The 144,179-nt window shown below is 39.6% G+C and overlaps 6 protein-coding genes and 2 non-coding genes across 15 annotated transcripts; 4 read left to right on the forward strand and 4 right to left on the reverse strand.

The window, feature by feature from the left end:
• The first annotated feature begins 2,374 nt into the window (after positions 1 to 2,374).
• On the forward strand, positions 2,375 to 36,147 carry wdr20.L (WD repeat domain 20 L homeolog). Of its 2 annotated transcripts, none has more exons than XM_018230565.2 (4): positions 2,375 to 2,710; positions 19,745 to 19,927; positions 23,706 to 24,980; positions 35,294 to 36,147. In XM_018230565.2, the coding sequence occupies exons 1-4, from the start codon at positions 2,462 to 2,464 to the stop codon at positions 35,345 to 35,347; spliced, it is 1,761 nt and encodes a 586-aa protein (XP_018086054.1). In that variant the 5' UTR covers positions 2,375 to 2,461; the 3' UTR covers positions 35,348 to 36,147. The 2 variants fall into 2 exon arrangements, with proteins under 2 accessions (XP_018086054.1, XP_018086057.1); XM_018230568.2 differs by lacking the exon at positions 2,375 to 2,710 and adding an exon at positions 19,110 to 19,260.
• A 4,343-nt stretch (positions 36,148 to 40,490) lies between these two features.
• mok.L (MOK protein kinase L homeolog) lies at positions 40,491 to 60,090 on the reverse strand. 6 transcript variants are annotated; one of them, XM_018228832.2, is made up of 11 exons: positions 59,887 to 60,088; positions 55,303 to 55,417; positions 54,853 to 54,942; positions 53,100 to 53,170; positions 52,684 to 52,762; positions 51,809 to 51,857; positions 51,234 to 51,412; positions 50,716 to 50,817; positions 47,165 to 47,338; positions 45,764 to 45,866; positions 40,491 to 41,091 (listed from the first exon to the last, which is right to left on the reverse strand). In XM_018228832.2, the coding sequence occupies exons 2-11, from the start codon at positions 55,320 to 55,322 to the stop codon at positions 40,822 to 40,824; spliced, it is 1,137 nt and encodes a 378-aa protein (XP_018084321.1). In that variant the 5' UTR covers positions 55,323 to 55,417; positions 59,887 to 60,088; the 3' UTR covers positions 40,491 to 40,821. The 6 variants fall into 6 exon arrangements, with proteins under 6 accessions (XP_018084321.1, XP_018084318.1, XP_018084320.1 ...); XM_018228829.2 differs by having other exon boundaries at positions 59,849 to 60,088; XM_018228831.2 differs by having other exon boundaries at positions 55,303 to 55,464; positions 59,849 to 60,088.
• Positions 60,091 to 60,418: 328 nt separating this feature from the next.
• trnak-cuu lies at positions 60,419 to 60,491 on the reverse strand. Its single transcript has one exon. It is a non-coding gene; the product is annotated as a tRNA-Lys (tRNA).
• Positions 60,492 to 64,900: 4,409 nt separating this feature from the next.
• trnai-aau lies at positions 64,901 to 64,974 on the forward strand. The gene has a single exon. It is a non-coding gene; the product is annotated as a tRNA-Ile (tRNA).
• A 243-nt stretch (positions 64,975 to 65,217) lies between these two features.
• On the forward strand, positions 65,218 to 75,423 carry znf839.L (zinc finger protein 839 L homeolog). 2 transcript variants are annotated; one of them, XM_018230569.2, is made up of 8 exons: positions 65,220 to 65,726; positions 66,192 to 66,890; positions 68,694 to 68,891; positions 69,547 to 69,639; positions 72,251 to 72,400; positions 72,729 to 72,839; positions 72,931 to 73,048; positions 73,619 to 75,423. In XM_018230569.2, the coding sequence occupies exons 1-8, from the start codon at positions 65,364 to 65,366 to the stop codon at positions 74,314 to 74,316; spliced, it is 2,430 nt and encodes an 809-aa protein (XP_018086058.1). In that variant the 5' UTR covers positions 65,220 to 65,363; the 3' UTR covers positions 74,317 to 75,423. The 2 variants fall into 2 exon arrangements, with proteins under 2 accessions (XP_018086059.1, XP_018086058.1); XM_018230570.2 differs by lacking the exon at positions 72,729 to 72,839 and having other exon boundaries at positions 65,218 to 65,726.
• Positions 75,424 to 77,607: 2,184 nt separating this feature from the next.
• On the reverse strand, positions 77,608 to 82,550 carry cinp.L (cyclin-dependent kinase 2 interacting protein L homeolog). Its single transcript, XM_018230571.2, has 5 exons — positions 82,419 to 82,550; positions 80,592 to 80,760; positions 79,260 to 79,374; positions 79,051 to 79,180; positions 77,608 to 78,101 (listed from the first exon to the last, which is right to left on the reverse strand). The coding sequence occupies exons 1-5, from the start codon at positions 82,423 to 82,425 to the stop codon at positions 77,899 to 77,901; spliced, it is 624 nt and encodes a 207-aa protein (XP_018086060.1). The 5' UTR covers positions 82,426 to 82,550; the 3' UTR covers positions 77,608 to 77,898.
• A 75-nt stretch (positions 82,551 to 82,625) lies between these two features.
• On the forward strand, positions 82,626 to 102,241 carry tecpr2.L (tectonin beta-propeller repeat containing 2 L homeolog). Its single transcript, NM_001091050.1, is given in 9 exon segments — positions 82,626 to 82,697; positions 89,788 to 90,058; positions 92,664 to 92,792; positions 95,764 to 95,895; positions 96,001 to 96,158; positions 99,860 to 100,172; positions 101,135 to 101,264; positions 101,704 to 102,172; positions 102,174 to 102,241. Coding segments are annotated over 7 exon segments (1,547 nt in total). The 5' UTR covers positions 82,626 to 82,697; positions 89,788 to 89,842; the 3' UTR covers positions 102,174 to 102,241.
• Positions 102,242 to 132,656: 30,415 nt separating this feature from the next.
• ankrd9.L (ankyrin repeat domain 9 L homeolog) lies at positions 132,657 to 136,948 on the reverse strand. The gene is made up of 2 exons (XM_018230572.2): positions 136,557 to 136,948; positions 132,657 to 136,111 (listed from the first exon to the last, which is right to left on the reverse strand). Exon 2 carries the CDS (start codon positions 136,019 to 136,021, stop codon positions 135,131 to 135,133), a length of 891 nt encoding a protein of 296 aa, XP_018086061.1. The 5' UTR covers positions 136,022 to 136,111; positions 136,557 to 136,948; the 3' UTR covers positions 132,657 to 135,130.
• Positions 136,949 to 144,179: the final 7,231 nt, after the last annotated feature.

A 144,179-nucleotide genomic window follows, 5' to 3' on the forward strand; every position in this document is an offset into this window, starting at 1 on the left:
GAAAAAAATATGGAACTGAACAAGGCTTTTGAAATGCAAGAAATGAGAATGGTAAAAAAATAAATAAAAAAAATAAAAGAACTTTACATTTTACAGCTTTCTAATACTGTGTAAATGCCTGAAGGAACACAGCCAGAAAGGGGTCTGGGTCAGCACAGACTCACAGAAGCTTAGCGTCTGTACAACTGAAGCCCTCTTACTGCAGGAAAACTGATTTTTGCTTCATTGTTTCGAGAGTCAGAACCTTAGAGCATAAACTAATACCGCTTAAAGGGGAACTCCATGAAAACATAATTTAAGCTTTTTGAAAAGTAAACATAATTTTATGCAACTTTGCAATATACATCAATTAAAAAATATGCAGACTTTTCATGATTTTTAATGGTTTCTGACAGTTCCCTAAGTCTAGCCCAATGCTCTCCTGCTGATCTTTCTGACTACTTTGCTGAGCTGGATGACTACTTACTTTGTATAAACAACCATCTATACGGAACGTATTTTAGGACATCCTGCATCTATGCCTTCCGAATGGCGCATCGGTTGCTTTTACCATCATTCATCGTTCAAATCTGCAATCACACCTCAATCTCTACCCTCCCTTCTCAGCCGTCAGTCATACGAACTCCGCCCTCAGCCTTCTGCCCTCAGCCTTCCCCCTTCAGTCCTCCATCCTCCGCCCTCAGTCCTCTTCCTTTTAGTCTTCTACCCAGGGCCGGAACTAGGGGTAGGCAGAGTAGGCACGTGCCTAGGGCGCAAAGCTTGGAGGGCGCCAGGCACGTACCTTTCTCTGCTTCCTACCCCTAGTCCGGCTAAGTGCGCTCCTCTTCAGTCCTGCGTACTGTCTGTGCGCCTGCGCATGCGTGCGCGTACAGGAGGAGAGCTTACCGGAAGGGGGTGCCGGTCAGTCAGCGCACATGCGCACGTACTTCCAGCACGCACGGTGGAAGGGGCGCCATGGCTGGCTGGGTTGCTTGGGGCGCCTGGCCGGCGTGGCCCGGCCCTGCTTCTACCTTCCGCCCTCCCTGCTCAGCCCTCCAACCTCTTTCCTCAGCACTACCCCCTCAGATCTCTCTTTTCAGCCGACAGTCTTATCCATACGTTTCTAAAGTGATGAGCGAGGGCGGAAGGCAAAGGACTGAAGGAAGAGGACTGAGGGCGGAAGGCAGATGACTGAGGGAGGAGGATGGAGGGCTGAGGGCGGAAGGCTGAGGGCGGAATTCGTATGACTGACGGCTGAGAAGGGAGGGTAGAGGACGGAGGTGTGACAGCAGATTTGGACGATGAGTGACGGTAAAAGCAACCGATGTGCCATTTTGACGGCATAGGACATTGCATAAAGGACAGGTATTTCGCTGCAGGATGTCCTAAAATGCGTTCCTTACATCTATCCCCAGCCTGCATCCTCCAAACCCCACAATTCCCTGCACACGTGATTTCAACAAGGAAAGGAACATCACAGTGCAATGCATTGTGGGTTATGTAGTGCCTGCATGCTGTCTGTAAATAGGGATGTAGCGAACCGCCGATAATGTGTTCGCGAACGCCGTTCGCGAACACCGGCAAAAAATGCGAACAGTTCGCGAACTTCGAACATCCGAAAATCGTTCGATTCGAACGATCGAAGGATTTTAATCGTTCGATCGAACGATTTTCGTTCGAATCGAACGATCGAAGCCATTCGATCGAATGATTTCATTCAATCCAATGGCTTCGATCGTTCGATTCGAACGAAAATCCTTCGATTTAAGGGATCGAATGGTCGAATGGTCGAACGATTTTGACGCGAACGCCTATTGGCGAACGTCGCGCGACGTTCGCGAACTTGCGGCGGACGCGAACAGCCGATGTTCGCGCGCACAAGTTCGCCGGCGAACAGTCCGCGACATCCCTATCTGTAAACTGTGGAGAAGTTGTTACAATTTGTAACATCAGTGTTTAGTCCCTCCTTACCTGCCAGGATTTTGAAACGATGCAGAAAGAGAAGAACTGTTAAACAGCTGGATTTCAGCATAGAAAATGGCATTTATTCATACTTTTTGAAGAAACAGGTAACTGAGATGGGTATATTAGGGGTTTCTGTGTTATGTGGCCTCTTTATCAAATTTTGGTTTGGAAGCCGGAGTTTCCCTTTAATAAATAAGTAAAAAAGAATTGAAAACGTTTCCTGTATATTATATAGTTTATTTTATTATGCATAGATTTCAGACTTCTCCAAAAACCAATCTCCACTTTACTGAGCACTACTTCTAACTATCATACGAGGGCGCTAAGGAAACCTAAGCAACCCATAGCCCAGTGCGCATAAACAGGGATCTTTATGACGCCAGTGTGGGCACGCCCATTTGGAGAGAGATTGGGCTAACTTGTAAACTAAGCACCGCTTCAGGGCTCGGTGGTTGAGTTAACGCATGCGCAGCGCGAGAGATCCGGGTATTTGGCAGGATGAGAGCTGCTTTCCAAGATGGCGGCGGAGGGAGGAGGGAAGGAAATGAACGAAATTAAAACCCAATTCACTACCCGGGAAGGCCTTTACAAGCTCCTCTCTCACTCTGAATACAGCCGCCCCAACCGGGTGCCGTTTAACTCGCAGGGTTCTAATCCGGTCAAGGTCTCCTTCGTGAACGTCAACGATCAGTCCGGGAACGGGGACAGGATCTGCTTCAATGTGGGCCGGGAGCTGTATTTCTACATATACAAAGGCGTCAGAAAGGTAACGCTAGGGGCTTGGTGTTTGTTTTCCCCCTGCTCTTTGCTGCTGTGATGGACACCGTGAGGTGAAAGCGAGAAGGTTTACAGGACGGGGCAGAGTGCGTGGGGCGGTCCCGTGTCACCTGCTGCCATAGGTTGACACCTCCTTCGTGCTGGGAGAAGTGACATGGCCCCATGTGCAGCGTCCCCACTGGGTGGCACTTGTCCTGCTATTCTCAGCTTTGTGCTGTTTCATTTAACACTCTGCATCCAAACATTTCCACTTCAGTTACTGATCTAATTGCAAACGTGCCCTAGCGAGGTAACCCATAGCAATCAGTTAGGGATTTGCTCTACTAGCCTGATGAAAGCAAAACAATCAATGGTTTGCTATGGGTTACCCTTGCACTAGTGCAAACATGGCACAAACTACTGTTAAGGCTGGGTGGAGATAGTGGGACATGTAGTCTAGTCACTCTGCTGTGATATTGGATATTGTAAATCCTAACCCTAGTGGATTGACTAACATCACATATTCAAGCGGAGAACATCTTTGTTGGCACAATTACCAGAGAGATTAACCTTTGTACCTCTAGCGATTGTCCAGACTCCCACATGTAGCTTATACAGGGATTCTGGGAGTTGTAGTTGTACAGCGACTGATGTGTGACGGATGTGATGTGTTTACTGAAATTCTTGAGCCTATTATGCAGAACGTCACCGTTCTCTTGTAGTGTCAGATTATGTGCTAATGATTCAGTTGATTCTGGCTTTAGATTCAGACACTGTAGATCAGAGATTAACATAACCCGTCAAATGCTATTAAGAGGCTAAGTTTATCCCATGCCCGTCATAAGAAGTTAAGGTATTTCTGCCGGAGCTCGATTAAGTAGGTAATTGTAAATTTTGTATGTGTGAATGGGTGTGCACAGTTAACCCATGTATACTTATGAAGTCAAATTTCCAAGCAAAACTGGTGTAATTTAGTTACATGCACTTACACTAGAATTGTGTTACCATTGTTTATCATGGGGAACATTGAACTTATTTGTCCTTAATGATTCTTATTGCATTGGTAAAAACTCATACGATGCTCTTACTAGTTTATTTATTTTAATTGGCCTTAGACTTTATTGCATGTTGGAAGGTCCTTACTGAGTCTATGGCATCTTACAGAAGCCCCTTTTCTGGCAATTGCCATAATCTATAGATTGCCAGTCTGGAATTGGCATGCTGTTTTCAAATCTTCATGTTGATTTATCTGCCGGAGCTTAAAAGATTTGGTTGACTGAATATCACATATGTGATACTTTGGAATTTGATGTTGCTTAAAGGGGTTGCTCACTATTAAATTAACTTTTAGTATAATGTAGAGAGTGATATTCTGGGACAATTTGCAATTGATCTTAATTTCTGATTTTTTTTTCCAGTTATTTAGCTTTTTATTCAGCAGCTCTTCAGACTGCAATTCAGCAATCTGGTTGCTATGGTCCAAATTACCCTTTTAAATTACCCTATCAACCATGCACTGATTTAAATAAGAGACCGGAATATTAATAGGAGAGGGTATGAATAGAAAGATGAGTGTTAAAAAGAGCAATAGCAATACATTTGTACCCTTACGAAGCATTTGTTTTTCAGATGGGGTCAGTGACCCCAGTTTGAAAGCTGGAAAGAGACAGAAGAAGAAGGCAAATAATTCAAAAACTATAAATAATGAAGGCCAGTTGAAAAGTTGTTTAGAATTATAATATTCTTTAACACATTTAAAGTTAACTTAAAGGTTAACTTTAATATTGCAAACTTGGCAAGTATATCATTGTTGAAAATAGCACCTCAATCCATGGAGTTGGTGTTTAGAAGTGTGTGTTCCAAAGAGCTTAAGGCTATGCGCACACAGGCTGAATTCTCCAGCTGTTCTCAGCCTGTTTATGTTTACAGACTGAGAGAAGCAGATCTGCTCCATTGATTAGAAACCAATCAGCCTGTGTGCGATCATACACAGCGGAGCTGAAGCTGAGGTCAGCCCAGAGATGCCTCATTTTGTTATTTGGGCTGACCTCAGCTTCAGCTCCACTCTGTGTGTGTGTGCAGGCTGTTCAGATTACCTTGCAAATGAAACTGTAATCCTTTGGCATTGTTCTTTGCAGGGAATAATGGGCATGCATGCTTAACAGTGGTCATTTTAACAATGTATTTTTATAAAATATCAAATTTTTAGTCATAAAGGGGTAGTTCACCTTTTAATTTAATTTCAGCTAGATATTTTGAGACAATCTGCAATCAGTCTTCAGTTTTTATATTTGGAATTATTTAGTTGTTTTTTTTTTTTTTCCATAAGGCATTTTAGTTGCTAGGGTCTAATTTACGCTAGTAACCAGCCAGTGGTTTGAATGGGAGTGTAGTATGAATAGGAGGGGGCCTGAATAGTAAGCCTACTTATAAAAAGTAACAATAACAAGCAAATATGCCAGCCCAGGGGGTGGAGGGCACTTGGGATGTAACATTTATTTAGTCCCTCTTTTATTGGTTGTTTTTTTTTTTGTTTGCAATTTGTATATTCTGTGTATACACCCATTTATTGTATAGCGCTGTGTAATCTGTTGGTGCTTCATTAATATATGTTAAAATATCCTGGTCTATATGTACAATTATTTTGGAGTGCTTCAACTTATGTTTTTGTTCTGTAAAACATTTGGGACTTTTGAGTATTTAGTTTTGTAGCTTAAATCTGTATTTCTCAAAAAATGTAATTCAGTTAAATGTTGTGTGTCCTACAATGTATGCACAACTGTTGTATGTTTTCTTGCATGCTGCACGTTTCAGTTGTTACCTGAAAACGCCTACATTTTTCAGATGATCGGTCTTAACCCAGCGCAGATCACAAATCTTCAAAATGTAAAAGGGACATCTGCCAATGACTTATACATGACCTCAACAGGTTTTAGGTGGAGTATTTTTGGATTTGGATTTTTAGCAGCTTTGGGGTATAATAAATCTCAACATTTTTTAGTTTTTTCCCTTTTAAAATCTCGACCAGAAATTTATTTTAATAAATAGACCCTTATTCTCATAACCAACCTTTTCAGTTGAAAGCTCAAATGGGCAGCATCTTTACCTCCTGGTTTGGGTAGTATTTGTATGTAATCTGTGTTTTTGTATATTCTTTGTACAGCAATATTAAAAGGGTTGTTTGCCTTTGACTTGACTTTTTTAGTATGCTGTAGAGAGGTATATTCTGGGACAATTTGCAATTAGTTTTCATGTTTTATTATTTGTGGTTTTTGAGTTATTTAGCTTTTTATACAGTGCAAAATCACACTCAATAGCTTAAAGGAGAAGGAAGCCCCCTGGGTGCAAAAATCCCTCCCTACTCCACCCTGGCCTACCTGTCCCCCTGGGCAAATGCCCCTAACTTGTTACTCACCCCTCTGCGCAGGTCCTGTCCACAGAGTTCACAGTCGCCATCTTTTCCCAGATTTGATAATTGGTCCATAGCAACCAGATTGCTAAAATTGCAAACTGGAGAGCCGCTGAATAAAAAGCTAAATAACTCAAAAACCACAAATTATAAAAAATGAAAAGCAAATGGTATCAGAATATCACTCTCTACATCATACTAAAAGTTAACCCCTTTACGAGAGAAGGACTTTGGTGATATGGTTGTTTATGGGAGAGTAGAAAAAACAGATGGGAAAATTACTTTTTAACACTAGGAGATTAAAATTGGCACCTCAAAAAGTCTGTGCCGGGTCTGTAAAATCTTTGCAGCTTTGCCTTCAGTTGGGGGAAACCCTTGATTAGACTAAGGGTAGGACTACATGGACGTTTTTGGCGTGATCCGACACACTGCGACAAAACGCCGGCGTCAAATCGCATGTGACGGAAATAAGGTAAGAGGTAGAAATGTCGGATGAAGTCACAGTGTTGATCCGACAGTCGTGTTGCATCGAATTAAAGCTGCGACTTCATCCGACAAAGCATTCACTTACCTTATTTCCTTTGCATGCGACTTGATGCCGGCGTTTTGTCGGATTGCGCCGAAAACCAGTGTGTAGTCCTACCCTTAAGCAAAGGGAACCTTATAGAACACCTGACGCTTTCATCAGTGTTCTTTCTAAATCTATTTGATTAGTTTTAGACTAAATCATTGACCTTGTTACCTTGCATATTAATGTCTGACCTTTATATGGTTATTGCAGTTCTTTCAATAGCTTTGTTTTTGGTGGTAGCACTCTGGGGCAAACGTAATATAAAATTAGGTTAAACAGTAAGTGCAATTATCTATTTAAAAAGCCTCTATTTAAGGATCAAACTTTAGCTTTATCCCTTATGTAGAAAGTAATATTCTAAAACAGTTGGTTTTCATTTTTAATAAGCTTTGAGTTGTTTAGCAGCTCTCCAGTTTCAATATCGATCTGGTTGCTACTGTCCAAATTACCCTAGCAACCAGACTTTGATGTGAATAAGAGACTGGTCTATGAATAGGAGTAAAAGTACACACACACACACGAGTTTTGAGAAAAAGGCAAATAAAGCTAAACCTATAGTCAGCCTATATAGCATAGGCTGACTGTTCTAGCCGTTCCCAGACTGTGTATTTTTGCAGGCTGAGAGAAGCAGATTTGCTCAGTGCCCCCTGCTCCATTGATTAGAATCTGATCAGCCTGTGTGCGCTCACACACAAAAACTGGAGTTGAAGCTCAGGTCAGCTTAGAGATGCCTCCTTTCGCCTCAGCTTCAGCTCGTCTGTGTGTGAGTGCACACAGGCTGATCGGATTTAAATAAATAAGAGTAGAGGCAATGAGCAGATCCGCTTCTCTCAGCCTTGCTTGCCACATGGGGCTGGTTTTCGGCCTGTGGATTAATTCAGCCCAATAATTGTCTCCATGGTGGAGCCTAAGGATAGGTACTGTATATTTTTATATAATACACAAAAGCCATGAATATCCTGTAAATTATATCCTTATAAACGGTGAGTTCTGATGTCATCAGTTATAAACGGTGAGTTCTGATGTAATTTCTGTCACATGACTCATTGAAATTTGTGTATTATAATAAATAAAGTACCCCCAGTTGTAAAATATGAGGATATTAGAAGTTACCTCGGAGTTCCATGACCTGTATAAAAACACTCGGCCTTCGGCCTCGTGTTTTTATATGGTCATGAAACTCCTCGGTAACTTATAATATCCTTATATTTTACAAAAGGGGGTACTTTATTCACTATATAATGCTCAAAAGCAGTGAATTATCCGTAAAATCCCCATAAATGATTCTCTGTGAATTACTGTCCATAGTTTCATATACAAACTACAAAAGATTGAAGTCATTGTGTGATTTTGATATTCCTGGAGCACATTTGCAGTTCTGAATAGGAATAGAAGCTGACCTATTGCTTTCCTCGGCTGAGGCAATAAAAGGAAATATTCGGAGAAAGTGGCTCATGTACATGCAATAATCGGAGGGAGGAAATCTGTGATGCAGAATATAATACAATAATACAATTATATAAACACTGCATAAAATGGATTCTGCAGTGGAAAATTCCACTGTTTAAAATTCTTACCGACCAATTTTAATGTATTAATTAGTTTCTTTATTATATTTATTATATTATATTTATTATTATAGTAATTATTATACTGTGTGTGTATATATATAACATAGTATTATTATACTGTGTGTGTGTGTATATGTGTGTATATATGTATATATGTATATATGTATATATGTATATATATATATATATATATATATATATATATATATATATATATATATATATATATATATAATATATATATATATATATATAAACATTTTATTTTTTTACTTGGGTGGTATTACCTTTTTAGATAGAGTTTTATATTTCTTTGCTAGATCATTCCTTAGCAGACTTAATGGGCAACACATTAGTGCAAGCAACAGTAGGAAGGCATTGAGGGTGGATGCATTTGTTGCTGCTGGGAGGGATCATAAACTGTGAATCAACTACATTTACACTTACTACCGTATTCCTTTGACAAAGATGTGTTCAGGTAGCTGGTGCAGGGAGACAGTCTGTGCAACTGTATAATGGAGGAGAAATCAAACACCACATATGCAAATACGTTGGCAACTGGGCATTTAGCTTCATGAGGAATTTATTGCTAATCAAATGAAAAGAAAATACTAGAAATAAGAAAAGGAAATAGCTGCAGTGTATGTGCAGTTTTTCCCATTTTGATTTTGTTTACATTTCTTCTAAACGGTGAGCTGTCCATGCAGCACTATTAACTGATTCATTTTGGAATTTTTTTTTCAGCAATCTGGTTGCTAGGGTCCAAATTACCCTAGCAACCAATCATTGATTTGTATAAGAGACTGGACAATGAATAGGAGAGGGTCTGAATATAATATAATTAATGTAATATAATATGATTAATAAAAATTAGTAATGATACATTTGTAGCCTTATAGAGCATGCAATTTTAGATGGGGGCAGTGACCCCCATTTGCAAGCTGCAAAGAGTTCGAAGAAGGCAAATTAAACTGTAAAAAGGAAAATATGAAGGCCAATTGAAAAATTGTTTAGTATTCACCTTTCTATAACATATAATATAACATGCTACTTTAATTTAAAGGTGAACCATCCCTTTTAAATATCTGAACATAAATTTGAAAGATGGAGGCATGATGGCTAACCTCGTCCACAAGCTATTATGAAATTGCCTTCTTGGAACCAGATTATTGGGGGAACAATTGTGGAAGGTTTGCTTTGATTTATCAATCAATAGCATTAGGAAATAGGAGTGCACTTGTTCTACTCTGGAAGAACAGGCATACAAAGCATGTGATTGCTACATAAATAGCTAATTAGTATAATGTTGTTATAACAGAACAAAATGTGTCTTATATGCTCAGCACACTTATTAACTTTGTACACAGTTCAGTTTGAAATGTGACCTACAAGAACTTGACAGACCAAGAATTTCATGCAAGTAAAAACTTCACCTAGAGCATATGTATATATAATACACAGCACAGCATTAGTTATCACTGAATATTTTGTTACATTAGGTGAGTAGCTTGGGACATCACACCTATGCTTTTTTTCTTATCTTCACTAGGTATTCTTGCTTTACAGCATTGCATGCAGGGATTTTGTCAGGGCAACTCTTCCTCACCCATTTTGAAATAACATAAAGGGACTAAAGTACAGCAGCACTCTTGTTTTTATCACATCTCTCCATGTGACTGAGCAGTCAGAAATTGCAAATGACTGATGCCTACAGGCAATAGAAACATGGCAATATCTTGTTCAGATCAACAGGTAGTGGTCCCATGAGTCTTAATTGATGGGGAAAATAAAAAAATAAAAAAACTATGTTCTGCTGTTTTATTTAGCACACGTGTATCTTTATGCACTTCTAAGTTGTGCTGTTTTATACCAGGCCCGGACTGGCAATCTGTGGGTTCTGGCAAATGCCAGAGGGGCTGCTGTATGGTTCCATAGAAAGTTACCATATAGTGGGCTGGTAGGAGGCTGTGTGGGCTGGTAGGGGGCTGTTTGGGCCTCTGTGTACTTGGAATGGCAGGGCCTATTTTGACTCCCAGTCCAGGCCTGTTTTATACTATATATAAAAGCCTCGAGGAACTACTTACATCCTGCCAATCCTAGTGTGATGGCTCACTAAATAGTGAATTTACATAGGCAGATGTTGCTGGCTGTTGGATTCGTGGTTGACTGATTTGGCTCATATTTCACATATCTTTAAAATACAAGAGATGACAGTACCATTATGTGTTCATATGGTAAGCTGGTTTTCATTAAAGGTTCTCTTTGCACTTACTGATAGACGGGTTCTAATCATAAATGGGCTAAAGAATCATTTTCCCTGGGCCCTTTATGATAAGGGGTCCACATCTAGACCTGTAACATGGTGTTTGACTGAAGCATTCCCTAGTTATGGCTGACCCCTCATTTTTATCACCTGGATGAGCTAAATAACATAATCATTTTCTTTAGTAATCGGGCAGTTTTAATGGAGATTTTCCCCACTTTGCTGTTTAACTACTCTCATGGCTGTTGGGCTAGGGTGGCACACCTGGACCTCATGTCTTCTTCAGTTAGCACAGGCTAAAGTCCTGTACAGATGTCCCAAACGTGTGTATGGATATACACACACAAATAAACACACATCCATTTTGTTTTTTTGCTGATGTGTCCACAAAATTCCATTGCCTGAATATGGAACCAAATCCAAATTTGAATAAAATTAAAAAATGGCATCATCTGTGAACAAAGATTTATAATTTATCCAGAGCCTTAGTCATATGACTTTAAGGGTTTGGATTTATATCAGATGAACAATACTGAGGTTTGGATTTTTTATGGTAATCCTGTTTACTTTATTCTATTTTGAGTTTCTAAGAGTCTTCATGCTGGTGTAAGGAGTCTGATTTTAACTGACAGATCTAATGTATCTTTTTGGGAGGCTCCCTTTCTTAATAGAGCTATCAGAGCTCCCTGAAATAACTGATGCCAGCTCAAACAAAATTTAACTAAATAACTGACTTTGTAACAAATCTGTCATGTAGAGAGACAAGATTGTCTGGTGATTATGGAAAAAATGAGCTCCAATACATCTTCTAGGTAAATCTAGGCTAAAGGAGCCCCACCAAAGACTCCTGCAATAAGAGAGAGTGAAGAGAGATTAGACGCTGAAAGGGGAGTTAGTGGATATCTAATGATGTGCATGTCCAGCCCCAACCTGTACCTGATCCAACCCACCATTTCGGGGGCTGGGCTGACAGGTCCAACAGATTGGTGGAGGACAAATATCAAAGGTGCAAAAGCTGCTGAGCTCATGGGGAAGGGCCTTGGGAAGAGTCACCACCTACCTGCAACTTTCAAGAAAAATGTTTGCTGGCCTGAACCTGCCTGACCCACAATCTGTAGCTGGATCTGATCAGCGACTTCAATGGCAGTGCTTTAAAACCAGCGCTTTTAGTGTTTAGTTTATGATATCTCAGTTCAGTGTATGTGTTTACTTTTCCTTGGCTAACCCTCCAAATATCTTTCACTCTTGTTAAATCAGGTATTTAGAACAGCAGTGTGCTAAACGTTAATGAGTCTTTCAGACAACCAATATTTGATCCTGCTTTGTCCTGTGGCACACAAGCTCTGATCCTCGGAACATATCTAGAGTCCCCACCATAAAACTAATTCAAGCCATGGTTGATTGCCAAGAAGGAAATTGAATCATCACATGTGCACCATGAACGATTCCTCGTAAGCTCAAAAAAGTGCTTTTCCAGCAGTAAGGCCTATATTCTTGGACTGCACTGCTTTACATCATATTAAATGAATGAAAGCTGCAGACTTTGGCCCTTCATACGGAGTCATCAACTTATTGGGGGCCTCAGACATGCCTGCCTGTGCTATATCTGGCCGAAAATCTCCTGGATGTCATTGGGCAGGTTTGAAAATCCCATCTGATGTTGATGTGGTCCTCATCAAACAGACCTCCATAGGGCCCAGTGTACACTGTGCACGGCTCATTGTCATATTAGCCTTGGCCAAAAATACATTGGGGGTCATTTATCAACACTGGGCAAATTTGCCCATGGGCAGTAACCCATAGCAACCAATCAAATTGCTGCATTCATGATACTACTTGCAGCAGGCTTTAAAAAGATAATCACTGATTGGTTGCTATAGGTAACTGCCCACGGGCAAATATGTCCAGTGTTGATAAATGAGCCCCATTGTGTTCTGTGCAGTTTATCTGTGTCTACTGTTCAAATTGAGCCTTTTGCCGTAGGCTAATGCCACACATGGATCTGCTCCTAGGACAGGAATCCACCCCTTCCTTGCCTGCACCGGGAATAATTGCGTCGACACATGCTGCGGATTTCTGTGCCGAAATGCATGCCCAGCAGCTTATTTATGTCAACTATAGTAGTGTTTCTGAAGTAAACACCTGTTTTACTAGTACAGGGCAATAGAACATTATATTTTAATTACTTTAAAGCACTTTAATTTTTCTGTGTTATTGTTCTTTTAAAGGGATAAGGTTCCTCTTTAACTTTTAGTATGTTCTAGAATGGCTAATTCTTAGCAACTTTTCTTTTGTCCTTTATTAAGTTCCAGCTTGCAAATGGGGACCACTGACCCCATCTCAAAACAAATCATCTGTAAGACTACAAACTTGTTATATTGCTATTTTTTTATTACTCATCTTTCTATTCAGGCCCTCTCCTGTTCATATTCCAGTCTCTTATTCAAATCAGTGCAAGGTTGCTAGGGTAATTTGTACGAAATTGGGCTAAAACTGCAAACTGGAGAGCTGCTGAATAAAAAGCTAAATAACTCAAAAACCACAAATAAAAAAAAAAAGGAAACCAATTGCACATTGTTTCAGAATATAGCTCATCATCCATCATACTAAAAATTAATTTGAAGAACAACACCCTTTAAAAGACACGCAGAGCCAGAAACTGTAGTTATGTATATTGCCAAATGTAAAATGTCTGCATATAGCCCTGATTCTGTTTGCTAATAATTGTGCAGATCCAAATTCTGTTTTTCAGCATTTAGGAATGCTGGCAGTTGGGGCCCCCGCAGATTCCCCCCCACTGATTTCAATCGGATTACCTTCCAGTGGATTTTCATCTCTTGCCTGTTCTGTAGATTTACCAAAAGCCATTAACTTAGAGGTTTAGGGACCTGGAAGAATTAAAATAGATTTAAAAAGAAAACTAATACCTCCACAAAAGGTCTTCACAATAAAACAATGCTTAAAATAGTATTTTTATTTACTTATAGAAAGCTCAGCTGACTAGTACAACAAATGTTCATATAATCCGTAACATATATGATTAATTAAACTGGGCAAAATACTGTTTGTATAGTAGATCTTTATTTAACTGTTCTGTTTGTTCGGCTGCTTTAGGACAAGGTCACATGGGGGGGTGAAAAAAAAAAAAAATAAGCGAGTGTAAATACGCCAAAGAAACCACACACGCATGATAATATGCATTTTTTTAGCCTGTAGTTTTCTTTTCCCAACAAGCATTTCTGGTTTTTGTTGTTCTGCCACAATTCCAACTGGAGGAATTTTAGTGAACTTTTGTAGGGGGGGGAAAAAGGCAAGCGGAAATGCAATTTACATGCATAATGTAGCTGGACTGTTCGTCAATACACAACGTAATTACATTGGATTAATTAAATATAGGTCAATTACAATGTACTGTTTTATTATAACAGAGAAAAAGCTAATTATTTTTTAATTTTTTTTTTATTTGGATCAAGTGGAGTCTATGGAAGATGGCCTTTCCGTATAATAGGTATCTGGCTAACAGATCGTATACCTGTACTACTTTTCTGCTTTTGGCACAGTATAAAACATCTACAGTATATAAAACATCTGTTCATCTGCCCCAGGGCCTATGTATTGGGTAAAGTCCTGTATATTAGAGGCATATAAACTGATTAGGTTAACATAATGGAGCTGTCTCAATTTTAAAGGGATACTGTCATGGGGAAAAAACATTTTTTTCAAAATGAATCAGTTAATAGTGCTGCTCCAGCAGAATTCTGCACTGAAATCCATTTCTCAAAAGAGCAAACAGATTTTTTTATATTCAAATTTGAAATCTGACATGGGGCTAGACATATTGTCAATTTCCCAGCTGCCCCCAGTCATGTGACTTGTGCTCTGATAAACTTCAATCACTCTTTACTGCTGTACTGCAAGTTGGAGTGATATCACCCCCTCCCTTTTCCCCCCAGCAGCCAAACAAAAGAACAATGGGAAGGTAACCAGATAGCAGCTCCCTAACACAAGATAACAGCTGCCTGGTAGATCTAAGAACAACACTCAATAGTAAAAACCCATGTCCCACTGAGATACATTCAGTTACATTGAGAAGGAAAAACAGCAGCCTGCCAGAAAGCATTTCTCTCCTAAAGTGCTGGCACAAGTCACATGACCAGGGGCAGCTGGGAAATTGACAAAATGTCTAGCCCCATGTCAGATTTCAAAATTGAATATAAAAAAATCTGTTTGCTCTTTTGAGAAATGGATTTCAGTGCAGAATTCTGCTGGAGCAGCACTATTAACTGATTCATTTTGAAAGAAATTTTTTTTCCCATGACAGTATCCCTTTAACACTTCACTGTTTTTATTGGATATCAAGCCCTTAAACTGCAACCCTGAAGTACAAGGATTGTATGTTTGGGGCATTTTCCAGGAAGAACAAGTCGATTACAAAGCCTGAGGGCATTTAAAATAGTTTTATCCATCTCTGGCCCAGACTGGCAATCTGTGGATCTGAGGGGCTGTTGTGGGAGCTGTTTGGTCCTCTGTACCTTTTTTTCCCAACATTCATTTCTGGTTTTTCTTGTTCCACCACAATTTTGCTTGGAAGAATTTTAGTAAACTTTTGTTTCCTCATTTTCAAATTTGTGGATCCCATAGAGTTCAATGATATGGTGTTTCCTTGGCATATTGGCGTTCCTGCTGAAAAACGCAAATACTGTTGTTAGATGCGGATTTTGGCTTGCAATCGCTCCATGGGAACTGCTATAGCGCATATTTCATTATTTTTAGTAGGGTTTCATTTTGTGCGTATTTACGCTCAAACATGCAGTTTTAAAAACACCCTGTGTGACCTCGCTGTTAGGGCTATGAAAAATCATCTTAAGATATGGCATAATGATACATTCCAGTTAGTTATTAACAGGAATAAGTTACTGTGCCTACAGAAAACATACTCGCCATTAACTGCCCTTTGCAAACAGGCTCCCCTGCCTCCCTCTAGCCCCCAGTTTATGGCCTGCCGAGCCTATGGGGTAATGGGGAGTCAGCTATTTGTAAGTAAAGTGACACATTCCTTTCAAAACTTATGTCATTATCTCTTTAAAATATGCAATTTCGGGGAAAAATGCTAAAAATTGAAATTAAATAGGATCATAATAAAGCCTTTGAAAATCTTGTGACTTGAAGTGCTGATTGATTTTTTTTTTTTTTTTTTTGGAAAGAAATTGGACACAGACATGTGAGCAGGAGGAGGAACAACAACTGCCTTATTAGTTTAGAGAAATGGCTTTTACTGCTACATGTTCTGGTGTGCCAGTTTCTTCTGGCTGCAGTTCAGTGTTAATGTTCTGATGTTCTGAATGATTTCTGTACCAGTGTGTACTGGAGGGACACATCAGTGACAATATATGTTGCTGACCACGCTCCAGGGATCATTTTCAGGGGGGCACAAAATACACTGGATAATGGGAAAGAACTATGTGTGTTATGCAACTAATGTAATTTTGTGTTCAACTGTTACTTGAACACAAAACTGGATATTTATACTTGGCTTTCTCTTAAGATATGTTGCTTTGAAACGATCTGTCTTGGGGAAGCATGCAGTTTTCAAAATGCATCAATTACTATTGCTCCTGAAGCATAATCCTGTGCTGTAATCTGTACAGCAAATCATTTAAAATAAAAATAAATAACTAAAAAAAAACAACATGCCAATTTAACACACAGAATGGAAGAACGTTTTTCACAAGGCACCTTCTGTTTTGGGTACTGCTTGGCATGTTGTATAAGCTGTTGAGTAAAGATGGGATAAAGAAGCCAAGTAATAAGCAGCGCCTTCAGGACTAGGGTTGCCACCCTGCTGGTATTTTACTAGCAAGGCAAGGTGTTAAAATTGTACTTGCAGTTTAATTTGTATCCCCGTTTTGTTCCAGCTTAAGTTTGGTGGAATCTTGCGTCATTTTGTTGTGACCATTCCATTACACAACCGACCAGACCCCTAAATCCACCAGCCTAACCTGCCTGAAAAATGTATATGTTAAAGGAGAACTAAAGCCTAACTAAAGAAGTAGCTAGAAATGTTGTTTATTATATTTTGGGCTTCTGTACCAGCCCAAGGCAACCACAGTCCTTTAGCAGTAAAGATCTATGTCTTCAAATATGCCCCAGTAGCTCCCCATCTTCTTCTCTGCTGATTCACTGCACATGCTCTGTGCTGCTGTCACTTACTGAGCTTAGGAACCCACTCACAATATACAGTACACATAGAATAGAAATGTCACAATTTAAGGCTGATTAGTAATTAATACAGATAATTACTACATGGCAGCACAGAAACCAGTAAAACTAGCATCAGAATTTAATAATCCTGTATCATCAGTTTATATTACAGACAAACCTCATTTTCTGATGGATAATTTGCAACAACCCCTAAGCTTAGCTTCTCAACAGCTGCTCAGAGCCCACTGAGCATGTGAGTGTCACAGACACTTTCCAAGATGGTGACCCCCTGTGACAAGTTTGAAGTCCTGGATCATTGCTGCTATTGAGATGCTGAAACTTTAGCCTGGTGCAATGAGTTCCGTATATTAAATATGGAATTTTCATTTTTAGAGTTTAGTTGTCCTTTAAATTTGGCAAACTTTCTAATAGGCTTGATGACTGCTTACAGCAGCTTTATGCTCGGGGCAATGTCTAACAACTGACTAACATATTAGGGTCGTTTTGAACGCTTCTCTCTGCCTGTTGAATATTGAGGTATAGAGAATCAGATGTGCTGAAATAAGCGGCTTCCATTTAAAAGTACAATTACTACCTGTATGCAGCTACACAGAGCCAAGTGGAGCAAAGATCTGCCTGAAAAACCTATTGATTCTTTTCCTGTGATTATCTGGAGAAAACTAGATACTTTCACCTTTGTGCCACACTTTAGTAACTTGATTTCATTCTCTGTGATGGGTCACATTATTATGGTTGATGTTTGTCCTGAGAATAGTGCAGACGTCGAAACGTCTTGTGACATTACCCTTCACTATCTTTGGGGATTTTTAGTGTCCTTTTAAATATCAATAGAAGTAGCAGTACTGACTATTAGTATTACCTTTTAATGCTAAAGATATTACTTCTTTTTCCTCCCTCCCTCCTTTCCTTGTGGGTTGATTTCCATAGCAATGCCCACGTGCTGTTAGAGTGACCTTGGCAGTGTATTCAGCACACTAGCTTAAGCTGCAATAATTGAAATGCAAAGTAATTTTATTTTACGCTTGTTTGTTTAAAGTTCATTTCTCGAATAGAGTAAAATCTGCTTTTTATTATGTACTGCCATTGTTAATGCATATTTTTTAAAGGAGAACTAAAGCTTAACTAAAGAAGTCGCTAGAAATGTTGTACATTATGTTTTGTGCTTCTGTTCCAGCCCAAGGCAACCACAGCCCTTTAGCAGTAAAGATCTGTGTCTCCAAAGATGCCCCAGTAGCTCCCCATCTTCTTTTCTGCTGATTCACTGCACATGCTCTGTGCTGCTGTCACTTACTGAGATTAGGGACCCACTCACAATATACAGTACACATAGAATAGAAATGTTAAAATATAAGACTGATTAGTCATTAATACAGATAATTACTATATGGCAGCACAGAAACCAGTGCAACTAGCATCAGAATTTAATAATCAGCCCTCTAGCATCAGCTTATATTACAGACAAACCTCATTTTCCGCTTGATAATTTGTGACAACCCCTTAGAAATACGTTTAGCATATAGAATATAAATTTTTAGGGTTCAGTTCTCCTTTAAACTCTGCATGGCAGGAGAAAATGCAAAGCATATATTGGTCTATGATAAAGTTTCATCCTTCGTTCCTCCAGTTTTCTGTGGCTGTAACATAGATAAAAATTGTATGGATGGGTTTCATAAATGGATAACCGCAGAAAAGAATGACTTGAGGTCACGGATATCTGGATGACGTGTCTTACAGCATATCTGCTCTCATGAGCGGTTCTCGCCTGAACGTGGCATACTTTACTAGTGCAGTTGTTTAGGTGCAGGCTGGTGTCTGTAGGCAATAATGTGTATATAAATGATATCCTAGGAATTGGCCCGTACTTTTTTTTTTTTTTTAAATGTAAGATTTTCATTTACTCTTATTTTTTTATGACGTCTTCAGTGTTGAATTTAAACTATTTTGTTATTAAACCAGTTTTCTGATTAACTTGTGGTGCTGATTCTGGCAAACAACTTTTTAAAGGAGAAGGAAAGTCTCTAAACAACATTCCCTAAAAATCTCAGCCTTAATATAGTCTCTAACATATTCCCCCAGCTCAATGTCCTGTTGCTTAGTTTGCCTTTGTAATGGCAAAGTCAGGCCCTGCTATTAAGTACCTTTCAATACAGAGCTGCTTCCTTTCTCCTCCAACAGAGATTTCCCCGGGGCAAACACATGCGCACCTCACTGCTGAGCTGCTGCTGCCGTTCTTCATTAGCATATTCAGCCTGTACGTGCTGAAAGTCTTGCCCTCGTTAGCCCCGCCCACTTAATCCCATTGTCCAATCGGAACTCTCCTCTATTTTTTTCAAGACAGTTCTGCACAGCCCCTCTCCCTAAAGCTGCAGTTTACAGTGTAAGAGCAACGGCCGGAAGTGATGTCAGCAGCTTGAAAATGGCAACTGCAATCTATTTAAGAGAGGGCTCACTTTCAAGACAGGAAGCTGGATAAATAATGCTCATCCAGAAGAGCTGCTATGGCGGTTTAGGAGGCATGAGTATGGTAATTATATTAAAGGGATTTTCATTTAAATCCTTTCCTTCTCCTTTAAACTGTCAGTTTTACTCTGGGTACCCATTGTATTCCTAAATTGACCAGGTCCATCTTACTTGTGACTTTCACTGCAAAGGGGACCTTTTAGGTCTGGGCAGCAACACAAGCATGAAAAAGTTCCAGGAGGTGCCAAATATGGGCTGTGATTGGCCATTCACTAGTACCTATGTGAACTGGCAGCCTACAGGAGGTTCTGTTTGGCAGTACACCTGTTTTTTGCTACCAAAACTTGCCTCCATGCCAGGAATTCAAAAATAAGCTCCTGCTTTGAGGCCACTGGGAGCAACATCCGTGGGTTGGTGAGCACCGTTTGGAACCACTGTTTTAGATAAACTGGATTACACTAAGTAATTGTTTCATCTCTTGGTGGCGTTGGTCCTGTAAGGGGTTCTGATGTCCGTGTTTAATTTTCTCTTTCTTCTCTTCCCAACAGGCAGCTGATCTAAGCAAGCCTATAGACAAGAGAATATACAAAGGGACACAGCCAACGTGTCATGACTTCAATCACCTCACCGCTACAGCTGACAGCGTTTCTCTTCTTGTGGGGTTCTCTGCTGGCCAGGTCCAACTTATAGACCCAATTAAAAAGGAAACAAGCAAATTATTTAATGAAGAGGTGGGTTTAAAGTCTGCATTTATATTGGGAGGTTTGGACTTAACTCTGAAATTCCAATGTTGAATGTAGTAATGGTTTGGCTTTGTACCTCAAAACTTAAATAATGGAAGGCAAGTAAAACTTTTTGGTATACCCTAAGGGGTAAATTCACTAAGCGCCGAACGCTAGCGTTGGGCATTTTCATTACTTCGCAAATTCACTAACGAACGCTGGCGTAGATTCGCTAGTGTTACTTCGCACCCTTACGCCTGGCGAATTTTCGCTACGGACGTAACTACGCAAATTCACTAACTTGCACAGTGTACTGAACGCTACCTTTTACGCTAGACTTCCTTTGCCACCTCAGACCAGGCGAAGCGCAATAGAGTAGATAGGGATTGCTTAAAAAAAGTCAAAATTTTTTCTAAGTCCCAAAAAACGCTGGCGTGTTTTCTACATTATGGGTGATAGGCTGAAAAAGATCGAAAATTTTTTTGGGGCTCCCCTCCTTCCCCCCTACATTTCCTGACTCATGGCAACTTACCTATACAGTGGGCACATGTGTAGGGCAAAATAAAAATTTTATTTGATGTTTTGAAGGTTTTCTAGGCATTTGTAGTGCAGATACGTATTCCTCCATTGAAATTTGAATTTGGCGCCGTATGCAAATGAACCATCGCTAGCGAAACTTCGCTTTGTTGGGGAATCAACGCTAGCGCAACTTCGCAACCTTACGCTACCACTGTGCGCAACTTCGGATTTTAGTGAATTTGCGGAGCGCTGGCGAAACTACGCCTGGCGAAGTGCGGCAAAGCGCGGCGAAGTTGCACCTGGCGCAACTACGAATCTTAGTGAATTTGCCTCTTAGTGTTTGCAATAGGTCTGTCTGACTGATATCTGGCTTTGAAAATCCTGTTCACGTTGGAGCATGAATGCAACAGGTCTATAGACTCCAATCTATGATCCTATTGTTGGCTGGGATCTGCACATTCTATGACCTCACCAATTGAGTGGATATCACTGTATATGGTCTGCTTAATCATCCAACCTAAAACTGGAATCCTCCTGCAGCTATGAAGGGGATGTCTGTAATAACAACTCGCTGACTATACACAAAGATCTGACAAAGTAGTGGGACAAATGGGAATTTGCCAGCTGACCCAATCTGGATAAACCCTAATAAGATATCCGTCAGGCTTTAGTTTTGAGTCCAAACAGAAATTGCCAACAATACCTAGTGCATATTATGTTTGAGAAAAAAAAAAAAGTATTTTTTGTCTTGCCTGCAATGCATCTTTGTTTGCGTGCTAGCATGATTAACTTGCCAGTATTAAACTGCAAATATGTAATGACTAACCCACAGAATTCTGCTGTAAGCTGCTTCTATTTATTATCTGACACAGTTTAGCAATTACATTTTTTTCTTCTGCTCATTCTTCACATTTTGTCTCTCTGTGTACATTTTTATGAGTCATTTTAGTCTCTGTGAAGCAACCTTTTAATATGCACATGTATACAGCTTATAAACAGGAATGGTAGTTTTTATAACAATTGGTTTGATATGCGCTTCCGTTTATAGAATAAAGTACACCAACTTTTGTGTCCCCCAAATGTCTCAAAAGTTCCCTGTATTCTACAGGAATCCGGAGCCAAAAGATTTGTCCCGATATTGCGTTCACAACTGGCGATCGCTTCTTGTCTTTAAAATAAAAGACAAAACGCAACAATGTGAAATATCGTAAGAGCCGGTATCAGGGCCCTGCTTAGTTAGTACTCACAGGATTTCCCAGACACGGCTACAGATAGAAACCTATCCGCAGTGTAGCAAGGCTCAACCCGTCCCTCCAAGCGGTGTTGCTGCTCTCTTCACAATATGTTGCGCTCAATATCTTTGCGATCTCGCTCCTGGACGCACTAGTTGCCTCGTGTCCCACAGTCTCGGCGTCCTCTCATCCACTTCCTAGTTCAACCAGGGTCAGATCCTCACGGGATAAGTTAGCGGATAAGAGATGCCTTGTACTGGGGAATTGTACAAGCAACAAGAGGGAAACTCAAATATTTGAATGCCTTTTATTCATAAACATAGTAGTTACTTACACTTCAAAATGCTCTGCCTAACGCGTTTCGTGAATCAATCACTTCCTCAGAGGCCTCTGAGGAAGTGATTGATTTTGGCTCCGGATTCCTGTAGAATACAGGGAACTTTTGAGACATTTGGGGGACACAAAAGTTGTTGTACTTTATTCTATAAACGGAAGCGCATATCAAACCAATTGTTTTAACCTTTTAGGGACGGAATCCCTTTGTACTTTGCGCATCCAGTGTTTTATTTTATTTTTGCGCAAGATCTATACTACTGTATATCTAATGGTAGTTTTTATGTCTGAAACATTTTTAAAGGAGAAGGAAAGTAAATTTTCCACTTGGGTGTGCCAGATGTTAGGCACCCCCATGCAGCGTCAGACTGAGGGGCTCACCGGGGCTGCTGCCTCTGGAGCCCACCACCACCCTCTGGGCCCCCTACCCCAGACGCAAAGTGGCCTTTGACCCCCCTCTCTGAGCTGCAATCCTCCCTCCAACCCTGCCCTCAAGTAATTTTATTTATTGTAACACACTCCAATATTGAGGAAAATGGCCCAGGTGCAGCCAAAAGAAATGAATATCCGCATGCAAAATTGGAGCACTCCCTGGACTTATGAGTGAAAAAAAACTAAAAAAAAAGTGTGTGTGTGTTTACATTTTGTTTAGATTTTAGTTTAGTTCTTTAGGGAAGAAACTGCAATTATAGAAACAAAGTAAAGCAATAGGTTATGACAATGGTGTTTTATTACCGTTCTTATAACTCTTGCAGTTTATTCATATAAGGTCTTTTAAGGTAAATCCACACTGGGCATTTTGGGGAGATTTGGTCGCCTGTCGACTAATTGCCTCATTTTTGCGGCGACCAATCTCCCCAAAAGCCTTCCCTGACTCTGCGCCAGCTTAAAATGAAAAAATGCCGGCGCTAATCACACGTGGCTGTTCTTTTCCGAAGTTGCCTCACGAGGAAACTTCGGGCGGCTTCGGAAAATGAATTGCCGCGTGTGATTAGCGCCTGCATTTTTTCATTTTAGCCGGCGCAGAGTGAGGGAAGGCGTTCAGGGAGATTAGTCGCCGCAAAAAACGCAGCGATTAGTCGCCGGGCGACCAATATCTCCCCAAAATGCCCAGTGTAGCCTAAACCATAAACTATATTGAATATATTGCCCTTTAAATGAAAACCTACTTTTTAATATTGAAATGTTTTGTTGCTCGGTGCATGGGAGACAACGCTTGGAAAAAGCCCCCATTCATTCCTAGATGAAATCTTCATTTATGTAGGTAATTCTTATAGGAATGAATGGGGGCTTTTCCAAGTGCTTTGTAGTCTGGCTGCTGGGCAACAGAACTTTAGGATGACCATGAAATACCCATAGTGGTATAATTTGTGGAGGCAATGTACAGCTCTCTGGTTCCCCCTTACAGTTGCCTAAGGAATCTGTCAGTCTTGCATCTTCTCGCTCGCAGAGTGTTGTCATGCTCTGAAAGTCTGGGAACTGGTCATGGAGCCATTACCAAGGCAGCTGTTTCAGGGCAAACAGAGACTGTATTGCATTCAGAGACACGTCCCAAACATTTTTCTGAATTGGACAAATTTATCTATTGAAATTATTTTTTACAATTTGAAACATGAAATTGATATGTGTCATTTGTTCTAGCTTATATTATCTGAACTTTTCTTAAAAAATAATTTTGCATCTTTTATTTTGTCTTTTTATAGAGACTAATAGACAAGTCCAGAGTAACCTCTGTAAAATGGGTTCCAGGCTCGGAAAGCCTCTTCCTAGTAGCTCATTCCAGTGGAAATATGTATTTGTATAATGTGGAGCATACATGTGGGACCACCACTCCACATTACCAGTTACTCAAACAAGGTGAAAGTTTTGCAGTCCACACATGCAAGAGCAAGTCCACGCGAAACCCTCTACTGAAATGGACTGTTGGCGAGGGTGCCCTAAATGAATTTGCTTTTTCCCCAGACGGGAAATTCTTAGCCTCTGTGAGCCAAGATGGCTTTCTTCGTGTATTTAACTTTGACTCGGTAGAGTTGCATGGTACGATGAAAAGCTACTTTGGCGGACTGCTGTGTGTGTGTTGGAGTCCCGATGGCAAGTACATTGTAACAGGTGGAGAGGATGACTTGGTAACCGTTTGGTCATTTGTGGACTGTCGAGTTATAGCCAGAGGTCAGGGACACAAATCATGGGTCAGCGTTGTTGCATTTGACCCGAATACCACTAGTGTAGAAGAGACAGACCCAATGGAGTTTAGTGGGAGTGATGAAGATTTTCAGGAACTGATAAATTTTGGTAGAGATCGAGCAAACAGTACCCAGTCGAGATTATCAAAAAGGAACTCTACAGACAGTCGCCCTGTTAGTGTAACCTATCGATTTGGCTCAGTAGGCCAAGATACCCAGCTGTGTTTATGGGACCTTACAGAAGACATCCTTTTTCCTCATCAGCCACTTTCAAGGACAAGAACACACACAAATGTGATGAATGCCACAAGTCCACCTGCAGGAAGTGCTGGAGCAAACCCAGGAAGCAATGGCAACACTATCACAAGCCCAAGCAACTCCATTCCTCCCCCTCTTCCTAGGTCCAACAGCCTTCCTCACTCTGCAGTGTCTAATACTGGCAGCAAAAGCAGTGTGGATAGTGCCATAGCATCTGGCGTCAGCAAGTTTGCGACTCTGTCCCTCCATGACCGCAAGGAAAGACATGACAAAGACCACAAGAGAAACCACAGTATGGGACATATATCTAGCAAGAGCAGTGATAAACTCAATCTAGTTACTAAAAACAAAACGGACCCGGCTAAAACTTTGGGGACCCCTCTTTGCCCCAGGATGGAAGATGTTCCTTTGTTAGAGCCTCTTATCTGTAAAAAGATAGCACATGAAAGACTAACTGTGCTCATTTTTCTTGAAGACTGTATAGTCACTGCTTGTCAGGAAGGATTTATTTGCACATGGGCAAGGCCTGGTAAAGTGGTAAGTTTTAATCCTTAACACTGCATCAAGATTTAGAACCTGAGTAGCTAATTATTCTGGGAAACTGACTTTTTATTTCCATTCAATGTAGAAATACTTGTTTTTTTTTCCCTTTTGAGACAGATTTTGGTTACTGCATGTCATACTGTTTTGAATCATTTGAAATTTTGCCACAGTTATACCGTACTTGGGGGGGAGGGAAAAAAAATAAGTACATTTAATTACAAAGAGTATTGTGCCAACCAAAGAGAAAATTCATTTACCAGAAGCACTGTACACTGTAAAAATATTCAAATATGCGCTTTCCCACTAAAAAGGAAGAAAAAAAAAAAAAACAAACGTGCAGGTAAATTTGGTGTCGGCTGACTGAATTGTAATGTCAGAATTAGCAAAGAGGTGGGCTGAGCATGGAATGGGTTGTGGCCCCTTTCACGTACATGAAAATGAAAGCACTTGTTAATGTATTTGTATCCTTATTGAATCATTCTAGAGAAGGTCTAAACATGGACATAAATTTATTCTATTAAGCTACTAAGATCTGTATTTCTGTAAATAAAAAGGCTACCTTGATTTCTTTAGTATTCTCCATGTGTAACTCTTTCTTACAATACCTACAACCAATCCTTTGCTTTTATACCGTTTTCAAGCTTCACATACTTGGCCTGCTTTCTCTTAGTCTATTGACTTTCGACGGTGGGTCTGTGCAGTTCGTGTAATGTCATTCTGATCTCGTTTTAAATTAACATGAATTAGTATTGCTCAAAAAAAAAAAAAAATATGGTTCTTCATGTACAACGACAAACTTCCACAAAGCCTTATCAATACCATTTGTTTGTAGTATAGCCTGTAGTTGTGTCAATTATGTTTGGTTGTGCTGTTCGGTTAGATGTTCTCAATGCTGCTCATTGTCCCAGGCCTTTTTTTTTTTTTTTAAATAAAATCTTTTATCTTCAAAAAAACAAAAACCCTACTAGTGACCGTCAACATATCAAGGGTCAGGGCAACTAATCTCCCTGAACTGCCTTCCCGCTGCCTGGATGTAAATCGCCAGCAGAATGGCACTCTGAGTGGTTCGTTTTCCGAAGTTGCCTGACGAGGAAACTTCAGAAAACAATTGCTCAGAGTGCCATCCCGCTGGCGATTTACACTTTAGCCGGCAGGAAGGCAGTTCGGGGAGATTAGTTGCCCCGAAGAAGAGGAGATTTGTCACTGGGCGACTAATCTCCCCGAATCTGCCTGTGTGCCCTGACCCTAAGGCTCATTTGCCAGCTTGGAAACATTTCTTTACAAATTCATAGGCTGTTTTCTTAAGAAGGTATATTGCTTAGTAGCAGAAATGACACTTTCTACATTCTACACTACTTTATATAAATAATAGAGCTTTTTTATGAGGACAAGCCTATAGTTAGACCTTGATTTGGAAACATAAATACATAAATAGTAACATTATTTACAGAATATATTACTTTGCTTCAAAACCCTGTTTTTCTTTATATACCCTCCCTCTTTAATTTCCCAAATTCACCCTTGTATAGGGAAAATTAATATACAGAGGTTAAGAGGGTACTGACCAACTATTGTACAGTTTGACACCACCTGGTGTCCAATTCAGTTGTGGTTTATGTTTATTAGTTACGTTGCTTGTTTTGCAGCGGCACACACTGCTACTCACAAATCTGTTGCAAATTGACAGCATTTGTATGTTCAGGTATGTGGCTAGTGTTCTAGCTCAATATGCAGGTAGAATTGTTGTAAGGGAGAAATATCATCTGTCCTACATGGATTCTGTACAGATTAACCTATTTTTTTCATCTGCACTGTTCAACGCTACACTGTAGAGTTTTTAAATGAATATACACAAACGGAACACAGCTGCACTACTAGCTGTATTTTCTATGAATAAGGTTACCCTCATTCCTTTATCATTGTGGCCCTATAGTAAGCTGCCAAACTGGCTGATGTCAGGCTGTGTATGTCTACCCATGGCTCGGATTCCTTTATAACTTTCCTTGGTGTGACACTTGAGCTAAAACAATCCTTATTCTTCATAGTAGATTGAACTGTTCCAAGTCTGTCCCTACACAGGTTTATTTCACATTTTCAAGAGGGCCTACAATCTTATGATATGTAAGACGGGTGAGCATATACCATGAGCAGCTTGCATTCGGCTTAAACCATCATTCTTATTGCCTGTTTGTCCTGACATGGTCTAAACACCCCTTTCTCAGTGTCAAGAAATTGTACAATAAGTGAGCCTCATTGAGTTCAGTGTAAATAAAGTCAGATTGGGCTGCTTTGTAGGAAATTATAAAGGTGTATTTACTATTCGAATTTTTTGGATTTTTTTTTTTTATTCTGTTGGCAAATTGGTCCTAATTTCTACATAAGAATATAATTCTAGAAAGAACATAAAATTTCAAATGTTTCTGAGAGATGAGTATGCAGTACCAAAAATGGTGCCCATGTAGTTTTCTCCGTTTATAATCATTTGCAGGTAAGTGTGTTTTTTTCCATTAGCTTTCTTCTCATTTGCACTTTCTTGTGGACAAACCCCCCCCCCCACCACCACATTTTAACATATATTTAACTTCTGTTTTTAGCAGAATATATGCTCACGTCTTGGAGAGCAGTGCACGTGTGTGTGTTAGTGTGTGTGCGTTAGAGCGTGTGTGTGTTAAGCTGGCCATAGACGCAAAGATCTGATCGTACGAATCTTAGATTCGTACGATTTTCGGACCGTGTGTGAAGAGTCCCGACATTTTTCGTCCGGTGGAGATCAGTCGATTGGACAGGTTAGAAAATTTCTGTCGGCTGCCGATAATATCTCTGCGTGTATTGCCGATCGTACGATTTTCACTGGGAGACGGTCACTAGCTTTGGTCAGACATAACTTTCGTACGATTGCTGTCAGGAGAAGAACATCAGCTGATCTGTTCTTTTGTACTTTATTTGATCAGAATGGTTAGTGGCAGGTCGGGAGACGGAGAAGTCCGATCGTACGTTGATTCGTACAATCGGATCTTTGCGTCTGTGGCCAGCTTAAGTGTGTGTTAGTGTAGGTGTGTTAGTGCATGTGTGGGTTAGTATCCACAGCATGCATCTGTGGACAAGTTCAGTCATTCTAGAATATGATTCATGTAACCTCGGTCACCAATGTTTTTATAATGTATTTTAATGTTGCCTTTTTAAAGAGAGAGGGTTTCCTTTATAGCGATTTTATTCTGCGGAGGTAACAGTAGTACAAATTGCAGCAACTGCTTTATAACATAATTTATAAAAAAAAAAAAAAAACTCAACCCGGTTGCGTATGTCATATTAAAGGGGAACTACAGCGTACTGAAATGATCAAGTTTATCTTCACTATCCCTCTCTCTGCATCAGTTTTTCTTCATTCAGGAGTTGGGTGCAAGTTTCATTGACAGATCCAATATATTTTTCAGGGGGGCTCCCTTTCCTAGCAGGTGTATTAGAGCTCACTCAAATAACTGATTCCAGTAAAAAACAAAATAACTTTTGTAAAAATCCTGCATGTAGAGGAGACAGGATTTCTGCTGATTTTAATAGTGAGCTCTAATACGTCATCTAGGCAAAAGGAGCCCCCTATAAGATATCAGATCTAACTCTCGATTAATTTCTAACCCCCAACTCCTGCATGAAAAGAGAATGAAGAGAAACAGATGCTGAGAGGAATAGTGAAGATGAGCTTTATTATTTCAGAAACAGTACAGAATTTTTACTATTTTTCGCAATAGTTCCCCATTAATATTGTAAATCTTTTTCTTCCTCTATACATGCTAATGGTACAATTCTTGTATTGCAATAGCTGCTGACGTTTAAACTTGCCAGTAGAACAGTTACCAGTGAGCTGTATGTGTCTGTCTATCTTCCATTTGACTAGAAAAAGATAAATTTAAAGGAGAGACAAAACTCATCAAATTAATGTAGTCTTCTGTTGCAGCCTGAGACTGTTATGGCCCTTTAGCAAGATTCACCCAGTAGCTCCTCATCCTTTTTTTTTTTTTTTTTTTTTTTTTTTTTTTTTTTTTGAGTCACAGATCAACATAAAATTCAAAATACTAGACCATTTAGTAGTTCAGATTCATATTACATGGCAGTGGAAAGATGCTAATGTCAATTAAAGTTGTTCATACACAGGCTGGCCAGACTGGCCCAGAATATACCCGTGTGTGTGGACCAGAAACCGGCAACCTGATGCTGCCAATTTATAAATCTGCTTTTCTTATGGACTTTGCTTGGTGACCTTTCTATAATCTCTAGGTGCCATTCACCAGTGATATGGAAGCAACAGAAACTATGCCAGACTCCCCTAGCTTTTAAGAAGGAACAATTTGCAGCTGATCTTTTATATATAATTTGTTTTAACCCTATGACTTTATTCTGCAGTTCTCTACTTTGGGATTTCAGTGACTGCTAGTGACAGGCAGCAGTTAGGAGGTCAGAATGACAGATGAGCAGAGGGCCAATACAGAAGTATGAATGAAATGTGTCCATAACAATGAAGATGTAGCCTCACATAGCATCTGATTTTATTTTTCATTTTAGGGGGTCTGTGAACCCAACAAGTTTTATTCTTGAAAGATTCTGAGGAAATAATCACAACATAGAAAATTAAGATAAATTGAAAAGTTATGAAGGCCAGTCTATTAAAAAGGGAATTTAATCGTTTAAATAGAACCCTCATTTTGAGTTTCCTGCACACAATTGTTGCCTCAGGATGAAGTGGCTTCAACACATGACTTACATAAAGAAATGGAGAACCGGTAAAAACATTGTGATTTTCATCTTCTCCAACCCCAAAACAGGCTTTGGGTCTAAATCCTTTACATGCTGCAGTCATAACTGCCCACCCTTTATTTAATAAAGCCTTTAAATTGTGTACAGACTCAAATAATGGTATTAACCCAAACCTCCACTTATTTGTCTACTTAAACATTAAGTTAAGACAAAATGCAGTACAGGTATGGGACCTGTTATCTAGAATGCTCAGGACCCAGGTTTTCTGGATAAGTATTCTTTCTGTAATTTGGAACTCCATACCAATAAGTCTGCTAAAAATCACTTGAACATTGAACACAATTGGATTCATTTGACTGAAATAAGGATTAATTATATTTTAGTTAGGATCAAGTACAAGGTCCTATTTTATTATTACAGAGAGAAAGGAAATTAATTTTAATTTAAATGATTTAATTAAAAAGGAGTCTATGGGAGACGGCCTTCCTGTAATACAGAGCTTTCTCTATAACTGGATAGTGGCTTCCATACTTGTAAGTCCATAACACATACCAAAGCAGAAAATCACCAAGAGGTAAAGGTGCAGTAGCCCCGAATCTCAGCCAGGGCAGCATAAGTCTATATAGATACAAAAATGTCATAGCCACTCCAAAAGAAACCCATGAAGGGCATAAAAATGTAGTTTAAAAAAAAGGAAAATCCATGTTTTTTTGCTCCAAAGGCACTTTATAATAGGCTTGACCATTAAGCCCATGTTTGTCCATTTTTTCTCTTCCTTTAAAGGAGAAGGAAAGGTTAAAACTAAGTAAGCCTTAAAAGAAAGGTCTATATAAATATACCAGTAAACCCCCAAAGTAATTCTGCTCTGAGTCCCCTGTCAAAAGAAACATAGCATTTCTTTCCTTCTATTGTGTACTCATGGGCTTCTGTATCAGACTTCCTGCCTTCAGCTTAAACCTCATTGCCCTGGGCAAGAGCATGCTCAGTTTGCTCCTCTCCCCCCACCCCTCCCTTCTCTACTGTAATCTGAGCCCAGAGCAGGGAGAGACTCGAGCAGGAAGTGATGTCACACCATGTTAATACTGCAGCTCCTATCCTAAGCAAACAGAGTTTCTAGAGCTTTTTACTCAGGTATGGTAAAACATTCTACAGAATAAATGTAACATTTTAGCTTGCACTATTGCAGCTAATCTATTGGCAATAAAATGCCTCTGTAGCTTTCCTTCTCCTTTAAGGGCAATGGTGCATAGGAAAATGTCACCTGTGGTTAAATCTGTGCTACTACATGTGACAAATTTCACAAATGCTTTCCCACTGGCAATAATGTAAATCACCTGTGGAAATCCATTCAAGTCATTTTTGCTTTCCCACAGCCTGTCCAACCAATCTTTGGTGAGGCATCATCCTGATATCTACCAGCAGGTGAATGTGGTACTCCCCAACAGTCTTCCATAGGACCCTATAAACTCTTGGTTCAACCCAGCACTGCCCATAGATCTGCTTGTTTGGGGGACCTCAGTAAATAAGCAGATCTGTTGGGCTGGATACAGCCTGTGGGCAGTTTGCACATAAATAAGTACAATACAGTAGATACAAGAAGCATTATGTTGTTGTTAGTGTTGGAAAATAACATCTACATTTTGGTTCTGGCCCACCCACTTCAAAGCTGCAAACCGGAGTACACTGGCAGCACACAACCTAGTGAGAAGCAATAAATACGGAGTAATGAGAAAGTAAAGGGGAGAAGTGTGAAGTATATCTCTTTAAGATGAGTTCTCTTGGCACTAGAAATTGAAATAAATACACTTGAGAAGTAGAAATGACTGCTATAGAATATTCTGAACAATGGGAGCTGTTTAGCCACCTGCATATAGGGCATGTAGTTAGTTATTGCCAAAGATTGATGTTTTTATATCATGTACATCATCTACACCTGTATTGTTCAACCTGACATGAAATATGAGTGAAGCACAGTAAATGGGCAGTTATACTGAATGCATGACTAATGATTGAAATCTTAAAGGAGAAGGAAAGCTAGCAAAGCAGTTTATGTCCAATAGATTAGCCACAATAGTGCAAGCTATAACACTATTTATTTGGTGGAATGCTTTACCATACCGGAGTAAACGGCTCTAGAAGCTCTCTCGGTTTGTTTAGGATAGCAGCTGCCATATTTTCTTGGTGTGACATCACTTCCTGCCTGAGTTTCCCTGCTCACTCATAGCTCTGGGCTCAGATTACAGCAGGGAGGGTGAGAGGAGCAAACTGGGCATGCTCAAGGCCGCGCCCTGGAGGTTTAAGATGAAAACAGGAAGTATGATACAGAAGACCATGTGTACACTAAAGAAGGAAAGAAATGTGGGGTTTCTTTTGACAGAGGACTCAGATCAGCATTATTTTGAGGGTTTACTGGTGTAATTATATAGACCTTTCTGATACAACTTACTTAATTTTAGCCTTTCCTTCTCCTTTAATACAGGTATGGGACCTGTTATCCAGAATGCTTGAGACCTGTGGTTTTCCAAATAACGGATTTTTCTGTAATTTGGATCTTCATACCTTAAAGCTCCCCATAGACGCGACGATTCTTCTTGCCGAACGACTGATTTTAGGGAAGTCCGACCAATCCTTCCAAATGATCATGCGGTTAGTGGGATTCGAACGATCGTACATCTTACGATTTTTCGGCCGACATCTGTCAGGAAATTGATCGGCCAGGTCAAAAAATCTTTGTCGGCCCCAGTGCAATCTCTCTATGTTTGCAGGGCCAAGCAGGCAGCTCCCCTTTGTTTTCCTGGCAAATTGGTCTTTTTAGTTGATGGACAATTTGTACGATCGTACGATTGTTCCGAGAAAATCGTGGTCTCACAATGACGATCGGATCTTTTAAAAATCTCAACATCTACGGCCAGCTTTAAGTCTATTACAAAATCACATAAACATTAAATAAACCCAATAAGTATTAATTGTATCTTAGTTTGGATTAAGCACAAGCTACTGTTTTTTACTATTAAAGAGAAAAAGAAATCATTTAAAAAATTTGGATAAAAATGAGTTTATGGAAGACGGCCTTTCCGTAATTCTGAGCTTTCTGGATAATGGATCCTATACCTGAACTTGTATGTAGGAGACTGGTAGTCATATTCTTGTTTCTTACTGATGCAAAATGCACTCGATCAATGTCTACCCACCTCAGGATTTTTATTGGTGGCGGCTTAAACCACTGTACTGTATAGATGATTAGAGTGTGTTGACCTAAAATATCCCTATAAAGGCAAATCCTCTCCCGTGAAATGTAGGGCAGCAGCCTGATACTGAGCTTTTGCCTTGTTCTTAAAATGAGTTACAAATCCCGTATGATTGGATGTCTTTTCCAAAGAACCCTTTTATACAATATTGATGGTGCTCGGGAAGAACAGCAGTATTTAACCTCATCACCACGCACTGAGATTATATCGATTTTATAATCACGTCCAGAGTAGAAAACGGGCTATATGATGGCAATAGCATAAATTGTACCCTTATTTGCCCAGGTTTGTGTGCCCACTCCAAATGATTTCTGCTTGAGGCTCAGTCAGATAGTGATTGGGTTGGCTGGAAAATTTGTTTTGGGCAAGGACCACTTAATGCTGTGGATATGGTCCTCATCCAAGAGGTCTACATAGGCTTCACATGTGTTCAGACAGATTTGACTCGCTAAACCTCATCTCAGCCTCTCTTTTGCTCAGTGTAATAACATTTCCACTTTGACTCAACTGAATATGCTCGGTTATAGTAAGGCGCAAGGGTAAAAGCAGGTAAGATCACAACTGCACTTAGTGCTATGGCATTACATGGTGTTTTCTCCAGATAAAAGCCAGATCCTGTTCTCATCCTTCCTGTGTGCATAGTGAGTGTGATCCTCTTATTATTGCACAGCCTGGGGGGATTTTGGCCACAAAATGCAAATACAAGCTTTTTCTGGCTAAAACTCTCCCCGTGTGCACATTGACAGGAGGCTCACATTCATTTCTCTCACTATATATATATATATATATAGACAGACACGCACACACGCGATTAGACTTTTAGGCCAGGCCAGCATTTTCCGAGGCAGAGAACTGATGCAGGGAAAAAGGTAAGCAATTTAATTCACGTAATTGCTATTGTTTTTTTTTTTTTTTTTTTTTAAAATACCTGAGGTGCCAAACATGTTTTGAACAAAGCAAATGTCTTTCCTGGGTGGTTTATATTGATTTTACAGCAGTGATGTGATTAGAATGGAAGGGTTTCCCACACTGTGTAACAACAGTGTAACCACAGCTATAATAGAAGGCTTTCAGTTTGATCTATGGGAACTACTTGCATAAAAATACTATAAAGACACTTATTTCTTACAAGGAACTTTGCTTCACTGTGTAGATGTATTTATAGCAGTGGAGTGGCCATTTGGTTTGTTTAAGGTGAGGCTTTCCCTATAATAATCAGGCACACATAAGCCCATAGGCTCACTGCAACCAAACAGATGTTTCCTTTCCATTGTAAGGGGCAGTAGTAAATGAAAACCTGGCTCATGAACAATACCAGCATATGGCTATACAGCTGTTGCTCAACTACAGCTGTATCATCGGGATTGTGGGTATTGTAATTAAGAATTAGTGGGGGGGGGGGTTCCCTGAATAGATGCTGAACAGTATGCAGTGATGGTTGCAGTCTGTTCCTTGCTGTGCTGATAGGAGAACTCAGCTACAGTGCAGCACAATAGGTTGGCGCTCTATAAATACATAGTAATAAAAAAATTCTAACTAAAGAAGTAGGGCAGAAATGTTGTACATTATGTTTTGGGCTTCTGTCCCAGCCAGAGGCAACCACAACCCTTTAGCAGTAAAGATCTGTGTCTCCAAAGATGCCCCAGTAGCTCCCCATCTTCTTTTCAGCTGATTCACTGCACATGCTCTGTGCTGCTGTCACTTACTGATCTTAGGGATCGACGCACAATATACAGTACACATAGAATAGAAATGTCACAATATAAAGCTGATTAGTAATTAATACAGATAATTACCACAAGGCAGCATAGAAACCAGTACAATTAGCATCAGAATGTAATAATCAGCCCAGTAGCATCAGCTTATATTACAGACAAACCTCATTTTCTGCTTGATAATTCACAACAACCCCTAAGCTTAGCTTCTCCAAGCCCACTGAGCATGTGAGTGTCACAGACACTTTCCAAGATGGTGACCCCCTGTGACAAGTTTGAAGTCCTGGATCATTGCTGCTATTGACAAGCTGAAACTTTAGGCTGGTGCAATAAGTTCAGTGTGTCAAATATGGCATTTCTAACCTAATTAATTCAGGTTTAATTTTTAGGGTTTAGTATGCCTTTACTATCTGTACCCTTTGAACAGGGCGTGGGTTTGTTGTATGTTGCAGAATGCTTATATATATTTACCTGTTCATCAAATGATTTCTTCTTCAGCATAGGATTTCCTATCTGTGATGTTATACACTGTTTTCTTAGGATCGCCGTTGTGAGGTTTATTGTCCTGGATTAATAAAAGCTGCTTTATTCACAGGGTTTATTACCATCCCAAAACCAAGCCAATTCTCCAAGTGGAACTGTAGTATAGCCAACCCACTACTGCTTGCAAAACATACACAGGACCAGAAGTAATGGCAGAGGAGCCAGCAGCTGTTCTTCAGCAACAGAAACCTCCATTTAGAACATGGCAGAGTTTAAATGTGGGACACCAAAAACACTAAGGTCACGGAAAAAAAAAAAAAAAAGAGTTGCTCTAATTGGTTGTTACTTAGTAATAATAACGGGTGCACACACAGGAGATACTTATTCAGAACCCCTCCTCCCTGGATGAACAACACAACCCCCTTCATTAGGAGGCACAGTGGAATTAATAACTTTCATTCCTAATGCTTTCTACCTTCATGTCATTTAATCTTTCTAAATATGTAGTGTAAATGAACCAGTATGTTGTTGGAGATCTCCCGTCATACTAGGTGGCTTTTAAGAAATGAATTCACCATTGTGTGTATTGCACTGATTTTCTTTTGACCTTCAATGGTTGCGATGGGAATACGCCTGGGACTGCGCTGACCTGAGAGCAAGTCATTCTCTACGTGACTTGAAACGAAGGAAGCCGCAAATTTTTTTTTTTTTTTCTAAATACAAATGTTTGCACTTAAATGGCGAAATTTCAAGAAATTACTATTAAATGGTGTACAAAAACCATTGTGGAGAGAAATCGACTTTGTATCTATTAAACATTTATTTTAGTATTGTGGTTTCTAATGACTGTATTATATGTATAAATACTGTAATTCAGTGCTGGGAGATGGGGATTTGGATCATTACACTAGTCATTTTCATTATATGAAAATAGTGCTTTCTAATTAAAATACCTATTAATATTAAGTCTTGCATATGCAGTCTTTGTTTTCCCACAATTAGATCAGTGTATGGGTACCTAATATGACCGGTTATCCTCTGGACCTGGGGTTTTCCAGATCTTCGTACCCTAAGTCTATTATAAAATAATTTAAACATGAAATAAACCCAAAAAGCTTCCAATAAGGATTACTTATATCTTAGTGGATAAGTGTCGCACTTATATGAACATATATATTCTATTTCTCCCGTTACACAAGGTAAGTAACCAAGCCAGAATGAAAGAAGATGCAGCCGGCCCGCAAGACTACAGCCAAGGACAATTTCCACCATAAGACAATACAGCAGTTTGATAATGTTCCAGGCGCTGATGTTTCCATGCATTCCTATAGTGAATATTCCTTTTATACAGAGCTGTGGACTCCTAATAACTTTCAATACAAGCACTGAAAATAATCAAATCAGATTTAAAAGCTTCTATGAAGGAGGATATGGCAGAAGCAAATCTGTTTCTAAGAAAAATACTTCAGTTAATTTTGGATTGTATTTAACAGCTATTCTACAGCTATATGCCAGGTTCAGTTAACCCTTTAAGTGCCAGCATAATTTGCCATTTTGGTTACGCGAAATGCCAGCCATTTTTTAAACATTTTGTGCTCTCTCACTTTAGGGGCCTTTTCTGAGGGGAAACCTATAGTTTACCTAGGAAAACTATACATTGTTTTTTTCGGGAAAACAAGCTTTCTAAATCTGCCAGAGTTTTCATGTATTTCCGCCTATGCAAAAGCGCTAAATACATAAAAAAGATTACTATTTTTCATTGTATATGAATTTATACCAGAAAAATATGTCATTTTGTTCATGAAAATCCAACTGATTTGAAAAGCCTCATAGCTCTCAAATGTTGAAAACATGAAGGCAGAAAATGGCATACTTTAGATTCCAAGGCCAAAAAATCCTGCAACAGTAGGTTTACCCCAGAAAACTATATATTTTTGAAAAGTACACATTCTGCTGATTTCAAAATGGGTAACTATGTCTCTTTACTCCTAACTACCAAACATCAAAGCTTGTCTGAATGTAGCGTTTTTTTAAAAAAAAAAAGTAACAAAATTCGGAAAATCACTTCAAAGGTTTTATTTTGCTGCTCCGCATATCCCACACTGTATTAGGTACCAAGAAAAAGCACCCTGAATATGATTGCCAGGGGTCCACTGAATAGTTTGGTGCCCATTGTGCATAGGTTTACCAAAGTATCTGGCATTTAGAGACCCCAATATGGATATATAGCAGACAAAATTTCCATGGGCAAAATGAAGTAAAGAACAGGATGAAATTGTATAAAATCACTAAAATCCAACAAAACCATAAAAAAACAATGCTTTTTTTTCACCTAGTGTAATCAACAGTCGTAATCAAAGTTTGAATATTTTAGCACGGCCAAATAGGTTTTACAGACCGAAATATGCGAACAACACCTACACAAAGCTGAAAATGCAATAAAATTGCTAAAAATGCACCAAAATCACAGAAAATGCAAAATAATCACCGAAATAACGTACAAAAGGTATTGCAGAATGCGATTAGCGAATACGCTATTCACAATGGCAATAAAAAAAAAGTGTATGTAAGTGTGTGTAAGTGTAAATCTAAGTGTGTGATAGTGTAAAATGTGTGTTTTTGTGTTACACTAACCTGTGTGATGCCTGGTTGAAGACGGTTCCAGAAGAGGCAGGAGGGTCCACGATGATCCAGGAGTCCATTGCTGCGCAGATACGGTAAGTTGGGGCGGTGGGTCCTGGAAGTCAAAGCAGCAGCAGCATGCACGTGCTCCTGCTGATACCTATGGGGCCCCTGGGCGATTCTACGTTCTGTGGCATTTAAAAGGTTAATATATAAGTTGTTTTAGGTTTTCCAGTTTTTGTTTTATGTAATTTAATTTATTTTGGTTTAGAATTACCAGGTGTCGTTTATATCTCTGGGCTTTGGCAATGATAAAATCCCTTGTATGTTGTGTACTTAACTTCTTTCAAACAACATGAAAAATATGAGTATATTAAAGAATTAGTAACACCAAAAAAAAAAAATGAAAGCATTCTAAAGTAAATAACATATACTGTCCGTATGCACTGGTAAAAACTGTGTGTTTGCTTCAGAAACATAAATATAGTTTATATAAATTAGCTGCTGTGTAGCTATGGGGCAGTTTTACCAGGGCACAGCAACAGTACATTTTATTTTAATTACTTTGATACACTTTGTTTTTGGTGTTACTGTTCCTTTAAAACCGTCTGAGTAGGAGGATTTACGTACCGACTCTACAGCCCTGCTTTTATATTTATACGTTTTGTCAGAAATAGCTCATACGCCAGACTAAAAATACAAGAGAAGCAGGTGCTGTGTTGCCATAGATAATTGTGGCTTAATTAGATTTGCAGGTACAGTATATTATTTTGTATGTTGGTGCAAACATTCTTTTTTTTTTTGTAGTTCGTTAACTTTAGTTCTTTTTAGTGATGGTCAATCTGAGCCATTTCCCTTAGCCAAAAATTCATGAAGCGCGAAAATTTGTTGAAATGCATTGAAGGCTATGGACAAATGTTTTTTTTTTGACGCGTGACAATTTTTTTCACCCATTAGAGTCTATGGGCGTCATTTTCGCAGTGAAACTTGGCAAAAAATGTTGCTCATCACTACTCCTTATTTATTAAAAAAAAACAAAAAAAACCATAATTTAAGGGGGAAGTCTTTGTTTGAAAGGAGAAGGAAACCCTGTAGACAAAAACCCTGTACCTCCAACCCCACGTAGACCCCCCTCCACCCAGGCTAACTGCCCCCATGGGGAAATGCCCCATACTTTATACTTACCCCTCGTTGCAGATTCTGGCAGCGGACTTTACGGCATCCATGTTCCGGGTCCTCGGTAAGCTGACTGGGAGATCGGCAATCACCGTCTATTTCGGCACATGCGCAGTTGTCAAAAACTGGCAAATTGCTCCAACTGCACATGCGCCGACACACCGATCTCCCAGTCAGCTTACCGAGGACCCGGATAATGGATGGCGTGAAGTCTTCTGCCAGAATCTGCGAATAATGCTAAATATAAAGTATGGAGCATTTCCCCCTGGGGGGGGGTACGGGTTTTTTTTCTACAGGGTTTCCTTCTCCTTTAAATAATGGTGGGGGCACAGGTTACAGAATGATTCTACTTAAGACTAAATTTATCACACATGTGGCCAAGCAAATTCAGCCCCTGTATGGCCATTTTTGTATATTCATAGTGTCATTCCTATAGAGCTAAACAGCTACGGCCTGTGACAATGCCTGTAATACTAATGTGGTAAATGGTCCAAACAGCTGCCTCTTGTAAAAACACCCACTGGTGTCGGGGCCATCTGAATGATTAGCTGAAGCAAAGTAGCAGGGTCGTTTATAATCTTTTGGATTTACATTACACTATAAAAATCCGGACATTTAGGGGCAAATTCTTTAACCTCTGAAAATTCGCCAGCGCCGGCTTCGCTCACATTGCAACACTTCGCCAGGACAACGCTAATAAACTAAAATCCGAATTTGTGTCCAGGGTGCCGAACCCTGGTGAAGTTGCGCTAGCATTACTGCGCCAAGCGAATCGAAGTTACGCTAGTGTTGGCTAATTTGCATACGGCGGGAAGTTAAAGTAGAATGGACGTATATGTTACAGCAAATACATTACACAAGCCTGGGAAACCTTAATGAAATAAAATAAAGTTGTTATATTGCCCTACACATGAGCCCAGTGTATATTTTATGTGCCATATGTTAGGAAATGTATGTTGGAGCCCGGGTACCCAAAAAAGTTTTGCAGACTATCACCCTGAAAAAGTACTTCGCCCTTTAGTAAATTTGCCCATGTGAATGATTCAGCTACTGTAACAGATGTGATCTTTGTCTCTGTCGCTGTGGTGCAATGGCCCTTCTATTATCTTTGTTGCTGTGTGCGCTTATTGAAGAAACATTGTGTGTCCGTCAGGATTGGTACTAAACGATTGTTCTCACACAAAACTCTGTACACCAGCGCACAGCTTAGAGGGAACACTAGGGGGTCATTTACCAACACTAGGCAAATGTGCACCTTGCCAGTAACCTATATTAACCAATCAGATGTTTGCTTTCATTGTTCTACCTGCAGCGATAGCGCTGATTGGTCGCTATCAGTTACTGCTCAGGCATATTTACCCAGTGTTCATAAATGAGACTGTAGTCATTTTCCAATAACCATTAAGTGAATATATCTGAAGATTGCAGGCTAGGAACAAAATGAAACGTGACAGACTAACTAAGTAACAGAATTCTGCTAAACCAAAATATTGACAAGTGCAAGCATCAAGTGAGAATGTAATACTTCCATGTTTGGATTTTAATAGAAACTTACAAATGATCAAAATTGTTGTGAAATAGAAAAACGATCACTGCCTGGATTTCAAACTATATATATTTTTTCAAAATAAAGTGCATCAGACGAGAAAACAAAAATTAAGACCAAGGCCCAGAATTCCATCTTTATCTCGGTTTGCCACATGTGAATAGTTTCATCATTACAGTAATGAGATTTGGTGGTCACATATAGGGTGAATAAAATTACCGTCTCTTCACACGCAATTCCCGTGTGGTACCGTAAGAACATGTAGCGAGGATGTTGGAGCCGTATATTCACAGTGATTAAAAAGGGAATCTCTTCCTGCTGTCTGCACCAGCCATGTAGCCGCCATTTCCAAAGAAAGGGTTGAGGGTTGTTGTGTTTACCTTGGTCTCAAAGTACTTCACACTTGGCAGTACTGGGAGTTTCCCATTATTTCCAGGCGTAGGGAATACTGACCGAAACTTTGGCAACGGCTTTGTTACTCCAGGTACATTTAGTTTTGGCAGCTCCACTGGAAAGGCAGGTGCATGATAATGGGTGGGAGGCTCTGCTATTGTCTTCAATGCCTGCTTTAAAATAAAGGTTATTGGAAACAGTGGCATAAACATAATAGAAATCCACAAGCTAAATAACATGGCTAAGGATTTATTCTTGCTCCACTTTTTATATCCATATAAATATACTGTTATCATTCACTGGTACAAAACTGTGTCTGCTGCTGAGGCCCAATATGGTTCATTTAAATAAGATGCTGTGTAACTGTAGGGGCAACCACTCAAAATGAAACATCAGATAACTATGTATGAAGCAATGGTTTTGATACATAGCCAAAGAGATTCATGTGTCGCATACATATAGGGATGAAAACTTATCATACAAAATGGGACAACTACTGCTAAAAAGTAGCTAATTTGTAGGTGCTGTTTGGCCCTTTTATTTCTATGGCTGCCCATACACAGTGTTATCCAGCTCATCAGACCACTGTCTTATATTGTCCAGTTTGGTCTTCAACATGGACGCCAAGTAGCACTATCTGTTCTGCTTTAGGGCAGTATGCTGGAGACGAGAGCTGCACCTCCTGTTACTTGCACTTTTTACAGGGAATCATTCACCTGCTGAGAAGGAAATCCTAGGATACAAACTTCAGACCAGGAAGAAACGGCAGACTAACACAATATACAATTGCCTGTGAAATACAACCTCTCTGTAGTGACTGTATACCTATCAAGCTGAATAGACAGAAAGGCTAAAGAACAGCACAGTCATTGGAATGATGCTTCCAATAACGACCTTCCAATTTCTAGTTGAAACCACTCATTTATTCGGATTGGGAATATTTTAACTAACATATACCAGGTGAATGTATCACTTATTCCAGTTAGTCAGCATAATGGTACAGACCTGTGTGTATGGGCCCTGGTTATTTCCCCACAGTCAGGGAGTAAGGTAGTGGGTCATATAGGAAAGCTCTTGCTGGGAAAGTGTCAGCATTCCAGTTAATTACAACCAATTCTGGTTCTGTGCTGCCTCTCCCCCTGTACTTCACAGCAGTGTACTGACTTGAGAAGCAGATTCACTAGTGTGTAAAGTGTTAATAAATATATTGACATATTCAATATATATTCACTATATAAACTGGTTACAGGATCGGGTACAGAGGGTGGTTGTTAACGGCACATTCTCTACTTAGAGTAAGGTTCTTAGTGGGGTCCCTCAGGGCTTGGCATTGTGTTCACTTTTATTTTACTTGTTCATTAATGACTTAGGGGAGGGTATTGTAAGTAATGTATCAGTGTTTGCAGATGAGACAAAATTATCCAGCCCAATTAATTCCATCCAGGATGTGGCATCCTTGCAACATGATCTTGACAAACTGGCAATCTGGGCAGCTAAGTGGCAAATCAGATTCAATGTTGATAAATGTAAAGTCATGCACCTGGGATGTAAAAATATCCAAGCCACTTATACCCTTAATGGGACTGCACTAGGCAAATCCATTATGGAAAAGGACCTTGGAGTCATTGTAGATGATAAACTTGGCTGTAGCAAGCAATGCCAGTCAGCAGCATCAAGGGCAAATAAGGTCTTGAGCTGTATTAAAAGGGGCATAGAGTCACGGGAGGAGGGGGTCATTCTTCCACTGTATAGAGCACTTGTAAGGCCCCATCTAAAATATGCCGTACAGTTTTGGTCTCATCACTCAAACAGGACATTATTGTATTAGAGAGGGTACAGAGAAGGGCAACTAAGCTGGTAAAAGGTATGGAAAATCTTAGCTATGAGGAAAGACTGGCCAAATTGGGGATGTTCACGCTGGAGAAGAGGCGCTTAAGGGGTGATATGATGACTATGTATAAATATATAAGGGGATCATATAATAATCTCTCTAATGCTTTATTTACCAGTAGGTCTTTCCAGCTGACACGAGGTCACCCATTCGGATTAGAAGAAAAGAGGTTCCGCCTAAATATTCGGAAGGGATTTTTTTTACAGTGAGAGCTGTGAAGATGTGGAATTCTCTCCCTCAGTTGTACAGGCTGATACATTAGATAGCTTTAAGAAGGGGTTGGATAGCTTTTTAGCAAGTGAGGGAATACAGGGTTATGGGAGATAGCTCATAGTACAAGTTGATCCAGGGACTAGTTCGATTGCCATTTTGGAGTCAGGAGGGATTTTTTTTCCCCCTCTGAGGCAAATTGGAGAGGCTTCAGATGTTTTTTTTTGCCTTCCTCTGGATCAACTGGCAGTTAGGAAGATTAAAAAAAATAAAAAAAATAAAAGGTTGAACTTGATGGACATGTCATTTTTCAACCTTACTTACTATGTATACGCCTGTACTTAAAGGGGTTGTTCACCTTTAAGTTAAGTATGTTATAGAATGCCCAATTTGAAGCAATGTTTCAATTGGTTTTCATTATATATTTTTATATAGTTTGAATTATTTGCTTCTGACTTCCAGCTTTTAAATGGTGGGTCACTGACCCCATCTAAAAACAAATGCTCTGTAAGGCTACATATTTATTGTTATTGCTACTTTTTATTACTCATCTTTCTATTCAGGCCCTCTCCTATTAATATTCCAGTCTTTTATTCCAATCGATATTCCAATCGATATTCCAATGGTTGCAAGGGTAATATGGACAGTAGTAACTAGAATGCCAAAATTAATAAATAATTACAAAAATGAATACCAATTGCTAATTGCCTCAGAATATCTTTCTCTTCATCATACAAAAAGTGAACTCAAAGGTGAACAACCCCTTTAAGGACCCTTTAAACTCATCAAGTGTAGATTAGTGCAGTGCTTCAGGGAGTGACACAGGTATTATCATGGGCAATGCATTTATTGCCTTACTCTTGCCTATCTTAAATCATTAGGCTTCGCAAACTGAATAAAATGGGCTCTTAAAACTTTTATCATTTGTCATTCTGTGACTTTTTATTCACATTTTTCTGGCTTCTGAGCACATAAAACCAGGGTCTACTATCTGACAGGTGAAAAGCATTTTATGGTAGTATAGTACAGAACAGCTGTCAGAAAAAGGGTACTCAGAATGATGCAAATGGCATTTTGCTTCCTACAATGACAAATGAAACCTTCAAAATAACATTTTTATTTTGCATTCTATAACAGCATGAAAGGAAATAGAAATATCGTACAGTTTCTTTCTTAGAGCTCTAACCTGATCAAATCAGTGATCTCTGGCAGGCAGTAATAGGAGTAAAGGAATGAAGCTGGACATGATGCAAAGATCCGATCGTTCGAATCCCCCATCTCCCGACCTGCCACTAACCATTCCGATCAAATAAAGTAGTAAAAGAACAGATCGGCCGATGTTCTGGCCCTGACAGCAATCGTACAAAAGTCTGACAGTCTCCCTCTGAAAATCATACGATCGGCAATACATGCAGATATATTATCGGCAGCCGACAAATCTTTTAACCAAACGACCAATCTCTGCCGGACGAAAAATTTCGGGACTCTCCACACACGGTCCAAAAATCAGATCTTGGCGTCTATGGCCAGCTTAAGGTAGTGCTAATTTGCGAATAGCAGAGGTGAAACTTTCCAGGATCTATATAAGCGGAATATACTGCTGATGGAATCACACTGCTTCCTATTGCATAGTCTTGCACTAATGTTAATCATCACATGCCTCTTCCTTGTCTGCTTGGTTGTAAAATAGATTGGATAATGAGAAAATATGGTTGATGAGATGTGATCCGAAATGCCACATACCTAGACAGAATTGGTTCAGTTACATCCTAAAATCTGATCCAAAATCAGATATGACAATGTTCAACATCTTCCTAGACATTCTCAACACTCCTCTGTCTCTTATAGTTAAATTGGGTTGAAAAAAGTCCATCAAGTTCAACCCCTCCAAATGAAAACCCAGCATCCATACACACACCCCTCCCTACTTTCACACAAATTCTATATACCCATACCTATACTAACTATAGAGCTTAGTATCACAGTAGCCTTATGTTCTCCTCAAGTCAAGTCTCAAAACATCCAGTATCTTCACATCTTGATATCTTGATATCTGCCCTGTCAACCCTATTCCATCCACACTGTGCAGTTTCAATTCCTGTCTATTCAAATGTATGTGTTTTAAGGACAATTCAAAACACTGCCCCCCCCAACCGCACTGAATCTCACACAACTTGTCAATGAATCTTTCCCTCTCATCAATGTTATTCTGAAAAATCCCTCTGCTGATCCCTCCAATCTTAGTAACCTCCAACTAATAACCTGTTCTGAGTGAGAAGTGGTTTCTGGCTTTTGCTGCTAATACTCCTACATCTCTCAACAAATTTTGACACCCTTTCCTCCTCCTCTAATCCCTCCATACTATTGGTATTCCTGACTCTGACCTGGTTATCCTCTTCCTATAGAAATGTACCCACTGTTGCCAAATATGATATTCAATGTCTGCTTCAGCCTTGTGCTTTTACATGGTGACTTTGAATATACATTTTACAATAAGGGAAACATAATTCTATCTATATATTTAATATTGTTCTGAAAATAAAGATTATTTTTGTATTTTAACTGTGGATCCTTTTGGAGGTATAGTGAATATTTCATGTATCTGCACCCAGGCATATATAGTATAACGACTTTGTCGAGAGTGCTGGAATATATATATTATATGTGGAATATATATACACATATACATACCTACATACACACATATACATACACACAGAGCAGTGTGTTTGTGAAGATCTTACCTGCCTGCGTCCCTGTCCGGCAATCCGCAGAAAGTAGTTCATTGATCCTGAAGTGTTTGATTTTTCTGTTATTCTTATTTTCCGGTGCTGTCTTTCTAATATTCTGCATTATGAAATAAGTCTAATATATAAATATTCATTCTCTTCCTGAACTCATAGTCAGCAAAAATTAAGAAATAAGTCAAGGGAAATATTGGTGGTTGTGGGGCATATTTTAGGTTTTTGATCAATACAAATCATGAATCTCCATAAAATGATACATATTTGTTAGGCAGGTGCTCTTGGGGTATGGGCCTTTCAGAATCAGAGGTATTTTCCTGCATATAAAGGGATATGTATCAGATGTTTTTATATGATGTAAATTTGTTTTTTGTTTTTTTAATATTGAGAGCCAAATATCTTGTTACAGAAGAAAGCTTATGCTGAAAAAAATCAATTCAGTTATATTTGACTAACTTTCTAATAATTATACTTGAAAAATTGGATGGAAAAATACACAATAAATATATAAATACTCAAGTTTATAGGCTTAAAAACGTATTGTGTTTTCGAATGAAAACCAGCGTCAAACACCCCACAAAACCTCTGAAAATCATCAAGGCAATAAAAATCTTCAAATGGTTAAAAGATCTCTGCCATTGACTTTTACATGAATTCAACAGGTTTTAGCTGGGGTATTTTCAGAATTCAGATTTTTTGCTGCTTTGGGGCATAATTAATCTCTAAAAATTTTAATTTTTTAGTGAAAAAAAAAAACTCGAATTTTTTGAGAAAACAAAACTCAGCCTTTAATAAATAGGCCCCTTAGAGTTAGTTTATTATATAAGATAAAGAAACAATAGTGGCATTCATTTGTTCATTTATAAACATTCTCAGCTTTCCAGTCATGTTTCAGAGAAATTTTCTATTAAACAAAGAGCAAGTGTCCTGGTGTTTGCAGCATGGGGAAACCAGACAAGAAGAGATGAAGAATTGGAAAGAATATTGTGGTTGAAATTACCGCACTGAAGGAAGATAGTATAATTAGTAATAAAATCAAATCTACAATAAGGTTAAATAATCTGACCTATAAATGGTATTGTAAAAAGCCTAGTACATGTCTCCTGGCATTCCTAATATCAACTGGGACATTACTGCCCCCTGATCCATCCAGAACTGTTCAAGTTAACATGGCCATGGCCCGTTCTTCCTTAGCAGTAAAGACCTTTACATTAATAATATCCTCCCTAAAGAGGGAGGTAAATCAATAGTCCACTGCACCCTGTGTAGGCGTCACATTTTAGAGTTCGGGTTCAGACATCTGTTTAAGTAAAGAGATGTTAAATGTTGCTGTCATTTCAACCAAATACATTTTCCATTGTGCCTCTGGGACCTGGACAGAGTATAGGAACAGTTGCTTACCTGGGCTCTGTGAAATAGGAATGCTGAAGAGATTGGCTGGCATTAAGCCTTTCATCAGGATCATATTCTAACATTGCACACATCAAGGATAAGCAATCAGGAGACATGTTGGGTAATAGCCGGGTTATTCCTGTTCCTTTTTTTGTAGGGAAGTCAAAACTCATTGCCCGTGACCTAAAGTAGACAGATATCTTTGTTTAAAAATCAGCATCTCTTCTACCAGTACACACCCATACTTTCAGTGCAGGAATATGGAGATATATGTAGGTCTAACATCTGGTATTGGAGCCTCCTATAGCTCTCATATTACCCTGGTTTGTGTTTCAAATGATGGATGGATGTGTCTTATTGATCCTTTCCAGAATAGTCAATTACAGCCTTATAGTCATACAAGCAAAGACGGCTTCAGCTCCCCAGCTGCTGACTGGTTCCTATCCTACAGTGTAGTGTGCTGCTCGCACTCCTGGGAAAGGAGGCAACAGGTGGGCAGGATCAGTAGGGTTTTTGCAGAGATTTTCAATAAATCAGCCTGAACGCTACTTTTTAAGCACATTCCTTCTATATTTAAACGAGTACAATGCACTTGCGAGTATAATGCTTTTTTTATTTTATTGGAACAAATATTAAAAGTTACGTTTTAGATACATTGTTATAACGCTTTCATGAAGTAGTTGGCTTGTTACATTGTAGATGGAAAGGTACATTCCATTCAAATTTATTACAGTTGTTTGTTTCTAAATACATCAGAGTTTATTGCTAACTTGTGGGGAATGTGTTATAGATAACGGGTTCTGCTCCATACGTTCATTTGAGTATAATGCACTGGCACATTCTTGTTCTTCACACAATATGGGGCACATTTACTTAGTTGAAGTGAAGGAATAGAATAAAAAAAAACGTAGAATTTCGAATGATTTTTTTGGCTACTTCGACCATCGAATTGGCTACATCAACCTTCGTATCGAACGATTCAAACTAAAAATCGTTTGACTATTCGACCATTCGATAGTCGAAGTACTGTCTCTTTAAAAAAAACTTCGACCCCCTACTTTGGCAAGTAAAACCTACCGAGGTGCAATGTTAGCCTATGGGGAAGACCCCATAGGCTTTCTAAGCTTTTTTTGGTTGTAGAAAAATCGGTCGATCGATGGATTAAAATTCTTCGAATGCTTCGATTCGAAGGATTTAATCGTTCGATCGAACGAATTGCGGTAAATCCTTCGACCTCGATGTCAAAGGATTTAACTTCAACAGTTGAATATCGAAGGTTAATTAACCCTTGATATTCGACCCTAGGTAAATGTGCCCCAATATGTCTCTTCAAATATATTAAAAATGTTTAAGAGATAAAAAAAAATAAAACCTATAGATATTGGTATTACCATCATGGATTCATACAACTTAGATCCCATCAAGTACAAATTTATTTTTTGGACAGCACGGTTTTATTATTTATAAAAAAAATTTTATAAAAAAAATATTATTTACTTAAAGGAGAAGTAAAGTCATAATCACAGGAGAGAGCAAAATGTGCTGAAAACTGCACCGCCTGGTGTTTTCCCATAGTAGCTCCAAGTTGCCATCTTCTGCTTCTTTGTTCTTCTCTTTGGCCCTAAGCCATTATATACTGCTCATGAGTACCTGGACCAGAATTTAGAGAAGATCCAGAAAAAAAAGATGTTGGTGCGGCGCTCCTACAGTAATACCTCAGGCTGGGTGCACTTTTCAACAAACAGGAGCACTAGCCCAGGGTCTCATGTAAGCGATTACAATCGCTGGCATTTTGGCACCCCTCCCAGTGATTATACCTTTCAGTCTCCTTTAAAGGAATTTTTTAGTGTAAAAATAAAAAAGCTAGGCTATGCAAAATACATTTTTTCCAATAGTTAGCCAAAAATGTAATCTACAAAGGCTGGAGTGACCAGATATCTAACATAATACCCAGAACCCAACTGCAGCTCTATTATTGGTTAACAGTCAGTAACCAATCAGTGACTTGAGGAGGGCCAAATGAGCCATAACTGTTTGCTTTTGAATCTGACCTGCATGTTAAAGGGGAACTATCACTAATATGAAAATGTAATATTAACCATCATCTTGAAATAAGAATCTTTCTAAATACAATCAATTAAATAGTCTGCATTGTTTCTGAAATAATCAAGTTTATCTTCACTATCCCTCTGTCGGCATCTGTTTCTCTTCATTCTCTCTTCATGAAGCAGTTGAGTGTCAGATATTCATTGACAGTGAGATCCAATATGGGGGGGGGGGGCTTCCTTTACTAGCAGATGAATTAGAGCTCACTCAAATAACGGATTCCAGTACAAACAAAATAACTGCCTTTTGCACAAATTCTGCATGTAGAGAGACATGATGTCTGGTCATTTCAATAGAGTGAGCTCTAATACATTTTCTAGGCAAAAGGAGCCCCCTTATAAGATATACTGGATCTAACTCTCAATAAATATCGGACACCCAACTCCTGCAATAAGAGAGAATGAAGAGAAACAGATGCTGAAAGAGAGGGATTGTGAAGATAAACGTGATTATTACAGAAACGGTAAAGAATTTTTTATTGATTATATTTAGAAAATGTCTTATTTTAGTATGCTGAACCATGTATTACATTTTCATTTCCACAATAGTTCCCCTTTAAGGATCAAAAGTAGGGATGCACTGAATCCACTATTTTGGATTCGACCGAACCCCCGAATCCTTTCTGAAAGATTCGGCTGAATCCGAACCCTAATTTGCATATGCAAATTAGTGGTGGGTAGGGTAAAAAAAAATTACTTCCTTGTTTTGTGACAAAAAGCCACTCGATTTCCCTCCCCAGCCCTAATTTGAATATGCAAATTAGGATTTGGTTCGGCCGGCCAGCAGGATTCGGCCGAATCCGAATCCTGCTGAAAAAGGCCGAATCCTGGATTCGGTGCATCCCTAATCAAAAGCAAACTAATTGAACAGTTATGTCCCATGTGGCCTCCCTTAAAGTTCTTGACTAACTAAGAGCTAGAGAGAGTAAGGAAGTTTGATTCTTGCTATTATGTTAGACATCCAGTCACTCCAACCTTTATACATTACATTTTTGGCTAACTACATTAGAAACATTTTTTATTTTGCACAGCCCTATTTACCCTGTTTTTATTTTTACACTAAACTGTTCCTTTAAAAAGGCCTTTATTACAGATGGCTTTCCTGCATTCAAGAGGTTTTTGGAGAACCGCTTTCTAGATCACGGATCCCATACCTGCAAATATTCTCATTATTTAGCCACAGGAGCTCTCACTTTTAAGTGGAAGTGCATGCCTTGGAAAGCTAAACCAAACTTTTATTAAAATCCAATTGATTTTATTTTTATCATTTGCAAATAAAAAATTGTGCTCATGAACATAAATATGCAATTATATGAAATAAAATACTTTCTATTTCTTCTTTCAGGTCGTAAGGTTAATAAGAAACACTGTTCTGTACAATGCTGAACAGTGACATAATAAAGGTAATTTGGAAATATTCTAAAATGTAATGAGATAAATCTGAAAAGAACTTACGGTTTAAATTTTTTCAGCAATGCTAGATCTGGAGTGCCGATAACATCGTGAATTTTTGAGATCTGGTCTAATTCATTGGATCCAGGAAACAGGGGGTGCAGACTGAGGAGAGAAGAATACATGCCATTTATGGGTTATTTGCTGAAAAGCACACAGCCATTTTTGGCTTTTACACTTGCCTTCAGATACAGTTCTGTTGACATAACCAGATGGGAATGCTGATGCTGCAGGCACACAATTAGAGAGCTCTGGCACAGTCTGTATAAAGACCATTTCTGATCAGAGAGCACAGAAAACATTAACTGCCTATGTATATTCCATTGTTAACAAACATATAAGATTTTAGTGATTTAGGTTCCCTAATTTGTGTGCTTTCTCACTTTGTTTCTTATACATAGCATCTCCCTTTGTTCCCAGTATTGCCTATAATAGCTTATGAAACAAGTAGTACATTGAAAGAGTAATGGCTGTAAGACTTACAAATCCCATGCAGATAATCAGGCTATATTTGTATTTACCTAGCAATTTCAAAGAATACACAGCCAGCGCTCCAAATGTCCATTTTGTAAGTATAATATCCATCTGTAAGCAGGCACTCTGGAGCACGATACCATCGGGTAGAAATATATTCTGTGTAAGGCTGTTTGGAAAACAAACTGCGACATGACCCAAAATCACCAAGTTTGAGGACGTCTTGCTGAAAAAAAAATATATTCAAAATGTGGTGTGCGGTGTTTATATGCCACTGTTTTATGGAACAAAGATAGTTCACAAAGTTGTATTTTTACAGTAGAACCCCCATTTTAAATGTTTCAGTGTACCTAAAAAACAGGAAAATGTTCTTAAGTTTCAGTTACATATTTTACAATAAATGTACATTATTCCCAATAATATATTTTTTCAGTTAGCCAGGTGCCACAAATGACATCACTAAGCTCAATTATTAACTGATGTCCACCCTCAGCGAAGTTTATAATTGAATATTTTGAAGTTACTCGTGTTTCACGTGTATTTCAATAGTATTAATCAGTTCAGAAAATGTAACTTGTGCTGAAGTAGCTAATACTATAAAGTGCAACAATAGAAAACATACCTTTATTAAAATATTTTCTGGTTTCACATCTCGATGAAAGATTCCATTTCTGTTTGTAAATTAAAATAAAAATACCCATAAATATAGTGTCTGCACAAACGGACAGTGTCAAAACAACCGAATGCATAATAAAGAACATAGAACAAACAACATAACAGGATCGATCATTCAAGCATCGAGTCTGCATATTTACAAGCATTTATTTTTATTTTTTACAAATGAAAAACATGTCTCACTTGATATTAGCATATTCTTCTAATTGTGTGCAGCAAATCAGGTGTCCAAGAGGTTAACATGATAATTTTAATCAAACTGTATTCAACCTGGTATAAAAGAGAAATCCCTCCAGAATTGTCATATTGCCCAGTATATTTATGTAAGGCTGCTAATCACTTAAATGTGCCTACACACAGACTAACAGTACAAAACATCCAGTGTGCTATTACTATAAAAGAATACTATGGGAGGGGTAATCAGAAATATGGAATAAACTGAAATTGGTGTAAGAAATACTATTGGAATTAAACTAAAGTTAAAACATCAAATTCACAAAAGCCTTAAATGTTTTGTGAATATGGTGGTTCTGTAAACTTTGGAGATCAATTTAAGTGGGGTGCATAAACATTTTGCTCTTACTTTCTTTTCTTTGGGGAAGTTTTAGTTAACCAGCTGGCAGTTTCAGTCTTACCCAGGGCACGTCTGGCTGCAGCCATCAATACCTTCCATAGTCTTTCCATAATTCCCTAACAAAAAGCCAATGTAATGCATTGCTTGGAGACACCAGGGAAAACGCTGGCAGCATCCATGTATGCATGTATTTATCCATATATTACAACAGTAACAAGGAACAATGATAATTATAGACTTAAGCTTACTTATGTATATGTTCCAGGGACTTGCATAGCTGGTACATGTAATGTCTCAACTTATTTTCAGGCAATGGGTGTCTTCTTCCTGTTTCAAAGTAAATATTTTAAACATGAGAGGTTTCTGGCTACATAATAAATGCATCATCTCTCAGGCCTGTTTACGCATCTACATGGCAGAAGTCTTCATTCACCTCAAATTTAGTGATACCATATGCAGCAGAAATTTCAAGATGTCTGATTGAACTGATAACTGAAACTGGCAGAACGTCTACAGTCTGCTTAATGAGGAGGTATATGTTTTCATGCATTTTTGTTTTCTTCATACAGCGTTGTCCCTTTGCTTCAGAGAACACTGAATAGTAGAACCAATAGATTTTAAGATGAGAAAATATCATAAATGATCTCATAACAAGCTTAGTTACCTCTGATCAATTCATAGATATTCATATCCATAAGTTCACATATCAGGGAAAGACAACCAGATTTTCTGTCACTGTTAAAACATAAAACAACTTAATTATTTTGGTGAATGTAATGGTGGTGGGCAGTAATATCAGCATTCTCTTGCTCTGTCAGGCCACCTTTCGTGCCAGCTAACACTGCAGAATTACACTAGTCCCTATGTTACGCATAATATAATTTGAAGAAGTGCGGTGGGACTAGGGGGTTTGAAATCTGGATCTTGAAACCATTACCCAATAACAGTGCAAGGATATTGTTCAAGCCAACACTTGGGCTCATGCCACACCAGGATGATTCTCCACTAGCAGAAAAACACCTAAAACGGCTTGTTTGTCACCATTGCTTGTGCCAATAAGCATAAAACTCAATAATCATGTCAGTTTTTTAACTGCAACTAAGGCATCTACCTCTGACAGAATGCTACTGAAAGGATAAGTAAAATCTTTGAAAAAAAAGTTAATGTAAAATTGATGAGAATACTATTCTAAGAACTTTTGTAATTTACATTCATTATATTCTTTGTTTTTTTTTTGGGGGGGGGTGTTATTTTTTTTATTACCTTTACCACTATAGAGCAATTTGATACAGTTTTTGACATTTACCTGTTCAAGGATAAGTCAATGTAAAATAGATGATTATGCTCTGCAATGTACATTAATTATTTAATTTCTTTTAATTCCAAGATATTAAGGGATACATGTACTGTTAATATGAATGACTTTTGTTACAACAGCACCACCTGCTGGTCAGTTTCCGACCAGTGTGACCACCAAGTAGTCAAGGAAGTTGTCAGGATAAACAGAGGCTGCTCTGATGTTCTTCTGCTTAAGAAAGTTGCGAGAAAGGTTTCTAATTCTTTTCCCAAGCAGAAGAACATCTGAGGAACATCCGAGCAGCCTCTTTCACTCTCCTGACATCTTCCTTGACTATTTGGTGGTTAGACTGGTGGGAAACTGACCAGCAGGTGCGCTGTTGTAACAAAATTCATTCATATTAATAGCACATGTATCCGTTTATATCTTGGAATTAAAAGAAAATAATTAATATACATTGCAGAATTTCTTAGAAGAGCATAATCAGCTATTTTATATTGACTTATTTTAAAGGTTTACTTATCCATGAACACTTATGGATAGGTGAATGTCAAAAACTGTATCAAATTGCTCTATAGTGGTAAAGGTTATGAATACAATAACCCCCCCCCCCCCCAAAAAAACAAAAAAAAACAAAAAAAAAACAAAGAGAATATAATGTTCTCTGCAAAGGTATCCAATGTGGCATTTAGAGCAAGATAATCACAGAAGCAGTGCTGCATTATTTCAATGGTATGTGTAGTGGACAGAATAGAAAAGTAAGATAAATACTGCTTTAATTTTTTTTGGAGTTAATCTTCACTAAAATCGCCACTCCTTAAATTCACTTATTAAAGAAAAATATTATTTTGCCATGACATGCTTTTTACTTCTACCTTATCTATAAAAAATATATTTTCTAATGTAAGTATTTTCACATATGTAGTATAATGCTTTCAATAAAGGGTTTGAATTTTCAAGACTGCAGACTAAAGGGGATGTTACATGTGAATGTTTTTATGTCACTTTCCTTTCCAGGTGTCACTGGCCCTTTAAGACAGAAAACGTACCAAGAATTGTAATAGGAACAGGGCATATATTTTGCAATTTTGAATTTTTGTAGACGTTAATAAAAACTTACAAGACAACTTCACATAATGTTAAGATGTTTGGATGTGGGCTGAGTCGCCTCAGGGCTTGCACTTCTCGCAAATTGTTCACCTGTTCAGCACTATATTATAGTATAGAAATAGAAAGGTTAGTTATTTAGGGTTTTTGTAACCACTGGCATGGAAAATTATAATTTGCTTGCAAACCACATCTCTGAGTATATGGCAACCTACCCTTAGATGAGTTATTGCAAAGGTGTGTCTGGGCACTATATACTTCTTCCCCAGGCTAAATGAATAGGAGGGGTAGTATTAGGTTGCCCTACCCTTAAGTGCTACTTGGGGAATTCACTTGACAGCAAATTATATCCTTTTGTGCTAGCCTGTATATCAGTGATGGGGTATTTATGATTATATTCAGTCTGTTGAAGAAACATTTACTCTTGTATTCAGTCTATTAAAGAACCAAATATCAGATATACCTTTTAAACTGCTGCTTCATCTTTTTGCACGCATAAAAGTTTCCATCTTGTAAACTTTGTGTCTTCAAAACCTCTGAAAAAGTGCCTTCACCTATTTTGCTAATTGTTTTATATCCTGGAAAACAAGTATTGATTAAACTGTTTAGCTTGTATCCATTGTACCTGTATTTAAAGAAGAAAAAATTATTTTGTTAGCCAAAATGCATTTATATGCCCTAAACTGTATGCAAACCTTTTGTATTGTAACTAAGAGGTTTCTATTGATGATACGCCTAAATACTCCCAGAAAAGCATTTGCCATTATATATTAATACATCCTAACCAAAACCAAACAAGGATTAGGAATAAAGGAACAAGATTATTTTTCTGTAATACCATTTAGCTGCAATCCTGCATGCTGGGGCTGCAATAAAAAACAGCATTCTCAATGTTACCAGGTGGGGCTTTTTGTTGCCCCTGGTAAAGTGCTCCTGAAAAAAAAAGCTCTGTTGCAACACCAGTTGAAACATACTCTTTTCATTCTCTAACCCCCTCCCCAAGACAAATTCAACGTACATTTGTATGCTTTTTTTTCAAGAAGTAGATATTTACAAAGATTTTCTAGATGTTTAGATTTGAAGATATTAGCCAGTTTTGCACAGTTAATATAATGAAACTTATACAATGGCTCCACCTGCTGGTCAATTCTGTCCAATAGGCTGACAGTTTATAGACCTCTACCTGACACCCTTTAAATGTGGCCATACACGGGCAGATTTAAGATGCCCAATCAGGCCCTCCAGTTCTGACAGATTCGGCATTCTATTTGCCCGTGTATGGGCTCTTCCAACGGGTCTACCAGACCATTCTCTGGCAAAAATTGGTTTTGTGTTTCCTATTATTTAGAAGCTCCCTCACTCTCCTGGAAATTTGGCTCTGTACTGAAGAGCACATCGGAGATACTGTTCTGTAAATGTGGTCTTTGTGTTCATATCTGGATTTTTAGTATTAAAAAAAAAAGAAAGACATTTATCAATAAAATGTTAAAGGATAATTGCCAGTTTATGTTTCAGTGTTCTGAATTTAGAGAAATTGCTGCTTTTAACAAAATATAGGATTTGGGGCCATATTTTGGAATTGAATGTCTCTGATGCAGTGCTTTAACAAGCTAGAAATCTCCACATCTGTATTTAGAGATATCTCTTCTTGCCACTGTAATGAAAGTCACAAATTGTGGATACTTTTCTTGCCATTTTGTGATGATATTAACCCAAATATAGCAAAGGTTTGGCAGATCAGTAGATAATCTCTGCAATGGTCAGCCATATAATATGTGGCTAAAGGTGGCCATTCACTATAAGATCCACTCGTTTGGCAAGGTCGCCAAACGAGCGGATCTTAATCCGATATGCCCACTAACGGTTTGGCAATATCGGGTGAATCTGAACATTCAGCCCTGGGGCCGAACGATTGGATTCCAATACTGCGAATAGGCTCTGACGGGTCGCAGGACTGCATCAACTAGCCGATGCGTTCCTGGATTCTGGATGGAACGAAAAATCAAACTTGACCGATCGATATCTGGGCGATTTTTGGCCCGATATCAATCGGTTGGACCCATCTGGAGCCCCCACACATGGGCAGATAAAATGCCGAATCGGACCGATATCGGCAGCTTTAATCTGCCCGTGTATGGCCATCTTAATTTAAATTAATACTATTGCCAGCATTTTACTGGTCCAGCCAGGGTCACAGGGTCGGACTGGGGGTTGAACGGGGCTGTTGTGAACGGGGCTGTTGTCCCAGGCCCCCCCCCCCATGTGCACATGCACGTACGCTGTTTTTTTGCGGCAACCGCCCGAAAAGGGGAGGTTTCAATTTGGCGGCTGGAAGAATCCTTCAGATGTGGGATCTGGGTGCGGATCTGGGCTGGCGGGCCCACAAGGGTTTTTCCCGGTGTCCTGCCGGCCCAGTCTGGCCCTGAGTCCAGCCAGGGTTTCCCCTGCCAGAACCCACAGATTGCTAGTCTGGGCTGCTGAGTCCAGCCAGACAGCAATCCTAGTATCTCTATGAGTGTTAAAAAGATTGTATTTTATGACCCCCAAAGCAAAATACTCTACCTGAGCTCAAAGACAAGTTTCAAGTCTTTTAATATTTGTGATTGGTTTATTCCATAATGGAACACTGCAATTAGGTACGGGATCCCTTATTCAGAAACCAGTCATCCATAAAGCTCTGAATTATGGGAAGGTCATCTCCCGTAGAGTCAATTTTAATGAAACCTTATTTTTAAAGATGGTACCTTGTACTTCACAGTAACTAAACTACATACATATTGGTGGCAAAACATTATTGAATGTTTAAATTATTTTAGCAGACTTATATGGTGATACAAACTACAGAAAGATCCATTATCTGGAAACCCCAGGCCCCATACATTCCAGATAATAGATCCTATACCTGTATTAAAGTCCCACACTCTAACTGGTAAGAGCTGCTGTGCTTACACCCAAACCGAGGGCAAGCATTCATGCTAGGTTACATCAGTAACTGAATCAACAGAGGTGTGGAAATTTCTTCCTGCTAGGGTGATGACAAACAGGGTGCCTTATCTCTGTGGGCAAAAAAGCACCTGAAAATACATGAATGTCTGGAAATTGTGTGAGATTGCAAACAATGGCATTTTGGACAATTTAAGTGTTTTATTTATGATTGTCACAAACCCTAACGGAAAGGTCCATTAGTCTCTAGTCTCACAAGAAAACATAACTGCCCAAATAGCCCTGTGTGCCATCGTCCTTATAGTTAGAGCCTGCTTTTTTTGCTTATTTGCCTTCATGTAATTAGTGAACAAGAACACACAGAACATCAAAAATGGTGGCTTAAAGTATAACATTAAAAAATGAAATGTATATGTCAATCTTGTAAGATTCTTTGATTGGTCACTTATTAGGATATACACTATCTGATGGGTGAATTGTCTCTCATAATTTGACTTGCCACCTTTTCTATGAAGAGAAATGAATGGCGGAACCATACAGGGGAAGGGTAGGAGATGAACAGGGATGGGATTGTGTTGGATAAGAAGCTTAGCTGACTAATTAGAGGAAGCTCTTTGTTAAACTGGATGGGGATTGGGTTAGTTTTATTAACAGACATTAATAAAGCACCAACCTATTCCGCAGCTCTAGGTTAAATTGGGGGTCTAACTACAGAGACGCCAGTCCAGCACTTTTTAAGATTTAAAAGCATCTGGGCCATGCTTCCAATCATTAATCCATCTCTGCCCTATACTCACTGTTTTCTCAGTTGTGTTTCAACGCTTTTCAATGGTACAAATTACTTGGGTGACCAGGTAGGCAAAACTGGGCGAGTCCTGTATAGATCTGGACTGCGAGACAAAAAAACCCCTGGCATTCCATGTACATCGAGGCCCAAACAGCCGCCCAGTTTCTATGGCATCTTACAGGAGGCCCTCTGGCATTTGCTAGATCCCGCAGATTGCTAGTCTGAGTCTGATCCTGCAGAATCCATTTAGACATGTCTGTAGCTAGGGGATATAACCTACATTTACCAGCTACATTTTTACACATGCTCGCATTCAAGACTTTGCAAGGGCTGCACCCCTCCTCTGGAACTCTCTCTCTCTCTCGCTGACTTTCTCCCAACCTTTCTGCTTTCAAGAAATCTTTTAAAACGCACTTCTTTTGAGAAGCTTACCCTCACTCTGCTTAACTACCAAAACCCAACACAACATACAGTACCACATTTCTCACCCACTTAATTTGATCTTGCCCACTCCCACACCTTGTGTATTACTCCCTTCCCTTTAGAGCGTAAGCTCTTTCTGCATAGGGCCTTCCTCACCTTTTGTACCGGTATTGATTGTGATGTATGCAACTCCATATGTTCTATGTATAGAATTCATGTGATTTAGTTGTATAATCACATTTACTTTACAGTGCTACGCAATATGTTGGCGCTATATAAATACATGTTAATAATAATAGGGTCCCTGGCCTTAGCCAGTGTTTGGCTGGGCAGCTCTTCAAATCAGGATATATGGTCCATGTTGCCCAAGGCACCTGGCCTCAGCCTGCCCTTTAATTCCTCAGCCTGCCCTTTAATTCCTCAGCCTGCCCTTTAATTCCTCAGCCTGCCCTTTAATTCCTCAGCCTGCCCTTCAGAACATGCACAGAACCAATCACAAAGGTTTGGGTATTCCTGCCCCCAAAATGCTAAAGCCAAAGTTATCTTAGCCTGCATGTATTGAGGAGTAAGTGGGGAAAAATGTTGCCATGCAAATGTTAATGTAACTACAGTCCAGTGGCCCTTAAGTGCCTATATAGTAAATATGGCCTTGTCCCACCTTCAATTCAGATGAGGACATACCCCACTGGTAGAACAATGTATTGAGTGGGAGGCTGCAGCTCTTTGTCTGTCAGGAACATGAATGAGGGGAAGGCGGATAAGACAGAGTGGTACCAGTGCTCCTGGGTTGCTATGTAAGTGCACCTGTATATGTAGTGGGAGGCAAGGTGAAGTCTTGAACTCAAACAGCACTTACTGTTCATTGTATCATGAGGAGACTTCTCGCGTACTCACGCAAATAATGTCTGAATTATCTGGGTAGTGCCATCCTACAGTTGCTCCGGCTGAACGGGCACAGTCCTAGAGAGCAGCGCGCTGAGACTATTAAGGCGCCGCGTTGTATTTGTCACCTTGGCAACCCCATGCGCGCGAACTCGGCTGCCTGCACTCTCCCCTGCTATTTACTGCCGTCTGTCTTCCAGGCAGCGTCCTCACGCAAGCTGCTGCATGAACCACGTGATGGTTGCCTTTCTCTGAAACGAGAAAAAGCGGATGAAGAAGTAGGGCGTTAGTAGCAGCGCTCCATGAGTATGCTGCAGTGCGGAGAGGATAGACTTGGCTTGGGTATATAATAAGCAGGAACATGAGGGGCTAGTGGCGGAGATATGAGCTAGTGACCTGCTTGACCAGCCCCAGAGTGTCATCAGAACTGCAGTTATACATTTTATTCTCCTTGTCTATCCCTAAAATGTAGAATATAGCAGTTAGAAAAGTCAATTACGATAAATTATATGAATTCTTGACGTGAGGGTGTAAATAAAATTGTCGCCCAACGTGGGGCTCGAACCCACGACCCTGAGATTAAGAGTCTCATGCTCTACCGACTGAGCTAGCCGGGCTTTACACAGGGAGCCTCAAAATGAGTGTGTACTCAATGTACTATAATGTTTTCTACCCCTGTTGATAAACTTGTACCCCATGTGCCACATATGGTCTGTGCCCCCACGTGAAAGTCTGCCTGCTGTGGCTGCTTACCTTGTGTAAACTTTAATAGGTATCACTACAGAGATTAACTGGCCCCTGTATTGTTTAAACCTCAAATTCACATTTTAATCCCCTGTATTGTTCTCACATGCAATCCTCCCTGCTTTGTTCACCTCTATTGTTCACACCCTAAACCCTGTACTGTTCACACCTCTGAACGTGCCCACATTGTTCGCTTCTCACACAAACTGCTGTAGGGGTATTAGCATTGTGTCTCTGACTGTGCCAAGTACAGTAATCATACCTCCCAACTGTCCCGTTTTTGCGGGACAGTCCCGATTTTGACTGCTCAACCCCCAGTCCCGGATTGTTACTGAAATGTCCAGACTTTCTTTTTGATCTCCTGCACTGAACAGCCAGAAAAAGATACAAAGTTTCTAACTTAATTGGCTTTTGCCAGAGAGCCTAGAATATGTGCCAGGTGAACTTGGATATTTTTTTAACAATTTAAGATAAGCACATAAGCAATTGTAACAATTTAAGATAAGCAAGTCTCTTGGAGAAACTGTGACTTGCAGATTAAAGGGCAATTCACCTTCATTAGCGAAACTGTAATAACACATAAAAATAGGGATGCACCGAATCCACAATTTTGGATTTGGCCGAACCCCCAAATCCTTCGCTAAAGATTCGGCCGAATACCGAACCGAATGCGAATCCTAATTTGCATATGCAAATTAGGGGTGGGAAGGGGAGAACATTTTTTACTTCCTTGTTTTGTGACAAAAAGTCAGGTGATTTCCCTCCCTGACCCTAATTTGCATATGCCAATTTCGGATTCGGTTCGGCCCGGCAGAAGGATTCGGTCGAATCCGAATCCTGCTGAAAAAGGCCGAATCCTGGCAGAATCACGAACCGAATCCTGGATTTGGTGCATCCCTACATAAAAAACACAGAAATGTGTTTCTTTCATAACCTGCCAAATTTTGTAAAATGGACATGGGGTGTGGCTACAAAAAGTGTGTTTAATCATGTGCTGGGGGGATTGTGTGTTATCCACAGGGGAGGAGGAGGCCATCTGTTTTTTAGTGTGCTACCACCATTACTGTGGACATGGTCTTAAAAGTTCTCGTGGTAACATGGTTGTGGATTAAAGTGGGTGTGGTTTTAAAACAGGGCATGGTCAACATTGACCATTATCGGTCCTGCACCATGTAGGTCAGAAAAGTCAGGTCCTCTGTACCACAGAAGTTGGACAGCACTACTCTATACAATAGTATGTGAGTGATAATTCACACTTTCAGACCAGGAAACAAGTGAACACAGGAAACTTGATGTCAAAAATCAATTTGTCAGATAAATTTATGTTGTGCTGTCATCTTGGTATAACAGTGTTTCTCTGCTTGTCCATAAATATAATTTTTGCCCCTCATTTAACACTGTTCAGTGTGTGGAACTATAGCTATCCCCAGCCTATAAAGCACCTGAATGTCATGTCAGCTACATAAACAAACAAACAGAGCCACCCATAAATACAGGCTTTGATAGCCCATGCATACAGTGACATCTGGCACCCAGTATACAAGGTAGGAACCTTAGTCTACACATGAATCTACCTCACCGGAGCACTCCTTGCTGTAACATTCATGACTTACGGACCCTGGTGCAAAATTTGCTCAAGGTCCCCCCAATTGTACCACCCCACATCCTACTTATTACCTGGCACAGCTCAGCAGCTCCCAATCTAAGCACTAATGCTGAAGGTCGCCCACTGTGCCCGATGGGTGGGGATTGAATCACATTCCTTGGTATATTCCTAATCACCTTCATACCCAGATTACTGCATTAGAGGGGACTTTATTTAATAGAATTTAAATTAAATATTTGTCTTTTGGCCCACCTTTAGACAAAGGTTGAAGCATTCAAAGGAGTTTGTATATTGTCACCAAGTCTTGAGTTCCTCTGGTTTCAAACCACTATCTGAAATGTGTTTGTATGTTCTCCTTGTGCTTGTGAGGGTTTCCTCCAGAAACTCTGGTTGCCAGACACTACGTGCAAGGAGTTTGTATGTTCACCCCATGCTTCTGTGGGATTCCTCCTGGTACTCTATAACTATATTTACCCCATGCTTGTGTGGGTTCCTTCAGGTACTCCAGTTTCCAACCACCATGTGCAAAGAATGTTTGGCTTGTGCTTGTGTGGGATTTTTCTGAGTACATCTAGCCTCCCTTTGTTGTTTATGTGAAAAGAGTGAGTGAAACATATTGAAAGGGAATCTAAGCCGATTAAATAAATTGCAAAGACAGTGCATAGACAGTTATAGTCACTTTGGGTCTTTGAACCACTTGTTGAGCTGAAGTCTGCTTATAAGTATAACATTTGTAGAATTATGCAAATATTGAACAAACCATTTAAAAAGAGAGAGAGTGGCAATTCAATTGAGAGACTTTATGATTAATGCTGACAGGGACAGCAGAATAAAGAGAACGCAAAGACAGGTATGTATTATAGCAAAGGAGAGCGGGTGAGAGATAACTACAAAAATTTGATCTGAGATCCATTACATAAAATTGATGCTTAAATGAGAGAAGGAGAAAAATATGCATTTTCAAATAAACATTTGCCATAGAGGCAGAGAAAAGCGACTGTTGGAAATTCAAACATAATCTAAAGGAGTTATAATTAGTTGCTTAATTTCTTTCTAAAGCTACTCAAAAAGTGCGTTTAAGAGCACAAAAGGGATAAACTAAAATAAACTTTTTTTTGTTGGCATTCATTCCCACAGTATCAACACAAGTAGAGAAGTTGTTGTTGATCTATAACTCACCTGACATATTAATGATTCCTGGATGCCAGTTAGTATAACTTAATTGAAGGATTTGAAGGCTGAAACTGAACTGAAGTATTTGGAGTTTCTATTAAAATGCTTGTGTGGCAGTGCTATTTTGCTAAAGATAGGACGGTTCTTAGTATTTAAAATAGCAATTTTCTATCTAGGATTACCCATTGACACATTTGGCTAGGAAAGTTTATGATTGGATCACAAGAAATGTAAAAAACTATTGCATCCCCAGTGTTTCTGAACCAATGTGGGTGTGGTTGGGCAGCATGCCACCGCCTAAAATCCTGCCGCCCTAGGCCCGGGCCTTGGTGGCCTTTCCACAAATCCAGTTTCCTGGGTATAGTTTTCCTGTAAACACATTCTAGGTATTACAATAAATAGCTACAAATTGCACAAAGCAGCTTTCTGCATTTAAAGTAAAGGAGAAAGAGGGACTGTAGCATTGATGCCTTGTTAAAATGAGCATTATTCTAAATTGTATATTTTCGAAAAAAAAGTCTTCATGTGAAGGGACCTTGCATTGTTTTTTTTGGTGAATTAACCTCTTCTGTCACTTTCTGTGTCTGAAATACATAGTTTGTGTTGACTCCTGCTGTCCTATTGTAAGGAACTAGGTAGGCACCAGGGAAAAACCCAGTGGGCCCCTCCACCCCAGACCTGCGTCGAGATTCAACAAACATGGCCACAAAAGGCAGCCTCAAGCAAGAGGAAGTACCTGGCTCAACGTGGAGGTACGTGGTTGGGATGGGGGTGTACCGGAGGAATTCATACCAGTGTGGGGGCCTCCGTGCCTGGAGTGGTGGGCACTTGTGGTGGTGTGTGGTGGGCCTGGACATGCCAGACCAATACTGCCTGCATTATACTCCTAGTGGGTAATTATGCCTGTGAGGCCCCTGAGGAAGCTCCAATGTGATGTACAGCCACCAATTAGGGTTGCAACCTGGCCGGTATGTTTGTTCCCAATGTTATTAATAAGGAAAAAAGATAAATATATAGGAAGGCCGGTATTTTTTTCTGGAAAAGGTGGCAACCCTACCACCAATGCATATCACTCCTGTCATCTGTTGCCACCCCCCATCACCCCCTACTTGTCATCCCCCTTCACTTGTCGCTTTTCTTTTGGGGGGAAATTAATGGTGGGGGACTGATAAAAAAATTTAAAAAAAAAAGTGTTTGGAGAGAGAGAGTGTGTGGGAACAGCAGTGCAATACTCAGGTTTATTCCCACACTCCAAAAACATGCAGGCAGGTTAATTAGATCCAGATATAACATTGACCCAGGTGTGTTTGAATGTGCTAGATTGCAAACTCCAGTGGGGCAGGGAATAAGGTGAAATAATCTCTATAAAAGGTTACTTAATAAACATATCAGCACTACGTAGTAAAGTCTAATAACATTTTAATCTACTCTCAGGTTCCAACTGGGATTACAGTAGCCATATAGCGCTCTACCAATGAATACAAATTAGAATACACCCCAACTGGCCGGTTAGCTCAGTTGGTTAGAGCGTGGTGCTAATAACGCCAAGGTCGCGGGTTCGATCCCCGTACGGGCCACAAATGTTTTAATTCTCCTCCACTATAAACTACCTGTTTTTTCAATTTTTTTTTTTAATCCAAACGTTGCTAACTGTACAGTTGCCCGCCGGTAATAATCAATCTGCGGTATTCAAACTGTAATATTGCAAATTACTCCTCACTGGTGAATCAGAGTCGGCTCCCTTGTTTATCCTGACTAGCACAAGTTACCATGTGACAGCTACAGCCTACAGACAATCTAGACTTCTAGCGCCCTCCCATGCAGTACCACCAGTGACGCAAAACGCTCAGCGCGAAATGTTCCTGTTCCGCCACCGTACATCCCGTCGCCGTGACCTTCTTTCTATTTCCGCTTTCCCGCCAGCGAGTTTTCAGCGAGGGATATTCGCTGGGTTAGTTTTGGAAGCATGGAAAGTATGGCGGATCAGCAGCACTACTCTATTGCGACGGAGTTAGCGCCTGGTCCTGAGGAAGAGTGTGGATACTTGCATGTTCAGCTGGGCAGTGAAGTCGTAGCAGAGAAATCCCTTACTCAGTGCTTCACAGATGAAGTTGTTGGCGATATGACGCAGGCGGCAGAGGTGTACTACTTGCAACCCGACGGGAGTCTGCTACAAGGAAGTGAGATAGTCAAGGACGCTGCGCTAGTCCGCTCTTCTCTTAACATCACTAAGGGGAGCCCCACGATAAAAGACGCGGCTCGCCAGCTTCAGACTGCAGCCCAGCATGTTGCTCTTGGGGAACTCAACCAAAGCTCTCTGCCACGCCAGGTAATCACAGTGGCTGAAATCTGAAGTATATCCAGCACAATTCTGTAATTGTCCATACATTTTTTTTATTTTAATCAGGTTACTTGAAGACCAAATCTACATGTAGGTGATTCTACTGTTTAGTCAGACTTGCAATAGTTTCTATTAAATAGCCCTTTGCTTAGTTCAAAATGCAGAGATTTTTTACTAATTTCTCCTTTTTCTAATGTTTAAAAGTTCTAATGCCCACCCCTTAAGGGATGAATAGAGAATACTAGAGACCTTTAGTTCCATGCAGATTTTTTAAATGTGGCAGATAAAGAAGTTTCTAATTGTGTGAAAAAACAAACAAACAAATATCTATATATATATATATATATATATATATCTATATCTATATATATATATTTCCACCTCTTAAGTGCAATTTAATTGTAATGTTATTACCTGTTGTGTGCTAATTTGGTTTTTAATATTTCTGTTCAGTTGCTGAAATCAATTCAACTTGAAATGCCAAGTGTTCAACAACTGAAGACCGCAGACCAAGCTGTTGATCAGGAAACACAGATTCAAGTGAATTTGCACTCACAGAACTCAAATTTGCGAGTGTTTCAACTAAAGACAAGGGCTGAACATGGAGAAATAAAACATGGGTTAGATTCTGCTATCCAAATTCTTGTTCAGCAGCCGCACTTCTCAGAAACTCTTAAAGCTAAGGACACTAATAAGGACACTAATAAGAAAACCGTAAATCCTGTGACCTTACTGAAAAGCCAGAATTATTCTGTTTCAGTAGCAAAGAATATGAGTAAAAAAAAGGTGTCTTGCAATCCCGAGAAGCTACAGAAGAAAGACAAGTGCAAAAAGTCAAAAATAAAAACCCGTTCTGGTCGCATTTCACGACCTCCTATGCACAAAGCAAAAGATTACAAGTTTATTAAGACTGGGACTTTGGCACACAGCAGTCCTTCAGATTCTGATGATTATTCAGAACTTAGTGGAGAAGATGAAGACCGTAAAACAGAGCATGTATCTTTTGCCTCCCAGAGTTTTACAGTAAAACATACATTGTTTCAGTGTGAAACATGTGAAAAGTCTTACATGGGAAAAGGAGGATTATTACGGCACTACAGACTTTATCCTTTTCATGGGCAGATGCAGTCCTCAGAAATAAATGTTTCCATGGTAAGGCACAGGAGCGATGGTATCTCTAACACATCATTAATTACATTTACTGTGATCGCTGTAAATTGGTAAAGGCAAACTGAGGATAGCATAAAAATGCATAATTGGAGGTTACCTTCACTGAAAACCGCATGTCAAAATGATCATTAGAGCCAGAGATATAGGCAACTGAATTTGTACAAGTTCTAGCATTTTCTCATTTTCATAATGTGTTGACAGCCTCATTAGCCAATAGAGAGATTTGGAAGTTGAAAGGGTGGGGCTAAGTTTGAATTTCAAAGGCCTGTATAGGCTATGGGCACACAAGCTGTTGTCAGTCTGCATATTTTTACAGGCTGAGAGAAGCAGATCTGCTCAGTGCCCCCGCTCAATTGATTTAAATTTGATCAGCTTGTGTGCGGTCACACACAGGCTAAGGTCAACCCAAATACTGACCTCCACTTCAGCTCCGCTGTGTGTGACTGCACACAGGCTGATTGGATTCAAATTAGGGATGCACCGAATCCACTATTTTGGATTCGGCCGAACCCCCGAATCCTTGCTAAAGTTTTGGCCGAACCGCATGCAAATTAGTGGTGGGAACAGGAACACATTTTTTACTTTTTTGTTTTGTGACAAAAAGTCACGCAATTTCCCCCACCCCTAATTTGCATATGTAAATTCGGTTTGGCTAGGCAGAAGGATTTGGCTGAATCCTGCTGAAAAAGGCTGAATCCCGAACCGAATCCTGGATTCAGTACATCCCTAATTCAAATCAATGGAGCAGGGGCACTAAGCAGATCTGCTTCTTACAGCCTGCAAAATTACTCCGCTGACAACAGCCAGAATCTTCAGCCTTTGTGCCCATAGCCTTAGATCTACTGGTTATTTTGATATGCACCTTTGACCAAAGATAACCTCTGATCATTTATTTTTCCATCCTACGCTCGGTTTGCATTGACCAGGTTGGTGACAGGGTGTTTGAATGAGAAGGCCAGATGTCAGTAAGGGAGGTTTGATTTTTCATAAGTTTAAACTAAAGTTTAAAGTTCAGTCTTTCACCACCTCATGTCTTCTTGGTTTACTCTGGGAAAGGTTTTAATTTAATTCATTAGCTGAAACATTTGTGGCCCTGCTGAGCATAATTCCAGTGTTTCATTATGGAGGTTGCTTACCTTCAAGTTAGTATGTTCTAGAATGGCCTATTCTAAAACTGTTTTCAATTGGTCATCATTTTTAGTTTTTTTTACAACTGCCTTCTGCATCTTTCCAGCTTTGAAATGGCAGCCAAAAACCGCTTGCTTTGTGAGGCTGCAATGTAGTTGTACCAGTCTTTCATGCAAACCTTTGCCAGTTTGATAGGGTAAATTAGACACTAGTAACCAGATAGCTGCTGGAATTACAAACTTGAATGCTGCTTCACAAAAAACTAAATAAAAAAACCCCAAAAACAATAATTGCAAATTGTCCCAATATGCACCAATTAGACACAAGAAGGCGAGCACTCATCCCAATTTTTGCCAGGAAACAATCAGACTCCCTGTGCTGTCACGTGAACACGCCTCCGGAACCACACTGAAAATTGTATCAATTAGTAACTTTTTCACGGAGCACCCTGTGCAGTGTCAGGTCTTAAACGTTAGAGTTTAGTGATGAATTGGTTACAAATTGTCCCTATATAACTGGCAACGTTATATTAAGTTAATTTGTTTCGGTTTGTTAGTAATACACCACACTGTTGAGTACATCCCATTAGAATAAGCCTTTTGCTTTCTACATAGTGTAGTTGAATAGAGAATGTAACATATTTCTTCCTTTATTTAGCCACCTGGGAATGAAGCTGAGAAGAGATTGTTTGACACTCAGAAGTCAAAACCAAGTCATTTATCAAAGGGACCAGTAAGCCGAGGGCGACCGCGAAGAACAGGAAGATGTGCAGCACGACTTGGACGCCCAAAAAAATCCCTAAATAGTATATCTTCATATTCTGATATACAGTTAAAAACAGCTAAATTTAAAGAGGTTCGTAGAAAGCCTTTGTTACTATATTTTAGATGTTCTAGGACAATATATTTTGCTGTTTTCTGTAAAAAAAAAAAATGTTTCACTTAAGTAGAAGCTACATGTTCCATTGGGATGCACAGTTTGGATATGGATAGCCAGTTTAATCTGGCCACTAACTTTTAGTAATGCATACTTTTCAAAGAGCAAACTGTTAGCAATTATAAATTTCTAGTCTGTTTCTTTAAAGGAGGAACAAACCCTTGATAAAAAAAACCCTACCCCCTACTACTATACACACACCCCTCCTTCCTCCCCCCAGACACTTTTATGGCAAAATGATAAATACCATGCAAAGACAACAGTATGATAGATGTAAAAAAAAGGTTTTATATTTGGTGTCAGTATTTAACTAGCACAAGGCTTAATATGCAGTGCAGTCAGGGTTACAGAGCAGCTCAGGTTGATTTGAAATTCACTGCATTGGGTGAGCTATTAGCAGATCAGCATCACTCTGTTCCTCTAGTATAATCTAATAAGAATAGGCTCTTCGTTTACTAGTATATTCCATTTCATACATTTGAGACATATGTTTGATGAAATACAGCCTTCTGTAAAATAGCAAGTTTATATCAACAGTTGCTAATGTCTGTGACCTTCCTTTGTTTCTTTTTAGTTTCTCCAGCAGTATGAAGAAGGAGATTTAAAGGAACTGGTTCTACCATGTCTCACAAAATTTGTCAGTGTATATGATTTTTTGCTCTCAAAGGTTAGTATTCTTTAATTAAAACATTAAAATGACACGAGATTCACAAATGAACATGTACATTTATAATTGGACAGAACAGTGGTAACAGTGATGTTAGTACTTTCCATTTCCATTACTGCATATGCAGTTACAAAAGAAAAGTTGTGGAGCTTTTTTATTTTTAAAGTTTTGGAACCTGTATTGACCTGTAGCCCTCCCTTCCAGGCTGTGGTTTCTGATTACCCACTATGCATATTACACATGCGTAAAAGCGTGCATGCTTAGTATGCAGTTTAGAAATTTTATCAATATGAAATGTTGGCATGCTGAGATGAATGTAAGTGATGGATTTCAGGCCTAGATTCTAATAAATCCACAAGGTTATTTACATTTTTTTTCTGGTACAGGTATGGGATCCGTTATCCGGAAACCCATTATGCAGACTCCCATACACTTCATTTTATCCAAATAATCCACATTTTTAAAAAAATTCTCTGTATTAATAAAACATTACTTTGTACTTGATCCAAACTTAAATATAATGAATTCTTATTGGAAGCAAAACCAGCCTATTGGGTTTATTTAATATTTATATGATTTTATAGTATGGTTTTATAGTAGTAGGTAGGAATTTGTGGACAACAGGTCCCATACCTGTACAATGAAGCAGATTTCCTGGTTTTCATTGCCTTATTTATCTCCTCAAATGTCTGCAGGCATATTTCACCTGATGCATACATACAGCTGCCAGTTTAGTCTCGCCTTACTAAAATATATACCGTATATATTTTGTGAAGACTGCCTCCCTTTAAGAGACATGTTGCCCACTTGATTTTGAAAAAAATGGTCTATGACTGAAAGATAGAAAGCAAGGATTCATTGAGTCTCAGTAACTGTATAAAATTAAATATGTACTTTTTAGCTGGTGCAATATAATGCCAAAGGTTCTTGAATTCTATAAATACTATATTCAGTTTATCTTGACAGACAAAGCCATGTGTCAGCTTTTACTCAGTAATGTACAAATATATTACAGCTTTCTGTATAACCTATGCATATATACAGTCATATGAAAAAGTAAGTACACCACATAAAAGTTTGTCAACATGTGGAAATATCTGTATGTTGTACAAAATCACAAATTGGCATGGGATGAACTTTTTTATGTGACTGTACAGGTATGGAACCTTTTATCCAGAATGATTGGGACCTGGGGTCTTCCGGATAATGGATCTTTCTGTAATTTAGATCTCCATATTTTGTTTACTAGAAAATCACGTAAACATTAAATAAACCGAATAGTGTGCCAAAACTGTATTGGTATTAGTAATTCAGACCAGGCAAGGCTCTTTGAATGATGTTATTTCTATATTAGATGAAACATAACTCCTTAAAGTGATACTGACACTAAAAAATGAATTTTAGCATATGAATTTACATTGATTGTTACCTATAGGTCATGTTGATCATTTTTTTGCTGAGAGGTTTGTTTTTGTATATAATTGTTAGTTGAAGTTCCTAAGCCTGACTCTCTGACACTCTGACTTTGCCAACCTGATTGTCCCATCTCAGCCTGTTAGTTACAGTTTCTAATGCTAACGGACTCCTGCTGCACAAATATGGCAGCCCCCTCATACAGGAACATGGGGGATCAGGCAGGTAATGTAAAAGCATCATGCAAATACTTTATGGCAAAGTTAGAAGTAGCTTGCAAAGCCAATATTATAATAGATGTAAAAAAAAAAGTTTAGTTTCAGGTGTCAGTATCTCTTTAATGTACTTCCTGAACAATGGAATCAAATACCTCAAATTAATAACTTTTAGTAACAGTCTTAATCAAATCAGCATTGACACAAGTTTAATAGTAAATCCAATTGCTTCAGTTAAGTCTCTACCTTCAATCCTTAAGCCAGACAGACTGTCAGCAGAGTTATAGTTCCACAATGAATAGAAAAAGGGGGGTGGAAGACGCACAGTCAAAATCACAAATGTGAGGTGCTCCCCATCAGAGTCCCCAAATGTAAATGGTCAAAATAAAAAAAAGGAGGATTGCATACTCTTATCTCACAAAAATATACAGTTTTATTTACATCAATAAAGTTAACATAAAATAATTAGCCCTATGCATTTTGACCATCACGTGGTCTTCGTAAGGACAAAAGCAATAAAGAACACAACCTCTGTGCTTGTGTTGATATTGAGGGAGTGAATGTCCGTAAATAAATGTATTCCTCTGTTCATTTCAGCTTATTCCTTTGGTTCTCATAAAACCTCTTTTTGGAGTAGGTTTAGACAGAAATTATGTGAAAAATGATATTTCCTTTAGATTGTGTTTGAATTTTAACAGTCACTTTGGAGACCTCGCCAAACGAGTGGATTTTATAGTCTATGGCAACCTTTACCTCCAGTAGAACAAAAACCAAGAGGCGAGATGGAGAACACCCAGTGCCAATGACACCTGTTAACCCTTACAGGATGAACTTCATTTTTTAATGTGACTATACTAGAATGTACTGTTTTGTTTGAAAATAACCCAATTGTATGAAATAATTTGTCTTTGGTTATTTTAAATGATTCATTGCTAATTGAATGATGCTTCCCTTTGTAATTTACATTTTCATTTGTTCTGAAGGTTGAAGATGATCAACCAGGCAAGTCCTCTTTCCCATTCATCTATAAAGAATTTGAGCAATTGCACTCCATGGTTAAACTCCTAGCTCAGGAGTATGTCGCTAACACTCTTGAGAGTGCTGAAGTACCCCTTGAAATCAAAGATTATAAGGTGAGACAAAGATTATTGAAACAAGAATTCTGTTTTATCATACCTTCCGATTGTCCTTAAGTAAAATATTCTGTAATTGGGGCGTATAGCAATGTGGGCATGGTTTAATGTTGATCAGTGGTGTGTCTGTGTGTGTGTGTAACTGGGCATGACCATGGTGGATATGGCCAGAATCATCCCAATTTTTTTATTTTAAAATAAAGGTATATAGAAATAGTGATGCTCTGGGTTTATCATGTGTTATTGTAATTGCATTTCTATAGTAAAACTGCCCATTATAAGTTCAAAAACCTTAAGTTTTAGCATAATTTATTGCGTTTATTTTGAGGTGGCTGAATCATTAGGTATTAAAGGAGACATAACTGGAAAATATCCTTCCACTGATTTAACATCTGAAAGTAAGACTCGTTCTGAAACTAAACAAAAACACAAGCCAGAGGTATGAGCCAATTAAGACACTAATTGTAAATGCCTAATCTGTTTTTGGCATACCCTCACAAGCGTTTTCTTTTACTTTTTCTCCTGGGCAGTGCTCAGATGAAGAGATGCTCCCCCCAGCGAAGATTCCAAGAATGGAAGGAAATGTCAATGAATCCATGAATGAAGGTGGAATTGGCGAAAAGTTTTCCAGTATAACTGATGCAAATGGTATTTTCTTTTATCATATCTGTAATCTATGCTCATGAAGGTAAAAACAATGCTACAGAATAAGGAGCCAATTTAAAAAAATAAAAAATCCCACAAAATGTAAAAAATAACTATGAAGACTAGCAGCAAACTCGTACTAGACTTATACATGAGCTTAGGTAACATTTTAGCTAGCCTTCTCACTCTCTGTAGAACAGTTTTGATTGCTTTCCTATGTTTGTGGTACTGTTGCTACTATCAGCCTTATAACTGTCTGCTTCATTGTTCTTCAGTGGGAGCTGCAGTTCAGTCAGATTGTGCAATTTTACAGTGCGCCAAAAAGCAAAACACACCATCTGCATCTAACAAGCTTAATTAACAGGCTACCTTCTTATTATTGTGGAGATAAGTGTTGTAATAGCTGGTAATGAGAGTAAGATATCCTTGAGACAGCTAAAAATTTGATGTATTTAAGAACAAAATGTAAATTCTGATTATTATGTAAAACAGTGTACAATATACATAAAATGTGAGTACATTATTGATAAAATATATAATTTATGCTTGTTTTGTACTTTTAAAAACATCTAGGTAAGTGCTGCCACCCTGATTCTACAGCCATGCCTTCATCTGATTACTGGATTAAAGCAGTCTCACCAGATACTTCAGAGTCCAGCCTTAAATCTCAGGTAAACTGCAGTTTGCAGGAAATCGTAAAAGATGCTGTGGGCACACATATTAATGATTTTGAAGATCCTGTTTCATCTAAGGATAGTGGAAACAGTCTTATAGACCCTGGACTGTCTGAATGCTTCCTCTCAAATGTAACCCACACATCAATTTTGGATCTGGCAGTCTGTGAGCAGGATAAATCTGGGCTTTTATTTCATGGCGAAGTGCATACTGACCCTGTGAACAATCCAGTGACTACTGAGGCAATAACAAGTGAAGAAACAGTTTGCTTAAATGAATCTGAAACTGAAATGCTCGAGGCCTTCCAAGATGAACATGCAGCTCAACTTTTGCAGACAAATATTATAAACATTCAAGCCTCTTGTATAGATGGAAAATGTACTGTAGAACATGACAATGCTGACCAGAGTGGTATGAGTTTAACCTGTGGTGCAGATGCGATTGTCTTGCCTGAGCAGACCATTCCACCTAATACAGAAGGAGTTGACCTATCTAATTACGAATATCAGGCAGAGAGCATCATACTAACAAATACAGGTACAACCACCATGCACATCGAACCCATTGATACAATGTTACAGATGGAGACAAACTGATTTTTCTGGTTTTTATATAAATGTAAGCTATGGGAATTCCTATAGATTTACACTGGAAATGTATAATTTATTTGTAAAATGCCTATATCAGAGTTTTTTGTTTTTTTTTTTGTTTATACAAAGTTTAATCTTTCTAAATAACAATTTGCACTAAATGATGTTGTTAAACTTAAAGGTTGGCTTCGATTTTTGCAGCCCCTTAGACTCATACAGCAGGCTGAAAGGCATAACTATCCATCCGGTGTTTTGTTTGGAGCCATTTAAGCCTGCAGTGCAGTGTGAACATGCTCTGTTCAAGCCAGCCCCTCTCCCTGCATTTTAGGTCACTGCATTTCTATTGTGTTAAATACCCTGTTGCTACTTTATCTTTGTAAGCAAAGCCCAGGATTAATTTGCTTCCTGGGTGCAACACATGACATGAAGTAGTAATTTGCTCACATTAGACAAGCTGAGAGTGTGGTCCATTATACTGCATTTATGTTGTACATATATCCCATCCAGTCTCAATCACATCAGTCTGCATTTATTTCACTTGGTAAAACCCATTCACACACACAATGGACTGAACCCATGCCCCGATAACTTGCAGTTCTGTAAGTTTTTACATTGTTCATGTAAATATTCAAAGAAATTCACAAATTTGAAGAAGCTTTAGTCTGGATTTTAAAACTGTTCCAAAGGACTAACCAGTTAATGACCTTAGTGTTCTTTAGCCTCTCGACATTCTGTTAATATGTATACTTCTGAAAGCACAAGTACTTAAGAACAACACTTTTTACACTGGCAGTTTTTTGGAAATTGTACCCTTACAATAAAGTGCAAACACACCTGCTGTCCTATGGAATGAAAATTGGTTTGGAGTTCTATGTGTATACAGGCCATTGGCAAGACACGCTAGTTGCAGAACATGTTTTGTGGAAAGCTTTTTGATTCGTTTTAGTAGAATGAATATTGTATCTGTCTAAATATATTCAAATTTCAAGCTACCTTCTGTATCACAAACAAGTTGAGCAGCCACTGTCTACATTTTATTCTGCTACTTACACGCTTTCCTACTCCTCTGTTCCATTCTGCAAAATGTTATTCAATATTAAATGTTTTTCAGTTGTTTGACTCCACAGTCTCTGTTCATGAAAATAGGTATTGCTTCCTATAATAAGGCCTGGTTTTCTGTACTAGTAAACTACAAAATTACTTTGATTATATAGGGGTTTATTACTGGACAAAGTTCTGACACAGCAAGAACATTCACCCAAAGGGGACTTGTAATATCTAAAACAGATATGGAGCAAATTTGCAATATGGCAGTAACCCATGGCACCAAATTAAATTTTTATGACTGGTTGCTGCAAATGTGCCCATTGCTAATAAATCGGCCTGTAGCTGGAGGTTCTTAAAGGAACAGTAACATCAAAAAAATTAAAATATCATGTAGTGTTGCCCTGCACTGGTAAAACTGATGTTTGCTTCAGAAACACTACTATAGTTCATTTATACAAGCTACTCTGTAGAAATTGAAAAAAAAAAAGAGTAGTGGATAACAGATAACACCATACTACTTGAGTTGTAGTATTTCTGGTCAGGGGATCTCTGAGGCAGCGCACAGACCATCACAAAATGGTGGTTCAAGGCAAGAGATGTAAAAGGCCAATATTATTAACATGTATTTATATAGCGCTAACATATTGCATAGCACTGTAAAGTAAATGTGATTATACAACTAAATCACATGAATTATATACATAGAACATATGGAGTTACATACATCACAATCAATACCGGTACAAAAGGTGAGGAAGGAAGGCCCTATGCAAAAGAGCTTACACTCTAAAGGGAAGGGAGAAATACACAAGGTGTGGGAGTGGGCAACATTGAATTTAAGTGGGTGAGAAATGTGGTATTGTATGCGGAGTTGCATTTGGTAGTTAAGCAGAGTGAGGGTAAGCTTCTCGAAATAATTGCGTTTTAAAAGATTTCTTGAAAGCAGAAAGGTTGGGAGAAAGTCGGACAGACCGTGGGAGAGCGTTCCAGAGGAGGGGTGCAGCCCTTGCAAAGTCTTGAATGCGAGCATGTGAGGCGGTAATGAGAGAAGAGTTGAGTAGCAGGTCAGTAGAGGAGCGTAGTAAGCGATTGGGAGAGTATTTAGTGAAGAGTTCAGAGCTGTAGGGTGGGGCAGAGTTATGAAGTGCTTTGAATGTCAGGGTCATTAATTTGAATTTAATTCTGAAAGGTAGCAGAAGTAAGTGCAGGGATTGACAGAATGGCGAGGCAGAGGAGGAGCGGTTGCTGAGGTGAATGAGTCTCGCAGCACTGGAGAGGTGACAGTCTCTGGAGGGGAAGGCCAATTAAAAGAGTTACAGTAGTCTAGACATGATATGACGAGAGAGTGAATAAGAATTTTGGCAGCATCTTGGGTGATAAATGATCGTATTTTGGATATGTTCCTTAGGTGGAAGTGACATGATTTAATAAGTGACTGGATATGAGGAGTGAATGACAGGGCAGAATCTAGGATAACCCCAAGGAACCAGGCCTGGGGAGAGGGGGTGGAATTGTTAGCTATGATGGATATTTCCGGGATGTTACTGGTGTTAGTTGGAGGAAAGAGAACCATTTCAGTTTAAGAAAGGTTTAATTAATACTTAAATATATATCCCAGTTTGGTGAGATTCTTTAATATGCAACTTAATTTGCTATAAACTCTGTTGCTTTAGTATTAATTTTGGGGGTATAGTTTTCCTTTAAGTCTCTTGAAGGTGGTGCCTAAAAGTCTATTGTAGGGCCTATTAACTTCTAGCTGTACTGCTGTTGTTGCAGTGAATCTAAATTGAAAACATTGTGCTGAAGTATAGCTTCAACCTAGTAAAAATAAGTTATTGCATTAGAACCACCTCAATTCTAGGATCTGAAATAAGTTGAGTATATACTGGAAAATGTGGCCAGTAGTACCCAGATTTTTCCTTCTTAACCATTTAATTGCCACATTAAAGCTATAAGTAACCAGTGTGCCAACATCCTAGAATCTATTGACCCAGATAGGGAAAATAGCCTACTAGTCTGTGCTGCCAATAAGTGAAGTTAAATCACTTCTCTTGCTTCCCTCCACCTCCTTTGTATTATTAACAGCTGCTTGACTACTACAATACTAGCCTCAGATGCACAGCAAAGGGTTTAAGTAATCCAAAAAATAAATAAATAAAAGAGCAGTAGCACTGAGATTTTTTGTAAAAATTCAAAACAAATGTATTAAAAAAAAAAAAAAGCAAGTACAACCAACATGACGTTTTGGTCTCCACTGGGACTTCTCTCAAGGCAAACCCAGTATATATTATTCTTTATTTTTTTTTTACATTTCTTATTTACTTAAATACACACACAAAGGTACCCAAGGAGCACAGAGGAGGACAGGGATATCAGCAGAGATGGTGATGAAGTGCTCAAAGTATAGTACCCCAGTCTGGTGCACTTTTCAGTGAATAGGATCACCTGCATTGTGCATTAGGTAAGCAAATATATTCAAGCCTAAATCGTTTGCGCCCCCATGAATTTGATTTGACTTGTTCTTTAAAGGGTCTGAAACCATTAGATGAGTCTGTGTCCTGTTTCCAGCAGCATGCTTTCAAGTAAGACTTTGATGGTGTTGTCGATGTATGGCTGGTATAACCAACAAGATAAATACACCATCTGTAAGTCCTGATCTGATGTATGTGCAAGGTCCCCAGCAATGGTCCTTTTAAGTTGCATTTCTTTTTTATACATATTCAACATTTTTATGGAGGCCTCGTCTGAAAGGCAATAGATGAGTATTTGGTAAGATATTGGATTTAGAAGTAAAATATTTTACATAAACACGGAATACCTGAAAAAAAAAACATTTAGACATATTTTTTGTAGTTTTGTAGACTTTGTGTCCTGCAGCTCTCCAGTTAAATGTTAACTTGCAACTTTCTTGTCTATCCTAACAAGGCCATTTACAAGCTAAATACAGGATGTTTCAAAAGGCAGGCACTGTGTTGCCACAGGCAACTGACACTAGCTCTTGCAACCTGACTACTAAGGCTAAAATATCAGTGATAAGCATTGAGGTTTCCAGCCAACAGAGGTAGTGTTGGCTCTACAGAGAAAGTTTGTCACACACACAGTGGGAGCAGTGTAAAGGGTGTTGCACTAAACATTGAAATGCATAGTTAAAAAAATGGCCACAATTTTCAGTGTTTTTCTAGGGATGCGCTATCCACTATTTTGGATTCGATGGAACCCCTGAATCCTTTGTGAAAGATTTGGCTGAATACCAAACCGAATCCTAATTTGTATGTGCAAATTAGGGGTGGGAAGGGGAAAACATTTTTTACTTTACTACTTGTTTTTGTGACAAAAAGTCACGTGATATCCCTTCCCAACTCCTTATTTGCATATGCAAATTCAGTTCGGCCGAATCCTGCTGAAAAAGGCAGAATCCTAGACGAATTCCAAACTGAATCCTTGATTCGGTGCATCCCTAGTTTTTCTGTGACATATAATATTGTATGAAGCAATTTCTTTGCATTTGAGATGCAGAATAAAATCAAAAAGGAAAAACCTACAACCCTACTACATCCATTGGTGTATTCCTTCTTCAGAATCGTTGGGTAGGGTTTTGATGTCTTAGTCAATGGTTCTCGGAATGGCTTCATTATTCTTTAACTGACATATTTCTTAAGACATGAGATTATTATTTATATATTTTCTACTTACAGAAAAGGGTTGTTGGCCAAGTGTGGAAATGAGTTGGCTTAGAAATATCACCAGGAAACTGATATGCTTCAAGATCACAGATTCCTTTGAAAGTGGCAGTTATCTTCTCCATCTTGGTCCATATTTTTTCCTTAGAGGGAGAGTATACATTGCATATTTACATCCTACCAAAACTAAGGAAGGATTGTCATTTGGTTCTAGTGACATACCATATTTTGTATGGTTTGAAGTACTTCTGAGCACAGTCTGTCCAATTCCACTTTGTCTGTCGTTATATTATCCTTATTAGGCAAGGCTTCATCCAACAACATTTTATCTGCAGAACTACAAAAACAATAAATGCTCAGTAAAAGCAAAGTTCCTTGTATCTGTGCGTTATTGATAAAACCAGTGTCTATTAAAGGGCTCCTGTCACATTCAAATGATAAAGATCTTTATAGATACTGAACTGATCAGATTATATACTGATGTATTAATTTAAAAATATCCAAGCATTCAATAGATTCAAAACCAGTGCCTAAGCATTCTGTAGGCTGAAACACCCAAGATGATATCTAAAAAAAAAAAAACCACACTGGCCTTTGTTGCAGATTGGAGGCTATACCCTTGCCATACAAAAGTACAACTGTGAAAGAGGGAAGCTTCTAGATAGATTCCAATTACCATAATTGCTCTATATTTAACCTTAGGGTTCAGTCAACACAAATATAATGTTTTGATCTCACGGTAACAGGTGTCCTTTCATAAAAATGGGAATGTGTTGGTGACACACACACACACACCCCTAAATTGTATAATCAGTTTCAGTAGGTCATGTGATAAGTGACATTACCAAGCACTGCTTATGCGGATATAACATAGGATAGTCATGGCTCTATTGTATTATTCATATTTATTTACATACACATCACTGGCAGAAGTGACCAAGCTGATGCCTAATTACTAAAGGAATAATAGTAACACCAAAAAATAAGTGTTTTAAAGAAATTACAATATAAAGTACTGTTGCCCTGCACTGGTACAACTGGTGTGTTTGCTTCAGAATCTCTACTATAGTTTTTATAAACAAGCTGCTGTGTAGCCATGGGGGCAGCCACTCAAGCCCAGGATACACAGTATATAACAGATAAGTTCTAAAGAGTCCACAGAGCTTATCTGTTATCTGATGTGTATCCTGTGCCTTTTCTCCTTTTCTGGGTTTAAATGGCTGTCCCCATGGCTACACAGCATCTTATTTACATAAACTATAGTAAAAAAGAAAACATTACTTAAACCTCCTAGACAGTAAGGGGCAGATTTATCAAAGGTCGTTTTTTTTTGGGGAAAAACTTCGAATTGAATTCAATCAAAAGCGATATTCCTTCGATTCAAGTTCGGCCAAATATTCGATCGAAAACGGACCTATTCGACCAAAAAAAACGTTCTACTTAATTTCGGTTGGTTTTTTTGAATTCGAATTTCGACGTTTTTTTAATTAGAAATTCAACCCTTGATAAATGCCCCTAAGTGTTGACACCTAATAGGCCCACACAAATACTTACTCAGCAGTTATTTTTAGATTGATAATCTTGCTTGTTATATTGAATGAATCATTGTTATAGGTCTCCCATTTAAGCATCAGATTATGCCAGTCTGCCACATTGTCTTTGATTTTTCTTGCACTAGCCGATAACACTGGCTTTTTTGGTGTTATATATACAGAACTTTTACCTGCAATGGAACACAGATGTTAATACCAATCTACCAATAAAAAAGCATAAAGACCAGACATTTCACAACTTTTTATGGTTCACTAATCTGTTAAGCAGCATTTCAGCACCTTAGAGGAAAATGAAAAAAAAGAAAAAAAAAAAAAGAAATGCTTTATATTATATATTGAACAACAGTAATGGCCCATGCCTTCAAATTTTCCACAGCAGCTTCTCATTTGATCTGGACATCATGTCAGTGAATCAAGATAAAATTATAGATCAGCACCACAGGCTAGGGAATAAAACAAATAGCAAAACCTAGCTGGCAGAACCCATCTCTCTGTACAGTTGCAAAGGTTCCCCATCACAATCTGCATTAATACCAAAATTGAGAGGTTAGGTTCTCTATGCATAGTTGGCCAAAGGGACATAAACCTTATGTGAGAGTAAGGGTAGGACTACATGGACGTTTTCGGCGCAATCTGACACGCTGCGACAAAACAACAAAAATAAGATAGGAGATAGAAATGTCGGATGAAGTCGCAGTGTTGATCTGACGCGACACTACTGCCGGATGCAGCCGCTGCAAGCTGTGTCTACATCCGACAGTCGTGTCGTGTCGGATCAACGCTGCAACTTCATCCGACATTTCTATCTCTTACCTTATTTTTGTCGCATGCAACCATATATACACAATCAGTAGAGAAGTGCCAATGTTACCAAAGGTGCCAACATATTGGGTCCTCCAGATATCCCCCTCTCCTTTTCCTTATTGGACCAGTTCAGAGGGCTTCATTCAATTCATTACATGGCAAGGATTAAAATTTAACTTTTAATTTAACCATTAAAAAAAAAAAAACACACCAATATTGATATAATACATAGGTGATAGACAATGCCCTTAACAAGTATATCTAGTGGCTATCCAGTTGTTTTATGCTTCACCCAGCCACTCAGAACAACCCATTACTATCCCAAACCCTAGTATTGTAGGGACATGTGGGGCTATTCTGCAGCCTCCCTTCACCCTGACCAAAGATAAAGGTGCACTGTAAATAGGACTGGAAGTTTTAACCCAATTTTGCTTTGAAACAGAAGGTGATATTGGGAAAGAAGTACCCAATATCTATCCGATGAAGCTGTATACTGAGATTTAACCCTTTGTCTGCCAATGGTATATGGGCTACGTTGACAGCAATATGATCTATTCAGCAGCATATACGGTTTTTGGGTTTAAGGTTACACTATGGCAAAAACATGTTGCCTAGCAACATGCTTCTTTCAAAATACCTTTTTTTATTGGGTAATTTTGTAGATTAGACCATGCAATTTTTCAGAAATAGCTAAGTCCCTGTTTCATGCACATGCATAGAAGTAAGGACCTATATAATACAAAAATAAATAATTTATCTCATTCAAAGAAGTAAGAATAACCTCCAGAATAAAACATTGTCACTGAATCAGATGTGAGTATGTTGGCCCACTGGCTAGATATGTGAATCTTTCTGGCATCACTCAAGGCTCAGGGACTTCATTGAATGTGATCAGACCAACTAGCATGATAGTCAAGATAAATATCTTAGTAATGATTTTATGGCTGAGTCCATGCACCCACAGCAGCAACAGCTATTTCCCATTACTGTTAATTATAACAGCCCAGCTCCCAAAACAACTTACTTTCCATTGTACGGACATCCAACCACCAACGCCTCGCTTATATCTCTCACTCTACAACATTATTCCCTCTGTTTCCACGCTCAATGCCATGGAACGCATAGAGACACTTCCTTCTTCCGGGACTGGAACGGAAGGGCGGGTTTCTGCTAATGTGGGCGGTACCTTATAGGTGTCCGCTCAGTGTTGTGATTATGCAGAGTGAGGAGTGTGCGTTTAAGCTGCGTCAGGTTCCTGGATGTGAGTGGGGCTTTCAGAGTATGACTGACGCTTAAGAAACAGGTGAGTGTGGATATAGAAGCCGCGTGTATTGTAGGGGTGCTAGGAGAACGCTTATATAAAAGCACTGGTTCACATTCATTATTCGCTGTATTTTTCACCCGCTTGTTTATGTGGTACTGAACTGAGGCTTGCCAGCTGTTGCTCATCTGCTGTGCGAACAGTACTGTGGCCTATGACCTGCTGTTATTAAGCTAACATATACACACGTAGGCAAAAGAAGCTAGCTGCTTTCATCACCCACTCCCTGACTCTATATCTAACCATAAAGGCAACTCCATATGCCATCTGCTGTCTTCCAGCACTCTGATCAGTCTTCATTTACTGCAGGGCCCCACACTGGATATGTCTTATATCCAGGGACGTAACTACAGAGGAAGCAGACCCTGCGGCTGCAGAGGGGGCCCAGGAAGTATAGGGGCCCCCATAAAGCCCTAATTAATGTCAATTTCAACATATATTGTTATATAAAAATGTATTTGCTGTGGGGTCCATTAACATATAGTTACGCCACTGCATCTGTGCATGGCACCCACTGATCTTCAACGAGCACCCTCCCAGCTGACCACATGCCACATCTGTGCTTCTTTTCAGGCCCGGACTGGCAATCTGTGGGTTCTGGCAAATGCCAGAGGGGCTGCTGTAAGATGCCATAGAAAGTGACTATTACGTGGGCTGCTGGGGGCTGTTTGGGCCTCTGTGTAGTTGAAATGCCAGAGCCTATTTTGAATCCCAGTCCAGACCTGCTTCTTTTGTTTGTACTGTGTATAGAAACCTTAAAGTGGATATATATTTTATATTTTGCTGGTCTGTTATGTTGTATGGTGCCTGATGTCCATGTGGGTGATTTAATTCATACAATGAATGCATTGGGGGTGGAGGGGCTAGAATCTAGATGATGCACTGCTCTCTGGTTGTCTAGCCAAGGGAACTTTACCTCTTGTGAGATTTGGAAAACTTTATCATTGTAGGCTGATTATATACTGCAACACTCACTTGTCACTGGGGATGAAAGGAAATGCTGGACTGTACGTAGGCAGAACTCCATACACTCATGTTTCCACTTATCACATTGATACCGTCTAGGTTTTGTGCAAACTGTTAACCTGGCCTCCTATTCTTAACTAAGGGTGAAGACACACACAGCTACTAGTAGCAGCTACTTGTCACGGCTACAAAATAGACAATAGTGATACTTGGCTTTGCTAAGACACTACATATGAGGCAATTTTCAGTATTGTCTGTGGCAGGGTATTTTTTGGCATTTTGTAGCCACAAGTAGCTGCTACTAGTTGCTTTTTGTGTCTGTACCCTTAGTCATACTATCAGCTGCTGCATATAGAGAGCATGATCTAGCACTACTGGGACAACTAAAAGCAAATCTGGAGTCAATGTGCTGTTTTACATGAAATGGTGTTAGGGTAGGGACACACTGGGCGATTTGGGGAGATTTAGTCGCCTGGCGACTAATCGCAGTGACTTTTCTCCCCGAATGCCTCCCCTCACTCTGCACCTGGATAAAATGAAAAGTCGCCGGCGCTAATCACACACGGCGATTCGTTTTCCGAAATCGCCCGAAGTTGCCTCACGAGGAAACTTCGGGCGACTTCGGAAAACAAATTGCCGCGTGTGATTAGCGCAGGCGATTTTTCATTTTATCCAGGCGCAGAGTGAGGGGAGGCATTCGGGGAAGATTGGTCGTGGAAAGTCGCGGCGATTAGTCGCCAGGCCACTATATCTCCCCAAATCGCCCAGTGTGTCCCTACCCTTAATCTAACCAAACCGCTCTGTCTGTCCATCCATTTTTTCAAACACCAGTATGGGACCTATAATCAAGAATGCTTAGGACCTGGGGTTTTACCAGGTTTTTACCTAAGTCTATTAGTTAATCTATAAACATTAAATAAACCCAATAGGCCACTTTTGCCTCCAATAAGGATTAATTATATCTAAGTTCTGATTAAGTGCAAGGTATTGTTTTATTATTACAGACCATAAAGAAATCATTTTCAAAAATGTGGATTCGTTGAAAAAATGAAGTCTATAGGAGATTATCCGTTATAGTTGTTATCTGTGTTCAATGTATACAGTGGTACTACTGGGGGAGCAGTGGGTGCAACTGCACCTATTAATGCCCCCTCCCATAGGGCCCGTCAGAGTCTTTGCTGGGGAACTAAGACTTTTGCAACATTGTTTAAAAAGTAACAACCAGGAATTAAGCAAACGCTGCTTTCCATAGCAATTGTTTTTGCAAATAACTTCAAAAGCACTGACACGTTTTAATAAATGTATATTTGAAAGTTGCTTAGAATTATGTTTTCTTTTATTTTGGGGTTAACTTGCCTGTTAAGGTTTATTGCTTGTACTGTTCAGAAAAACAATTCTCTTAAGCAAGGTGCTGACCTTCTGAAAGTAAGGGCAGCTTTTTCCAAGAAAACTATTGTTACAAAGTTCTCTAAAAGTAACTGCCCTCCAGACAGGTGGTCTAGGTCAGGGCTATCCATTTAAAGGCCAGTGGGCTGCATCCACCTTACAGGTGCACTATCTGTAGATCTTTGACAAAAACTTCCTCTGATCTGGCTATGCCTCAGGCAACTACATACCACACTGTGGTTTTATTGTTGCTCTTATTTGAACATATCATTAAACAGACCACTTATTAATTATGTGGAAAACAGATTAAATTCTTCTGAGTGTTTGTATGTACTTGTTGAAATTGGGAAATAATATTTTAGTTAAGAAATAACCTTTTCTAAATTACTTACAGTGTTCCTCCCCCAATCTTCTGAAGAAGTGCCACCTGACCCAAAATGCATAGGCTGTAAAAGGTATGATATATCTTTTCCAGCCATAGAAAGGTTTCTTTTTATTTTTTTCCTGTAGTTGATTTAGTGTGCAGCTCCATAACGCCAAAGGGTTATTTCGGGAGTTTTCACCAGCATTGGGGTAATAACCTATGCAACCATGCTGCCTCCCTCATGACATGCTCAATCAGTGTTTAGATTTATCTGCACTCGATAGATATTCCGTGATGTCTGTTCAGCTGCTTGGGGCTATGAATTGTAATATAAAGCAATACAGTAGGTGCAGAATATGTTGGTACTTTATAAATACTTGTGTAAGGATAAGCTGCCAGCATTAACAGACCAACACCCTATTGTGTGAACTGAATATAGTAGCTGTTTACCCTTACATTATCCTGACCCCTAGTGGAAGAATTTAGTAAAAGAAAATTACAGTGTCACAAATCCGACTGCAGAGTTAGTTTGTCATAAATTACAATTACTGTTCAAGTATTGTATGCTTTAGCATATATAACTGTTAAGACATTGCTCCTTGCTGCTCCTGTGTACTAATAATATTTATTTAATGCAAGTGCATACACATGAGTGCTGAGGCTGAAGTACCATGACCTCAATAGGAAATTTCTGACGTCCGTATCACTTTTCAGTATTTTTGTTCTGAAAAGAGCTGAAATATTCTGTGAGTGAATCTTGAATGGTCCCAACAGCAGAGAAAAGCTCAGCAAGCAAAGTAGAACAAATTCTGTACCTGCGGCAATATATATCATGAGCAAGGGCTTTTCCCCCTGTATAAAGAATTAGCCTCCTGTTTGCCAGTCATTGAAGGTACACTCAGACATAGTAAGGACTTATGTGCATGTGTATGTGTTGGGGGACGAGGCTAGTGTTAATAGGCATTTATTAAACTTTTTTAAAGTTCTTTGTAAATGTAATTGCTATTAAAGTCAGCCTGGTTTACATTATTTGCAACAATGTTGCAGAATACACCTGTAAATTCACATTTCTTATGCTTTACATTATGCAAAAAACTGTGTTTGGATGGAAATTTACTTTATCCATCTATATTTGCATGAAAAAAATCTGTATTTTATCACTGCTAGCTTGTCATCTCCTGTAATCTTTTATGGTAAATTTTACTATTGTATTTTATTTTCAAGCTTTGATCGTTATTCCTGTATAAATTATGTGAATAAACAAGCAATGCGGTTCCACCAAATTGCATAGAGATAATCTTTCTTCAGCTGGCTGCCATAGGGAAACTAATCAGTTTCTGTACCCCCCTATTGTCACACAAATCTATTTAGATCCTTTTTATGGGATGCTTCGCAGTTTTGACTCAACAGACTCTTCTTTCACATATAGATGGAATGCAGAACACTTGTTGATTGTATGGCAGGTTTAGATTGTCATTTTTTAGTGAACAGTCGCTAGAATGACTCCTTTGTAGCAGTAACTGAGCTCGCACCCAGGACATTGCCCTCCAAGTACATTTGTTATATGTGTGCCAGAATAAAAAAGTGTTAGAATAGTGCTGGCGACAGAAGTGCTTGCCTATATCTTTGAAAAAGTCACTTTGTAGCAGGGATTTTTGCTAGCATTTAATTGTGTTTTTTCTTATGGATAATGTTTTCCAAAAACAGATTTTTATGTGTTCCAGAAAACTAGATGGATTCATTTTCGTGCTAAACATTTACGTAACATTCGCTATTTGTATTTCCTGGTAATTGTGTTAGTGTATGTTATTCTTTCCACTTGCTCACATCAGCATTATACAGACCTACAGCAATCAAAACACTTTCCATGTTGGCAGCTTCTCATTGTGATGAATTGCTCTGAAAGCTCTGAAATGCTGACTTATTTTTTTCATACACAATGACAATGCAGTGCGTAGTAGCGCAGCTCATACATTTATTCTCAGAATATTAATTCTGAGTAGAGCAAATTGGCTGAACCCCACCCACTGTGCTATTATCTTAATGCTGAAGTATTAACCCTCTTTGTAACTAAAATAAAGAGTCCCAGATCCTTACAGGAAAACTATACCCCCCGAACAATGTAGGTCTCTATGAAAAGATATTACATAAAACTGCTCATGTGTAAAACTCTGCTTCATGTAAATAAACCATTATCAAAATAATATACTTTTTTAGAAGTATGTGCTATTGGGTAATCCTAAATAGAAAATTGCCATTTTTAAAAAAAAAAAAAAAAAAAAAAAAGGACCGCCCCCTTGGATCGTAGTATTCACGGTGCACACAAACAAACCTACATGTTAGGTCACATGAACCAATCAAAAGACAATCAAAAGAGTTCTGTCTTTTGATTCCAGACTTCTTCCTGTTACAATTAGAGCTGCAGTATTTCTGGTCAGGGTGATCTCTGAGGCAGCACACAGACCATCACAAAATGGTGGCTCAAGGCAAGAGATGTAAAAGGACAATATTTACTTAAATATATATACAAGTTTGGTAAGATTCTATGATATGCCACTTAATATGATATAAACTATCTGTTCATTTTGGGGGTAAAGTTTTCTTTTAATTTGAATGGGTTATACTGACCACATGCTAGCTGAACAAAATGATGTGCTGTTAGGTCACACATGCATAAAACAAGATCATATGTTATTTGTTCACACATAAATAGCCAATAGCAAGATTGTACTTATCACATGTTTGGGCTGCAGGATGTAGGAGATGCCCATATTATAACTTCTAGGTTGTCCAATGACCTTCTTTGCACTGCAGTGGAAGCCTTCAGTTCAGACCTACCGCCACACTGTTGCTATATCATGGCCAGCTGTAGGCCCCGTGTATGTAAGTGTTTTATATGGTTTACATTTGTTCATTGGAAAATTGTATCTGAAACAGATTGTGGGAAAGGGAATAATGCACATATATCATTCACGGTAAGAGGGGGCAAGTTGGTTCAAAATGAACAGTGCTCTATTGGGGCAGTGACTGATAAGAATGATGGCACAATATGAATAAAGACTGATAATAGAACAGTTGGGTGTGACCCAGTTCTCATCTGCTAAAGAGAAACTGTTATGAGTCAGTCACATTTGTACAAGTGCAGTGGGAATAACTATTTAGGGCAGCATCATCATGTGCTTGCCATGGGTGCAGAAGCTCCACTAGGTTTGAATGCAGTCACCCTGATATCTAAGACTGCAATTTATAATTCTATATACGAAGTAGGGATGCACCGAATCCACTTTTTTGGATTTGGCCGAACCCCTGAATCTGAACCCTAATTTGCATATGCAAATTAGGGATGGGAAGGGGAAAACATATGCAAATTCAGATTCGGTTCGGCCGGGCAGAAGGATTCAGCTGAATCTGAATCCTGCTGAAGAAGGCAGAATCCTGACGAATCACGAACCGAATCCTGGATTCGGTGCATCCCTAATACGAAGTAGTTGTGCTCCCTCAATAAACCCCATTCTTTAAAGGTTGCACTTGCTGCCGCTCAGTCCTTCCTGCTTCCTGTTCCAAATTGAGCACTGGTGCGACTATTGATACAGGGGAACCCTAAAAGTACTGCCATTTCCAGACCAGGCAGAAGCCTCAGTGTTCCTGTCATGTCCTGTGTCAAAGGCACTTCCAGCTGCACGTGACTATAGGTGTGGCTATCAAGGGGTCACTAACTCAGTCTCTCACCCACCTTGCACACAGGATAGGCTAACGCACCAGCACCCCAAAGTTCAACCAACAACCCCAAAACTTACTGCCACCACTTTATGGCAATGAAAGATGCCAAGCACTTTAGTAGACTACCAGAAATCAAAAGGTTAATCAACAAACTAACAGGCTATTGTTTCCATTCAGCATGCAGAGGGTTAAGGCTCACAATTACACATTTTCAGGCTAGGGTTCATTAGAGCATCGAAGACGGTTGTTACATTTTATATTTAATATATGTTACAAAAAGGACATACATTAACAATACAAACAGTTTAAATATTTATATACAGTTTATATATTTTGAGTTCAGTATAGGTTTTCCATGTTTTTCCCTTTTTATTTTATAATTTCCTAGTTCTGGAGGCATGGGAAAGCAAACTGGTTAAACCCCAACAGAAATAAATCCTCCTAAGTAAATTACATTTTTAGCCAAAAGATTTGACTATTTATTACAGGTTGTAGGGGCATCTGGAAACTAGACACTCACCCCTCCCACTGGAATGTGTACACACACACAGAGCTGTCTAGTAGAACAAAGTAATATGAATCCACTTGGATCTAGAGTGATTTAATAATTTTTTTTACATTTTGCTTATATTTCAGTCCTGCCTCGGCAGCAATATGAGGGTTGGAGCCATACGTTACTAAACAAATAAAAATGGCTGCGCAACAAGTTGGGACATTCAAAGAGTTCTGTCCATTGTATTCCATTCTGAATGCTATTCCTGCAAAGGTGCAGAAAGGATTCCGCTCTATCCTGGTCTACCTAACTGCCCTTGATGCCAACAGTGATTTCATTGCAGTGGGCAGCAGCATTGGAATGCTCTATCTGTACTGCCGACACACAAGCCAGATGAAAAAATACAGCTTGGAGGTAATGTGTTAGTATTATTTTCATGCATCTTTAATAGGATTCCTGAAACCCAACAAATGGACTTGTTGGAAAGTGTAGTATACCCCCTGCATACATCTTACACATACATACAATTGTGTGCTAAAAATGTACTCTTCCTCTTTGCGTTACAATCTGTGTGTTTTATTTTTTCAATGATAAAACAATTTTAAACTGTTGTTTTGTTTTACTAACTTTTCCTTAGTCCTCCTGTAATCAGGATGGATCATTTAAATAGACATAATGAGCTGTTTCAGCAAGCACCTTGCGGAACTAAGAGTTCATTTATACAGGGTAGTGTAACCACGGACAATATGTTATATATATTATATGATTAACTACCTTCTTCTCTTGCTATTGCTCTGAAGAACAAGGCAATTGTAAAATGACAAGTACTTGCTTTTGGGACTTTTCTCGTTTTAGTGCAAGAAAAAAAAACAAAAAACATTTTTGTTATATTCACTCAACACATGTTGTACATAGGGGTATCTGAACACACCTAGGACGTAGGTGAACTTAGGAATGTGCCTTATTTCCCCCCCCCATCAATTGAATGCACAGCAGTGCAGTGGAGCAGCAAGTTCAGTGATCATTTAGATTAGATCTGATAAAAGAATAAGACGGTGTCCATTGTCAGCATTTGTAGTTTTGTTTTTTCATGTAGGTAATATGTTTTTTTCATGAAAGTTAAAAAAAACAAAAAACAACCTTTGTTCGGTACCCGAGTGTTTATAAGGTTGTTAAATTGTTTCCTTAAAAATGCATTCCACCTTAGTTAACTTTTTTGAGTTATTCAGGTTTTAAATTCTTTGAACTTTTTGAATGTTTTGCCTTCCTTCTTTTCAGATTTATAATGGGGGTCACTGACCCCAGCCGCCAAAACACCATTGCTCTGTGAGGCTACAATTTTATTGTTGGTGTTACTTTTCTTTCTATTCAGGCCCTCTCCTATTCATATGCCAGTCTTTTATTCAACCCACTGCCTGGTTGCTAGTGTAAACTGAGCCAGATAGCTTCTGAATTTCCACACTACCAACTACCCCTTCAAAAACAAACAAAAGAGGTGAACTGTTTTGAAATATTTTCTCCCGCTGCCATGGCAAAGACCCCTCTCTAATGGCAGAAAGTACTCTCCCAGAGTCTGCCCCCTTCCCTCAGTACCCGTTCTGTAAATGCACAGCAGTGCAGTTGGCGGGCCATGCCATGTTTGGTCACGTCACATCCAGTGCCTGTGCTCACTGGCAGGAATCGCCTATAGAAGTGTGTGCACTAGAATTCAGGACCTAGTAGACTTCTTGTGGTGATCGCCACCACAGGCAAGCATGATGCCCATCAACCCTACAGTGCACTTCTGCAAGTAAATATTGGAAGCCTCATTTTCAAATGCAGTGCAATGTTTATGTTCCAAGTGCAAACTTTGGAAGCAAGTCACCATATTTTTTGTCAAAATGCCTGCGTAATTTATATGTACAGTAAAGGTGGCCATAGACGAAAAGATCCGCTCGTTTGTCGACATCGCCAAACGAGCCGATCTTTCCCCGATATGCCACTAACGGGCATGGCTATATCGGGGGTAATCTGAACGTTAGGCCCTATGGCCGAACGATCAGATTACGATGAGAGCGCAATGGGCTCCGGCGTGATCGGTCGGGACAAAATCAAACCTGTCTGATCGACCAAACGACTGATCTCTGCTGGACGAAAAATGACGGGACTCTCCACACACGGTCCGAAAATCTTACGAATCCTCGATTCGTATGATAGGATCTTTGCGTCTATGGGCACCTTAAGTTGCATCCACCACAACTTGCATATGATTCAATATGGATTAACATCACTTTTGGTGAATAACATGCTGTTTCCACAGACCTGTTGGAATGGCATCTGTTATATGGAGTTCTTTCATTTTTTGCTCTATGGTGGCAGTAATTCCTGGGTTCCTTTGTGTCAAATTGTACACTCGTGCATCATTTTTTTTTTTGAGTAGGCTGAAGGCATGCATTGGTGCAAGTTTAAATGAGCACAAGTAACTTTATGCATTACAATGGCCACTTACTTTTGCATATGGCATGTGCATACACAAATGAAGCTTTAGGTATTTGGTATGTGTGGCATTCAAGTTAGACAATTTGGCCGGTTAAACTGATTGACCTTAGGTCTACAAAGTACCTCCTCAGCCAGTAAAATGATTTGCACCATATTTGAATAACCTGAATGGAAAACAAGATTGACCTACTATGAGCCCAATTTGTCTGCCCACAATATTCTGTCACTATAAGAAGGAAAGGGGAAGTTAACAAGATCTTTTTCTGTCTGTGTGACAGTTTAGCACATGGTTTTAGGCAAGCTAGTTTCACTCAAACCTGGCTTTTGGGCTCAGATTTGCTTATCAGTCTCTCTCTGCAGTATAACCCAGCTTCATGATCCAGATATAATAAATAGTTACATGCTCTACTTATTTTGCCCATTACAGTCCAAACTTACATACATGCTTAGTTGGTAATATTAACTTAATAAAGTTATTAATGCGTTTTCATGGCTTCTTAGCAGCAGACTATTAATGGTAACATAATTTTTGTCGTGACAGGGTAAGACGGAATCTATCTCTGTGGTGAAGCTCCTCAGTTGCTTTGATGACCTGGTTGCTGTGGGCACTGTATCTGGAAGAGTGGCAGTTTTCCAACTAGTTTCTCCTTTGCCTGGAAGAAACAAGCAGGTCAGTGTTCTTTTGTAAAATGAAATCCAGCCTTGAAAACTGAAATTTTTTTTTTTGAAGCCCCTTTAGTTCTCCAATAAACCCAACTATAAGCTTGTTTGGAACCCCAAAATTCTCTTAAAGCTTTTCTTAAAGGGATTGTTCACCTTTTACTTAAAGGGATCCTGTCATCGGAAAACATGTTTTTTCAAAACGCATCAGTTAATAGTGCTACTCCAGCAGAATTCTGCACTGAAATCCATTTCTCAAAAGAGCTGCCCCTGGTCATGTGACGTGTGCCTGCACTTTAGGAGAGAAATGCTTTCTGGCAGGCTGCTGTTTTTCCTTCTCGGTGTAACTGAATGTGTCTCAGTGGGACATGGGTTTTTACTATTTAGTGTTGTTCTTAGATCTACCACGCAGCTGTTATCTTTTTAGGGAGCTGCTATCTGGTTACCTTCCCATTGTTCTTTTGTTTGGCTGCTGGGGGGGGAAAAGGGAGGGGGTGATAGCACTCCAACTTGCAGTAAAGGGTGATTGAAGTTTATCAGAGCACAAGTCACATGACTTGAGGCAGCTGGGAAATTGACAATATGTCTAGCCCCATGTCAGATTTCAAAATTGAATATAAAAAAAAATCTGTTTCCTCTTTTGAGTTCGGGGAGATTTTTGTCCGAAAAAGAGGCGATTAGTTGCCAGATGACTAAATCTCCCCGAATCTGCCCTTGTGCCCCTGCCCTAAAATGCTTGAAAAGCATAATCTCTCAAAAATGCCTTTGAAAGCATATTAGCATATTGAGCATATTTACAAAACGATGTCAACAAGTAGTACCATGTGTCATTGCCCTTATCTTTCTCAGACTTTCATTTATCTTGCTGATTGGCATTTAATGCGTTTGTCTTTGTGTTTTAATTGAAGAGGATTCTAGTATCCTAATATTTTTTTCTGTTTTTAAATATACTAATCATCTATTTAAAAACTGCTGTGCTATTGTTTACATTGCCCTGCTGGGCTTTCTTATCTCTGTTACTGATAAACCAGTTATGGGCTCAAAGTCTTGCAGATATAGAGTTGCAAACAATTGGTAAAGTGGACTTCTAACCACTTGAGTTTAAATTACTCGCTGTAAAGATTATAATCATAAATCCCAAATTTCCCATGGGTGACAAAGTGCCCTGTCTGCCATCACTTTTAGCTAGGGTCCAATGATGGGGATCTTGGCCTGCAGAGAAATGCAGGTCAAGAATCTGCTCTGCGCCTGCACCCAAGTACATTGCCTTAGCTTGAGTGCAGGCAGTTGCAGCAGATTTTGGTGTGAAATGCAAAATCTAGCGTTTCTGCTCCAAAATCCACCTCCTTTTTTTGCATCTCAGCTGAATCAATGTATTCAGGTGCGGGTGCAGAAAAGCAGTGGAGGAGCAGATTCTTGACCTGCGTTTCTCTGCAGGCCAAGCTCTTCATCGTCTGGCCTTTGCCTTAATGTTTTTTAAATGTAGCAATTGTAACAGCATTCCTAGTCTTCATAAATAGGGACAACACAGGAGCTGCCCACTGCAGTGTAGCTTAAAGGGATACTGTCATGGGAAAAACATTTTTTTTCAAAATGAATCAGTTAATAGTGCTGCTCCAGCAGAATTCTGCACTGAAATCCATTTCTCAAAAGAGCAAACAGATTTTTTTATATTCAATTTTGAAATCTGACATGGGGCTAGACATTTCGTCAATTTCCCAGCTGCCCCAAGTCATGTGACTTGTGCTCTGATAAACTTAAATCACTCTTTAGGGCTATTCCACACGGGGAGATAGCGACGCGTTTGCGGTCGCGGCGACAAAGCGCCGCGACAGTCGCCGCGACCGGCGCAGGCAACAGTTTTGTATGGGCGCCTATGTAAAAACGCCTGTGCTAACCACACGAGGCGATGCGCTTTTCAACAGTGAAAATGCCTCGCCAGGCTGTCGCCGCGACCGCAAACACGACGCTATCTCCCCGTGTGGACTAGCCCTTACTGCTGTACTGCAAGTTGGAGTGATATCTACCCCCTCCCTTTACCCCCCCCCAGGAGGCAAACAAAAGAACAATGGGAAGGTAACCAGATAGCAGCTCCCTAACACAAGATAACAGCTGCCTGGTAGATCTAAAGGTGGCCATAGACTTAAAGATCCGCTCGTTTGGCGATACAATGGGAAGGTAACCAGATAGCAGCTCCCTAACACAAGATAACAGCTGCCTGGTAGATCTAAAGGTGGCCATAGACTTAAAGATCCGCTCGTTTGGCGACATCGCCAAACGAGCGGATCTTTCCCCGATATGCCACTAAACTGCGTGGCTATATCGGGGGTAATACGGCCGAACGATCGAATTATGATGTGCGCCAAGCGGCTCCGACGGGTCGGTCGGGTAAAAATCCAACCTTCCCGATTGACATCGTGGCCAGATATCGATCGGGAAGACCCGTCGGAAGCCCCCATACACGGGCAGATAAGCTGTCAAATCGGTCCAAATGACCGATATCGGCAACTTTATCTGCCCGTGTATGGCCACCTTAAGACCAACACTCAATAGTAAAAACCCATGTCCCACTGAGACACATTCAGTTACATTGAGAAGGAAAAACAGCAGCCTGCCAGAAAGCATTTCTCTCCTAAAGTGCAGGCACACGTCACATGACCAGGGGCAGCTGGGAAATTGACAAAATGTCTAGCCCCATGTCAGATTTCAAAAATGAATATAAAAAAATCTGTTTGCTCTTTTGAGAAATGGATTGCAGTGCAGAACTCTGCTGGAGCAGCACTATTAACTGATTCATTTTGAAAACATTTTTTTTCCCATGACAGTATCCCTTTAAGGCAGCAGGGGGACCTTGTAGTGGCAGCATAATCACAATACAGCTAAAAAGATTTTTTCCTTATCAGCTGTTTACAAAATTGTTAAATTGTCTATGCTGATTTTGTGCTCTATTTGTCTGGCTGACTGTTGGCTTCCATTTGTAGTTAAGAAGATTTGATGTTCTTGGTGTTCATAAGAGCAACATCAATGCCCTGGCCTGGAGCCCTAACGGCATGAAGCTATTTTCTGGTGATGACAGAGGAAAGATTATTCAGTCTGATCTAGACTTTGACAAGGTGAACAATACTTATGACTCGCTGACTGCAGCATATTGGAAAACTTAAGCAAATATTCCAGTGGGTGTGTCAAGCCTTTATTATCGTTTACTATTTGTGCTATAGGGTTCGTGTAATCCCAGCCTTATCCTGGAGGAGCCGTCTTCTGTAGTACAGTTGGACTACAGCCAGAAAGTGCTGCTTGTGTCTACCAGTCAAAGATGTCTGTTGTTTTACACTGAGGAAAAGGCTGTCAAGCAAGTTGGAACTCAGCCTAGAAAATCGTAAGCACACAGCACAGCAAAATGTCTCTCGCTTCTTGTTAGTGGCTTGATGTGTATGTTGGAAATTATGTGCTAACAGTCTTCAAATACAGAAGGAAGTGGGAAAAAAACCCCAAAGATACAAAATAATCATAATCAAAATAAAAAATCTTAAAAGAGGATTGTAGTTCACTACATCACTTGCAGTCAACATTTTGTAAAGTCTTATTCTTTTTCTAGGCAGGAGGTAAGCTTGCACACAGTCAGTAAATTATTTGTGTGTCCATTATAAAAATTCTGCTGCCAAAACCATACACGCACTGACCACCACATGTTACCCCACTGGTCCCCAAACGTTTTAACCAGTAAGCCACATTCGGATTTAGTAAGAGTTGGGGAGCAGCATGCATGAAAAATGTTCCTGGGTGGTACAAAATAAGGGCTGTGATTGGCCATTTGGTAGAATGGCAGCCTATAGGAGGCTCTGTTTGGCAGTACACCTGTTTGTTTGCCACCAAAAGTTGCCTTTTTTTTTTTTTAAATTCGGGTAGTTTATTGAGAGAATAAAGTAAGCAGTTTACAGTGTAAAGACAAATTAAGGAAAAACATTGTGTCACATGTTACATGTCTAAATCAAGCAGGGTGAAAGAAAAATAGCATACAACATACATTTCGTCATGAGTATAACATTTCACAACAATGTCTAGACTCCCTCCTATGAGGGATTCATAACTAGTCAGACAAGTGAAATATATATACCAGTTACCTGTCCTGTACCCTATTTGACTTAAACTGCTAGTGGTTGTCTTGGGTGTAGGGGGTAAATGTCAGTCCAGGGTCCCCAAATCCTATGGAATTTGGTGGGGGCTCCCCTTTTTAAGTACATTAGATATTCAGTGGTAAAGGTATCCTGCATTATTGCTTTCCAGGTAGAGAAGGTAGGAGGAGTCACAGCTCTCCAGTTCTGGGTAATTAATCTCTTGTCTAGTAGCAGTGCCTCTAGGAGGAAAAGTGGTTTAATATTGATTCAGTTTTAAGTCCTGAATTATGGCCAAGATGCAAGTTTTAGGTGTTCTGGCTATTGTCACCTGAAGCACCCCTTCCAAGGTATCCAGTATTTCCCTCCAGTATGCAGTAAGCTTGGTGCAGCTCCACAACATGTGTATCAGAGTTCCCCTGTCCAAAGCACATCTAGTACAAACATCAGGGGTGTTGGCATTAATGTAATGAAGTCTTGACAGGGGTGTAATAAGCCATGTGAAGAATATATAGTTGAATTAGCCGTAGTCTATGGTTGGGGGATACTAACTGAGGGGATTCTTGCGCTTCTTGCCATTCCTCGTCTAGGATTGTGCCCACATCCACCTCCCATTTAGAGCGTAGCCCATCTAAATTATTTCCGTTATCTTCTTGTAGCAACTTAGCATATAACATGGTGACCAAACCTTTAGTATGTCCCCTTTTAATATAGACTAGAAAGGGGTGTGTGGACAGCGATAAATCATGGCGCTTGTGAGTAACAGTGAGAGCGCGGCTGAGCTTATGAAAAGTCAACCATTGGTTACGTGGGATCTGGAATTGGTCTTTCAATTGAGCAAAGGAGACTAGTTTGCCATTCTGCCATATATCACCTAAGGTATTCACCCCAAGGTCCAACCAAAGACTCATTGGGCCTAGCTTTGCCAACAAGGGGTAATTTTGGTTGTTCCATAGTGGCGTAAGCGGGTCAGTGGCAGGAGACTTCAAAAGCGCACTAGCCGCTTTCCACACCTTACGTAGGGAGTCGATGGGGGGGAAGTAATGACTGAGATGTAGTGACAGATTTCCCTAGAATCCAGCTTACTGGGTTATCAGTGAAGCCAGTCAAGTGAGCCCAAAGTGAATGTAGCACTCTGTGACGCGAACCTTCCACCCACGTAGTGAGGTGGGACAGTTGTGCTGCCAGGTAGTATAAATACATATCTGGAAGGGCCAGGCCAGCTTTACTTTTAGCACACATCAATGTTTCAAGCTTTAGTCGTGGCCTGGAATGAGCCCACACCAGTTGCCTAAATACAGCATTTATTTTAAGAAAATAGGGTTTCGGTATCCATACAGGGGCTTGTTGTAGTACATAGATTAGTTTGGGTAATATAATCATCTTTACAAGATGGATCTGCCCTGTAGGGCCTACCGGGAGATTAGCCCATGACTTAAGCTTTTGAGACATCCAATCATTCAACGGGTCTACGTTAAGTGCTTATTGTTGGGGGAGAGCTGTGACCTTAAATCCTAAGTAAGTAAATTTGGGAACTACTTTAAAAGGGAAGGTAGTCATTCTCTCTTCCTCAGTAAGCGGGTCCAGCATAAGGGCAGTGGATTTGGATTTATTTATTACCAGTCCGGAGACGTCACCAAATTCTGCCAAGACCGCTAGGGCATTGGTTAGCGAATCACCCCTGTCCCCCAGATATAAGAGGGTATCGCCCGCATATAATTGAACACGATCCTCCCTATTACCCAGAAAAAACCCAGTTATATTGTTATGAGATCGAATAAGGTAAGCAAGGGGCTCAATGGCTAGTGCAAATAGTAGAGGAGAGAGTGGACAGCCCTGCCTAGTACCTCGGTAAAGACAGAAGGACGGGGTAGACATGTTACTTGCTTTTATAGAGGCGGCGGGAGCATTTTATAACAATTTAACCAAATTGATGTAGTTGGGGCCAAATCCAAATTCCTTCAGCAGTTGCCAAAGATATGGCCATTCAACTGTGTCAAACGCCTTGGCAATGTCCAGGGCAACCACAGTCCTTTGACCCTGGTTATCATGGGGGAGGGAAAGATTAGTGTAAAGTCTACGGATATTCAGAGCTGTGGATTTGCCAGGCATGAAACCAGTCTGATCCTCATGTACCAAGCGGTGAATTACTTCACCCAGTCTCATGGCCAAGACTTTTGCCAAGATTTTAACATCAGTTGTAAGTAGTGAGATTGGGCGATATGCGTCACAGTGTTTGGGGTCTTCACCGGGCTTGTTGAGCAGCACAATTGTGGCATTATACATAGATGGGGGTAGGGACTGGCGCTGCAGCGCATCCTGAAAGGTCTCACACAATTTTGGGGCAATTTCTTTTTACCAAAAGTTGCCTTTAAGCCAGAAATAAAAAATTCTGCTTTGAGGTCACTGGGAGCAACATCCAAGGGGTTGGTGAGCAACATCTTGCTCACAAACCACTGGTTAGGGATCACTGGATTACAGTAACAAATTGCATTGTGGTTAATGGAGGATAAGAGAGTATTGTGACAGATTGTGATTTTTTTAATCACAAATAATTAAAAATAGTAGTAATAAGTTGTTGTTCTCACCAATATTACATTGCATTTGACTTGATGTATAGAAATCAGGTAGCCAGCAAATAACACACAGCACCTACAGGACAAACAGTTTTTTGACAAATTTACAGTCTCCTGGTCAGATACATTTATCAGATGATGTTTGGACACCATTACTTATTATATTGTATAATTTACTATTTGGTCAAGAACATTTTTGTCTACACAATCCTGCCAAGGACAGAAGGATGCTAGTGAATTGTACTACCTGCTATTCATTCAACATGTTGCTACAAGGAGCAGCAACTTCTTAAATTTTTATGAACATGTTTAAAAAAAAAAATCTGGTGATTGGTCTGTTATTACCATGCATTAATTTATGTTGTGTTTTATTTCCTTTCTGCTGCTAGCAATGGAAAATATGGAGCTTGTTTTACTCCTGGACTCTGCAAGCAAAGTGACCTGAAGCTTTTTGCATCAAGACCTGGCCTGCGCCTCTGGAAATCTGATGTACATGGATATGTACAGTCTACCTTCATTTTAAAGGATATGTTGTCCAAAGGACTAGAACCATTTGAGCTATATCCCCGTTTGGAAAATTCAAACCAAGACCGTTTTGTGTTGTCTGAAAAGCATTTTGGTCTGATGTATTGTTTCCTGTATGAAGGCTGGGTTCTGAGCTGGGATGAATACAGTATCTATATTATTGACACTGTCAATCAGGTAATAAAACTTAAACAGAAAAACATATATTCTTCATAATTTTTTCTACAGCAACATACTATATGTTCAATATTACAATTCTGTTTCCATAAATATATATAAGTCCGAAGCCGGTGCACCATCAACTGCAAAGAATGCCTTGGTGCTGGTTATATCCAAATATGTAGTACTCCTAAAAGAAACCGCACTCTTAGGACTTTAGTGAAAAAGTTCTTAGGTTTATTGCAACGTTTCTGCTGATTCACTGCACATGCTACTGTGCTACTTGAGCTTGGGGAGCGACTCAAAATATACAGTTAGAATATAAATGTCACAATATAAGTCATTTATACAGATAATTACATGGCAGTACAGAAACCAGTGCAACTAGCATCAGAATTTAATAATCAGCCCTGTAGCATCAGCTTATATTACAACACCATTTTCTGCTTGATCATTTGCAACAACCCCTAAGCTTAGCTTCTCGACAGCTGCTCAGAGCCCACTGAGCATGTGAGTATCACAGACACTTTCCAATATGGTGACCCCTGTGACAAGTTTGAAGTCCTGAATCATTGCTGCTATTGAGAAGCTTAAACTTTAAGCTGGTGTAATAAGTTCAGTAAATAAATATGCAGTTTTTAACCATGATCATTTTTAGGGTTTAGTTCTCCTTTAAGATATGGGACAAACGGGCAAAAAGTGATAGGTCTAACAGTGAAGTAATGTACCTTTTAATAAATAGGTGGAATGGACCAAAACAGAACCAGAAGGGGTAATTCCCAAGATCAGCAATAATGCACATTATAAATTAACAATACAGCATGTATCTCCAAAATGTAACCCAGCATGTATCTCCTAAAGTAACCCAGTAGGTGCTGGACTGTAGCCTTGTGAATCAGCTGAAGTCATTGTGGTTTGGTTTTTCTAATTTAAAAATCATTATGCAACATAATTGAATGATCATTGTTTGTGCTTTTCAGGCTGTAATTGGTGGTCTGGAGAGTTCAGGGGACATTGTGTCTGTGTCTTGTACAAACAACGAAATCTTTTTTCTAAAAGGAGACCGAGAAATAATAAGAATCTCCAACATGCCAGAAGGGGCTCTGTCTGGTACGTAATTATTTAAATATTCCATAAGACCTAGGGATTGTTTTGATAGATAAGATAACAAATCAGTTTGATGCATCCTTTGCTGTCACTGCAGAACATGTAAATGAAACAATACATCTATATAACCCTTTATAACTGGCTTCATAAGCTGTTTTATTAAAGAGAGTATTCTTGTTTGTTTAATCCATTAAAATGATACACAAGCCTTATTTGCCCCCACCCCACTTTCCCTGTAACATTCAGTGCAGCACATTTATCTTTAACCCTCAATGCCTAAAACCCAAGTCATTTCAGGATGTTATTTGAGTAAGGAATGGTTATTTCTCTTGAAACATTTGCATCTTTACGATACAGAATACAATGCCCTAACCATCATGCTCTGCCTCTTATTGTGCTTGTGTGATTACTAACTTCAGCCCTATTTTTATTGTGCCAGTAGCAAGCTTGCATAGCCCCTTCAGAGCACATACTCCAGTATTTATAGAGGATGGGAAACACCACATTGGAACATTGTCAGAAATTAAAGAAAACGATCAAATAGATGTTCAGTCAATAAAGACCGAGAAAATCCAGCTCTGCGCCATAGAAGATGAAGAAAGCCTGGTGGATCAGGCAACTGATTTGAAATCTAGGACTTGCTCTCTTTCTACGGATCAGGTTAAAAGCAGAAGTAGTTCAATTAATTCAATAGACAGCGGATTCAGTCTGACTGCAACTGCAGAACCAGTGTCCCCAAGTAATGGACAGCGTCCTGCATCTCAAAGGTTCAGCATTATCAGCAATGAGGAGTTTGAGCAAGAGCTTGTTGTGAAGTCTATGAAGGTTAAAAAGAAGAAAAAGAAGAGACATGGTAATCATTTCTTTTTGTGTGGGACTGAACACATTTATAATTCTGTTAACTATAAATAGTTTTCTGAGTCATACTTTCTATTCTAGGAGCCTTAGATGGCAATGTGCATACTAGGAATATAAAAGTTTTCCGTATTTGTTGGGCCTGCAGTGCATGTTTTGCTGCTCCCCATTTTGCTCTATCCTTTCCTTCTCCTTTTATTCCATAGCTAACGGATAAGCATATAATTCACCATCTCCTTCACAAGGAAATTCTGAATGAAAGTACCCTTGAAGCAAAGCACTCCTCTTGTTGAAGAATAACATTTAAATTTAAACTTGTGCATGCCAGTTTGTGGGCAACAAAAAATGGCAAACGACTTTGCTTTAAAGTGAATGGGTGTTGCTAGGTGTTTAGCGCTTTGAGCATGGTTTGTTTGAAACTGCGGAGGTCTGTGTTTTGGGGCTGTAGCTTTTTATGTTTGCCAGTAGCACCACAATTCCATTTATCTTTAAATGGAAGCAATTTACTACAAAAGCTGACAGTTTTTTTCCCCCAGAGTTGACAGGCAGCTCCCGAACCATAGCTGTATTAATGCTTATATACAGTGGTGTGAAAAACTATTTGCCCCCTTCCTGATTTCTTATTCTTTTGCATGTTTGTCACACTTAAATGTTTCTGCTCATCAAAAACCGTTAACTATTAGTCAAAGATAACATAATTGAACACAAAATGCAGTTTTTAAATGAAGGTTTACGTTATTAAGGGAGAAAAAAAAACTCCAAATCTACATGGGCCTGTGTGAAAAATACATGGGCCTAAGTTAAAAAATAACTTAACTGTGGTTTATCACACCTGAGTTCAATTTCAAAGGTTATAAAGCCATTTCTAAAGCTTTGGGACTCCAGCGAACCACAGTGAGAGCCATTATCCACAAATGGCAAAAACATGGAACAGTGGTGAACCTTCCCAGGAGTGGCGACCAAAATTACCCCAAGAGCGCAGAGACAACTCATCCGAGAGGCCACAAAAGAAAGAAAAAAGAACTGCAGGCCTCACTTGCCTCAATTAAGGTCAGTGTTCACGACTCCACCATAAGAAAGAGACTGGGCAAAAACGGCCTGCATGGCAGATTTCCAAGGCGCAAACCACTTTTAAGCAAAAAGAACATTAAGGCTCGTCTCAATTTTGCTAAAAAACATCTCAATGATTGCCAAGACTTCTGGGAAAATACCTTGTGGACCGACGAGACAAAAGTTGAACTTTTTGGAAGGTGTGCGTCCCGTTACATCTGGCGTAAAAGTAACACAGCATTTCAGAAAAAGAACATCATACCAACAGTAAAATATGGTGGTGGTAGTGTGATGGTCTGGGGTTGTTTTGCTGCTTCAGGACCTGGAAGACTTGCTGTGATAGATGGAACCATGAATTCTACTGTCTACCAAAAAATCCTGAAGGAGAATGTCCGGCCATCTGTTCGTCAACTCAAGCTGAAGCGATCTTGGGTGCTGCAGCAGGACAATGACCCAAAACACACCAGCAAATCCACCTCTGAATGGCTGAAGAAAAACAAAATGAAGACTTTGGAGTGGCCTAGTCAAAGTCCTGACCTGAATCCTATTGAGATGTTGTGGCATGACCTTAAAAATGCGGTTCATGCTAGAAAACCCTCAAATAAAGCTGAATTACAACAATTCTGCAAAGATGAGTGGGCCAAAATTCCTCCAGAGCGCTGTAAAAGACTCGTTGCAAGTTATCGCAAACGCTTGATTGCAGTTATTGCTGGTAAGGGTGGCCCAACCAGTTATTAGGTTCAGGGGGCAATTACTTTTTCACACAGGTTTGGATTTCTTTTCTCCCTAAATAATAAAAACCCTCATTTAAAAACTGCATTTTGTGTTTACTTGTGTTATCTTTGACTAATAGTTAAATGTGTTTGATGATCAGAAACATTTTGTGTGAGAAACATGCAAAAGAATAAGAAATCAGGAAGGGGGCAAATAGTTTTTCACACCACTGTATTGTAAGTGCTCCTGGAACTAAAGCAGGATTTGTAGCCATATTATATGCACATGATCAGCATTTCTTTGTTGAAGTGGGAGGGAATGTAAAAAAAATGTCTGCTTATCATGTTTCTCTGTTCCATTTCTTGACCGTAGAAAATGGATTAAAAAACCAAGATGCCTGCTCTCTTGAGAGTACACCAAGCACAGACAGCCCCCTCACTTTAAATTCAGACTTTTTTTCTGTCACTGAAAGCTTCCCAGTCAGCAGTATAGATCATCTAAGCTCCCAGGAAAGTCTGTTTAATGGAAAATATCAGGGTGCCTTAGATGATAGCAGCATTGATGTTTTTAGTGCTGTGCAGCCGGAGGAGACCATTGCTGCTATCCTGGACAATGAGAGTAATCACTCTGCAAAACAAATGGAACAGTTATTTGATGTAATTGGTGATAAAAATGTCAATCCACTGCCTATTGAATGTGACGCCATATCCACTGTAAACGTACCCATCACTGATTCTTTGGAGCTCAATGTATTGATGATAAGTAATGCAGAATCGTTCCATGAAAAACAGCCTGATTACATTGACCGCTGTGCTGTAGACAAGTGCACAAACAGTAATACTGCTGTGGAGGTCCTGTCAAGTGACAACTGTAATATCACCAATGCTTCAGAAGAGGAAAAGTCACTTGAGATCACTAAAGATGAAATACTGGATGATGACCAGCAGTTTCAAGAAAAAAGTGGAACTTGGCAAAAATCCTCAAGTTTCATTGAGGGCAACCCACTACAAAGTACACACTGCACTTTCCAGAGCCCCTCAAATGCCATTGAAGAAAGAAGAATAGGCAGGACTGACCAGGATTACATGCTGGCATCCAGTGATGAGGATGACATTTATGGCCATAGGTTTCCACATTCCACTTCAGAGAGCAGTGTAGCGGATGTGGGAGAAATGGCTGCTTCTCAAGATATGACTTGTTCCGCCCAAGAAGTGTCTGGTTTATTAAAATCTGAACAGGTATTGCTATTTTTTATTCATCAGTATACATAATAATATTTGAAAATAGTTATACTAGTAACGGTATAAAAAAAGAAAACTGAATGTATATGTTTCTTTCTTGGAAAATTTTACCACTATCCACTTTTTAAGTATGAGTTATATTCTTCCCCGAATTCAAGTGTAATGCTTAAGCTGGCCATAAATGCACCAATAATATGATTTATTGACCATCTATATCCATTTACTATAGATGCTGGTTTGTTAGTTGACTGGAAATGTTTAAAAAGCACATCTACTGCTGCACCATGTCAGCCAGTGTATGGTTCATTGGCAGAGAAGGACATTAAAAGAAGCAGCAGCTTCACTTCCTTCTGTTGTGATACTTTGGGCTGTCAGCCCTACCATGTATGGGCAGTCCTGGTATGGATCCATTCGTATCGGCCATACTGTATATGGGTACTTTTGGTAGGGATCCATTCCGGCTGATTAGTTGGATACCTTGCTTGGTTGTCCTGTGTATGGCTGCTTTTAAATGAAAATATTTTACACAGGTGTAGGCAAATTTTCGTCCCACTAGCAGAGACTTCCTTGTAAGGTCATTCTGCTCACAGACAGAGGGCAGTGCCTTTACTGTAGACAAGACAAGAGAGAGACAAGAAGGGACCAGGGCGAGTAATGGAAAAGGCCATAGGATGATAGAAACCTTGATTACTGGGCCACAGAGTATCACAATCAACATGTAGGAACCTAGTCTGTCCCATCATTAACTCTTGTGTCTGTTTGGCTCTTCAGCTTGCAGAGAGTTGGATGGTTTACTCTGGACCCGCAAATGGAATACTCAGCCTGGTTGTGTCAGAAAAATACATTTGGTGTTTGGATTATAAGGGATCTCTGTACTGCAGTGCTTTACCTGTCGCAGGACTGCGTTGGCAGAAATTTGAAGATGGTGTCCAGCAGGTGGCAGTATCTCCATCAGGTTTGAACTCTTCCAGTCCATTTACTCATTGCAAAATAATTGTTACAAACATAAATTAAAAACATTAACGTTGATAAAACTGCTTTTAGAATCCCATGGGACTTCATTTTTCTAAAAAAGGAAATTGTAAGAGGGTTAATAGTAATGTTTGTTTTCCAGCATATGGCCAGGATGTATTTAACATGGCAGTGGAACAACAGGCACAATGGTTGCCCAATTTTTATCTGTAACCCATAGCATGAATCAGGTTTGCTAATACAAACTTGTTTTTATATTACACCTTATGTCCACCTATGTTTTAAGCTCTAGGGAACATGGCTACAGAGTCCTATTTGGGAATGCATATGGGTGTCCTACACATAAGGCTCATTTATGAGTTCAAATAACACGTGCATAGTTATATCAAAACAGATGCAAATGTCCATGTTTTTTATTCACAATCAAATCTCTACATCTACTACATTTGGGCACAGTCAACCACAGGTGAATGCAAATTACTGTATATACTAGAGTATAAGCCGAGTTTTTCAGCCCCCAAAATATGCTGAAAAACTCTATCTCGGCTTATACTTGAGTCAAGCGCAAAAACGATCGCCGGCGTCTAAGAATAGTCATCGGCACCCAAGAATAGTCGCCGGCGTCCAAGAATAGTCGGCGGCGTCCAAGAATAGTCTCCAAGAATATTCGCCGGCGTCCAAGAATGGTCGCTGGCATCCAAAAACGAGATGCCAGCACCTCCAATGGGAGCAGAAACCCTCAATTTTTTGATTGAAACTTACCAGAAGCTGCTGCTTTTATCACCCTCTGCTTATACTCGAGTCAATAAGCTTTCCCAGTTTTTGCAGGTAAAATTAGGTACCACGGCTTATACTCGAGTACATACGGTAGCATCTGCATCATAAAATCACATTCAGGTTGCAGTGCAAGCTTTATTTTACTTAAAGGAGAACTACAGCCTAAATAAATAAGTAGGGTAGAATTGTTGTACATAATATGTTTTGGGCTTCTCTACCAGCCCAAGGCAATCACAGCCCTTTAGCAGTGAAGATCTGCCCTCCAAAGATGCCCCAGTATTTTCTGCTGATTCACTGCATATGGTCTGGTCAGTTATGAAGCTTAGGGGCCGACACAACCAAATGTAATTTAAAAAGTAGGTTTATTGATCCCACGTTTAGGTTCCACTCAGGAACCTTTCTCAAGGGAAAACAATTGTATATTTGCATAGTATGTACAAACATGTCATATAATGTTTTGGCACTGCAAGACCCTTGGTGCTGTCTTTTGATTTATATTTCTATATATTGGTTTTCTGTGCAAGGGGGCAGCTGTCACATTAAAAGACTGATTAGTAAATAATTCAGATTATTGGTACTTGGCAGTTTAGAAACCAGCAGAATTAGCATCAGATATGAATGATCAGCCCTGTAGCATCATCTTATATGACAAGTAAACCTCATTTTCTGCTTGATTATTTGCAACAACCCCTAAATTAGCTTCTCAACAGCTGCTCAAAGCCCACTGAGCATGTGAGTGTCGCAGACACTAGTAACAAAACAAAACCTGGATCATTACTGCTATAGAGATGCTGAACCTTTAGGCTGGTTCAGTAAGTTAATTATATAAAATATGGCTTTTTTTTTGCTAAATTCATTGCTAGAGTTAAGTTCTCTTTTAAGCTGTGTGCAGATGGTGTCCCTTCTGTTGAACTACCCTAATAACTGCATTTGTGTGTGATATACTAGGCATAACAACGCAGATCTGCTTCCTTCCACCTTGACACCTTTGAGCGCCGATGAGCAAGGCATTGGCCCTGTTTGTAGATGTCTGACAATGCACAGAGATATTGGAGTGGAAGGAAGGCGATCTTCGTTTTTTTTTTTTATTCCCCTGGTGTAGATTCTCCAGTGGAGAAAACTCCTTGTGTGACATGGTCCTTAGCCAATTTTGTATACATGTTCTCCTTTAAGGTGCCCTTCTTTGGAAGGTGGAACAGAGATCAGACAAGGGCTTTGCATGTGGGAAAGTGACAATTAAGGGAAAGCGGCACTGGTATGAAGCACTCCCTCAGGCTGCTTTTGTTGCACTTAGTGAAGACACTGCCTGGATAATCAGAACAAATGGAGATCTGTACTTGCAGACAGGTAAATGCCAATGTTTGGATGTTACATCACCATTCTGCTCTGTTTATTTTTTAATGCCTGATATTCCTCTAAGCCACTGCACTTTTTTCACGTAAGATGCACATATCCTAACAAAGGGGGTCAGATAATATTAAATTTGGGATATCATAAAAAGATGTCTGGGGAACATTTTATTTCATTTTAAACACCACTTGAATCTTATCTACAACTACAACCTTATCTACAACATTCTCCTCCCAAGTTGGATTCATTTGCTCCTTCCTTTTGCCAACGAGTGTTACATACTCTCACGTGCATAAATAAGTGTATAATTTTGGCTTACCTATAACTTATGTTATTATGTGCAAATATGTGGATGTAAACTATAGCATATTTTACCTTTAACTTCCTATTTTTTCCTTTTCCTTATGTTAAGTCCGGTTTCCCTATTATACTGTTTTCTTTTAAAAGGCCTTAGTGTTGATCGTCCCTGTGCCAGAGCTGTGAAAGTTGACTGCCCCTGTCCATTATCCCAAATAACTGCCAGGAACCATGTTGTATGGGCACTTACAGAGCAGCGCGGACTCTTGTTCAGAGAAGGAGTTAACAGCTTTTCTCCTGAAGGAGAGGCCTGGAAATGTGATCTTATCAGGTAATATCTCTGACAGATATGTGGACCACTAAATAAAGTCTTGCTTATCTGCACTAGAAGATATGTTTAAGGGCAAGGCCAGACGTGGCGTTTTTGCAGCGTTTTTACGTTGAATTTTTAAAAAAGAACAGCCAGGCGTAAATACGCATAAACTGCACTACCACTGAAACTAATGGAAAATGCACTATGGCAATTCACACAGGGCGCTTGCAAGCTGAAATTCGCCACACGTCAAGAATCTATACACTCTATGGGAACTGCACGTTTGAAACCACACTTTGCGTAAATACGCAGCGTATATTAATTATGGCATCCAAATTCTCAATGAGAACAATGAAAACAATGAGATGTGCATGTTGGGAAAAGAATCCTACTTGCTGAAAAACCCATGAAAACCGCATGTTGACTGTTGCATGTGGTTATAGTAGCGTATTTACACCTGGCTGTTCTTTGTAAAAAAACACAATGTAAAAACGCCACGTCTGGCCTTGCACAAAGGCTGTTATTATTAGCTGTTGTCAGCCTGTGTATTTTCACAGGCTGATAGAAGCAGATATGCTCCCTGCTCCATTGATTTGAATTCAGCTTGTGTTTGGTCACTGAGGTCAGTATTTGGGTTGACCTCAGCCTATGTGTAGGGTTGCCACCTTTCTGAAGAAAAAAAAAAGGCCTTCCTATATATTTATCTTTTTTCCTTATTAATATCATTGGGATCAACCATCATTTCTACCAGCCAGGCCGGTAAAATACCGGCCAGGGGCCAACCCTACCTGTGTGTGTGATATGGACCGGATGTCAGGTAATTAAAAGTAATCACTTGGGGGTGCCTAACATTTGGCCCCCTCCGAGTGTAAAATGGTATTACTTCTCCTTTAATAAGAATTTATACTAGTGTTATACCTGTTCAATGTATAACATTTTCTTTATATACAAAATAAACTATATATGTTAGTGGGCTTGATATATGTACTTTTCCATATATTGAGTGGATTGTGAGGCAGTGTTTGAGTACAGATTGTGACTTCCACACTGTTGTTTCAGTGAAAGACAAGCTTTGGAGCCAGTGTGTGTGACTCTCGGAGACCAAGATACAGTATGGACTCTGGATGCCAGTGGTAATCTTTGGTTCAGAAGTGGAGTCACAGCAAAGAACCCACAAGGGGAAGATGATCATTGGTGGCAAGTAGGCATTTTGGCAGCTTTTTAGCACTGCTGTGTTATATTGCCTGGGGAGAAAAGTAATTTGTTATATGTATATAGTATGACATCTTGGGTGTTAAGGGTGGTTTAAATGATTGCCTGTAGTTGGGGGAGGGGTGGTTGGTCACTGCTTATGCAATGTTTTGGATATAAAAAGATACAGGGAAAATATGAACTGCAAGCCCTGCTAAATTAACAAGCTAAACAACAACATGGAAGCATGGAAGAGCACTCACAAAACAAAAGCACAGCATGCCTGGATGCAGGTCATGTGCGTACAAAACAACACAAAAGTACCATCCAGGATATGAATACAGTGTTTGTCCACACATTGCTGCTAGACCTGCATATACTGTTCTATGAAGGCTTTTCAATAGTTGTTGGAACATTGTTGGTGGGATTTGCTTCCATTCAGCCACAAGAGCGTTAGTGAGGTTGGGTACTGATTTTGAGTAATGAGCAGTTGCACTACTACAGCACATACATCTGTATTAAGGTAAAAATGGGAAGTGTTTTATGCATGCAAATTATGTTCTTATATTGAGAGCTATTAATGTATATATCAGAGTATACTTTGATATGAAAAGGAAAAATATAAAACAGGGCACTTGTCTTACTCTTATCTATTACAGAAGTACATTTTTTCAGAATCCTCCAGCATCAAAGCTGAAGTGCCATATTAGCCATTACTTCTGTTGATAATTATTGTGCATGTCCTGTGTTAATAAATGTACCCGTTCTTGCAGGTGAGCATCACAGATTATGTAGTATTTGATCATTACACCCTGTTCCAAACAATTCTGCAGGCCACGCAGACTGTGGCTACAGTGGCACAGGCACCGGTGGAAAAGGTGGCAGACAAGCTCCGTATGACTTTTTGGTCCCAGCAGCCGCAGGGTCAGCCCAGCCTTCTAGGGGTCAACAGCAGTGGAGTTTGGATCACCTCTGGCAAAAATGAATTCCATGTTGCCAAAGGAAACCTAGTAGGTGTGTAACACTGAGCAAGCTTGTCATTATTGCTGCAAATAAGCACAACCGATAGCTATATAAATTTAGGTGAAGGTAAACTGCAACTGACCTTTTTTAAATTTATATTTAAATATGTAATACAAAATGTGTATGTTAATGTTTAAACTTTTTAAATGAATGTACAGTCACTTGGAGTGCCAGTTTACGTACTGGCCCAGGGTACTTTTTGCAAAGTGTACAGCCACAATGTTCTCGCCTGTTTCCAGACATCCACTGCACTGATTGAAGCCAGATGTATACTCAATACTCCAATTACATTTTTGTACTGCGCAAGCACATGTACATGCCCAGGGAGACACGGCAACAAGATATAGGCTGTGTGTTTTGCACAAAACTTCTTTGGGCTGGTACATTTTTATAGGGAAGCTATCGTGAAAATGACAATGTAATAAGCTCCCTCATACTGAAAAAAGACATTTTCTAAATATAAAAATTAATATTTATGAACCCTTTCTTAAATAATCAAGTTAATCTTGACTGTCCCTCTCTCAGCCACCTGTCTCTCCATGATGGAGTAAGTTTTGATTGACAATTAGTTGGTTAGTTTGTGCCTGAATAAGTCGTTTTAGTTATCTCTAATACATCTGGAAGAGAAGGGAGCCTCCCTCAAACGATATAGTCGATCTGTCAATCAAAATCTGACACCCAACTCCTAGATGAAGAGAGAATGAACAGAAACAAATGCTGAGAGGGAATAGAAACGTAATTATTTTATAAACAATACAGAATTGTATTGATTATGTTTAGAAAATTATTGTTTCAGTACGATGACTCTTATAAGAAATTTTCATTTTTGCTTTCCCCTTAAAGAAGCGGTGCACCGGCCCTGGTGATAGATAAGACAGTAGAAAGATTGCCACCATCCAGTGATATTTCTTATGTTCTTCTTTTATTAAACACTTTCAGCCTGTGCTAGTGACACAGCAAGATAGGTAATCTGTAACAAAGCACATGAGTCTTACAGCTTGCTTTCTGATACAGTGTAGGTGATATGAACAGGGACAGACTCCATAAAGTGGATCTTGCAACATTCAGACTTTGTCACAGTCGTTCTGCAACTTTTATCCCAGTTGTCAGGTGTTAAGAAATTATTTTTATCCCTGCCTGCTGAAAAACAGCACATCAGTCATTTCCCTTAAGTGCAGTTACACTGAAGAGCTGATTGTGTGTTCAAAAACAAGTTACACACTCACTTGCCACAAAAATGTTGCATGTACAAATATAAATTAACTCTGTCAATTACTACATTAGATGATGCAATGTTCTGTGGGTCCAGGCAGGTATGGAAAAACAAAATCCTCCCCCTAAATGTTTGGAAAGTTGATCAGTTTTACAAACATGCACTTGCTGTGTGTGCTGCTCCTACTTTTGTGCACCTGCTTTTGAAAGCCCGCTACTGCGATACACACACATTACACTATTCCTATAGAAATGACTGATCTATAATACACACGCACACATATATATTTGTTCTAAAAATTCAGTACTGTCACAGTTCTATAATGTTAACAGTGACATCTTGTATGTATTAAATATATTGAGATACCTCCAAGTAGATATAAGAAATTGCATCAAAGGCTGTAGTAAGGTGCTGTGTAAAGTTTCTAATAAGTTCCAGAAATCTAAATCCAAAGGATACTTTTAAAAAGTAACTAATCCCCTTAAAGAAAAAAGAATATGTGCTCAAACTACAGTGATTAGAATCAGTGGCGTAACTAGATATTACTGGGCCCCACAGCAAATTATTTTTCAGGCCCCCAAAATGTTTAGAGGTTGACTTGTTTCTCCAATATTTATTGAAATTGTATATAAATTAGGGCCTCATGGGGCCCCTATACCTCCTGGGCCCCCTGCAGCCGCAGGCCCATAGCAGATGCCAGGAGATGGGGAACTCCTCCTAAAACCAGTTTTTTCCAAATGAAACAAAATGTAATTCTAAGCAACTTCCCAGTAAATAGTGTTTACATTTTCTGTTGTTTTGCAGTTGTTACTTATAAACCCATTTAAAGGAGAAGGAAAGGCTAAAATTAAGTAAGCTTTATCGGAAAGGTCTATATAAATACACCAGTAAACCCTCAAAGTAATGCTGCTCTGAGTCCTCTGTCAAAAGAAACATCACATTTCTTTCCTTCTATTGTGTACACATGGGCTTCTGTATCAGACTTCCTGGTTCCAACAAAAACCTCCAGGACAGGGCTTGAGCATGCTCAGTTTCCTCCTCTCCCTCCTCCCATCCCAGAGCTATAATTGAGCAGGGAGAGACTCATACAGGAAGTGATGTCACACCAAGCTTATATGGGAGCTGCTATCCTAAACAAACAGAGACAGTGTCTAGAGCTGTACTCAGGTATGGTAAAGCATTCTGCAGAATAATTATAGCGTTCTAGCTTGCACTATTGTGGCTAATCTTCTGGCAATAAACTGTTGTGGAGCTTTCCTTCTCCTTTAAGGTTAGCATTGGAGAGGCTGGACTAATAAGAGTGCAAGCTTTGGGGAACTAGTTACAGGGAAAATACACCTAATTATCTCATCAATTTGTGATTAAAGTCTCACTGTTACTTACTAGGAAGGAAAGAAAGCATTTAAATTAAGAAAAAAAAATCACCTGAACTGAACCTCCAGCTGCTTTTAAACTGCCAAAATCCATTTGCCTTTTGGTGATTTCTAATAGCCTGAGTTCAGCATCAGTTGGGGTACTGCTGCTTGAGTAGACAGATTTTGAGCTTCCTTCTTTCCTTGGCAACTGTGACATTAAAGAAAAAACAGAGCCCCACTTTGACTTGAGTTCATACAGTTGTGTTTATTTAAAAAAACTGTGTGTAAACATTTATCTGTATACTATACATGCAAATATACATATGTTTTTCTCCACATACATACATTATTCTATAGATTAAATCAACGCCATTATAGTCTTTCTCTTGTAGGAACTATTTCCAAAACCCTCTTAGGGCAGAGACGTGCTGCTATTTTGGGAGATTAGTTGCCCATCGACAAACTGATTCTTCTACAGGTGACTAATCTCCCTAAACTGCCTTCCCGCCAGCTAGAATGTAAATTGGCGACTGGATGGCACTCTGATCGCTTCGGCTTTCCGAAGTCGCCCAAAGTTTCCTCGTGATTCAAATTTGGCCGACTTCGGAAAACAAAGTGTTCCAAGTGCCACCCTGCCGGAGAGTTACATTCTAGCAGGCGGGAAGGCAGTTCGGGGAGATAAGTCGTCCGAAGAAGGAGCGATTTGTCGCTTGGCGACTAATCTCCTGAAATAGCAGCGTGTGTCTCTGCCCTTAGGCTCACACAGTCATTCAACCCCTCCCTTACCTTGTTTCATTGTGAAATGCTAGATGTTGGTAGTCTCTTTGCTTTCTAAAGACTCACCTCCCACTATGGAAACTAACCTTTGAGGTGCTACTGTTAATGACATAATCAGTGATTCCTTGTTTGTGCAATAATTTACAACAGCTCCCTGTTTCCTGCAGGTACTTACTGGCATAATATTGTGCCACGGGGAACAGCTTCTACTACTAAATGGGCCACCGTGTCTGCTTCTGTCTCTCCTACTGCAGAAGGTATGCATCCCTGTGAGATCATTTTCGTATTTATTCCCAGGCTTAAAGAGTTTGTGTACTACCTGGAACCCAGTTTGCTGTAATGGAACCCTTATGTGCCACCATGAAATACTTTATGAGAAAATAGATATTATTCAGGGCCACGTGTTATTACATGTTATTATTATTTAACACCTCTGTTCATGAAAAGTCGAGATGTGCTACCTTTCAACAACTACATTTGTTGTTAAAAGTCAGCGAGATGTCTTGGGTGTGTAGTTAAATCCTTTTGATAACACTTGCATATGATCTATCAATGTGTAACAAACATGTCAGGATGTCCTCGTATTTGAGCAGTTTGTCTAACCAAGAGATGTACAGTACCGTGTATTCTTTTTAGCAGTGACATAGTGTTATATTTTTTTAAAGGAAACATCCTATGGATTTCACAAAGCAGGAAAGATCTGTTCTGTTTGAGTGATCTGAACCCCCCATACAGACCCTCTACCGTCCAGCTCCCACTGGAGACAGAGATAGTCCACCTGTCTGCTTGTGGAGATGCAGTGTGGGCTCTTGATAATCAGGGAGAGGTATTCATTAGAACTCTCTCTAAAACATGCCCAACAGGAATGCACTGGACAAAACTGGACCTTTCTCAACTTGGTAAGACTGCCTATGTCTCCGTTTTGGTTATACTTTCTGGCTGTCTATCTATCTGTCTATCTATAAAAAGAAATGTTTACTATTTTGGTATAGCCCTGTGCTCAGGATGTGCATAGCACAGTGAATTCCTGCAGTGCCTATCAACAGTAATACATATGTCTGGGGGCTGCTGCTAGGAATGCCCCACAAATGCACAACCGCACACAAGGACTGTATTTTCCAAGCAATGGTTAAGTCCAAAAAGGAGAATATCATGTGTATAACATGAACCAATTCTGTATAATGTATTTATGGTAAATTAACTGAAAGATAAACCCAAACTAGAAAAATGGTATTTGTCTATAAAGGAACAGCAACACCAAAAAATAATAGTGGTATGTATGCATTTAATTGTTATTATGTATTGTTGCCCTTCATTAGTTAATATTGTTTGCTTTATAAACACTACTAAAGTTTATATAAATAAGCTGCCGTTTAGCCATGGAGGCACCCCTTTAAATGAATATGGCAAAAAGGCACATCTTTATGTATGACCTGTGTACAATACAATGGCTTTGGTTCTTGCACAGGAAGATAAACTTGGTTTACTCTCTACAGGACTATAATTTTACCTCACAAATAAAATGTAAAAAAAACAAACAAAATTCTATCGGAAGTACATCCTTCAGGGGTTATCATAATTCACCCTATAAAGACAGATCAACAAAAACAGACATTTGTGCTAGGGTTCACTCTAGCGAACAGGCGGTGATTTTGATGAGTACGGAAGATATACAGTAGAGAGCCTGAATAGAAAGATTAAAAAGACAATAGAATTGTAAAAAATAAAGTGACTTCCTTCTTTATGTGACAAAAAGTCGTTTGATTTTAAGGATTCGTTTCGACCAGGCACGTCGGTTCTGCCAAATCCAAATCCTGCTAAAAAAAACCCCCAAAAAAGACCAAATCCTGGATTCAGTTTATCACTACATAAAGAGCACTTGAAAGGATGAAGGAGGGCAGCAGTCGTGCTTCACACACACTTTAAAATAAAGTTGCTACCAGTGCTCTGTTACAGAAAAACACTGAATATATATGTGTGTAATGTATACAAAGGTCTAAAATAGTGCAAATGTACTTAGTACTACAAATGATGCACCAGATGTATCTGCAAAAACACTGTGTACACAAACTGCTGCTGTCAAATAGCTACATCTCTGGAGTGACATTTGTGTAAGGTTACACTATCACTATTCCAGCTTCTAAACTTAGACCCACTGAACAAATTGGTTCTGCCGTGGCAGTAACTGCAGGTGGTTTTTGTTAATAGTACACACTATCACTACATGGGTGGTGGGAGATTGTCTGTAGTAGGAAGCCACACATATTGGTATGTTATGTACAGTTGCTTGGCTGGAGCCGGATTAATGTACAAGAGCATGTGTGTGTGTTCTGGAGCATGTAACGTCCAGCAGCTTAGTAAGTGATATCTGACACCAGCCAGGCAATGACGTTGGTTTGATCTGACACATTTCAACAGCTGACGGCCATGTGACAGTCAATGATATCTTAGCCACAAGTCACACAAAGATGTGAGGCTCCGTGACTAGGAGATCTGTGAATCTAAATGTCACAGGCAGGAAAGTCATACCGGAGGGCTCAATGATTTATATAGCACTTAAGGTTATATAACAAGAGAAACACCTGAGCACATATCAGCCTGCCTTCTCACATAACCTGGATATTTGTATTTGTGGGCTCGCTTATAGATCTTGTTGACAAGCAGTGCGAAGACTTCCTAGGACACACTTATCAGCTGTTACAGGTTCCATGTGATAGACTAATAAAAGAACCCCTCTCCCTTGCAAACTCTACAAACCTTATACTGGTATCTCGTGCTTTATCTACATTCTCCACTAACCTTAAATTGGTATGTAGTTGTTTTACTACATAAAGTGCCAGAATTGCATTCTGTATGTCCAGTAACCCTGAGGTTTACATGTTTCTATGAATGTATATTCTGCACTATGGTGAAGTGAAAGCCAGTTTGCAGTTCTTTCTTGTTAGCATTCCACTTATATGGCACTGAGGGAATCCTGCAGATTTCAGATCCCTACTAAACTCAAAAACTCTGCCCCATTGTTGCCATTATTACCACCCAAAGGGATTCATATTTCACATTTCCTGCATTCATGACTTTAGTCTGTAATTGTTTTCATGTGCTGTATATGGCACAGTTGCCAGTGACTATAATGGAGAGCAGTCTGTGACAATGCCACAACTTTGCCATCTGGCCAGTAGCCTTGGAGAACAAATATACACAGTATCCTAATGGCTCAGTTAAATATATGGACTTGTGTTATGATTGTTATGCTATCATTTTTATTACTAAATTACACTGTGTTCATTCAAATAATTCATTCTACCATTTACAAGTTTATTCTTCAACCAATAAATGTATTTTTATTTTTACCATGTGCTTTCAGAAAGAGCTAGCACCTCACAATGGAACTACTTTCAGACAGGCTTTTGTTTCTCCAACTCATTGTAACTGAAGGTGTCGTGACTTGGGTTAGCCGGACTTGGATTTTTACTACAAAGTGATGTTCTCATATCTTTCATTAGGTGGGCATGGGAACATTTTTAGCAAAGCAGGTGCCAGGGAACTGTTATGTGGTTACCTTCCCATTGTTCTGCTGGTGGGCTTCTGGGAGGGGGGAGAGGGAGGAGGTGTAAAGAGTGACTGAAGTTTACCAGAGCACAATTCACATGACTGACGGCACCTTGGAAACAAATGACATGTCTAGTTTCATGTCAGATTTTAAAACAAAGTATAAAAAAAAAGTTTGCTCTCTTGAAAAACAGATTTCAATGCAGGGTTCTGCTGGATGAGCGATATTAACCAATGCATTTTGTAAAAGCCATATTTTCCCCATGACATAATCCCTTTAAGTTTTTTCTGCACAGAAGGGCAAATTTACAAACAGATGCTAACTTGCACAGATTCAGTTGCCAATCTCAACAAATCTTTGCTTCATTTTCTAACTTGTAGCAGACTGTCCAGATGAATTGCTGAAAGGTTGCTATTGCCAACCACATTTGTGCAAATTAGTACCCATGTTGGTAAATCTGCATACAGGAAAAGTGGATGCTGATTTGAGGGAGGTTTCTTCGGAGCAAGTGGTCTATTAAAATGTGAATTTTTATTTATCACCAGTTACAAATCTGTCCATGTCACGTAAGCAGTATCTCTGTAATACTGTATGACACATGTTACAGAGTGTTTTAAAGGTAGCTGGTTTTGAATGTGTTGCCCATCTTTGCACACCATTGTTATAAATGAACATTGATGTAGTTCAGTCTTTTTCTGGCTTGGATATGCCTATGGCTGCCAGTCATTTGAGGTTGTAACAGGCTTAGTTCATTATAAATTAATTTTCCATTAGCTTGTTTAGATATTGACCTTTCTTGTGAACATATCACCATCTTATATTAGGTTTGTTAGTTTATAACAGCATCTGGTATACCCTTGCTTATTCTGGGGATCTCTGTATGTTTAATGTGCTCCTGTATAACTGCAATTTCAGATCCAAGTGCTTATCAAAAACAATGACGTAGTATATCCTCTTATCTAAATGGTTCCCGTACAGAGTTAATGGCTGCCCTTGAAGGGTGAATTCCTCCTTCATAACCCATGTACCTGCTCCTTGTAACTGTATATCCATGTGCGTCAGGTAGTTCTGCAATCGGGCTTGTATATCATGGACTTGCAGCACTCATATGAAAATAAAACTTGATCTGCATGCTACAGACACTTATAAATAGCCATTATAATTGGCCCGGGGCAAAGTGGCAGTTTTCACAAGTTCAAAATTTTGCTTCTTGCCCCTCTCTGTTACTGGCACAGCAACACTATGTCCCCTTGTGTTACAGACACCTACACTGTGTCACACTTTCTTACTGACACTGCAACACGCTGTACTACTACCATTTTGCAGTAGACATTGAAATTTATTCTTAAGGTGGCCATAGACTCCAAGATCCGCTCATTTGGCAACATCGCCAAACGAGCGGATCTTTCCCCCGATATGCCACTAAACTGCATGGCTATATCGGGGGTAATTCGAACGTTCGGCCGTATGGCGCTTGGCGCATCGAATTACGATGCGCCAAGCGGCTCCGACGAGTCGGTCGGGTAAAAATCCAACCTTCCCGATCGATATCGTGGCCAGATATCGATCGGGAAGACCCGTCGGAAGCCCCCATACACGGGCAGATAAGCTGTCAAATCGGTCCAAACGACCGATATCGGCAGCTTTATCTGCCCGTGTATGGCCACCATTAGCTGCAATAAAAAATGCAGAAAAGCACACAACATTATTACTTGTTTTGTGTATGTATTACATTACTCAACATTAGTTTTCATTGGTCAATGTCCTTTCACATCTTCTGTCACTGCAGAACTTTTAGTGCATAGTTCAAATCTTTAATATGGCTGATATAATATTAAGATTGCCAACTGCTGAAAGGTAATCTCAATAAGGAAAGTCCTGACTATATGGAGCTGAATTTAATTAAAACACTGCCTGTTCTATGTGGAAAAAAAAAAAGACTTGATATTTGCTGCTCCGAGGTTATTTTTTTATGATTGGCAGTCTTTCAGCGTATTAATTATGACAGTGTCACATAACTGCGAGTCTAATTTCCATCAGAGCGTGCCTGCAGTTTGGCAGTAAGATTACCGGAGTAATGAATTATGTTTATCAGGAAATATATCCATTGATACTGAAATTTGTAGGTCATTTAACAACAGCCTATGGAGAAAAAAAAAGTATCTGCCTGTGGAAACTGCAGATTTGGGTTTGTGGGGAGCAAATTAGGGACAATTGTTCTGGACCCCATGAAGTAGCAGTTGCAGGAAGTAAAAGCAGCCATACACGTGACGATTCTGGGCAGTATCTGGCCAATGAGGGCCATATACAAAGTGCCGCCTTTCTATTGTTGGCCAAAGCAATTGGACAACTGGCATGAAGCCTTAACAAATTATGTTTTTGCCATTTTCAGACCTGCTAATAGTATTTAGATACTGGCCAGGACTGTGGTGGACTGCCACCATACATACAGCAATAAATTACCTACACGTAGTAGACCGCAAAAGAACCTCTGAAAATGGACTAAACCTCCTAGATAGGTAGACGGTAGACTCTGCAATATTGGAATAGCGGGTATAATCAGAAAAGCCAAGGTGGCTGCAGTAGCACTTTATTAAAGAGTTGCACAACCTCTAGAGCTTTTCTGATCTACAGCTCCCAGTTGCTTAAAGGAACAGTAACACTGCCTTATATTTGTATTATATATTTGTGTTACTTTCGCAGTTTTCTCCAGGTTATGGTTGGAAATGTCTTCCTTTATATAAACCTGATAATGTGAATATTCCACATCAATCTAAGTAGTAATCTGTCATGTCCTCTAATATCTGTGCTAGGTCCAGTGACACTGTGCAGTTTTTCCTGTGGAAATCAGCACATCTGGGCATGTGACACCAGTGGGGTCATTTACTTCCGAGTGGGTACTCAGCCGCTCAATCCAAGTATGATGCTGCCAGCCTGGATAATGATTGAGCCTCCAATACAGGTAAAAAAAAAGTTGTTTTTTTTAAACTGTGTTTGCAAACAATTGGGCATACAATTTGTATTGATAATGGCTGCTGTTCAATAAACCTCTCCTTTCTAAGGATTTCCATGCTTTTTTTTGGTGTTGGGAGCTCCAGCGTGTATTTGCATTATATTTGCAGTACAAAAATTCTAAATAAAGTGTAGAAAATAATGAAAATAATCATACAATGCTTTATTTGCCTATTGAAACAGTCTAGGATTGCCCAGTGTTGCAATAAATCGATTCTTAGTAGGGCCCTCCTAAAATGTAATTTCTTTCTAAATGACCTCCTAAAACACCCGTTGAACAAAATCCATGTAATACCTGGAGAGTGTACTCTTTTACAGCCTCTCATTGTTTTGTTCTAACTCACTTTGTTTTATACCGTTGCAGAACATAAAATATTTATAATGTCAGGTGCCGTTTCTCTGTAGCAGCAAATGGTATCTAAAGATCTGTAGGAATGAGATATAGGGTCACATTGACAGGGGACAGGGAAGAGTTTGGATAATTTCAGTTATATTTAGTTTAAGATGGTTTTGTCACTTCACCCTTCAGTGCCCTTGATGCTTTGTTTACAAAGCAAGTGCTGAGCTGCTGGTCTAGCCCTGTGTATACCACACCTCGAAGCAGAGCAATCCACCTAAAGTCACACATAGCATCAGAGCTGTCAGTGAACCCACACTCAAACCTCCATTACTGCCAAAATGCTTTGCAGAAAGTTCTGCTCTTCAGATCTAAAAGCCCTAACAATCTGATGCAGGATCTCCTGTGGCCAAAAACAACAGGGGGATCATTGTGAGCCCATGTGTAAACTGCCCATTCCAGCCTGATCCAGTGTCTAAATATAACAAGTTTTGTGCTGCCATCAGATTAAAAGAGTTAGGCACTTGCTTGAGGCTATGCTGTGTAGGTCCTCAGGTACCTATATAGAAAATATGGCTTTCATTGTGTACCTATCTGTACTTTGAGAAAGGCCGAAATGTTAGTCCTTTTTTTAATAAACCATATCTTTGTTGGATTGTAAATAAATATATATATATATATATATATATATATATATATATATATATATATATATATATATATATATACACTGTTTAAAAAAAAGAAAAAGGGTTTATTTGTCATCAGCAAATGGTAACCTGTGTCTTTTTATATGCAGCCAGTAGGAATCAACCTAATCGGTGTGTATTCCAGTCCAAATGATAAAATGCTGTGGACGCTTGATAACAGATGTAACGTGTATGTTCGAGTTGGAATTACTGAGGAGATGCCAGTTGGAGTTGATTGGGAGCATGTGCCTGGTAAGGAGACTTTTTTTCTTTTTAATGTCATTTCTACTTATTAATGTACGCCTATCTTAACCACAAGCAGTGTGAATATATGATGTATGGTGGTTAGGTTTAATTCGCGAGTATTGGTGCAGTCACGGACATGGTACAGTGCAGCTGCACCTCTATTGTACATTCTACAATAAGAGATGTCTCAGTATAGTGGACTGACAGTGTGCCAGCTATGCAGCCACAGAGAGAGACTAATCTGTGCTCTGCATATATTTTTCATAGGCTGCAGGGAGCAGAAAAGGTGATTTTCTGCCCTGGTGAAAAAATTGCTATTTCCCATACATAGGAGCATTTTACACATTTGGCCACTAAAATACAGTCCCATTGGTGGCTGGTTCTATGTATTTGCATACATATGGACTAACCCATGACCGCATCAGCATATAACAAAATACTTAAATGGAACAAAGCAACCATTCAGTGTCAAACTGGCCCCCCGGGATACCAGGAAAACTCCTTTTGGGCCCAGGTGTCAGTAGGCCTTCTTGCTGCTAAACATTTGGCCTATTTTATGGCCATTCCCTATTTCTTTGAGGACAAAGAGGCTAAATAGATGGAATAATAGATTATAGTGTGTAAAGAAAAGTGACAAGGAGAATAGAGGTATCACTGAGAGTGGGCCCCTGGATTAAGGTATTTTGGTGGGCCCCTGTTGTCCCAGGCCAATACTGCAACCATTCTTGTTATTATGTGGGAATTGTAATGCATGGGGATTTGGGGATTTATGCCCTTTATCCTGGGCTTTATGCTTTGCAATACAACGTAGAACTGACATTAAGGAAGTAAGGCAAGGGAGTTTTACAGAACAGGCTTGGTCATTTTAGGTAAAAAAGATAATTTTAGATCATTGTGCCATTTACTTGTTTTATAGAGCACTTTAAAAAATAACTTCTTTTCCATTTTCTTCCCACTACAAAGGCTTGCAGGCCTGTCAGCTAGCTGTGAGTGCAAGAACAGTATGGGCAAGGTGTCCAAATGGGGATATAGCAAGGCGTTATGGAATTACTGAGAAGAATGCAGCAGGAGATTACTGGAAGAAAATTCCTGGAAATATGGCTTGGTTTACAGGTTAGCACTTTATTTATTTAGTGTAAATCAAGAATCATAAAAGATGCTATTGGTTCTCTCTTTGCTGCTGAGTAAGACACCATTTTGTCCATTTATTGGTTGATGTAACCTAGTATGTGTGTGCCAGTAATTTGTATGAGAGTACAGTGCCTTATATGAGCCAAGTGGTGACCCTTAGTACTTACATTGGCAGATTTTCCAACGGCACGTGCAACCTTTTCCTACTTTTCCCATTAGGGAAATTGTTGTGACCAGGGGAAATACATTCTGTCCTGTGGAACAAAAGGTTTAAGGTCTGTTCCAAAATCAATTGACTGGAAAATGATTGTGAAAAGTTGGTCACAAGGTATCACAATGCAAGTCTAAAGAGAAACCTATAGACACAATGCAGTTCAGTATAAATGTCTTTCCATTCAGGAAAACACTGATCAACAACGGAAAAAAATATTTTTATCATTGGTGGCAAAGTCTGAGTCTTTGATAAATCTTGTGTTCCATACCCACATTCAATATGAGCACTTATGAACCAGTGACAACCACTGGACACACATTATCCTCCTGTTGGCGTGTGTGTTCTTTCTATGGGCATGGGCTTCCTTTCTCTGTATTCTTTAACACTTAAACTTGAATGTAACTGTATTTTGTGTCTACTTTGATTTTATTGACCCCTGTTTGTTCTACTCAACAATACTACAAGTAGCACTATATCAACAGTAATATACCTACACATACAATGAGCACTGTACCTAGAGTTCTCTGCCCATGGAACATGCCAAATGGTATCACATTACAGTTCTGCCTAATAGTGATGTGCGGCTCAACAAAAAGTCGAACTGGCAAGGCACCTCTATTTATAGACCCACATCTGACCTGCCCATCTCCCACATCATGGGCTGGGCAGGCACTTCCCTATACATAGAGGCTGCCAGAGGTGGAAGCTGGGCATAGTAAGGTTGCAGTTCCCCTTTAATGGAGTGGACATCACCTTGTTTGTTTGTAGAGCAGGCACCCAAAGAGCAATCCTTATATATGCCCATGAATGGGGCTTACGGCTTTCTATGCTGTGCAACATTGGTGTCCCTAGTGACTACCTGATTACTAAACCTACACCCACTATTTACCCATATACCTCATTCGCTGTGTGTAGGATTACGCAGCAGTTGTAATTCTTCGGTCGAGAATAACTAATTATTTGAGTCCAGGTGTAGTTCCTGTTATGTTACAAAAAAAATGACATAAGTTAGGCAAAGGTAGAAGAAGTAAGATAGTAAAAGTTTTAAGATATGTAATGTTATGAGACCTAGATATCTTGTTGTGTATATTCAGTGCTAACGGTCTAACACTGTCTTTTTGCAGTGACCCCTTTGGACGAACTGTGGGCTGTGGGGAACACAGGGTATCTTCTACAGCGTCTGACAAAGACCTACAGCCATTACCCTAACATTCCAAAACATGACAGTGTCTTAGTCAACTCTGATTTTGAAGAGGAATGGGAAGTCATCTGACCAAGTGCTACAGAAAAGGTCAATAACAATGTAATATTTGAAATGCTGCTAAAAGCCTGTGTTGTCCTTTTTAACTTATGAAAGCACCTTGCTCTGTTCTACATATTTCTACTTTGCTGTTAGACACAAGGCCCCTTCTTCAGTTTGTACGACTGCTGTCGGTCACACAAGTGCATGGATGGAATGTAAATCCCAACAGATTTTTCACTCTGCATGCTCCACATGTAATAACTCAATCCACAAGCTGTTTTTTAATCAGTAGCTATACAATGTAATGATGTGTTGCAGTTATGCTTGGAGCTGTGTTTGTCTTTTAAAAAGAAGCCACAGAAAAAGTGTATGTATGGAAGAGTATGTTGTGTCAGAAACCTGTGCTGGACTTGGTACAGCATTACAGAATTTCCAACATCAGAAATAAGTGCTGGAAAGCTACTGCAAAGCTATTGTTCTTCTCCAAGTTTCACTTTCTGTTCTTTCACTTTGTAACCATGAATTGAAAGTGGAACTTGGTAGAATATCATAAATTGGGCAGGGCGAATGCAAACTGCCTTCTGTAACTAAAGAGCATATTGAATTTTCTTTTTTAGAAGCACATTGGCTCTTTATGTGTTTCTTTTCATGCTGTTAACTATTTCTGTCTCCATTTCAAGGAGTAAAAAAATGTTTTGTTTTTTTTCAATTTTGTTAAGTTTACTGGTTTGGATGAGGCACGTAATTTTGATTTGCCTTATTTAGTGCAACATAGTTAAGCTGAAACATATTCCCTCAAAGAACAGATTTCTTCTTCTCCCATACACAATTCCATACTTTTTCATGAGATATTTTATTACATTGGAAGTCACAGAAGTTGTCGTGTAGTGGAGTTGGAGCAGTTTCACCTCCATTTGATGGACGTTACCCCACTGTAAAATACTATGCATGTCCAACACAACTGCACTTTGAAGTCAGTGGAAAGCAGTATAATCCTTAACCCATGTATGGGATCTCTGACTCCCAGGGCTTAGTATCAGCATGTGCTTGCTTTTATGAATCCCTCTCCTTTTCTTCTTGATGGGAGATTAACAACTCCTTTCACAATCAACCTTTATATTCAAGTAATTAGCGCGCCCTAGGATAGTAAAAAATTGCCATGTTTTCCTGCACTTTGATTTCTGGATAGACGTTTAGCTTTCAAACAAGTTCAATATTATAACTGTTATTTGAGACAAAGCAATTGGTTAAGTGAGATAAAAAATGGAGCTGCAGATTTAAGTGCAATTGATCTGACATGATCTGTGCCAGATGCATTGGTTCATAAGGTGAGCAGTCCTGAAATCCTCCGTTATTTGGATCTGTACGGCTAAACTCCATCTAGCTCCATCTGTCCGTGAGACTGTTCCTATTGCTACTGGAAATAAAGTAACCTATATCTGACATACCCAGTTGTGCTGTATCTAGCGAGTGAGTCTTTCATCCATAGTTTGATTACAGAAGGGCAAATATCATGGGTAGGATTCAGATATGTTGGTGCTTAGATCCTACAACCAACAGTGCAATCCCTTCATCTCTGTGCCCTACTACTTTGCTGATCTATTAATTTGCTGTGTAGCAAAAAATCTCAAAGCTGAATCTCTTTTCTAACCTGCATTGTAATACATTGAAATTGGAGCAAGTCCCTGGAGACTCCAGTACAGTCAGATGCCCAGTTTAGTGTTTGGGGTAGAGGGCAACAAAGCCAGGAGGTCCCAGGAGAACCAAAGTCATCATCGATTGCATCTAGAAAACAGACACTAAATATTCCTTTTTATTGAACAGAGCTGTGATTAATTTAAAAGGGTGGTTCACTTTTAAGTTACCTTTTAGTATATTATAGAACGGCCAATTCTAAGAAACTTTTTAATTGGTCTTCATTATATAGTTTTATTATTTGCCTTCTACTTCTGAGTCTTTATAATTTTCAATTGGGGGTCACTGACAAAATGTATTGTTATTGCTACTTTTTATTACTCCTCTTTCTGTCCAGGCCTCTCCTATTCATATTCCCGTCTCTTCTTCAAATCAGTGCATGGTTGCTAGAGTAACTTGGACCATAACAACTCAAAAACCACAAATAATAACCAAATTCAAATTGTCTCAGAATATCACTCTCTACATCAGTGATCCCCAACCAGTAGCTCGCGAGCAACATGTTGCTCTCCAACCCCTTGGATGTTGCTCCCAGTGTCCTCAAAGGAGGTGCTTATTTTTTGAATTCCAGGCTTGGAGGAAAGTTTTGGTTGTATAAAAACCAGGTTTACTGCCAAACAGAGCCTCAATGTAGGTTTATAATCCACATAGGGGCTACTAAATGGCCAATCACAGCACTTATTTGGCACCCCTAGAACATTTTTTATGCTAGCGTTGCTCCCCAACTCCTTTTACTTCTGAATGTTGCTCACGGGTTCAAAAGGTTGGGGATCCCTGCTCTACATTATACTTAAAGTTAACTCAAAGGTGCACAGCCCCTTTAAGGATATTAGTAGGGTGACTAAACGTCATGATCTTTTTGTAAACGCAATAAATAAAAATAGATACTTCAGATATGCATATATTAAATGTTTATGCCTATTTTCAGCTAGCCATATCCAAGGCATGTTGCTTCTGTTCAAAGGGGATTGCTATAAGTAGGTCTGTGGAAGGTGGTCAGAGAAGTTGTAGCCAGACATTGCTCAGAATGGCAGCATGTCAGGATCACTTTCATGGAAGCTACAATATATGGGGGAAAAAACAGTTCCTTATATGTCCATTAAAATATAAAGGTAAAAGGGTATAGTGGCCCTTTACACTACTTTTAGTTTTGTTTGCAAGTGGTTTTTGTTTTTTTTGAGCCTATAATGGAACTAAGCCTACAAACACATTGTATTGCCTACAGTGTTTACTGTAACTTGTTCTAGATATGCTGTGTATTCCCTTTTATACAGGGTTTTAGTGAATCTAATATGCTAATTTATTATTTAAAACATGATAGTTCTACTTAATGAATCTGCTTATTTTAACAGTATTTTATAGTTGTTTCAATAAACAAAGAATTACGTGAATATTGTGTTGCTGAAATCTGTACCATTCTGCAATGTGTTGGACTCCAAATCAGCTAGGGGCTGGAGGGCTTGATAAATACATACATAGCTTGTCTTTGCATGACACATACATTTCCATAGTGGGTTATTAAATTAAAAAGTTAATTAGACATTCTTTTGCCTTCACTGCAGGTGAATGGGAGAAGGCAATATTTAAAAATTGAGGTGCACAGTCATCATCTAATGGATGGGTAGTGGTGGGGTGGCTTTGTTTTTGAACTTGTCACTACCTGCTTTCGGCCTAGTGTATAGCTGTTCCCTGGGGTCTTAGAAGTAATTACAATGATAGCAGAGTTCACAGGGTGAAGGCACCAGAGACAGAGTGGTGATGTCCGTGCCAGAGGGTATGTTACTATAGAATGTCCTACAGTGGATGGAGATCTGGTGCTGAAGTGGGGCGTAGGAAACCAAAGCCCATACTACAAGCCAAAGCCATACCACAAAATCTGTTCACCCAACTTGCCAGTCTATTCCATTGTTCTTAACCAAATGGCACTCACACAACTCCGCACCTTCACGCAATCTTTGTGAAGTTTATTTGGATCTCTGCGTGCATTTTAAGGGCAACCTTGATAAAGGCAAGCTGAAACGTTGGATATGCATTTATGGATAAAAAAAATAGTCTGATTCACATTAGATACACAAAAACCATGAATATCTTGTAAATTATATCCTTATAAACAGTGAGTTCTGATGTCACATGACTCACTGAAACTTTATTATAATAAATAAAGTACCCCCAGTTGCAAAATATGAGGATATTAGAAGTCACCTCGGAGTTCCATGACCTGTATAAATACACTCAGCCTTCAGCCTAGTCTTTTTATATGGTCAGGAACAGGTCTAGACTGAGAATTAAAATAGGCCCTGGCATTTCAGCCCCCACCAGCCCACTAAATACTGACATTCTATGGGACCTTATAGCAGACCCTCTGGCATTTGCCAGAACCCACAGATTGCCAGTCCGGGCCTGGTCAGGAAACTCCTCGGTAACCAGGCCAGGATTTGTGGAGAGGCCACAAAGGCCCGGACCTAGGGCAGCAGAATTTTAGGGGGCGGCATGCTGCCCAATCACACTCACATTGTTTCAGAAATGCTGGAGATCCACAGGAGATACAATTCATACAATGCCCATTGCTCTGGTCCCAATGATGAAAATTTGCACAAATAAAGGGAAGGGGACAGGGGCGCCAAATGGCAGTGGCTCTAGGGGCCCCTGCTATGTAAATCCGGCCATTTAGGTAACTTATTATATCCTTATATTTTACAACACTTTATTCAATATATAATGTTTGCTGATACGTCAGCCGCAACATTGCAGAACTGAAAAGAAAGAGATCTAGGAATTGTTTGCATATGATCTCTCGTCACACTTCACCACAGGATCCTTTGTCAGCACTGGCCATATTTACATCAGGGGAGTAACCCATGGCAACCAATCACATCAAAAAGCTGATAACAGATTAGTTGCTATCAGATAACTGCCCAGGTGGAAATTTGCCCCAGTTGAGTCCTACTCAGTCAGGCTCCTGGGCAGTAACCCATTGCAACCATTAGTTTTGTACAGCCAGCTGCAGGAAAAATAGCAAAAGCAAGAATGTGATTAGTTGCCATGGTGATAGGGTACTGCCCAGGTTGCACATTGACACACACACACACTCACGACTCATTTGCCATTGTTAATAAAAAAAATAAAAGGCACTCCAGATATTTTTGATGAAACAGGCTAAACAACTTTTCAGTTCATGTTTATTTGGCATTGAGCATACTGTAGATATGTATACTTTAGCCACTACCATTCTGATGGGAACTCCGTTATTTCCAGGTCCTACTTACTTGCACCACTGGTTTTTGATTGTCAATCAAAGTTTTCTTATCTGTATAGCGGAGAGTGAACTATAAACACTCTCTGAAGCAATTTGGTTGCCAGAGGAACATGGCAGGTGTAGCTTTGCAGCAGCTGTAGAGTTGAAGGTGAGTCCTGCCTCTCCCTATAAAACATAATAGATACTGCAATAGTGACTTCAATTGTAAGAGCCTGCTAGGGCATGTAGCTCAGCAATGACTAGGAAAATGAAATGATCTCTGTCTCATACCATAAAACTGTTTCTTGGGACTATCATAAAATATTGAAATACATGGAACTGTGGTCAGCAAGGATCCTTCTTACATACCTGGTGGAGCCCCCTAAGGCAGTTAGATCCTGGAGAAAGAGCTGCACCTTTTAGAAAAGATAAATGGACCTGGCTAAAGCTCTATTTTTAAATAAAATAATATCTGGTGACAGCAAATATTACCTCAGGAAATTGACAACTCATACATTCTCTTTCAGCCAAACAATTCATAGCTGTGCAATGGAAGTCCCCCACTCTTGACTTTCATTTAGTCAAAGCAAAATTAGATATCATTCTTATCTTAGAGATACCCGCAAACCTCAACAACTGTACACAGAAAGCATACAATAAGGTTTGGATCCCCATGTAACCTACTGGAAACTAACATATCAAATACATCATTGCCTAGGACCTAAAAGGGATTATAGGAGGCCAATGACTTTTATAACTGTATGCTGAGATGGAAGGTTTGCCATAATCATTTATTAATAATATGTATTTGAAACCGAGAAATCCAGAGGTTTTCAAGCTTAGTTGGCCCTCCTGACCAAAGAAGAGGCATACAAACATATTTTGTTTATATGGTTATTTGTTTATGGTTGCTAGGTCATATCTTTACAAGTTATTACTAAAGTATATTTTGGCTGCCTGCACTTTTCTGCAGGCCAAGATCAGCCCCCATGTGGCATTAGCCAAAGTGCTGAGAATGAAGCCCAGCTACTGCCAAGGGAAGGGACAGATGCAGCAGATAAAAAAAAAAACAGAAAACAGGCAGTTAAAAATAGCAGGTAGGATGATATTAGGGTAAGGGCACACGGGCAGATAAGTAAAGTTTAAAAACAAGCAAGGCCATATGTGTTAACACAATCTACTTTCCAAGAACATGAACTGGTTGTGTTTTTGTGTTATTTTAATAAAAAGCGTAGTTGCCTTTAGCTGTTTTGCTGTAACAATGGTTTAAGAAAGGGTGTTTTCCAAAAGATAGCATTTTAAACTACTTCCATAGGAAGTAAACAGCACGCAAGCCCAAATGGTGCACAGAGATTTCAAATGGAGTTTATCTCTCTGCAGCAAGTATATGCACTATCTCTGTAGGTGGGGCATGGGTGTGTAGTTCAATAACATTTGTAACGGAAAAGAAAAGAAATCACTAAAAACAATGTTGTTTACCTAACCACTTGTTTTTAGCGTCATTCATAATTTGAAGGCTCCTTGACACTGGTTATATTCATTCTCCAGTGGCCAAAAGTGGAATCTACCAACCAGCAAGAGGTTAAACATTTGATCTATGGGACACATTTATTATTAAAATCTTACCTGATCCTGCATTACAATAATAACACTGAAAGAGCTAATACGCCTGTTATTTCCAAGAGTTTGAAGGTACATAACCCCTTTCTTCTTTGTATTTGTGTTACAAGGGGTTTTCATTCATGCAATAAGGGAAAAAGTTCATAGTCAAACCCACATTGTGCCCTTGTCTTTACACCTATTGCATGCAAGGCTTTTTAATTATCATTACAGCAATCAAAACATTTGCTGTGGATGTGTGTGGCTTTCCATTGACAAGGGAACACAAAAGTAGAACCTATTATTCTTTCCAAACATAACAACACGTAGGTCTGGTGCTATCTTCAGTGAGTGACATACTACTAGAGTATGTGGTTTAGCAGTTTGGCAGCTACCCATGACAACCTATTGGAATGAGCCTCCAGTGAATCAGAGATTTAGAGGTTATAAATTATATAAACCTGCAGTCAAAATTGGCTGCACCTTTGTAGGGTGCTTGAGTACATATACAGCATCCAGGTTCAGTGCATTTCTAGGAGTAGTGTTCAAAAAAGGGTGGCCAGGCACACTGAGGGCAGGTGGTGGATAAGAAACGGAGCTGTCTTCCACTTGAGAAATGGGGCAACCCTGAAAGGTGTAAATCAATAATATCCCTCATCGAGCCCACCTGAAACAAACAATATCCTCTTTCTCCCAGCCTCCCATACACAAACACCCAGTGCTGCCTAGAGAGGTTGGCCCCTCTCCCGCTGTTACTGCAACAAATTATACCCAGCACACAAAGGCAATTAAAGCGGGGTAGAACCCCTGCACGTTTATTGTGACAAATGTAATGTTTCTGGAGCAGGCCCCTTCGTCAGACAGGGCATGTTACATCTGACGCAACAAACGTGCAGGGGTTCTCCCCCGATTTAATTGCCTCTGTGTGCTTGGTATAATTTATTGCCCAGCCACATCCCATTATCCCAAAACTCCACTACATTATGCCAAAACCCCACTCTGAGGGCCCCCCCTTCTGCCATGGGGCCCTAGTAACACTCCTTATAGCATCCCTGATTCCTTTACAACTTTTTCCACTATCCCACCTTCTGTCATTTCCTCTGCTTCACCAACTCTTTTCATTTCTCTCCCACTATCTGTCTTTTCCTTCTCTTTCTTCCCATCTCTTTTGATTTTGTTGATGTTTTTCCCCGCCTTTATTTTTAATGTAGCAGTTAGACTTGCTGAGTAATTCGCTCCATATCCTTACTACTACCTCACATGGCTTGAAAATATAACTAAAGTGCATGTGGTATGTAAAATAAACAAACGTCTTGTATTGGTATCATTTACTTTTATCAGTGCTACAATGGCAACAGAAAATAAATACACAATATTTTTTGACAAATACAGTACGAGTGAAGTGAGGTAAGCAGAGATGTCAGTCTAGCAGAGACATCATTGTATATGTACATCTGTGTAAAGTGCCCTGAAGTATGCCGAGTCCATCTCTATGTGCCATACATCCACTGCTTTCCTAACAGTGCAGATACCGAGGCACAGAATGTTCACGTATTTGGGATCATCTCAATCAATGGGATACTTTGTAGGACAATTATTATTTTGGGCTTGAGTTTTCCTCTTGTTTTTTTTAAAAACAACATTGCTATAGCAAACATTGCAGGCTGAGAATTGTGCATTAGAAAGCATTACTGAGAACAATAGATTCCTGGAGGAGACAAAAGGGGCCCATTTATGAGTGTATGTGAAAGTGACAGATCACTTCTTGATAAATAAGCCCCCTAAAATCCCACACCAGTAAAAAAAAACAAAAAAGCTGTTAAATGTATTTCTGCTGAACTGTGGCAAGCTGTGTCACTGAGCTGATTTAGTGGATGCAACTACAATTTAAACACGCTGGTTTGCACTGAGCGTAACAGGTTTTGAGTCTATTGATCTGCAATTCTGTTGGAGAATTTAAGAAGCCTCTTTGCAAAACGTTTATTTAACACTGAATAAAGAACATTTTTTTGAACATGTTGTTGATATGTAGATGTTTTGTTGGTAAGGTGCCTGAGATAGGTATCTATGCAGGTAAATAATATTTTTACTGAAATTCTCTATGCAAAGGGGTTGTTCACCGTTAAGTTACCATTTAGTATTTTATAGAATAGCATAGTCTTTGCAATATTGCAGTTGGCTTAATTTTATATAGTTCCATCCTAAATTGTTGGCCTTCTTCTTCTTCTGCCAGCTTCCAATAAGGGGTAACAGATTATTGTTACTTTGTATTAGTTATCTTTCTGTTTGGGCCCTCATCTTCCCATGTTCCACTTCTGCCTGGTTGCTAGGATAAATTGGACCCTAACAACTACATTGCTGCTGAAATCCCAAACTGGCTGGCAAATGAACACAAACCTAAGTCGTATTAAAGATTAAAAAATGAAGATCATGTACAAGCTGTCTCAACATATCATGGTCTACATTATTCTAAAAGTTAATTTAAAGGTGAACTACCCCTTTAACAGTAGGTCAAACACAGATTTTGTTTTTAAATTCACAGAACCCAAAGCCTATTGTTTGTGCAACCAGTGTAATATTTTCCCCAAATCAAGTAATCCACAGTAACCAATTAGCTGTTCAGTGTCACACAGCAGACGGGTAAATACTCCTTTTTCATTGGTTGCTATGGTCTACTTGGCCTGGAGCAAATTTGCCCCTGTAATTACTGTGAATATCAAGTTTTTCTGTAACAAAAATACATTTTGATCAATATTATAACCCGTACACATCTTCCTTTTTGTAATGGCTGAGAACTGAGCACCATTTATAAGTAAAGGTGGCCATACACGGGCCGATAAAAGCTGCTGACAGACCAAGTCGGCAGCTCATTGGCCCATGTATGGGGCCCCCCGATTGCATAAACAACCAAAAACAAATGAGAGGGAATGTTGGGAAGATTGAAATTGCTAGTTACTCAGGATCCCCACCAGGCTCCCTATAAGTTGTCATTGTTACACACACACACTGGTATTACACAGCCTGTAAGGACACCCCTGGATTGTAAGCTCTTGCTGGCAGGACCCTTTCATTTGCTTTTGTTTGTTGCTTACGTGCATTGCTTGTGTTTCCACCAATGCATTGTACTGCACTGAGGAATATGTTGGTGCTTCACAAATGAACTATAATAGTAGTTTGTTTGACCTTACATATCTGTGCAAGTGGTTGCATAGTCTGGGACTCGTGTAGATTGGTACAGTGCAGGTTTCACTGCTAACCTATTGTTAACCCTGAAGTTCTTAGACTCATATTCTTAGCCTATATTTTAGCTACACTATAAGGGTAAAGGCACACGATCAGATTTGGGGAGATAAGTCGCCCGGCAACTAATCTCCCCAAACTGTTTCCCGCTGGCTAGAATGTAAATCGCCGGTGGGATGGCACTTGGAGCAACTTGGGAAAATGGAGAAGAGGATATTTGTCGCCGGCGACTAATCTCCCTTAATCTGAGCGTGTGCCCTGACCCTAAGTCCAACCTTTGCCCGTCCATCTGCTGTTGGACTTCAAGCTCCAGTGACCCCGGGTGCTGTATTTACAAAACAGCCCGACAGCCACAGATTGGACATCCCTGAGCTGCAACATATAGCTGTACTCCCCATGCCCCCACCATGTATAGAGGGCAGAGCAGCCCCTGCAACACTAGAAGGCCCCTGTGGCTTGCATATAAAAAGCTCTACACAATAAGTCACACTGCATTTAATGGCCATACAGTTCTGGCCAGAGTCCAGACACAGCAGCACTTGGCACGGGTTCATTTGGGGGAGGGCTGCTTTCTCAAGGCCTGGGGTTTTAGGAAGTCTGGCAGGGAGAGTTCTTCCAGAGCCTCGGGGAATCTGTGTGTGGGGAGGGCCCTGAGCAGCCTCTGCATAGAGACAGTAAAGAGGGAGGGCGGGGAGGTGCCAGCGAGCCACACGTACAAGTCCTGTCCCACCAGTTCCTTCCAGGCTGTGGGCTCGGCGCGCAGCTGCTCTTTCAGTTTAAAGGTCAGTCCTTCGGGCAGATAGAGCAGCAGTGAGTCCAGACAGAGTCGCTTGAGTCGCAGCTCTCGCTGGCTTTCCCACATAACTTGGAGCAGGGTGTCTAAGGGAGTGTTCCCGCTGGCGTCAGCGATATGAGGGCAAGCGCCGTGTCCCAGGAGGAGGATCAAGCAGTCCGTTCGGTGCAGTTCGCACGCCAAGTGCAACGGCGTCTTTCCGCCTTCCACGCGATGGCAGCCTCTGCGGTTAATGTAGCCGGCCAGGCCGCTGTGAGGAGCCGCCCGCAGGGTGTGTAGGATGGTGCGGAGAATCGCTACCCGTCCGTACCTGATGGCCATGGCGAGGTGCGGGGCAGAGGACTGGCAGCAGCTGAAGCTTATACTGGGCATGGCCAGAGCCTCCTGCGGGTAATGGGCGAGCAAGTAGTGGGCATAGGGCTGGTGATCGTGCACCAAGGCGTAGAGCAGAGCTTCCGAGGGAGAGTAGCTGCTCACCTTACCCCCCTCCTCCCAGTGCAGCACCTCCATGAGCCGCATGTCCTCCAGCACCCACACGGGCAGCAGGTCCCTCACCGCCTGGTAAAAGGCAAACGACGTCTTGTTGCATTGCTTCTGCGACTGGTAATAAGCATTGCCGCTCTCTGACCAGCCTACAGCGCCGGGCATGTCGGGCTCCAGGAGGGGAGGCGCTGTCACTGCGCGGAGGCCAAACACCCAGCAGAGTCGCACATTTCCACAGATGCCTCCGATCCTCTCCTAAAATGGAAATTGACGAGTCAAGCAGAGCAGCTACTGTAGCACCCCATTCCCACTCCCCACTCCCAGCCCACGGCACCCACAAACAAAAGCTGCAGGATCTGCCCCTCCACACCGGTGTCATTACAACTGTCACTATGAGGACTTGCACTATGCGCTGCTGCATTGCTTCTTGGGAAACACGACTGAGTATTTTACATTCTGCACTAATAGGTTATGTCAGTTCCCGGGGAGGTTCTGCAGCAGCTCTGCTCCCTGTCAGTCCTAAATAAACACACAAATAAAGCTGCACTCGGCTACACGTTAGCGACTCTCAAGAACATGACGATTTGCACAGGGGGAAGAAATACAAATAATATAGTCCCAGTATCATACGCCTCTATATTATCCCTCTGCTCATTGATTGGTCAGAACATGCAGGACAAGCGTTAGCCGCTCTACTCACCTCTGCCGGCCGACAGCTCCTTCCTTCCAACTCCTCGTCCTACTTTATCGCTAGAAATGCTGCAGCTCAGCAGCCCGATCTACTTCTCACACTGCACGTCCAGACTAAAGCTGCAAACTACACGTCACGGATACCCTTGCGCTGCACTTACTCGCTACTATTATTCATTCACAACTCGTTACTATCACCGCTCTCCCCTGTCAGTGATCTACAAGCCGCCAGTGCTCCGTCACTTGCTCTCCCTACTGCTTTATTAGCTCATCCTATGTGTCCCCTTCTCATCAGTCCAGAGCGACCAGTTTCAGCGCATCCCTGCAGCAAACACTCTTTCACTTGTTTCGGCATTTTTATTTCCTTCTCTTGAAGGTCGTCAGGACCGCGGAACTGTCCGCTGCGAGCTCATTGGCTGGCTGCCCATTCCGCACTTCTTACTGGCTGGAGCGCGGGCCGAGCCCTCCGATGACGTCACGGCAGGGCAACGTGACAAGTAACCAACTCTTGTTTGTAGCGAGAGAGGCTCGGGATGTAGAGGCAGGTCTCCCTGGTCACGTGCCCTGAGGGGTAGGTTGAACAACTCCTCCAGATATCGCTTGGCCGGAGACCCACGCAAAAGTTATTTGTTGTGGGGTCCAGTGATATCTACTAATGCCTCTGATAAACATTCTATACTGCTTGCTTGTAACTGGGGGCCACAGAGACGCCGTTGCTTGATGTTTTCATGGGTTTAGAAACCTCATAATTCGCTTGTTAGCAGTTAGCATTTATTTTATGTGTTCTTATATCTATTTCATTGTGTTTGCACATCAAATGCTCTCTTGTTGTTAGGGCTTAATTACCCTAGCAACCAGTTAACACTTTGGAAGCCAGAATGGAAGATAAGTAGGAGTGCCAGAAATGACAAACAAACAAACAATAACAGTTAAAGCCTCACAGTCCATTAGTTTCTTTTTTTTACTTTAGCAGCCAGAGAGGATTTTCACTTGCAAACTGGAAATAGGCAGAACTATTATATAGACTAGAGTAACGGAATTGGTCCATCTATTCTGTATAAACAGTTAAGGGAGCCAGCACACGGGCAGATTCGGGGAGATTTAGTCGCCTGGCAACTAATCGCCTCTCCTGCAGGGCAACAATCTCCCCGAACTGCCTTCCCCGTGCCTGCCTCCTGCTATAATGACAAAATGCTAGCGCCAATGCACTCACGGGGCTTCGATTTCCGAAGTTTCCTTGTGAAGCAACTTCAGACGACTTCGGAAATCGAAGTCAGATGACTAAATCTCCCCGAATCTGCCCGTGTGCTAGTTCTTTAATATGATTATGTACATTTAAAGGATAACTGAACCCTAAAAAATGAATATGGCTAAAAATGACAGATTTTATATACTGAACGTATTGCACTAGCCTAGAATTTCAGCTTGTCAATAGCAGCAATGATCCAGGACTTCAAACTTGTCACAGGGGGTCACCATCTTGGAAAGTGTCTGTGACACTCACATGCTCAGTCGGCTCTGAGCAGCTGTTGAGAAGCTAAGCTTAGGGGTCGTCGCAAATTATCAAGCAGAAAATGAGGTTGGCCTGTAATATAAGCTGATGCTACAGGGCTGATTATTAAATTCTGATGCTAGTTGCACTGGTTTCTGAACTAACATAGTAATTATCTGTATTAATTACTAATCAGCCTTATATTGTGACATTTATATCCTATATAAACAGTATTATTGTGAGTTGGTCCCTAAGCTCAGTAAGGGACAGCAGCACAGAGCATGTGCAGTGAATCAGCAGAAAAGAAGATGAGGAGCTATTGGGGCATCTTTGGAGACACAGATCTTTACTGATAAAGGACTAAAGTCCAAAACATAATGTACAACATTCTTAGCCTACTTCTTTAGTTCAGCTTTAATTCTCCTTTAATAGATTATTCATAAATATCAAGTGTTTTCGGCAACTGTTTTTAATCACTTCCACTTTATCACTGAGTGATTTACATGTAATAAATCCAGTGCATGTGAGCAAACCCATATACACGGGTGCATATATGTTGTGTGTTAGATGGGCATTTGAGACACAGGTTTGAGTGCACCTAAGTCCAACAACGAATTGATGCTATTCATCTCTAATTTATTAATTTTATTTCACTGTGGCTTTTAAATGCAACATGTTTTATTTTCTTTGCACCTGAAATGTTTGAATCTCACAAAAACCTATAAAAATGTCCAGTCCAGAAATTTCAAAAGGTTTAGCTTAAAATAATGTTTTAAATGACACAGAACATTTTAATGTAAGACATTTTATATCAAAAGTATAAACATAAAAATGATAAAATATTCATACATACCAACTGTGCATGGAGCATTCAGCATTATTGCATTGCTGTTAGACTTTGGCAGCTAAATAATTTTTCCATAATAATATCACTGCATTTTTTCTTTGCATCCACATTTAACTGATGACTCAATACTTTAGCACAGAGCTTCGCAAGCTACCCCAACTAGCTAGCTAGGTTAAGTTTGGGGAGAATTGCTGCTTGGTCTCCTAGATGTATCTGAAAGCCCAGCTTAACTGTCAATTAGGGAAAAATTTGCAGTGAATATGTAAATTGTATTTTGTATCATCATTATTATTGAAACTATGACTGAATGACTATTCCCCATATATATACCTTGACCAAGATTTATATAAAAGCCCATTGACTCACAAATCTTGGTATCTTATTTCCCTTGGTGCACAATCTTGTATAATTAAAACATTTGAACACGTCTGAAACTGAAGTTGCAGACTATTGCTAAATGCCAAGTAAAGTTTCCCGTCACAAGTAAATTGAGGGCACGTGAATGCCCATGGATTCTAATTCTCTTTCCCTATACTCTTGAAATATCATAGTAGGGCACTTTAGTGAGTATCCACAGGAGTGTTAGTCCATTCATATTATGAAAATGTGTTATATGGGCACTGTAACAACAAGTAACCGTCCATAAAAACCTTCAGCCTAATGAATACAAGTTGCGTCAATATAATGCATTTTCATACTAAACTGACTACTTCTCCTGTGGATACTTATTTAAAGGGTTTTTTTTCAGTTCAGTTGTTTTTAGATTGTTCCCCAGAAATAAAGACTTTTTTCAATTATTTATTTATTTTTTACCTTTTTTCCAAAAAAGTTTAAAGTTGAATATTCCTGTCTCTGGTGTTTGAGTCTGGCAGCTCAGTAATTCAGGGGCACTCTAAACTGTTACTTTTGCAACATTATAATATATAGGATACATATATGATACATTTCTCAGCAGCCTGGTGATGAACTATCTGAAACCAACTGAACTGAAAAAGTGTTGAAAGGTGAACAACCCCTTTAAGTGTTACTTGGAAACAAGCGGGTCTTACAATGCCCACAGTACGCAACTGCAGATCCTGTAGACATTAATATTTCATTCCCCCTTTTTTCTGCATATTTGATTTTTTTTTGAATACATGAATTTTTCAATAGATAAACTTAGAAGTGAGTTTATCTGAACCATTCACTCTACATAAAGGTACAAAACAAGGCTGCCCCCTTTCGCCGTTGCTTTTTAATCTGGCATTAGACTCATTGCTACGAAATTTAAATCAATTACAAGCTTTCAATGGTGTTAAAATAGGCGATACAGAAATTAAACTATCAGCATACGCCAAAGCGATCCCACACATAATAGATACAATAAGAGACTTTGGGACCATTTCAGGCTTCCGAGCCAATTTAGACAAATCAGAACTGCTCTGGCTGGGAGCCCCTCCTGATAATAATACAAAAATGGCAGCTAATATGTTCCAACAGACCACTTCCTATTTAAAATATCTGGGAGTGAAGATACCAGCGGATATAACGCAGCTATACAATCTAAACATAACGGAAACCATAGAAAAAGTAATACAAGACCTAAAGAGCTGGGAAAATCTACCCATAAATTATATTGGCAGACTCAATCTATACAAAATGATTACCTTCCCTAGGCTATATTATAAGGTACAAGTGCTACCACTTATAATAAAGCCCTCCGACATAACTAAACTCAACAAAAAACTACAAGCCTTCATATGGAAGCGTAAAAAACCCAGGATATCATTAATGAAACTAGCACAACCTAAAAGCAATGGTGGACTTAACCTACCATTATTAAAATATTACAATTTGGCTAGTCTTATGCGAATAGCCAAAGACTGGATCAACCAAGAGAATATGTACACCGATACTTAAAGAGATCAAAACTTCACACCAAATATCTCCTTAGCCTATCTGCTACATGCCCTACCCTCGGAAATTCCAAACCACTGCCGAACTAATCCACTGATACACACCACAATTGAAGCATGGAAAAAAATCAGAACCAAATTATTTGATACATACAAACTATCACTTTTTCTGCCCCTATTAAGCAATAATCGCTTCCAAGATGCTAAAGCAGACCCCCGTTTCAAACTATGGCATTCCAAAGGCTTGACCATGATTGGTTCACTCCTTAACCCCAACACGAGCACAATATATAAATTCCCAGAACTACAATCCAAATATGGCCTCCCTAACAACCATATCTTTGCATACCTGCAAGTCAAAAGCTATGCAGAGTTAGTGATTCGGGGTATAAAAGCACAATTAACAAATAATCCATTGGATGTCTTAATAAAGGCAAATAAGGGACGGCTTCTTACAACGTCTGGAGTATATGCTATCATTAGACCAAATATAGACTATAACTTACGTACAGAAGGAATGTCGAGATGGCAAAATGTAATACCAAACACAACAATAACCCAAATTACAACAGCATATATGAAACGCACAAAAGCTTTATCAGCAGTATACTTCCAAGACGTGGCCCTTAGACTCCTCCATAGAGCATATGTGTCACCCAAAATAGCACACAAAATTGGCCTAACACAGACACCCAACTGCACAAAGTGCAATCACGCGGACGCCACTTTAGAACATTCACTGTGGTCATGTACTAAATTGAATGCTCTATGGAGTACAGTTCTATCACATATCGCAAGTTGGTGCGAAATCACAATAACTCGGACAAATCCACAAATACTATTGGGATTATATCCCACACCCACTGACAACACCATCAAAGGTAACATCAGACTCGCAGATATAATGGTACTAACCACAGTTAAGACCATCTTGGAATATTGGACTTACGCGCAACCACCTCCAAAACAACTATGGGAACGCAAATTACTGTACACGATGCAACTCCAATGGGTCTTGGCGTTACAAGACAAGGAACTCAAAGGCTCACTTTTCTTTGATATTTGGAGCAAATACATAGACACATTGGAAGGACGAAAGCAACAAAAATTACTAGCCCCCTTCAGATGTACTAAATGGTGGGCAGAAAACTCTCTTAGAGGAGAACTTAGCTAGCACCTCAAGAGCAAGAAGGCAAAAAAGAGACTCGCCCCCTCCTCCTTCTCTCTCCCCAACACATATATCTGCGTCAATGGAAGCTACCTCCTAACTGTCACAAATGACATGATAAAGAAGCTCTCTCTCCCCCCTCCTTTCCCCTTCTCCAATGTTTCTTACTCTTTCCCCTTCCCATGCTTCTTTCTATTCTGTCTCCTACCCCAACTGTCTATTTTCAAATTTTATTGTGTTATACAGATTTAAAGAAACCTTGTTAAAAGTGATTGATGTTGATTAACAAACTCATGGAATAATGATATTTGTATACCCATTTTGTCATAACGAGCATGCAATACAATATACGGTTTCTCTACTTTAAATTATGCTATTTACCTTTGAAAATACAATAAAAAGTTTAAACAAAAAAAAAGAAAAAAAAGAAGTGAGTTTATCTCATCAAATTAAATCAATCTCACAAGGTGTAGTCACTTCAGGGAGACATAGAGGCTTACAGGCTCCTGAGTTGCACAGGTGATGTATATACTATAGGCGTTTTTCAGCTGGCAGAGAAGCACCCAATGGTCTGAAATTAGTAACATAGAAACATCCTGTCACTAGGCAGACAATCAGAAAAAGCATATTTGAGCTTTTTCTGTTATAGATGTATTCTGTTTAAAGTGACTCTGAGGCACTTTCACTTTATTTTTGGTGGGAAAGCATTCGGAGGAGGCATGTGCCCTGGATAATCCTTTAGATTTTCATAGGAACATGTCTCTTTAAAAGTTATGCTGCACAGACAGCGAGAGAGAATATACCCTGTTTGCCATAAGCCTTAAGCAGACCTGCTTGTCACCTTCTAATTCGCTAAGGAACCACTGTTTGCTGCAGTGTAAGAATATGGATGGAACAAAGTTTGTATACACTGTTTTCAAGCAATAATTACTAAGTACATTCTATGAATGCAGCAGCATCAATGAAGCAGAAGACACTTAATAATGTAGATGTAAATCAATATGAAAATGCCCTCAGGCTTAACCAGTTTGAATAAAACTGGTAGTTATTGGGAGACGTGCTTCTATTGTTTATTGTTATTTAAACAGATTGAAAGGATCCCATGCTTCAAAGTGCAAATACAAAGATATGATTTGTTTTTGTTGTGTGTTGCTCAGGAGAATGAGGCAGACAATCTACACAAAGGAGATGGTAGCATTAGTGTTAACCCTGCTGGTGCAGACACAGACCAGAGTGTCCATCTCAGATACAGATATGAAACACAATAACTAACTATTACATTTAAGGATGATTCGTGTCATTGTTTCAACAAACTGAATCCTGAGTGAGGAGTCTGGTTCTGAATTACAGTTAGATCCAATTCAGCCTTTGGGGTGCTCCTTTTGCCTAGAAGATATGTTAGGGCTCAAAAACACCAGAAATCCTGTCTCTACATGCAGGATATGTGCCAAAGTCAGTTCATTTATTAGATTTTGTTTGTGGTAAAAATTATTTGAGTGAGCTTTAATACATGTGCTAGAAAAGCAGACTCCCCCAAAGATGTATTAGATCTAGCTGTCATTCAAAATTAGACTGCTGACTTCTGTATGAAGAAAGAATGAAGAGAGATAGAAGAGTGGGAGATAGTGAAGATTATTTCAAAAATGATACACAATTGTTAATTAAGCATATTAATTACTTGTAGAATATTTGTTATTATAGTATGATGATGCTTACATTATATTTTCATTCTCCCCTGTAATGTGTCTCTGACCAAATATTGGGCAACAAAACTGAAAAAAAATCTAAAAACCTGTACCTTAAATGTACAGAAAAATGGCAGCACCTCAGTTATGTAACTTGTTGAGCTAGATTCAATGCCAGGATTATACCCCTTAAGCGATATTATAGTGCTGGCCTGCTGGCACAGGAGAAACCTGAGAACCATCCGTGGGGGAGTGGGGATAGACTAGGAAACCTGGAAAACTTATGAAACGTTATCTCTATCTAACAGGGTCTGGGTGTTTACCAGCAGAGAATCTCTAAACATGCCTAATTCTTATAATGGTAACATACATACAGTAGTAGACAGCCTTAAATATAATCAAAGCATGTTTCAGGGAGGATATGGGCAGCAAATACTGTATATGCTGAATTAATATCCGTGCACTGTTGTTGTTTTTTTTAGTTTTTCTGCACCTCTTGTTCTAGGAGGTGTGAGTGTGAACAAAAAAAAAAAAGACTATAAAAAG

The sequence above is a fragment of the Xenopus laevis genome, chromosome 8L (assembly GCF_017654675.1).
Source record: "Xenopus laevis strain J_2021 chromosome 8L, Xenopus_laevis_v10.1, whole genome shotgun sequence".
Taxonomy (NCBI): Eukaryota; Metazoa; Chordata; class Amphibia; order Anura; family Pipidae; genus Xenopus; species Xenopus laevis.

Coding starts and splice junctions, on each gene's coding strand:
- wdr20.L (XM_018230565.2), top strand. CDS start 2,462: ATGGCGGCGGAGGGAGGAGGGAAGGAAATGAACGAAATTAAAACCCAA. Junction 19,928..23,705: donor GCAAATTATTTAATGAAGAG/GTGGGTTTAAAG, acceptor GTCTTTTTATAG/AGACTAATAGACAAGTCCAG. Junction 24,981..35,293: donor GGGCAAGGCCTGGTAAAGTG/GTAAGTTTTAAT, acceptor CTTTATTCACAG/GGTTTATTACCATCCCAAAA.
- cinp.L (XM_018230571.2), bottom strand. Junction 79,181..79,259: donor TTCAAACCATACAAAATATG/GTATGTCACTAG, acceptor TCTCCCTCTAAG/GAAAAAATATGGACCAAGAT. Junction 78,102..79,050: donor TTGGCCAACAACCCTTTTCT/GTAAGTAGAAAA, acceptor ATTGCCTTTCAG/ACGAGGCCTCCATAAAAATG.
- znf839.L (XM_018230569.2), top strand. CDS start 65,364: ATGGAAAGTATGGCGGATCAGCAGCACTACTCTATTGCGACGGAGTTA. Junction 66,891..68,693: donor CAGAAATAAATGTTTCCATG/GTAAGGCACAGG, acceptor TCCTTTATTTAG/CCACCTGGGAATGAAGCTGA. Junction 68,892..69,546: donor AAACAGCTAAATTTAAAGAG/GTTCGTAGAAAG, acceptor GTTTCTTTTTAG/TTTCTCCAGCAGTATGAAGA.
- ankrd9.L (XM_018230572.2), bottom strand. CDS start 136,021: ATGCCCGGCGCTGTAGGCTGGTCAGAGAGCGGCAATGCTTATTACCAG.
- mok.L (XM_018228829.2), bottom strand. Junction 54,943..55,302: donor ATGAAGCAGCAGTTTAAAAG/GTATATCTGATA, acceptor ACTATAATATAG/TGCTGAACAGGTGAACAATT. Junction 51,413..51,808: donor CAGAAAATATTTTAATAAAG/GTATGTTTTCTA, acceptor TTTTTTTTTCAG/CAAGACGTCCTCAAACTTGG.